The sequence below is a fragment of the Salvelinus namaycush genome, chromosome 13, assembly GCF_016432855.1.
Source record: "Salvelinus namaycush isolate Seneca chromosome 13, SaNama_1.0, whole genome shotgun sequence".
NCBI lineage: Eukaryota > Metazoa > Chordata > Actinopteri > Salmoniformes > Salmonidae > Salvelinus > Salvelinus namaycush.
The window spans coordinates 21,445,560-21,570,742 of record NC_052319.1 but is presented as its reverse complement, the minus strand read 5'-3'; the positions used below and the strand labels follow the sequence as shown (position 1 = coordinate 21,570,742).

General features: G+C 43.5%; 3 protein-coding genes, 1 long non-coding RNA gene and 3 other non-coding genes across 8 annotated transcripts; 4 read left to right on the top strand and 3 right to left on the bottom strand.

Annotated features, from left to right (window-relative positions):
- Positions 1–4,720: 4,720 nt before the first annotated feature.
- On the bottom strand, positions 4,721–6,358 carry LOC120057812 (translin-like). Its single transcript, XM_039006276.1, has 4 exons — positions 6,309–6,358; positions 5,814–5,857; positions 5,562–5,641; positions 4,721–5,436 (listed from the first exon to the last, which is right to left on the bottom strand). The coding sequence occupies exons 1-4, from the start codon at positions 6,356–6,358 to the stop codon at positions 5,206–5,208; spliced, it is 405 nt and encodes a 134-aa protein (XP_038862204.1). The 3' UTR covers positions 4,721–5,205.
- Positions 6,359–12,191: 5,833 nt separating this feature from the next.
- LOC120057810 (high affinity cGMP-specific 3',5'-cyclic phosphodiesterase 9A-like) lies at positions 12,192–21,776 on the bottom strand. The gene is made up of 14 exons (XM_039006275.1): positions 21,689–21,776; positions 20,120–20,269; positions 19,918–19,969; positions 18,337–18,439; positions 18,070–18,212; positions 17,829–17,888; positions 15,492–15,669; positions 14,714–14,836; positions 14,521–14,613; positions 14,331–14,398; positions 14,117–14,219; positions 13,351–13,455; positions 13,021–13,167; positions 12,192–12,746 (listed from the first exon to the last, which is right to left on the bottom strand). The coding sequence occupies exons 1-14, from the start codon at positions 21,774–21,776 to the stop codon at positions 12,543–12,545; spliced, it is 1,617 nt and encodes a 538-aa protein (XP_038862203.1). The 3' UTR covers positions 12,192–12,542.
- A 371-nt stretch (positions 21,777–22,147) lies between these two features.
- Positions 22,148–29,182, top strand: LOC120057909. Of its 2 annotated transcripts, none has more exons than XR_005477974.1 (6): positions 22,148–22,339; positions 24,909–24,977; positions 27,331–27,412; positions 28,200–28,406; positions 28,529–28,589; positions 28,966–29,182. It is a non-coding gene; the product is annotated as an uncharacterized LOC120057909 (long non-coding RNA). The 2 variants fall into 2 exon arrangements; XR_005477973.1 differs by lacking the exon at positions 22,148–22,339 and adding an exon at positions 23,585–23,675.
- LOC120058605 lies at positions 24,939–25,066 on the top strand. The gene has a single exon (XR_005478049.1). It is a non-coding gene; the product is annotated as a small nucleolar RNA ACA64 (small nucleolar RNA).
- LOC120058604 lies at positions 28,685–28,812 on the top strand. Its single transcript, XR_005478048.1, has one exon. It is a non-coding gene; the product is annotated as a small nucleolar RNA ACA64 (small nucleolar RNA).
- Positions 29,183–36,761: 7,579 nt separating the features above from the next.
- Positions 36,762–123,156, top strand: LOC120058323 (CLIP-associating protein 1-like). The gene is made up of 39 exons (XM_039006905.1): positions 36,762–37,437; positions 66,104–66,182; positions 66,462–66,565; positions 66,824–66,915; positions 67,273–67,348; positions 67,765–67,862; positions 77,169–77,239; positions 95,181–95,404; positions 95,501–95,593; positions 95,719–95,864; positions 96,346–96,481; positions 96,700–96,770; positions 96,879–96,938; positions 97,699–97,776; positions 98,971–99,138; positions 99,642–99,688; positions 99,783–99,956; positions 102,694–102,801; positions 103,263–103,289; positions 104,224–104,388; positions 105,951–106,055; positions 107,853–107,956; positions 108,390–108,413; positions 108,876–108,987; positions 109,144–109,276; positions 109,738–109,801; positions 109,972–109,974; positions 110,174–110,337; positions 110,591–110,669; positions 113,353–113,496; positions 115,734–115,880; positions 116,097–116,203; positions 117,039–117,177; positions 117,472–117,721; positions 118,270–118,460; positions 118,761–118,889; positions 119,057–119,263; positions 120,390–120,506; positions 122,955–123,156. Exons 1-39 carry the CDS (start codon positions 37,243–37,245, stop codon positions 123,039–123,041), a joined length of 4,518 nt encoding a protein of 1,505 aa, XP_038862833.1. The 5' UTR covers positions 36,762–37,242; the 3' UTR covers positions 123,042–123,156.
- LOC120058603 lies at positions 65,600–65,724 on the bottom strand. Its single transcript, XR_005478047.1, has one exon. It is a non-coding gene; the product is annotated as a U4atac minor spliceosomal RNA (small nuclear RNA).
- Positions 123,157–125,183: the final 2,027 nt, after the last annotated feature.

Sequence of the window (125,183 nt, the reverse complement as noted above, 5' to 3'; positions counted from 1 at the left end):
AGGCCCTAATCTATGGATTTCACATGACTGGGAATACAGATATGCATCTGTTGGTCAAATATACCTTCAAAAAAAGGTAGGGGCGTGGATCAGAAAACCAGTATCTGATGTGACCACCATTTGCCTCATGCAGCACGACATCTTCCCATAGAGTTAATCAGGATGTTGATTGTGGCCTGTGGAATGTTGTCCCACTCCTCTTCAATGGCTGTGCAAAGTTGCTGAATATTGGCAGGAACTGGAACATGCTGTCGTACACGTTGATCCATAACATCCCAAACATGCTCAATGGGTGACATGTCTGGTGAGTATGCATGCCATGGAAGAACTGGTACATTTTCAGCTTCCAGGAATTGTGTACAGATCCTTGCGACTTGGGGCCATGCATTATCATGCTGAAACATGAGGTGATGGCGGGGGATGAATGGCACGACAATGGGCCTCAGGATCTCGTAATAGTATGTCTGTGTATTCAAATTGCCATCGATAAAATGCAATTGTGTTCGTTGTCCGTAGCTTATGCCTGCCCATACCATAACCCCACCATCATGGGGCACTCTGTTCACAGCGTTGACATCAGCAAACTGCTCACCCACACGTCTGCCATCTGCCCGGTACAGTTGAGACCTGGATTAATCTGTGAAGAGCATACTTCTCCAGCGTGCCAGTGGCCATCGAAGGTGAGCATTTGCCTACTGAAGTCAGTTACGACGCCGAACTGCAGTCAGGTCAAGACCCTGGTGAGGACAAGCACGCAGATGAGCTTCCCTGAGACAGTTTTTGACAGTTTGTGCAGAAATTCTTCAGTTGTGCAAAGCCACAGTTTCATCAGCTGTCCTGGTGGCTGGTCTCTGATGATTCCGCAGGTGAAGAAGCCGGATGTGGAGGTCCTGGGCTGGCGTGGTTACACGTGGTCTGTGGTTGTGATACTGCCAGCTTATGGTAGAGAAATTAACATTAAATTCTCCAGCAACAGCTCTGGTGGACATTCCTGCAGTCAGAATGCCAACTGTATGCTCCCTCAAAATTTGAGACATCTGTGGCATTGTGTTATGTGACAAAACTGCACATTTTAGAGTGGCCTTTTACTCTCCTCAGCACAAGGTGCACCTGTGTAATGATCATGCTGTTTAATCAGCTTCATGATATGCCAAACCTGTCAGGTGGATGGATTATCTTGGCAAAGGAGAAATGCTCACTAACATGGATGTAAACAAATTTGTGGCAAAAATTTGAGAGAAATAAGCATTTTGTGCGTATGGAAATGATTTTGAATCTTTTACTTGAGCTTATGAAACATTGGACCAACACTTTACATGTTGCGTTTATGTTTTTGTTCAGTGTAGTTTTTAGCTTCTGTCAAAAAACGATCAGCCACTTGGATGACCAAAAAAGACACTTGGTTGGTTGGGAACACTGCCGGCCTTGATTGTCAAAATGGTTTGCTCTTGAAGAAAGATAATTGTTTTCAGTATACTGACTAACAAGGTGTCTGCGTTGAAAAGCATGGTTGAAGTTGATGATTGAAAAAACATGAAAAAGTTTACTCTGTAGTATTCATGAAAATGCACAAATGAGTGAAAAACTATGTTAAGTTATACAATGGGGACTTGGACCACAGCTTAGTAAAAAAAAGACAGGAACTTTAGTTTTTTGTTTACCTGACCAAGGTAAGTCAAAAGCACTGGGCTCTTCCCTCTTTTTTTGCCTTCTGTGTCAGGAGCACTGTCCACTGCCAGGAGAGAAGAGCAGCTATACGGCATCCAAATAAGAAAGTCACTCAGTTGTCAGACAAAACTCCCTACTACCCCATGAGACTTCCTACAGTACTATGGATGCCAGGCAGACCGTGTCTTTCAGACACATTGGGTGGACGTACTTATATCACTTGGCTGGGTTCAAGTCACAAAGCAGCAATAATTTGTGCAATTTTAGCTATTTAGTTTTGTTTCTTCACATCTGGGCAGACTTTGTAATTTGTGTAAATCGAGAGCTTATTATACCACCTATGAGTGACAGTGATATTATAGACACAAATGAGCTACAGAGGTTAAGACCCTAGAATAATGTGTACTTGAACTTCAATCCTAGCCTGGTTTTGCCCCAACCAGTATTTTCCAACTGCTTATTCAAACTCGAAAAAGCCTTTACCTGTAACTGAATGTGGTAGTAGAGCATGGCCAAAGTGGAGGTGGAAAGGCCTCAAACACTGGTTGGTCAACCTGGACCATGAGTTTAGTAGCTAAAGCAAACAGTAACTCCACTCAAATGTCCCCACAGTGCTCCGTTCCACGACAAGCAGATGGGGAAATTATGAGCTTTTGTGCCTTGGGTATTTATTTCACTCTAAATTAACAAAAAGCATTTTTTCTGTTGTCAGTCACAGTAACATTGATAAAACGTTGAGTATCTGGAAATGGTCACCGAGTCAGACAGCCCTCTGCCCCTAGGTAGCAGAAGTTACATATAGCCTGGTTATACCAGTCTGAACACTGCATTTACCAATCTGGATGCCAGACTAGACCTTACAGGCAATACTTATCACACCATCTGGCTACTAGTGTTACTACATTATTACGTCATAGTTTACCTGAGCTCTTATCTCAAGTGTGACTTCCCTACTTCTAACATGTGTTTTTGTGTCTGATGTTTCTGAATCTAAAGGCTCTTCTTTCTGTTTGATGCACTTTATAATTAAGACTACAAACTAGATCCAGAGAATGGTGTGACTGTCACTCTCCAACAACGCTATCTGCAGTTCATGAATTCAAAAGCTTTATTCTGTCTGTTGTATGGTTTATTTACAGAACTCTTTATGTTAGGGAAACGTATAAGACCACAGCTGACTACACACAGCAGGTCAAGGCAATACTTATCATCTAAATCTAACCTACGTATACTGTTCAGTCTGATTAGGTCTAGTCCAGGAGTAGCACATGTCAATGAGGTAGTGAATCTACTTTGGGGCAGAGAATGGTGTACAGAGTAGACTACTGCCTGTCTCTTACTGTTCATCACCTTCCAATGGCGTTACCCTGTTACAATCATAGAATTAGAATCTCATTCTATTTCTAGAATCCCAATCTATTACTATGGTTAGAATTCTTTCAGCTTCCATCTTGTTCCACTAAATGATTACTACCGTACAGTATATGAGAAGACTGATGCTGTCTAACAGTTTGAAAATACCCTTTTCAATATCCTAGACCTGCTGAACTGTCAAATGTTTTCCTCTGTATTTTAAAGACCTACTGTAATATTTCCTTTATGTAAGATATTGTGAATTATATTAAAAAATGACATGTTAAATACATATGTCTTTGTACGTAACTCCTTTCCACTTATTGCTATCCATTGGCATCCACTGTGCCTTGAGGTAAGTGATATTCTGAAATAGTGAACAAGATGTTCTCTTATGCAAATAAGGCTTGGTTCATTCAGAAAAGGTACAAGGCAATTGGACTTACATGTACTGTAGCATGTTGTTTGGACAGAAGTCTCCATTTTCAATGAAAAGTGCTTATTTGACACCAACTAGGACAAAAAAAAGGAGAGGAAACAAGGAAATACTGTAATTGAGATTCACCATGGCTCTTTCCTAGGGAGATTCTCCATTGGCTTGCTAACTCCTCTCTCCTCCTTTTGAAAAAGATCAAAGGTAATCAAAGAGGAGAGGCAAGTAAATGTGGAAACAAATGCATTTGTATGAATTGAGACTCTCCTTGTCCATAACCGGGTCATCAGGCAAATTACGTTTAGAGAGGAGGATTCCCAAAAGGTGTAAAGTAGTAAACATTTATTTTGCTAGTTGTTGCAGACATTTTATAGATGAAACTATAAGTAGCATATCGTTTTTAAACGTGTGCATGTTTTTTTCCTCCGACAAAACAGCTGATTCAAAGGGGGTGTGGCAGATATCAAAACTCTTCCGCGAATGACTCAGGTAGGATAAACATGACTATCTTCAACAAAAGTTGGTTATCGAGTATCAGTACTTACACATCATCATCTGCTCATCTACCACTCCAGTGTTAATCTGCTAAATTGTAATTACTTCGCTACTATGGCCTATTTATTGCCTTACCTCCTCACGCCATTTGCACACACTGTACACAGGCTTTCTTTTTTTCCTCTATTGTGTTGTCTGTACGCTTGTTTATTCCATGTGTAACTCTTGTGTTGTTGTTTGGGTGGCACTGCTTTGCTTTATCTTGGCCAGGTCGTAGTTGTAAATGAGAACTTGTTCTCAACTAGCTTACCTGGTTAAATAAAGGTGAAAAGAAATCGAGGAGGGGAGGACACTTCCGTTCGCTTACAAACAAATTGACACTCTCCTCGACCAATTATCGGTTTCCGGGTCACGCAGAGGACGGAGTCATCGAGGAGATGGTCTTTTCCCCAAATGAGAATCTCCCTGTGATTCCTCTTGTCCTCTCCTACTAGGATGAACCCCAATTGCCTACTCCTCGCCTCCTTCTCAAAACCCATTGGATGAGAAAGCCAGAGGTGCTGTCCCTCTGACCTTCTCCTACAATGGGTTTTGAGAAGGAGGCGAGGAGTAGGCAATTGAGATTCTCCCCTAGTCTCCTTGCTTCCCTCTGATGTTTTGTTGATTGGTTGTTTGAGCATTTTGAGATATAAACCCTGAACAGAACAATCAGAGACCAAACTAGCCAAAAGCAAATTCCTATGTTACATCACGTGGCTTTTGGCAGACAAATGGCACAAAATCATTATTTATTTGCTCATGAACTAAAACAAAATAAGCGCTTCTTAAATATGGTAGTTAACACTTTCTCTTTTCTTCTGGGTGGAGGTTTACACCCAGTCAGCACCCCCTTAAATGAAATTAACAATAATTCATACACAAGTACAAAACATCAGTTCAAAATGTATGAACAGCAAAAACCACTGAAAGATAATAACAGGCATATTACAGTATGATGTTGGATATTACAGTGAACATTTCCAAACACCAGTAATCAAACTGGAACAACCCCTCCCCTTCAAACTGTGCCTCTATATCAAAAGCTTACAAACCCCACTGACAAGACTGTCATTCATCACATGCACAAGTCTGTCCTAGGCTACTGGGGCCACAGACCTCCTATTCCTGCCATTCAGCAGGTCAAGACTCCACAGTCCCAGTTATGGAGAGGTCAGGAGCCAGCCTAGGGTAGAGCCCCAGCCCTACACCTAACAACTCTACTTGTTTCCCCCAGTCTCCTGCTCCTTGGCCAGGCCACAGATAGACAGGTCGTAGACTACCTCCTCTATCTTCTTCACGTCGTACTTGAGGCCGTCGTAGCGCTTCCTCAGGGGGTCGTTCTTGAGGTTGAGCAGTCGGAAGCCAGAGTCCAGCTCGTTGATGAAGTTGGAGATTCGGAGGGGGCGGCCATAGTCCCCTGCTGTGACGCTGTTCACCACCAGGCGAGACTAGAGAGGACAGACACAGATGAGTTTATACATGTAAATAATCCATCCAAAAAGTAATCATATATTATTGAAAATGGTATTGTCTGATGTAATAGAATTTACAAAGCCACTTAATTCATTCTCACCAGTTCACTGGCCATGATCAGCACACCTGCCAGGTAATCTTCAACATCCAGGTGGAATCCCTTCTCTCGCACCACCTCGACTGCAAGAAATAGGGAAAATGTATGACCACCACAGCACACTACTTGACTGTCGATTGACTGTCTGAGAGGAACAGTCTGCGAATGCACCCATTGCCTTAAGAAAAGCTAAACTTAAGGCAATAGGTACATTCATATTAGCTTGCCTAGTGCTCATGGTGGGCAGAGATTTACCAATGGAATGGTCTAAAATGTTCAAACTCCATCCACCGGGGCCACTTCATCGCGTGTCACGAGAGATGCACTCTCCAGGTAGACCACGAACGCTGCCAGGAAGGCCAGGCGCTGCAGAACAAACCTCCAGTGCTCATGGAACCTAGAAGCAGAGTGGAGGATGGAAAATTACATGTTAGATTGTCCTTTCAATAACAAGGAGAGAAGACACGCAGACAATATCATTCCATTACTTCACATGGTAATACAGAGACTTGAAATTTCCCTTGAACTTCATTCTGTGGACCGGGAACTGTGAATAAGTAGTTATGAATAAGTAGCCAACTTCAGATTCACCCATGTGTAGGGCCTACCTGTAGTACTGCTCCACTGGGAACTTGTTTTTGAGTTCTCCAAGTTGCGTCCTGACTGTACAAAACAGTTCCTTGGCCTTTGTGCACTTACTGGGGACTTGTGACAGACAGGGGGACAAGAAAGAGACGTTTATGTAGCTACCTGTAATGCTGTTCCAGTGGGGATTTTGGTTTGAGCTCTCCAAAGTACATACGGACTGTGCTTAACAGTTCCAGAGCAATTACACACTTACTGGGAACTAGAGTGACAGGACAAAACAGAAACAGTTATGTCAAGGTGATGGAGACCTGCAAAGCAATGAGTCAGTCAGGAAGGTAAGCCACCATAAGTGATAGTCCAGAGTCGTATTCACTAGGCTAAAAACAGAAGAAACCAGAACAAAACAGTTAGGGACTACCTTAACTGATTGCAGAACGTTTTGCTACGGTTCAAGAATGAATAACTAACTTACACCCCATGTGATTGGGCACTCACTCTCTTTGAAGCCAGATGGTTGATGGACACTTTGGAGCAGGGTCAGGATCTCCCTCGCTGTCTGTTCCAGAACCTGTACCACTTTCCTTATGTCCTGCAAGAGAACGTCCGCTGTTAGCTAGCAAGACACCTGTAGTTATGATTTTGAAGAAACGAAATGCATGCATGTGTGTCCTATCAGCGGCCCTGACGTTAGTTAGCAATACATACATTTGCACAGTGTTGAACATACAGTGCATTTAATGGATGTTATTATATTCCTCACATATTCAATGCAAACCTTACTGACTGTATAACTGACTGCGAGTAAATTGCTAGTGGTTCGGTGCTAGCTCGATTGACAAAAACATTAGCAAGCAGTCTGTTGATTGATTACCTCTCTTATTTCTTGATCCGCACTCAGAAAAGCCTGAATGTAGCTGAACATTTCCGTGACAGACATATTACACAAATTATTGTATTTTGCAAAAATATATGCTAGTTTGGTTCTTTCTGCAAAATGAATCAAAATAGTTGGTAGTTAAACCACAGTTTCTAAACCCAGAGGCGAAACATCGCGAGATTTCTGGGAACGCTTGCGAAACAGACCAAGTAAAGCAGACCAAGCCCGGGTTTGAGCAGTCAATGAGAGAAGTTAAAAATGATTTGTTACACCTTGCCCAAACCGGCTGCGCGCGTGCGCCATCGTGCGCTATCATGCATAAATATATTTTGCCCCCCCACACCAAACGCGATCACGACACGCAGGTTAAAATATCAAAACAAACTCTGAACCAATGACATTCATTTGGGGACAGGTCGAAAAGCATTAAACATGTATGGTAATTTAGCTAGTTAGCTTGCACTTGCTAGCTAACGTTAATTTGTCCTATTTAGCTAGCTTGCTGTTGCTAGCTAATTTGTCCTGGGATATAAACATTGAGTTGTTATTTTACCTGAAATGCACAAGGACCTCTACTCTGACAATTAATCCACACATAAAACGGCCAACCGAATCATTTCTAGTCATCTCTCCTCCTTCCAGGCTTTTTCATCTTTGAACTTATATGGTGATCCATCTAAACTTTCACTGTATTACCACGACAACCGGCAACAAAGTTCGTCTTTCAATCACCCACGTGGGTATAACCAATGAGGAGATGGCACGTGGGTACCTGCTTCTATAAACCAATGAGGAGATGTAGTATATAGTATGTAGTATATACTCATTAAGTATGTAGTATACAGTATGTTAGTATAGGTATTCGAACAGAGCTACTTAGTGCTTGAGTTGACGGCCAACACATGCGCAGTTTGGCGCGAGACGACTGTTACCAAAGATGATCGATCTCTCCGCGTTAACAATTTGAATTGTTGTCGGCGAAGCGGGAATGTGGGCTGCGGATCCTTTAGGATTGGTGGATACTTCTCATTATTGTAGTTATTTGAATATTCAATGAGGGTTGTTGACGTCAACTGCCTGTATTCAATGGAGAGAGACATTATGCTACTAGCCTTAGCCTCATGTCAGAACACCCCTGAGGGGCCCCAGTGTTAAGGATCAGCGTGGCAGAGGTGTTGTTGCCTACTCTTACCACCTGGGGGCGGCCAGTCAGCAAGTCCAGGATCCAGTTGCAGAGGGAGGTGTTTAGTCCCAGAGTCCTTAGCTTAGTGATGAGCTTCGTGGGCACTATGATGTTGAACACTGAGCTGTAGTCAATGAACAGCATTCTCACATAGGTGTTCCTTTTCTCCAGGTGAGAAAGGGCAGTGTAGAGTGTGATTGAGATTGCGTCTTCTGTGGATCTGTTGCGGTGGTATGCGAATTGGAGTGGGTCTAGGGTGTCTGGGAGGATGCTGTTAATGTGAGCCATGACCAGCCTTTCAAAGCACTTCATGGCTACCGACATAATCATTTAGGCATTCAGAGAACTGGCAGTGTGGTGCCAGGACAACCTCTCCCTCAATGTAAGCAAGACAAGGGAGCTGATCGTGGACTACAGAAAAAGGCGAGCCGAACAGGTCCCCATTAACATCGACGGGGCTGTAGTGGAGCGGGTCGAGAGTTTCAAGTTCCTTGGTGTCCACATCACCAACGAACTATCATGGTCCAAACATACCAAGACATTCGTGAAGAGGCCACAACAAAACCTTTTCACCCTCAGGAGACTGAAAAGATTTGGCATGGGTCCCCAGATCCTCAAAAGGTTCTACAGCTGCACCATCGAGAGCATCCTGACTTGTTGCATCACCGCCTGGTATGGCAACTGCTCGGCATCTGACCGTAAGGCACTACAGAGGGTAGTGCGAACGGCCCAGTATATCACTAGGGCCAAGCTCCCTGACATCCAGGACCTATATAATAGGCGGTGTCAGAGGAAAGCCCATAAAATTGTCAGATACTCCAGTCACCCAAGTTATAGACTGTTTTCTCAGCTACCGCACGGCAAGTAGTACCGGGGCGCCAAGTCTAGGACCAAAAGGCTCCTCAACAGCTTCTACTCCCAAGCCATAAGACTGCTGAACAATTCATAAAATCGCCACCGGCCCTGCTACTTGCTGTTTGTTTGTTACCTATGCATAGTCACTTTACCCCCATTACCTCAACTAGCCGGCACCCCTGCACACTGACTCGGTACTGGTGACCCCTGTATATAGCCTCGTTATTGTTATTGTGTTACTGTTTTATTTTAGTCTACTTGGTAAATATTTTCTTCTTCTTGAACTGCACTGTTGGTTAAGGGCTTGTAAGTAAGCATTTCACGGTAAAGCCTACACTTGTTTTATTCGGCGCATGTGACAAATAGTTTGCTTTGATTTGAATATGTGTAACAGTATAGCTTCCGTCCCTCTCCTCACCCCTACCTGGGCTCGAACTAGGGACCCTCTGCACACATCAACAACTGCCTCCCACGAAGCATCGTTACCCATCGCTCCACAAAAGCCACGGTCCTTGCAGAGCAAGGGGAACAACTACTTCAAGGTCTCAGAGCGAGTGACGTCACTGATTGAAACGCTGTTAGCGCTCACCCCGCTAACTAGCTAGCCATTTCACATCGGTTACATATGCATAGCCATCTCGAATTCCGATATAACGTGTTTTTTCTCAAAATTGCCGGGATGCCACGTGTCCTGCTTATATCAATACGCTCATAACAACTTAAGCATTACAAAACTTCTATTCGATCAAATAAACGTCAAGTGGCAAATAAGCCATTCATTTTTTATTTTTTATTATTAAACAGTAACATGCAAAACACAAGAAACAGAACAGCCAGGGGGATTACACAAAGGAATAAGGAAGAGAACCAAAAAACTTATATATAAACAAATACAGACATGTAGCAAATAAAGCAAATTGACATTTTGTTTGGTAAATGTTTTAAAGATTCTAAATAGTTTTCCAAATCAGATTAAAAAAATTAAGAAAAGGGGCTTTTTCTTCATAAATTTAGATTTGTGTATGAAAAATGTTCCCAATAAAATAAAGAGATTTATGTTCAATTGTGGAATCAGAGTAGTAAAATAATATGTCAAATTTAGATATTTCAGTGGTTGTATGCATTTTCTTGCCAAGGTGTAGTTTAACATGAGTCCAGAACACCTCACTATGTAAACAATTACAGAATAAGTGTTCAATAGATTCATTTTCTAGTTCACAAAAACTGCATTCACTGGTAACATCAGGTATATATTTTGGAAATCAAGCTATTACACGGATATAATCTATGGATAATCTTAAAGGAGATGTCCTATACTTTATTGGCCATACATTTGTGTGGAGTGAGCCTAGCACAGCGCAAGTTTACATCAAACGATGAAGCCCAAAAACATATTGCAGAGGGAATAGACTTCCTGTAGAAAATATCCCTTAATTAACGATTGTTGAATTTCTTATCTAGTAAACCTATGCCATTCACCTGGATATCGCTTACAATAGGAGATGTTCCAAAATATGCATTATTCTGAAGTAAAGATTTTATCCCACTAGGTAAAGCTTTTATAACAGTGTCATATTTCTTGCTTGAAACCTCAAAGTTGTATCTTTCCATAAATTCTCTCTGCGTAAATAGATTCCCACTAATACTAACTAATTGGCTGACAAGTGTTAAGGGTTGCGTCAATTCAAATCTGGTATCAGGATAAAATGTGATTCAGAATCACCGAATATACTTTAAGTATTTTTATTAAACTCAAGCGATAAATGGTAAATGCAATTTTCGTATATACGGGTTCACTGTATCACCACGCAGGGTAAAGCAGAGAACTGCTAAAATGTGTACAAACAACAGTTATTATACTGTGATAGAAGTAGTTCCAACCCGTCTGTTGGCCTATCACAGTAGAGGCTGAGCGTGGTTTAAACTTGCTCAGCCTATCGCAGGCGCTCAGGCTGGTCCCAGCCTCTTGGCGCTCCTTGGTGTCCGGCGCTGTTGCTGTGTAGATTACGCTCCCACACCCTAGAGACTGAGGTCAGACAGTTTTGTAACACTGTTGGACTATTTGCACCTGCATAGAAAGCATACTGTTCCCGCTCAAGGTTAACCACAGCTTCTCAGCACACTTATCTGGGGGAAAATGTTACTTCCAGCACACACACCCAGGCACCCAGGCCAACAGTTGCTAATATTATATCACATGTGATATGGTATTGGGTTATAGCGCAATAAACACAGATCCTCACACAAGGACAAGGATTTTCGAGAACCAGTTACGGTAAAATCTTGTTTCTATGTAATATCGACCCATTATTCCATATAAAACATTTATGAGGTGAAAAGTTGTTGCCATTTATTTTTGTGTTGAGCAAATTCGACACTCAATGACCCCCATACAAAAACTCCTTGCTTGGTCTCTGCCATGGCCCAACGCATGGGTCCTTCGTAAATGTGTGCATTTAGGTGATGTCATAATTTCCCTACATCATTGATTGTTCACCCGTTCGTAATATTGCCGCGTTCCGAGCTAGTCGGAACCAGGAAAGTTGAACATTTCCGCGTTTCCTAGTTCCGATTAGCATTTGAACGCGGCATTTTGCTCAACGTTTTTTACTGCAATTCCAAGGTCGTCACTAATTACCACAGCCACAAAGTCATACACCTCGCCTATTTCTACAATTTATCTTCTTAAAATGTGATTTTAAACCTAACCTTAACCACACTGCTAACCCTTATGTCTAACCCTAACCTTAAATTTAGACAAAAGGCACATTTTTAAGTAGGCAATTTTGACTTTGTGGCCGAGTGCCATCTAGTGGAAACCAGTTACAAATGATCAAGATAATGAAAATGTATCCATTGTACAATGTACATTGCGGAATAATATGAATATAACGAGAGGAAATGTTTGTTTGTTGTGTTTATTTATTTGTCTCCAAGTAGAACACTTAAAAATCTATAAGTACAATACATACAAAAACATATTTCATATAATATCTGTTATTTCTGACCTTTTTATACATTATCAATATGAAAAACATCCATATACACTAGATGGCAACCATAGTCCAGATTTTCAGTGAAGACAAATCCACTAAGCTTTATCCCCATTTTTCAGTTAGACAATAGCTCTTCTGGTCTTTCGTTTAAGCATATCACTAATACAAAAACATAACTGCACACTAATTATTCGTATGTCTTGTATGTCATATTTGTAATTAACCATTTTTCATATGCAAATATTTAGAAAAACTGAATATATGCAGTGAAAAACATTTATGTAGCAAAACACAGCAGACAACTCCTGTACCACGACATAGTGAATAACTTGTCTCTACAAAGACCAAAGGAACCATATAAGTGCTTCAATTCACACAACACAAAGCCCTATTTGTGACACAGTCAGTAATGTTACAGAAATGTCCTTTTCATTGTTTGGTTGGTTACTCCTGGTTATTCTGTAGACTAGCCTATCAGCAGGCCATCACAGAGTGGGTGGTTTCAAGGCATTCCCAGCCTCTGACAGACTATCTGCTGTTTTCTGAGGGTTCTGTAAGTTCTGGGGTGTAGTGTTCTTGGCTGCAGCTGCCTTGTCGCTCTGTGCTCGGATCAGTTTCTCTCTCTCTAGGGCTTTCTCCATCTCTGTGTAGTAGTCCAGGGCCTTACGCACCGGGTCTATGATGTGCTGCTACAGGGGCACAGAGAGGAAAAGGGATCTGGATATGTTTACACAAATATGGCAGCTAGGCAGTGCTTTAGTTGGGCCAGTGCCAACCAGTACAGAATACCGGCACGGCTGCACCTTGCATTTTCTACTGCTTGAGTAACGGCACCCCTTTTCACTCTAAAATATGAATGAGTCCCAGTACCTTTTGATTCCACTTCATGCAGAGCAGTTGGAGATGAAGTTGCATCACAGTGAAGCTACATTAGTGTAGTGGTTGTAGACCGGGAGCTCTTACCTCCAGGCAGGGGAAAAGGTTAGCCAGCTCAATGAAGAGGGGTAAGAGGACGAAGCCAATGAAGCCTGTCTGAGAGGACGGCTTGGTCACCTTGTCTCTGTCCATGAACGGGGTGACAGGAAGACCCTCCAGCTTCTCCATGTCACTCTGAGGGAGGCCAGTTGAGAGCAGGACTGAATTAATATTACATTGTAGTAGGCTCTCTGTATCTCTATGATACACCGTAGCATACAATTTAGAATGAAGCAGTGTTTTAGCCACACATTCCAAGTTATATGCTAGCAGTTATATTGGAATATAACCAATATCTGTGTTGTGGTGCTTAGTTACCTGGTTGTAGAACTCCTGCAGGAGGCAGTCTAACCAGGGCTCAGCCACATCCATTGGCCGTGCTTCGTTGGAGATGTCACTCACTTTGATCATGATCATCATCAGCTGGAGGGAGACAGGGGGGATATACACTATTGTTCAGAAGTTTGGGGTCACTTAGAAATGTCCTTGTTTTCGAAAGAAAAGCAAAAAGCAAATCCATTCAAATAACATAAAATTGATCAGAAATATAGTGTAGACATTGTTAATGTCATAAATTATAAATGACTATTGTAGCTGGAAACGGCAGATTTTTAATGGAATATCTACATAGGCGTACAGAGGCCCATTATCAGCAACCATCACTCCTGTGTTCCAATGGCACGTTGTGTTAGCTAATCCAAGTTTATAATTTTAAAAGGCTAATTGATCATTAGAAAACACTTTTGCAATTATGTTAGCACAGCTGAAAACTGTTGTGCTGATTAAAGAAGAGTCATCAGTGAACGGTAGTGTACGTATCACTTTAATCCAGTCAGGAAGAGCCCAAGGCTGGTACCCTATCAGCACGAGTAGATACCAAGATTCTCCCATCTGATGTTGCTTGGCAACATGGCTGTAGACTCCTATGGTACCATGGCAACATCTGACTAAAAAGGAACAGGGAGTACCAGGATGACATTTACCTGACATCCAGTCAGGGTGACATTTACATGACACCTCATAAACACTGGGCTAAACATAGGACTATTTCTGAAACATACTGTTTATTCATACCCTTTCTTACCACGTCTCTGTGGTCCTTGTTGCTGAAGTCAAAGACAGGCAGGATGGACTTGAACTTGTTCAGGATCTCGTTATGTCTCGTCATATCAGTGGCCAGGATGCATCTAAGAATACATTAAATGCCTTGAGTTGATGCACTCGCCACACATTACGGTTAGATCAAAGTAAACATATATTTGTGTTAGTGAAGAGGTGGCGAAGAAATACATTCTTACTTGATTATGCCCTCTCTTATCCGTTTATACTGTTCAGTTGTCAGATTTCTGAAAATGTTGTTTTCATTCTGTAAGAAAGACATACACTTTACTGTTGACATCTAAAAAGTTGACCCACACACACCATAGCCCAACTTCAGTCACCCATGCCAATACCACCCATAACTTCTCCAGTCACCCATACTCATACCTTCTCCAGGATCTCAAAAGCCACAGCACAGTGGTGGTTCTCAAGGGGGGAAATGTCATTGTAGCGCAGGGCCAGTTCTGTACGAGCATTTATCTGAAAGATAGAGCTGATAGTGAGCTATCAATTCATGCGCACACACACACACACAAACACACACACACACACACACATCTGTGGTGGTCAGATAGGTCACCTGGTAAGCATTGTTGTATCCCGTGTGATCAAGGTCGTGACAGACTGCGGAGGTCAGCATGGTGAGCAGGTCAATGCTGTCAATCTTACTTTTCAGGTCCGTCAGCCAGATCAGCCCATACATCTAACAGAGAATAAAGAAACACAAGAGCAGCAGTTCAGAGAGAATACAACTCAATGATGGATAATTGCTATAACATTCATCCACAGGAATTATATTAATAGAAACATTGACATTTGTTTTTGTTTGTTTCTAAAGAACTTTTAATGGTGGTGTGCTGTCGCACTGGTGTGTTATTGCATGTTATTTAAACTGTATATGCCAGGTTGTTCATTCTACATCATGGCAGGTTGTTATCCCTTGTGGGTCTTCAATAACGCAATGTCTTAACTGGCAAACCTCTGAATGATTATATTGAGTCCATTTCTTAAATCGGTTGAGGGGCCTGGATGTCCTAACCAATCAGGGTTTAGGGTGATTGGATAATTGGATCATTTTATATGATTGCACAGAGGAATGGGACTACATGATTTCCCCTGACCACCCTCTTTTTCTCTCTCTCTCTTACACACACACACACACACACTCACTCACTCACTCACTCACTCACTCACTCACTCACTCACTCACTCACTCACTCACTCACTCACTCACTCACTCACTCACTCACTCACTCACTCACTCACTCACTCACTCACTCACTCACTCACTCACTCACTCACTCACTCACTCACTCACTCACTCACTCACTCACTCACTCACTCACTCACTCACTCACCATCTGGGTGACACAGAAGCAGTGTTTGAAGTTGTGGAAGGGGATGTTGTTGTAGCGTTTGTACACCTCATACAGGAACTGGTGCAGCACCTCAGGCTCAATGTTAAAGGTGGCAATGAAGTCCAGGTCTGTGTACATGACCTGCAGTAGAACCATGATCTCTGCATCCTCCCACTGCCTGCACACGCATAGCAGGACAAGTCAAGTGTCAAAGGTCAAATCATTCATTTTTAGGAGGTCATAAAACCGCTTGTGTATATACTGACAATCACAAGTCTAGCTTTCTTGAGATTAATATAGGTGTGCCCCAGGGTTCCATTTTAGCTCCTGTGTTGTTCTCAATTTTTATTAATGATTTGGGGAAATGGGATGCAACCAGCAAAGTTACATCTATATGCAGATGATACAGTTATATATTCATGTGCTCCTTCTCTGGTTCAGGCTGTTGAAGAGCTCCAGACTGCTTGTCAGTCACTTTTCAATCACTCCCTTTATGGTCTCAAACTGGTCTTGAATGTACAAAAAAATAAATTCATGACCTTTACCAGAGCTAGAACTCTGCCAGAGAACGTTAGCTTTGTCACATCTGGTGGCTTATCCATTGAAAGTGTCATCCTACAAATACCTAGGTATTTGGTTGGATGACAAGTTGTCCTTTAAAGTTCATGTGGATAATCTTGTGACAAAGCTTAAATTGAAATTGGGTTTTTATTTTTGTAATAAGACTTGCTTCCCACTTATGGCTAGAAAGAAGCTTGTTCAGGCCACTTTTCTCTCTGTAATTGATTACGGTGACTTGTTGTATATGCATGCAACCTCCTCCGTCTTACAGAGAAACTGGACTCTGTTTATCATGCATCCTCGCGCTTTATTACAAATGCCAAGTCACCCACCCACCATTGCACATTGTACCAAATGGTAGGTTGGACCTCACTTTATATGTGCAGAAAGATACATTTGTATGTGTTCATCTACTGTACAAAGCCCTTTTGGGTAAACTCTCTCTTTACCTCTGTAGTCTGGTCTCCTACACTACCAGCAGTTACCATACCCGGTCTGCTAGGTGGTTGCTACTTAGTCCTTAGGACATTCACAGTATTAGGCAAGACTGCCTTCTCTTCTTGTGCACCAAACGCATGGAATAATCTAAAATCCATGCTTCATCTAGATATGTTAGTGCCACTGAATGAATTTAAAATATTGATGGGAGACTGTTACAGAGGAGTGTAAATGCTTTTTTTTTTAGGTAGGATCATGTTGTTGTATGTTTTAATGATGTAATGTATTGATTGTTGCTGCCTTCTTGGCCAGGTCCCCCTTGAAAAAGAGACTCTGGGTCTCAATGGGCTTTTCCATTGAAGGTTAAATATATATATATTTTTAAACAAGGTACTAACTGTAACCTACTGTATGTTTCATATGTAGCAATAACCACTTTAAATGTGGCCTTTAGTGTCCTAGTCAAGGGTTGATAAATAAGGTAAAGTGATGGATTAATAGATTTCTGGATGCAGTAGCTCCGGATGAGCTGCCCTTTTGACTAATCTCTGTACGGGTCTAACAAACACTTACCTGGAATATTTAATCATATATATATTCAGAGAACAGTTTTGAAAGTGGTCCTAGTGTAAATGGCACAAAGATATGGGTTATTGTATGCTAGCTAGGGTTTAAAAATTCCAGGAATTTAAAAATAAATTCCCTGGTTTTCCCAAAATGCTGTTTGGAGGATCCCAGAACCAAGAGGAATTAAGCAGGAAATCCAGAACCCTCCAACCAGGATTTCTGGAAAAGTAGGGAATTTATTGACAGTTCCCTGAATTTCGTAACCCTAATGGTAGCTTTAGTTTTTTCCCTAAGTGGCCAATATATATTCCCTCTTTTGAAGTGTGGTCTCCACCTTGTTATGTTAGTTCTAAAAGGCCCTGAAGTAATATATACTGTAACCAAACTGGACTGAAAGCTGTGACGTGCATGTCGTACGCATAATGCATCCTTCAAAAGTGCCTGTGTTAACGAAGCTTGTTATAAAGACCTCCTTTAGCAGACAGCCATTCATATTGATATGAGCCTGTACGACAGATGAAAGGATTGAATAACCCCATCCTCTTCAGGCCCGGCTCCCTGTCTCTCCCTGTCTCTCTTTTGAAGCAGCAGGTGCAGATGCTGTTTGTTTATCACACAACAGAGACATTGCTCGACCCTCTCACCTCCCACGCACAACCAGCACTCACAGGACCCTGTCTGTAGTCTCTCTGTAACTCCTACTGTGTAAGAAAGTCCATTAGTACATTTTCTAAGGAAAGTGGAAAAAATGAAAATAGATGGGGAACTCACCAGTTGTCAAAAGTTGGGGTCTTGAGGTACTGTCTCACTTCCTCTGAAACCTCCAGGGAACTATGGAGAACATAACATTTCTATTCTGTTATTTTCATCTCAAATTTTTATAATATGATATCCAAATTGTGATCTCAATTGCAACACCACTATTCAAGCAATGGAGTCTTGATAAGAGTGGCACAGCCTATTAATCTGATGTCACATGGTCTCTATCATCATTGAGTGTAAGTAAACCTGCCTCATCTGCAGGAACTTTTCCCGTACATGTTCACATTCCTCTCTGGTCTTGCGCAGCGTTCTCTTGTGGTAGAAAGGAGAGGGCTTCTGTGTTCCCTCAGATAGCTCTTTGAATAGGCCCAGCCAGCTGAGATGTTCAACACTCTGTGGAGACACAGATACACTAGGCTAGGCAGACACAGTGAACTTACATGATACTGGTATATGAATGAGCCTTTACACATCATTTATCAAATTTTATCTGTACAGCATCAATAACACAACGTACCTCAAGTTTCTCCCGGAATGACTCCACCTGTCTCTTCATCTCGTACACGACTGCAGGAGTCTCACCAGCCTCGATCAGGATCTTCTTCTCCAAGCCCTGCAGTCTGGGGTACAAAACATATGGCCCTCCTGACTCACACAGCCCTGAAGTCTATGGCAATGTTCCCTCTAAGCTGCGGGTGTGCACGGGCACACAGCTCCCGGGACTGCCACAGAAGAAATATCAGCCCACGTAGAGAAGCACGAGATTCAACTTCACTCAACTTTCTATAGTTTTCCCCGTTAGTTAACACTATGAATGTTTTCCTTTACTGTGGGAATTGTGATTTAATCAATGCAATATTAGCCACTTTCAAGGCAATATACCAAAACAAAACTAACTATGCAAGACTTACTATGCAAAACTAACTATGCAAGAGATTTTGTTGTAGGCAGAACGCATTCGAGTCCCGTACTCTACATAGACCGGTGCGCCATAACCAATCAGAGTTGCAGTAGGCCTATATGCAAATGGACCATTGCCATACAGTATATGGATCTGTGCCATTCACTTTGAACTGGACTGTTTCTACAGCATGAGTGGTCGTGAGTAGATGCGCTTGTTTAGAGATCAAAGCGAGAGCTTGATATAGCGACATGTGGACATTTGTTCATATCCTTTGCTAGTTAGTGAGTTATTAGCCCAGTTATAGATCATTTGTAGTCAGTAATGGGGGAGTGATTACTTCCTACAAGAGCACAAAACGTGTGCATTTCTAGACATCTTTGAAAAGCGAGTCAAGTAAAGAGCCTTTTTTTGTCTCAAAAGGGGCAGTATTGTATTTTAAGACAGGCTTTAATAAGCTAAGTAGCCAATAGGCAGAGTACCCCATAATTTGTCTGATTCTCTGTAATAATGTTATGGGAACAATGATGCACTTTATTTTGTAAAGTGGTTTCTTGCATCAAACAACACAACATCATTTGCTGTCACCTCCTTGTCTGAAAGACAAGTGGATAAACTGGTTAATGTCAATCCCTGCATGTTTTTGTTCAAAAGTCTCATAGAATGTAGGCCTACATTGAACACCACACATTGGCTGCTACTATAGGCTGAATGATAGAACAACTATTTCCATGTTCAAATGTTATGGGAGGCATTTTCTCCATTGTTTTTCATGGTATGCCACTCTGGTAGGCCTACATTTTGATCAAATAGCCACAGTAGCCTACTTGACCACTGTTAAAACTAATTTAAAGTGGGTACAGCCTCAGTGTTCACAGTAAACGCACGCCGGAAGTTGCACAGAATTTTCACAACGTTCAAGTTTGCGCTTAGCAGACCTGAGATTTGCTCAGTGACTAAAACAATTAGAGGGAACATTGGTCTGGGGTACAGCACATATGGTTTTCATGACTCCCACAGCCCTGAAGTCTGGGGTACAAAACATATGGTCTTCCTGACTCACACAGCCCTGGAGTCTGGGGTACAAAACATATGGCCCTCCTGACTCACACAGCTTGGTCCCTTACATGGTCTGACAGTTTCAGAATGGGCCCCAACCTTGAATGGTCACTCCTGTATACACCATGTCAGCCTTACCTTTTCTCCATGGAGGAGAGGTCAAATCCTAGTGCCACAGCAAGCTCCACACCTGCAACATGAGGTACACAATTAAAATATTAACATCAATATACACAGGCCCTAATGAAACAAACAAGAGTTACAACACAATAACAATGCAAGTATGCCCACTGTCAGCCAATGTCTCTGGCGCCATGGCAGAGAATACCTAATGGCTCACTGTTGCAGTCAGCAGCCACCACCTCTAGCTTATAACAGGAGTTAGGACTGTTGGGCTCCAGGCACGGGGAGATGTTGATGATGTTGCCGTTAGGGTTGTACAGCTTCAGAATGTCATGGGGTCCTGCCTCAGCTGCAGAGCGGAACAGATCTTGAAAGTAACAAACACACACATGCATGCAAACACAGACAACATTTTAAGTTGATCTCCTGTGAAAATAGCTCAGGCAACCAAGAGCTATTTTTGCCAATACTCAACACTTCAATCAACACTAGTTTCGAGTTTTGCAATCAAACACACACACACACATACCCCCTAGATCTCTCTCTGTACAGCAGGTGAACAAAATACTAGGTTTTTATGTGCTCAGCATCTTGGCCAAGCTTTTGTCAATGCCATTCATACACACAAAGATTAGAAGAGAGGGAATATTATTGCCCGAGGCAGCTCTGTAAAGGGGTAATCTAAAGCTATCAATCACACTGTGTCTGTGCCTAAATAGACGTGCAAAACATCTACCAAAGGAATAAAAGGGAGAAGAAAATAAGAGGCGAAATGAGAAGGTAAAGGATTCGAGAGATATTCTTCGAGAGCTAATTTCAAACCCACAATCAATTGCACTTTATGATTGCATTTTATATCAATGCTATTTTTGTGCGCTCCAAAGAGGTTTATAGGCAGTCAAATCTACAGGCAGTAGGCAGAATCTTTGAAAGAAAATGAATTCTCATTACATTAGCATCTATGAGATGCATCTCAAGCTATTTGATCACTGAATTAAATTACATTCCTTTATGCCTGTCCTTGGTACTGTTTGGAAAATAATATTATTGACATGTTATGTATTTATTTATTTTAATGGACTTTCAATAACCCCTTCCCTCTATCTCATTAGAGTAGCAACCCACAACAATGCTGAGACATCAATAACCCTCACATCAATACGTCACATCTCGACTCAATTCTAAAGATGCCATATGTACACCATATGTTAGCTTTGACGCAAATGCAAGTGCAGTGTTGTTGTCAGCTGCACCTGTGTCTGTCTCTACCCTGCTGAAGCATCAAGCATGCACTATTTCTCTCTATCAATACAGAGACTGTCTGCTTCTTTTGATGAAGACAATGATTGCATGTCTTTGCATCTTCTGATGGATTGCACTTACATAACTATTTTAGGTCTCAGTGCTTTACTTGAGTTCTGATCCATTGTTTGATCTGGTAGAGAAGCAATGAAAGTGCTCTATGCTTTTAACCTTTCCCTTTATGTACTTTGTTTATTTATTTCAAATCAAAATCAAATCAATTCAAAATCAAAGTTTATTGGATGTGTACACAATATAGCAGATGTTATTGTGGGTGCAGAGAAATGCTTGTGTTACTAGCTCCTAACAGTGCTGTGAAATGTCAAACAAGTATACAAATCATAAATAATTCAGAGGTTTTGAGAGGTTTCTCATATCAGAGTAATGAGTTCAAAAACAAAATCATGTTTCAGACAACAAAATAAAATTTGATGACAATTCAAAGACACCAAAATAATAAGGTGATACTATTTTAATTGCCTACCTTTGACATCCTGGGCAGGGCAATCCACTGGAAACTCTGCCTGCTCTGGTCTTCCATTCACAGTAAAGTAGATGATTTTTGTTGCCATATCAGTTTTTAAAGCCACTGCCTTCACTGTTCAATGTTCTGAATTTATTGTGTGACCACATTAATTTAGTAGAGACCCACTCCAAAGACCCCTCCTCCCTCTGACACACACACATACCCTCCCTTTGCAACAGTTTAATCTGATGCCATGGATTTCCATAAACATTACACTTTTCATATGATATACATTTTATTCAAAGTGATATTGCAAATCTTTTTCGGTACTCACTATTTTCCAAACTGTCATCATTAGTTCTTGTGAATAATATTGTTTTTGTGGTCAAGATAAGGCTTGCTGTCTTGATACCTCCAAAACGATATATGACGCTGTCTCTCATTTATATGTTGAGTGTAGTCACGTGTGTTAAGGACGTCTGGAAGAAGAAAACGTGTTTTCGGTCTCGCGAATCGTTTTATATATGTAAAAATAGTCAAATAAGTGCCATGAGAGAAACTAAGGCACCGGCGGCTACTAAGCCGGCTAAAGCTTTGTTGGCTTTGAACCTGAAAGAGGAGCCTGAATTCAAGACGAAAGTCCAGGAGATGAAGAAGCGACCCAACAAGGTTGGTTTGCCCAAATTGCACTGTACTGAAATCCACATCATGCACGTGGGACCAAGTTCTCAAGCTAGCTTGCTAGCTAGAGTCTTAATACCCAAAACCTATACATTTTATTCTAGACAATAGATGTGTTTATCTAACCACATTGTTTCCACAAGGGGTGTGCTATAGCCGCATTATACTTGTAGGTAGCTAACTAGCAAGCCAGCTAACAGTAGTTAACGCCTAGCTAGCATCACCCAAAATTCAAACCAGTTTCTAAACCCAGAGATGCAACATCGCGAGACTTCCGGGAACGCTTGCGAAGCAGACCAAATCAAATTTTATTGGTCACATACACGTGTTTAGCAGATGCTATTGCAGGTGTAGCGAAATTCTTGTGTTTCTAGCTCCAACAGTGCAGTAACATTTATCAAGTTATATCTAACAATTTCACAACAATACACACATCTAAAGGAATGGAATTATAAATATTTGGATGAGCAATGTCAGAGCGGCATAGACTAAGATACAGTATATACATATGAGATGAGTAATGCAAAATATCTTAACATTAAAGTGACTACTGTTCCATTATTAAAGTGGCCAGTGATTTCAAGTCTGTCTATAGGTCAGCAGCCTCTAATGTGCTAGTGATGACTATTTAACAGTCTGATGGCCTTGAGATAGAGGTTGTTTTTCAGTCTCGGTCCCAGGTTCAGTCTCTCGGTCCCAGGTTGGATGCACCTGTTCTGACCTCGCCTTCTGGATGATAGCGGGGTGAACAGGCAGTGGCTCGGGTGGTTATTGTCCTTGATGATCTTTTTGGCCTTCCTGGCTGGTGTATGGGGTTTGAGATGTCAATGAGAGAAGTAAAACATTCTTCCTTAGCTGTTCATTTTCTTAATCTAAAGGCACAACCTAAATTCGAGACAATGTCTGAAGTAGTTGAACATGTTATTACACCAACCTCGTGAAAGTGACAAACTGACACATTTTAGTTTTCCTCAAACTGCTTTATATAAGGAGTGCCTTGGAGTTGAAGTAGTGAGGCGACTATTAGACCCAACGACGTGATTCTGCACATTTGCTTATCTAGCCAATATCGCCATGACATCGCCTACAAACATGATCAGGGATTTCTATAGGAGAAGCAGTTTTAGCACATCTTCACACTGTACTGTCTTTGGTTCACGCTTCGTGGGGTCGCCAGAATGCAGATGTTTCAGGGATACAGTATTTTCAACCTAACTTCCGTTTCCCCTATAAAACGGTTGTGGAGACTCCGCTCATACGTCTTTTTATGCCTGCTACGTTAGGTTACCCAACATTTGAGTGACAGCATTTATCTGACTTAAATGTTAGTATTTAGTTAGTTAGCTAACTACTAGCCAGCAGATCCGAACCGCATGCTTACAACTGCACTAAGATCGGATAGCATTCCTGTGTATTCATGGTTTGCATGTTTCGTTACAATATTGTTTTGAACGTTCGTTTTGTACATCCTCGACTGAGCTTTCTACACAATGCATTGTCAATGAGCGCTGATGAAGTCTTCATCAAAAGTGCCTTACAGTGGCTTGGAAATACAATGACATTAAGAGGGAGGCATAACTAGTAGGACAACCTTTTGTCATCATTTTGATGTCGCTAGATTGACTTTAGATGCAGTATAACATTAGCTAGCTAAGATTGAGGGCTTGCTACCGGATTTTAGCTAGCTAACGTTAGCATAGTGTAATTTAGACTAAACAGTAGTTAGCCTCTGTCCAGAATAACTGGGTTTATCACCACTTTAGGGCACCGCTGGTAAAGGGTGGCTTGAGAGCGTTCTTAACAATGGCATGACGCGACGGAGATGCAACCAAATAATATTCATCCTTAAATCTATTGATGCAGCCATGCATCAATCTAATTAACATGATTTTAAAAATCCCTCTCAAAATCCGTCAATTTAAGATAGGTGTTTTTTTTGCATGGGCTGCGTCTCAATCCACGGCATCCACCTATGTCAGCCTAACGCATTTGCGGTACCGCCGATGTACCAAATTCTGTCTGAACCGTTTGCGCTATAAACTAATATGTTTTGCTCTACAACCCCGACAAGTTTTACATGACTGGTCTGATAGTAACCCATACAAATTAATGGAAGTATGTGGGTAGATTTGTGCGACCCCTGCCGGAGAGTGAACTTTGGGTGATGTTAGCTAGCTAGCAAGGCAAGTTAGCTAACTACCAGGCCTTAGCTACTGTTAGCTAGCTAGTAAGGCTAGTTAGCTAGCTAGCAGGCTAATGCAGCTATAGCACATCCCTTGTGGAAACAATGCGGTTGGATAAACTATAAAATGTATTGTAGGAAAATGGCAGTATACTTAAACTAGCAGTAGTTTAATTTATTCGGTGTAACAGTTAATGATAATGGGACAATTCGGAGTACAACGAATTTCTCATCCCTGGATTGAGGTACGTTTTCTGAGTCATATCTCATGCTGGTTCCACCCTAGTGCAGCTGTAAGCAAGTGAGATCTGCTGGCTTGAGAACTACATTTTACATAATGTTCTGTCTTACCCACATTTTCCTCTTTCTTTACAGGGACAACTTTGCACAGGTGTGAAGAATGGCACCGCCTGACAATTACCTCAGATGTAACAGTTGTCTGGGGTAAGATAACTGTGCCGACAGTATTGTGATACGTTAAGCTTATTGCCTGCTTTGTATAGCAGTGTGATTAAACCCATGTCCCCACATTACAGCCCTTGACTCATGGAAACAGCCATGCACCAATCAGATTTAGAAACCATTAGAGTTCATATTGGGAGGTGATACAGGCTAAATTATTTGACCTTATACCACAGCGTTGTTGAATACTCGTTTCTGATTGGCTAGAAGGGCATTTTAAAATGGGCATTTAAACCGGATATCGGGACAGTTGGATGTCCTGATTACAGAACAACCAATGGATTTTTTTTAAGGCTGGTGATGATTTTTGGGGATCAAAGAGGCCGATGGACAATATTTAATATCATTAAATTGACCAAATTTCCCAGACAGCCATGTATGCATTAATGCATCCGTTTTAAAATCAAACAAATGTGACTTAGATTAGTAAAAAACAAACTACATAACATAATGGTAATTTTATTTGAATGGTAAATGTCTTAATAAACTGGGTAAATTAAGATGGCATAGGCCTACTCACAATACAGGTGAATGCATATTCAATAGGAATGTGTGCATTTATTGAGTTATTGATCTTGTTTTGGCTGATCAGTGGAGTCTATGGTGCTACAGATGACAATCTGTTTGCCTTCAATTTGGGACTTCTATTAGCCTACTGATGAACAACATTTGCAAATAAGCATCAATCCAGCATGTCACGCCTGTATGGAAGGACATCTTATAGGCACTATCTGTCAAGAAATGGGTGGGTTGTAACTTGATCCTACTGCTGCGATTGGATAGAGCGAGGCTTTAACTCCGCTCCCTTTCACATCTCCCTCATCGATAATTTCACTTGCTGCTGCTACGAGGAGAACTAGCTCAATGGCGATGACGTTTGTTACCAAGCCATAAATGTGCATAATATCTAACAAGGAGAGCGAGAGTAGGAAAAAATGTGAAACTACGATGCATGTTCTGTTTGAATGACTCATTTGTCCATAGTTAGAGAAGTTAGAACTCACACTGCTCTACAGCTTTCTTGGTCCATAAACATGCAGGAATATTCTTAGGTAGCTAAACCTATTGGCAACCTTTTATTTAGACATTTTAAAACACTTCCTTCTTTCCCTATTACAACAATCATCTAATCCGTCTATCAACTACATTTACGGATATGCTTGTGGCTTGTCAGATCAGCACACCAGTAAAGAGCAAGTCAGATGACTCGTTGCTGAAAATGGTGCATGTTCAAAATCATAACCAGCTAACATTAGCTAGCTACGTTGGCTATTAGCGCCTATCTGATATCTTAGAACCTTGCTTATCTAGCTAGCATAGTAGCTAATTTAGCTAGCTAGCTAACATCACAATTAGTTAGCTATTTGACCCGTCAGTGTAAACGTTTATCTTCTTAGCGAGCTTGCTTATTGCATACATGTCTGGGCACATTGACACAAGCGTTCTTATTAGTGAATTAACTAAACTAATATTTGCAACAAGAGTTTGATTAGTCAATTAATAAATGTGTCAATACTGCACCTTTCTGTTGGAGAATGAGCAAGCTTGCTGCTGCTGATTTTCCTAGCTAGACATTCCTGGGCATTTTGTAGTGCTCGTGTCTCAGGTGGTGAATGGTGGCTGGCATAGCAACAGCTTTGCTATGTAGAGGGACTATCAGCAAAACTGATAGACTAGAAAAGGACAATATTGGCCCTTCTCTAACTGATTTGTTTTTGAAGAGACTATTGTTGCACTATCTTTTGATGACCTAAGGTGGTAAGTGATGAACATATACATTTCTCCGGTCCTTCAATGTTGCAGTCATGTCGCAAGTGGCGCTATGCTGTCAAATCCTCCTGTTTTCAGCAACTTCTATTTTTATTTGGTTGTTATATTGTCAGGTTTGCTAACAACAAACTATTTAGCTAGCTTATAGCCCTGTGTTTGATATGCAATGCAATCTCCAAGTAATGAAAAGTGTCAAGTGTCCTGACGAGAAGGCAAACTTTTGTAGCTTTGCCAGCCAGGCAAAATCGGGCATCATCAGCACATTGTTATGGATGTATCCAAATTAATGTCAGTAGAAAACAGTTTAAACAAACGCAAATGCAGTTGCTTTGCTGTTAATCTGGCTACAGAGGTCGTGACTGTGTTAGCCGTAGGTAGTTGGCTGGCTAGCAAGCAAGGGATAAGAGCATGGCAACGGAACATAAAGAACAATTGACTGTGTTCGCGTCCATAAATACCTTGAAAAATGGGCTCCGCCTCGTCACGCTGCATCGTCCATTATTTCAAAGGTAATGTACAGAACGTCAGCGTTTAACCCTTACATAACAACATTCTCCTCTCACAGACAGGTGGAGTTCGACTGCTTGTCACCAAGATCGTTGCTGAGACCATGAACAACTACCTGATGGGCGAGAGACTGATCAAATGTAAGTTAGGGACTGTACTTATTATTAATAATGAGGAATACCAGGAGAAAATTGGACCTCTCTGAAATAAGTGGATGGCCCTCCCTTCAGTAAAATATATATTTTTAAATTGGAAGAAGACTTTGACTCGCATTCTGGAGTGCCACAGTACACAGCAGGCATTGGTTAGGCAGCACAAAAGGGTTTACATCAGCAAGAGCAACTACAGGCCGGGCTCATGATTGAGAACACCTATCCATTGCAGTGTGTAATGCAGTGTAGCCTAGTTTTATATACATCATCCCAGCAGCACAAAAACTAGAAGGAAGTACATTTTCTTAAAAATATGACTTGGCCATACCCTAGGCCTATAGTTTAGGCTGTGGATAATTTTGAGAACACACTATGCGCACTTGGTATAGTGTGCCCAGCAGGGAATCAGGGATGAGGGGCACACATGGAGATAACAAATGATCGAACCCTGAGCAATATGACATTTCATCGATTACCAGTTACATGACCCTCCCTTGGACTAAAAAAATAAAAGATACTAAATCCTCCCCCTGACTGAAATTGAAAAGAGCAGGACCCTACCCCATTTTCCTCCGGGTAACAATTATGTATATTTTGACCGCTCCCTTATCTGAAGAAATAATTCACCTCTTCATTTCATTCTAGAATCATATGTTCAGGTTTAACATTTTCCCCTAGCTCTTGATGTCTTGTAGTGCATGTTGTGGGAGGAGAGCAGCAGACCCTTTTCAGCATCACCAGAGCTGGGATAATAAAGTTCTCTTGCATTCTCCAGATAATCTGGTTCCTACTGAGGTGCATGAGGAGCTGTTTGTGGGATCACAGAGAGCGTTTAAGAAGCCCAGGCAGCCTGCTGTGGCTCACTACAACGAGACACACACCAGAGGAGGTCAATGAGATGACCGGACGACTCCTACATAAAGAGGTCAAGCTCCGTTAAAGGCTGGCAGAAAAGGGAATCAACTATGACTTCCCAGGGTTTGTAAGTGTTGCATTTGACTCATCGGTTTAAAAGATATATATATTTTTTGTATTCCTGACTTTTTAAACAATTTTAACTTGAATTATTTTCTTGTAGCCTAATTGTAAACTCTCTTTTTGAAGGCTTCTCAAGTGCAACAGAAGAAGAAGTTAGATGACACTGAATGCATCCACGTGTAATGAGGTAAGGACAGTTAATCTGAACTAGGCAACACTTTTGTGAATGACTACATCAAAGTACAAGATTGCATTTATGATGCATTTAGCTTTGATTTAGGCACAGTCTGAAAATTACCTTCGATTTGCCAGTTGTCTGGGGTAAGATAACTGTGCCGACAGTATTGTGGTACGTTAAGCTTATTGCCTGCTCTGTATAGCAAGGTGATTAAACCCATGTGCCCACATTCACTTCGCAACATCTAACAAGTAAAGGATTCTTGCACTCGGTAGGAATTAACATGTTCCCATCCATGGAAGAAAATCATTGGAGATGCTAATAGAGCCCCATAGCTCCGAAATGTAAAACGTTGTTTCTCTGTGTTAATGTCTTTCTCCTCAAGACGTGACTCCAGTGTGAACCCCCTCAGTTCTGGACAGGAGGAGGTCCATGAAGATCAACGATGATGATGGGGAAATCATCAAGAATACCCCCGCCCCAAAAAAGTCTAAAGGCAAATGTGAAGGGAAAGGGGGATACCTAGTCAGACTGTACAACTGAATGCATTCAACTGAAATGTGTCTTCCGCATTTAACCCAACCCCTCTGAATCAGAGAGGTGTGGGGGGCTACCTTAATCGACATCCACGTCTTTGGCACCTGGGGAACAGTGGGTTAACTGCCTTGCTCTGGCAGAATGACAGATTTTTACCTTGTCTGCTCGGGGATTCGATCGAGCAACCGAAGGAGCAGAGTCCGACTAAGAGACTGAGGAGGAGTCCTTCCTAGAAGGGAGTGAGAAGCCCACAACATGTGAAGAGCCCTCAGGGGACAAGAGCCAGTCGTATAGGAAGGAGCAGAGTGAACGAACGTCAACACCTGTTGTTTAAAGGACAATGACTCAATTAAATTGCCTTGCTTGTAAAGCAGATACATTTTTACAAGGTGGTTGGTCCTCTATATAATTGCCCAGAAGAGAATGACTAGACTCAATGACTGTTTGACAGTGTTAGAGCCTATGCACCTGTATAGGACCTCCTAAAGGCCTAAAATGAACACCTGCCAAATGTGGGTAGATTTTGGTATTTGCTGGTAATATGTTGATTTCACGAGCCCAGTTGGGGGTGGTCAGGGCTCCACAGTGCAAACATTTCACTCGCATTTGTGAATAAAAATAGTAAAGTATGATGACATTTATATAAAATAAATGCTGGAGTAGCTGTTTTCAAAGTATTTCTGCTGTTTTGTTTCAGAGCTGGTAAATTAATTCACAAAGAACTAGCTAAGAATCCTGGGTTTCACCGCCGTCTTTCTGTTGTGTTGTTGCCATTGCTATCAACGTTCTACAGCCGCAGCATATTGATGTCTGACTGATGTTTAATGGAAAGTCTTTCTGAACAGGGGCTAATGACTGTTTTTCATCAAATTTACTCTATAGTGGCCTGGAAATACAATGACATTGCTGAAATAGACAAATAATTAGTCTAAAACAACTTTGTCATCATTATGTCAAGTGAATTAAAAAATATATATAATATACATTTTTTAAATTTATTTTTATCCACTGGGCTGATATGCTTGATTCATTTTTGCTGTAGCTTTCTGCCTACCTGCTTGTTGAATCACCTGACTATTATATCTGGTACTATCCCCAAGGTTTGGAAGGTGGCCCATGGTACTCCCCCTTCACAAAGGTGGAGACCCTTGTGACCTATATACAGTCGTATTAAAAAGTTTGGGCACCCCTGACAGTTTCCATGATTTCCATTTATAAATAATTGGGTGTTTGGATCAGCAATTTAATTTTGATCTATCAAATAACTGATGGACACAGTAATATTTCAGTAGTGAAATGAGGTTTATTGGCTTAACAGAAAATGTGCAATATGCATCAAAACAAAATTAGACGGGTGCATAAATTTGGGCACCTCAATAGAAAAATCACATCAATATTTAGAGCCTCTTTTTGCTAAAATAACAGCCTCTAGATGCTTCCCATAGCCTCTAATGAGTGTCTGGATGAAGGTATTTTGGACCATTCCTCCTTACAAAACATCTCCAGTTCAGTTAGGTTTGATGGTTGCCGAGCATGGACAGCCCGCTTCAAATCATCCCACAGATTCTCAATGATATTCAGGTCTGGGGACTGGGATGGCCATTCCAGAACATTGTACTTGTTCCTCTGCATAAATGCCCGGGTAGATTTTGAGCAGTGTTTTGGGTCGTTGTCTTGTTGAAATATCCAGCGCCGGTGTAACTTCAACATTATTCCCAAGAATCTGCTGATATTGAGTGGAATCCATGCGACCCTCAACTTTAACAAGATTCCCAGTACCGGCACTGGCCACACAGCCCCACAGCATGATGGAACCCCCACCAAATTTTACTGTGGGTAGCAAGTGTTTTTCTTGGAACGCTGTGTTCTTTTGCCGCCATGCATAACGTCCCTTGTTATGACCAAATAACTCAATCTTTGTTTCATCAGTCCACAGCACCTTATTCCAAAATGAAGCTGGCTTGTCCAAATGTGCGTTTGCATACCTCAAGCGACTCTGTTTGTGGCGTGTGTGCAGAAAAGGCTTCTTCTGCATCACTCTCCCATACAGCTTCTCCTTGTGCAAAGTGCGCTGAATTGTTGAACAATGCACAGTGACACCATCTGCAGCAAGATGATGTTGTAGGTCTTTGGACGTGGTCTGTGGGCTGTTTTTGACCGTCCTCACCATCCTTCGCCTTTGCCTCTCTGATATTTTACTTGGCCTGCCACTTCTGGCCTTAACAAGAACTGTGCCTGTGGTCTTCCATTTCCTCACTATGTTCCTCACAGTGGACATAATGTTGAACAATCTTTGTTATCAGGTCATTTGAGAGTTGTTTTGAGGCCCCCATGTTGCCACTCTTCAGAGGAGAGTCAAAGAGAACAACAACTTGCAATTGGCCACCTTAAATACCTTTTCTCATGATTGGATGCACTTGTCTATGAAGTTCAAGGCTTAATGAGCTCACCAAACCAATTGTGTGTTCCAATTAATCAGTGCATCCAATCATGAGAAAAGGTATTTAAGGTGGCCAATTGCAAGTTGTTGTAATTGAAATTAAACAATATACCACATAACGTTTTACTAGTAATAGATTTATTGTTTTAGAAACGTTACAAAGCATGCTCATCTTTTTTTTTTTTTGTCTAATTTGAGCAACAACAAAATATTTTGGCTGATTAAAAAAAAAATCTGATTGGCTGGTACTGTAGATTTATTTAATTACCTGCCACAGTGGCTGGTGGACCAAAAAGTGATTTTTATGCCCTGCTCACAACTTTACCATAAAGTGAATTGAATTCTCAACAACAAAGCATCATAATTACTTGTGTCCTGCCTGAGGTGGCTCAGAAGTGAGCCACACCTTTTTGTAAATATAACAAACCATGAGAAAATACCCATTCTCAATATTGGTCATGTTGCATTTGACATTACATGGACTCTAGCCATACTGACTATAATTGTACTACTTTTTTTAGTCCGTATGGAAACTTGGACTCATGCTGCTCTTATCCATCTGCAGTTATGCTGGATAAGGTTTATTTGTCAATGTGCTTTGATATATTGGGTTGTGAAATAAATATGGTAAAATCAAAATCTATTTGTTGCATACGCAGTATAGCAGATGTTGTAGCAGGCGCAGCAAAATGCTTATGTTACTAGCTCCAAACAATGCAGTAAAATGTCAAACAAGTACACACATCTTTTTATAGGCTATATATTTTTTTAACAAGAAATATTGGAACTAATCCAATTAACAACCAAAATAGCACTGTAACAGTAAACCAGATGCAATCTTTACACAATGGATCAATTTACACTAGATATACTAAGAATATGTACTGCAGTAGATACTGTATATTTGTGGGCTTTGTCAAGAATCCAGTATATAAATAAATATGCGGTGTGTATAAAGTGTAACTAAAATGCAATGTTGAATGCGGTGTTTAAATACTCGGTAAAAAACCCCATGGCAAATGGATAGGAATGCAGGAAATTAGCTTCCGGATCAGAGTCCGGGAATATAAATATTTGTGAATGTTGTGTAGACCGTATGTGAATAGAAAAGTGGTGTACAGCAGTAGTTATAGGATAAGCCTTGACTAGAATACTGTATATAAACTCTGCAAAAAAAGAAACGTTCCTTTCTCAGGACCCTGTCTTTCAAAGATAATTCGTAAAAATCCAAATAAATTCACAGATCTTCATTGTAAAGGGTTTTAACACTGTTTCCCATGTTTGTTAAATGAATCATAAACAATTAATGAACATGCCCCTGTGGAATGGTCGTTTCAGACACTAACAGCTTACAGACGGTAGGCAATTAAGGTCACAGTTATGAAAACTTAGGACACTAAAGAGGCCTTTCTACTGACTCTGAAAAACACCAAAAGAAAGATACCCAGGGTCCCTGCTCATCTGCGTGAACGTGCCTTAGGCATGCTGAAAGGAGGCATGAGGACGGCAGATGTGGCCAGGGCAATAAATTGCAATGTCCGTACTGTGAGATGCCTACGACAGCACTACAGGGAGACAGGACGGACAGCTGATCGTCCTTGCAGTGGCATACCATGTGTAACAACACCTGCACAGGATCGGTACATCTGAACATCACACCTGCGGGACAGGTACAGGATGGCAACAACAACTGCCCGAGTTACACCAGGAATGCACAATCCCTCCATCAGTGCTCAGACTGTCCGCAATAGGCTGAGAGAGGCTGGACCGAGGGATTGTAGGCCTGTTGTAAGGCAGGTCCTCACCAGACATCACCGGCAACAGCATCGCCTATGGGCACAAACCCACCGTCGCTGGACAACACAGGACTGGCAAAAAGTGCTCTTCACTGACGAGTCACGGTTTTGTCTCACCAGGGGTGATGGTCGGATTCGCATTTATCGTCAAAGGAATGAGCGTTACACCGAGGCCTGTACTCTGGAGCAGGATCGACTTGAAGGTGGAGGTTCCGTCATGGTCTGGGGCGGTGTGTCACAGCATCATAGGACTGAGCTTGTTGTCATTGCAGGCAATCTCAACGCTATGCGTTACAGGGAAGACATCCTCCTCCCTCATGTGGTACCCTTCCTGCAGGCTCATCCTGACATGACCCTCCAGCATGACAATGCCACCAGCCATACTACTCGTTCTGTGCGTGATTTCCTGCAAGACAGGAATGTCAGTGTTCTGCCATGGCCAGCGAAGAGCCCGGATCCCAATCCCATTGAGCACGTCTGGGACCTGTTGGATCGGAGGGTGAGGGCTAGGGCCATTCCCCCCAGAAATGTCTGGGAACTTGCAGGTTCCTTGGTAACATCTCACAGCAAGAACTGGAAAATCTGGTGCAGTCCATGAGGAGGAGATGCACTGCAGTACTTAATGCAGCTTGTGGCCACACCAGATACTGACTGTTACTTTTGATTTTGACCCCCCCCCCCTTTGTTCAGGGACACATTATTCAATTTCTGTTAGTTACATGTCTGTGGAACTTGTTCAGTTTACACTATGTCTCAGTTGTTGAATCTTCTCATGTTCATACAAATATTTACAAGTTAAGTCTGCTGGAAAAAAACGCAGTTGACAGTGAGAGGATGTTTCTTTTTTGGCTAAGTTTACATATAAAGTGACCAGAGTTAAATTATTATTATATATTTTTATTTAACTAGGCAAGTCAGTTAATTACAAATTATTATTTACAATGAAGGCCTACCCCGGCTAAACCCTAACCCAGACGACGCTGGGCCAATTGTGCGCCACCCCTATGGGACTCCCTATCACGGCCGGTTGTGATATAGCCTGGAATCAAACCAGTGAGGCCTCTAGCACTGAGACGCAGTGCCTTAGACTGTTGCGCCACTCGGGAGCACCAATGACTCTATGTACAGCCGTCTCTAAGGTTCAGGACAGGGTACTGGCCGGAGGTATGCTAGTGATGACTGTTTAAGAGTCTGGTGGCCTGGAGATAGAAGCTGTTTACCAGTCTCGGTCCCAGCTTTGCTGTATCTGTAATGTCTCTGTCTTCTAGATGTAGCTGGGTGAACAGCCTGTGGCTCAGGGGGCAAAGCCGATTTCTTCAGCTTCCTGAGGTTGAAGAGGCGCTGGTCCTCAGTGACGTGCACGCCTAGGAACTTTAAGCTTTTTAGCCTCTCCATAGCGGCCCATTCGATGTGGATGGGCGATCTGTATTTAACATATGATCTGTAATAAATATAATAAATATATATAATATAATATTGGGTTTGGTCACATCCTTAGTAAAGCCACGACAGCCATCAATACTATGTAAAACTATTCAATTAAATTTCAATTTGACACCATTGACACCAAATGTAAAACTATTCTCTGTTTAGGCCACACGATGTCACTAAAGACTCGTGGCACTGGCTTGACAGGTTTCAGAGCATCGGAATGGGAGTCAAATGGGTGGCACAATTTCGCCTCCCTTTAGTTATAAAGGTTCTGAGTTGCTGTAGCACTCTCTTCAAATGAAGAAACGGTGCATTCACGGAAGTACTAGTTACATAGATGGCCATATAATCCAGGAAATGAAATATATTTATCTAGTAGAGTGAAGTAGTGAACAACAGAAATGTGCATGCGTCAATTTCCAAGTGCCAAAATCCCCAGATTGACGCGTGCGCACGACAATCCCATTCTTTGTCCACCAAACGGCATTCCGGGGTGGAGACTGAGGTGCCTCGATGCTACTGTCATAACCCGACAATATTTACAAAGCTGTCAGACTTCAGATATTTGTGTTGCTCTTTCTGAACAGGGTATGGTAAGTACGAATATTAATCTATTCATGCATGCATTCATTCATTCAGAGTAGATGCTCACATTGTGTGTTCTGGCAGCTACACTAGCTGTGTGTGATCGGACGTTTAGCTAGCTAATCAATGAAAAAGGGTTAGCGCCATCTAGCTTGCTTGCTAGCTAGCTAGGTAGCTAGTTCGTTCAAATAAAAGGTTTCTACTGTAGCGGTTGACTCCGATCCGTAGGAACACTCGTCAAAATATGCGGTTGTTTTTATTGTGTTTCCATTGAACTACTGCATTTTTGGTTTATTTGAACCAGATAGCGCCTGACTAAGTAATAACGGTTTAGCAATATGAGTGAGACAAATGGATACGGCTGCTTTTGCTTTTAGTTATCTGTCAGCCACAAGCAAACACAAAAACTAGCTAGGTAATGTTAACTACAGTACTAGGCAACTGTACAAAGATTCAAACACAAGGATGTTTGTCAGAATTGTATCTGTTCATTCATTGTAGCTAAACGTTTGGTTTCTCTGACGTACATTCAGACAGTGTAAATAACAAACAAAAGAATGGTGTCTTACAAGTCTTACTTTTGTTGTATGACTGCTTAGTTTGTGGGTAGCTTTAGGACACTACATCGGGAGTCTGTGTATTGATTGGACACCAACCAATTAACAGACTCACGATGATGTGTCCCAGAGCTAGGTTGTGGGTCTGAAAGTCTTTGTTTGAATAATCCTTTGTGAGTGTGCTGTGTCTATTCATGCAATCTGACAGTACCCACAAACTGAGAACCATGCTAATAAAACTGTACAGTTGACATGAAATTAGATGATATAACCTGGTCCCAAAACTCCCATGGCATAACAACTACCATGGGAGTTAGTAAAACAACACAGACTTAGGCCAGGGTATATCACTGCTGCATTTACAGTTATTTATTTGACAGATATTTTATATAAGTTATACTTCATGGTTCTTAGTATGTGGGTCAGACTTTCTGGCAGTGCAAATCTTTAGCCCTTTACCAGTTTGGCATATCTGACCAAACACTTTGACTACAAATGTATTGTCCAAACAGAGACATATTCTACGTACTTAGGAGAAGTAGGCTTTCCTCGCTGGCAGGTCACTTCATACACAAACAAAGCCATCTTATTTGCAGTGAACAAGCTGTCAGCATGTCAAAGAGGGAGAGCAAGTGGTATGAATGTGTTTGAAGTGGCATGTGTCAACGCTACAGTAACACACTGGGTTTGGGGGCTCCCGTGAACTCTTCACTGACCCCAGTTGCCATGGCGGCAGGTTGTTGAGCATTTACTATTTGAAGAGAGGAGGGTGGGATTGTGTTAACTGTCTCCCCTTCTCTATCTTTGACCCCGGTAGGGCTTCCTGGGATCCAGGGACCACTAAGTTATGAAGCTCTTTCCTTCCAGACCTTCCCTGTTCTCCAGTTACTGTCACAGCCTAAGCTTTACCTGCTGCTGCTCTCCAAACCACCATCTCTGCTCTCCCAACCACCATCTCTGCTCAGCCTGGTACTAGCAGCTTGGCTCAGACTCACTTCATCACAAAGAAGAAAAAAAGAGAAAGAGAGAGGGAGAACAGAAACCTCCCCAGCTGCCGTCCAGACACACATGGTGCATAGCTGCCATTCTCTAGGCTCCATCTATCCCCGTGACTCGGCCTCCAGCTAGCTCCTGGCACACAAGGGATATAAATAGGCAGCATCCAGCTAGTTAGTGGAGTGTGCACTTGTTTCCTTTTTTCCCCGGGTCATACACACGCCTAGTAGGGGTCACACCCATTTGTTTTCTGTCTTCCCTCTGCCTGGAGCAGTGGTAGTTAGTGGTGGGACCGAGGAGAGAGTGACGAGGCAGAGACCATGGAGGTCAATATGGAGTATTGTCTTGCCCAGGTGGTGCAGAAAGACCTAGGGCGGAAGGTGCAGGTGGGACAGGAGCTCATAGATTACATCGTGGATAAGGAGAAGTCCCAGGACCTGGAGCAAGACCAGACAGCTCTGGACAGGATGGTGGATGGCATCGCTACCACCTGGGTCAACTCCTCCAATTTCAAGGTAAGAAGGGTAATCATACCCCTTGACATATTCCTTATTTTGTTGTGTTACAGCCTGATTTCAAAATGTATAAAATAAAACATTTTCTGTAACTAGGACACTCAAAAACAGTCAATGTCGTATTGGTAAGCAACTGCAGTGTATATTTGGCCTTGTATTTTAGGTTAATGTCCTGCTGAAAGGTGAATTTGTCTCCCAATGTCTGTTGGATAGCAGACTGAATCAGGTTTTCCTCTAGGATTTTGCCAGTGCTTACCTCTATTCTGTTTCTTTTTATCCTGAAACTCCCTAGTCCTTGCCGATGACAAGCATACCCATAACATGATGCAGCCACCACTATGCTTGAAAATATGGAGAGTGGAACTCAGTAATATGTTGTATTGGATTTGCCACCAACACAACACTTTGTATTCAGGACATAAAGTTAATTTCTTTGCCATGTTTTTTGCAGTTTTACTTTTGTGCCTTATTTCAATCAGGAGCCATGTATAATACTATTTTTATTCTGTACAGTCTTCCTTCTTTTCACTCTATAATTTAGGTTAGTATTGTGGAGTAACTATAATGTTGTTGATCCATCCTTTTTTCCTATCACAGCCATTAAACTCTGTAACTGTTTTAAAGTCACCATTGGCCTCATGGAGAAATTCCTGAGCAGTTTCTTCCTTTCCGGCAACTGAGTTAGTAAGGACGCCTGTATCTTTGTAGTGATTGGGTGTATTGATACTTTGAACGTCCAAAGTGTAATTAATATCTTCACCATGTTCAAAGGGCTATTAATATCTGCTTTTTTATTGTTAACCATCTACCAATAGGTTCCCTTCTTTGCAAGGCATTGGAAAACCTCTCTGGTCTTTGTGGTTGAATCAGTGTTTGAAATTCACTGCTTTACTGAGGGACCTTACAGATAATTGTATGTTTGGGGTCCAGAAATCAGGTAATCATTCAAAAATCATGTTAAACACTATTATTGTAGGGGGCTCCCGAGTGGTGCAGCGGTTTGGTCAGGGGGGGCTTTACTTGTCTTATCGCGCTCTAGCGGCGGGCCGGGCACCTGCAGGCTGACTTCGGTCGTCAGGGAACGGTGTTTCCTTCGACACATTGGTGCGGCTGGCTTCTGGATTAAGCAGGCGGGTGTTAATAAAAAGAGCCGTTTGGCGGTTAATGTTTTGGAGGACGCATGACTCGACCTTCGCCCCTCCTGAGCCCGTTGGGGAGTTGCAGCGATGAGACAAGATCGCAATTGGATATCACCCCTTTGTTAAATTGGGGAGAAAAGGGGGGTAGAGTGAGTCCATGTGACTTGTTAAGCACATTACACCTGAACTAATTTAGGCTTGCCATAACACTTAATACTTATTGACTCAAGACATTTCAGCTTTTCATTTTTAATTAATTTGTAAAAAATAAGCAAAATTCCACTTTGACATTATGGGGTATTGTGTGTAGGTCAGTGACACAATCTCAATTGAATACATTTTAAATTCAGGCTGTAACACAACAAAATGTGGAAAAATTCAAGCGGTGTGAATACTTTCTGAAGGCACTGTACAGTTAGAGAGAAGCTAGATAGCTCCATGTCTGTCATCACATAGAGATGCATAGAGATATGAAGGGTTTCATGAGTGTAGCTAGCTACATGTCATCGTTCAATAGAGAGAGATATCAGTCACTGGAGATATTGAGACTAGAGTATTGATATTGACTATTGGATGTTCTTATAGGCACTATAGTATTGCCAGCCTAATCTCGGGAGTTGATAGGCTTGAAGTCATAAACAGCGCTGTGCTTCAAGCATTGCTAAGAGCTGCTGGAAAACGCAGGAAAGTGCTGTTTGAATGAATGCTTACGAGCCTGCTGCTGCCTACCACCGCTCTGTCAGACTGCTCTATCAAATCATAGACTTAATTATAATATAATAAACACACAGAAATACGAGCCTTAGGTCATTAATATGGTCAAATCTGGAAACTATCATTTCGAAAACAAAACGTTTATTCTTTCAGTGAAATATGGAACCGTTCCATATTTTATCTAACTGGTGGCAACCCTAAGTCTAAATATTGCTCTTACATTGCACAACCTTCAATGTTATGTCATAATTATGTAAAATTCTGGCAAATTAATTACGGTCTTTGTCAGGAAGAAATGGTCTTCACACAGTTCACAACGAGCCAGGCGGCCCAAACGGCTGCATATTTCCTGACGTGAATGCGCTTTTGTTAAATCATCACCCGTTTGGCGTAGTAAGCTGTGATTCGATGATAAATTAACAGGCACCGCATTGATTATATGCAACGCAGGACAAGCTAGATAAACTAGTAATATCATCAACCACGTGTAGTTAACTAGTGATTATGTTAAGATTGATAGTTTTTTATAAGATATGTTTAATGCTAGCTAGCAACTTACCTTGTCTCCTTGCTGCACTCGCGTAACAGGTGGTCAGCCTGCCACTCAGTTTCCTCGTGGATTGCCATGTAATCGGCCATAATCGGCGTCCAAAAAGGCTGATTTACCGATTTTTATAACTTGAAATCCTCCCTAATTAATCGGTCGACCTCTAATTGAGAGTAGGGCTGTTGCGTTGACGGTATTACCGCCACCGTTTAGTCACGGTAATTAGGCTTTTCCAAGCGCTGATGCTGCTCATGGTCATTAGTAGCCTACCAAACTTGCTAACTGCCTTGTACTCGGCATTCTATTGTCCCTCTAATCACTCTGACATCAATGCAAATGTAGTCGAAAATCTAATCAAACACTTCATGAGCTCATGTTGCGCAAAATTTCTATAGGCTATGCAATTGTGTGAGAAAACCAAGTGATGGCCTCTACTAAAAAGAGGATCCCATCAGCTTTCTATTGGCTAGGCCTACTTCTCAGCTTTCCTAATATTAAGCACATTTTTAATCTTTACAACTGGAGAATAGCCTACTAGGCTGGCATGAAAATGAAAATAGTCATCGATTTGCTAATTAAAGTGCATAAATGCCATGTAAAATAATATGTAATAATGCCACAATTCTAAGCAAATCTTGTCTGCTAAATTAACTAGTGTAGCCCAGATCAGGACCTAACGTAAGGACAACTCAGAGTATGCTATTCTGTTCTTCTGAAATAGACAACATGCTTCTTTAGACTTATCTAAAATAAATAATGGCTTTTTCTTGTGAAGGTGTTCCAAAGGTCTGCATCAGTGGCTTGTAGGAGATGCTAAATGTGTTTGCTAATTAACGGTCAATTACCAGGAGGCCGACATTTATTTGCTTGACAATCACCAGCTGACGAAATTTTGTGACCGCCACAGCCCTATGCGAGAGCATCAAATGGATGCAGGCTGAAGGGCTTGCTTTCAAGAGATGAGTTAGGGGAGTTGGACAGTTAGAGCAAGGAAGAGAAGTTAAGAGGTTTTACTGGTTGGTCAGACTGTCCAATATCCCTTGTCCTTAGGCTGTCGTGGAGCATGTTCGGTTGGTAGACAGAGTAGGCTAATGGCATCGATCCTGTGTTGGCATTCGAACATTAGCCTGTTGGTTTTCAGAGGTCAGAGTAAATTTGCCATGTCATCTGAGTTATTTCAATAAAGTCACCAACATAATCACGCTTTTCAGATGAAAGATTGGAATGGAAATCTTTTTGGGGGGAAAGCACACTTTCATTTCAGATAGTTGGACACATTTGATGATAATTTTAGAATTAATGCTGATTTGCAAAGGAAGCATCTTCGATTAAGTGCCACCATTAAGTTTAATGACATGAATCCACAAACATGATTAAAACATGAATGTCATATATTATGCTGCTGGCCCATAAGATATCTGCTCCAAAGCAGATCTTAACAGGGTAGTGGTTCAAAGTCTCCTCCTTACCATGCATGTTTTTTACAGCAATTAACTGGCCTATGTATGTAGCATATGTTATGTGCCTGGGACAAACAGACGGACTCCACTAAATTAGAATGGCAGTACGGACATTTTACCTGAATCCTTCCTTCCCAATTCTCGAAGAATCACTTCTCCTGAATAACGTGAGATGCATTGCACCTTAACATAAACTGAATTGTTCCCCTTCAAAAACAGATATTCATGCAAAAATGATTACGTAGGCATATGACTTATCTATCACAATTGGGAGGACATCAGCAGTCCAATTTATCAATGCGCCTTTTCTTTCCCATCTGTCTGTGTTGATATTTCCTTGTATTATTTACAAAGCTGGTGATTTCTTGTTGTGATACGTAGTTTATGTATACTGGTACCGCAGATCTCTATCTAAACAAAGCCATACTTGCCCTGGCTTACATAGTTTAGTGGGTTTCAGACATTTGTGTCTGCCCTGTTTTGCACCCTTGCAGTCTCTGTGTTTAGCTGTTTCTGCCCCAGGCCTCAGGCCCTCTGAGCTGGTAAACTAAGGCAGAGCACTCCCATCCCCCCCGCATGCTGTTTCTGGCATGGCTAGGAGGTGGGCTTTAGGACCTGAAAGCTGTGTTGAAAAAGAGAGAGGCCTAATTGGAGCTGCCCTGGCCTGGTTACTGCTTAGATGAAGGGGCTCCATAGAGGTTCAGTGATGACTAAGTGAGAGGGTTTCAGGAATGGGGCTCCACAGGTCCAAAGAGGGTTGTAATCACTTTTTGATTGCAGCCCAGACGGACCACAATCCATATTGATCCTTCGCAGTGATGACACTAGTGCAGTGTCACAGGTTAAAAGTTGAAAGTCTTCATTGTCTGGTAGTGTAATGATTTCTCTGCTGTGCCTCTGAACAGCAGGCCAGGCAGGCAGTGGCTGTGCCTCTGAACAGCAGGCCAGGCAGTGGCTGTGCCTCGGAGCAACGCTTGCCTGGATGCAGACTGCGGTTAATGGGCCGAGTAATGTGGAAAGTATTTGGGTAGAACCAGAGAGAGAGTCTGTGTGTGTGGGGCATTCTCCATAAATGGAGAATTGGGGTAGATGCCTGAGAACATTTTAAGGTCAGACTAAGTAGTGCAGGCTTTATGGTCACTGACATCTCCCAATACATTGCCCTGTAGCCTAACCAAAAGATATCCACAGCTTTTCACTTTGAACACATTGACTGATCCTCAAATCTAGGACTAGGCCTATATCTGGTCCTGTCGTCACTACAGGCCTGTTGTTTGTCTCTGTTGAATGGAACAAGATAATATATAATGGAATGAACAAGTGGTCCTATAGGCATACTCTCCAATCCCTAACGGAAGAATAGTGAATCTCCTGCTCTTCTACATGTAGACTAGTCCTAGCCCGCCTACGTAGTAACTGACACTGCTCTAGCTTAGTGTGTGATGTGTGTGGAATTACTGTAGTAGTACTACTGTAGTATTTCGTCAAAGATTTTTGTAACTAAACCAAGATAGACCACAGCTTGTCGTTTCCAATGGGAACAAATGAGTCATAGTGGGCATAACAAGCAAGGAGGTGGGCAGAGCCAAGCACGCGCTAGCGATTATCCTATTGGCTTGTTCTAGTATGCATCTGCATATTTCCGTTAGGGAACGCCTACTCTGTGAAGTGCGCATGTGCAATAACTCAATTCGCCTTTGCACTCCTAAACAGCACCATTTTTTATAACTTTTGCAAAGGGTAAAGTCTACAAAATGTTGTCCACTTTGTTCATAACAGATTTTAGTTTTGTGTACAGAAAACTATTGAGATCAAATGTTTAATCGATGAGAACATTTCCAGAATGTCGGCCAAAATCCATCTCGTTCAATCTTCTCCCACTGCCCCACAGTTGGCTTCCTTACTACCATATTTGGTATTGAGTGGAAACGCCAACCGGATGCTTCACATTTATACGTCCAGTAAAATGTCTCATTGTTCAATCTGTGATTTAGTCCTTCATTTGGCAGACTGTCCCATTAAGACTTACAGGGAGGGCAGCGATAACAACAGTACATGTCTGTCCTCTCAGCTCACAGTGGACATCATCATGATTTGTACATATGTAATGAGGAAATACAGGCTAACAACCGAGGAGAGCTGTGATCAGTGTGCTAGTAGTTAACATTTCCTTTCTCACAATGGTTTCTCTGCTGCAGTCTTTCTTTTCATGTCTCTGCCATACAAGGGTGTGTCTGTAGACCCAGCAGCCTTGCCTCACTTCAACTCTAAAACAACATTTAACATGTAATGGTAGACCTAATGAAAGTTTAATGATGCAGGTGTGTCTGATGTTGAATAAATATCACAATAATGGGAGCAGTATTTTCAATGGCATATTACACTGTCATTATAGCAGCTAATCCTGAGGTTTCTCCAGGCAAGATGAATGTGTGTCTAATGTCTGCACTGTGGCCTGTCAGAACATAGGCCTGCTTGCGGTACTGTGTGTTTATGTTTGGTACAGTGCTTGCTGGCCCTGCTCTCCTGCTTGTCTGGCGCTGCAGTATCCCTTGAGGCATCCAAACTCAGGTCTTCTGCCGCAATCGCCACCTGATTCTACCCTGCTCCAATCCACCAAAGCACACTAAACCCCTCCACCAAAGCACACTAAACCCCTCCACCAAAGCACACTAAACCCCTCCACCAAAGCACACTAAACCCCTCCACCAAAGCACACTAAACCCCTCCACCAAAGCACACTAAACCCCTCCACCAAAACACACTAAACCCCTCCACCAAAACACACTAAACCCCTCCAGCAAAGCACACTAAACCCCTCCAGCAAAGCACACTAAACCCCTCCAGCAAAGCACACTAAACCCCTCCAGCAAAGCACACTAAACCCCTCCACCAAAGCACACTAAACCCCTCCACCAAAGCACACTAATAATCTCCTCTACCAATCCACACCAAACTCCTGTAGCTCTATTTAAATCTGTTTTGTTACCCAAAGCAGCAGCTTACCTCTGACGCAGATTCTATAGCTCAGGAAATAATACTCAACCCCAAGCTCAGCAAAATGGAACCTAAGCTCTAGCCTTTGTCTCACATTTTTACCACTTCTAAATCTTTGCAGGATAGGGCTACTGTCTCTCTTACTTCTCTCAGCCATCAATCTGCCACTCACACTGTCTAGCACACCGTAGCCCTGGGAAACAAGGTAAACTGGGCCGTCTCTCTGACCAAATCAATGCCCTCACAGAATCTGCTGTTTTGATGAGGCTTGAAGAAACCAGTTAGACGACACCGCCTCAATGTCTCCTCTCAGCCTTCTTAACTCTACTACCCGCACCATGTCTCAGTGGAGGGTTCAACGGTCCTCTCTCTCTCTCTAGCCTCACCCCCCCCTCTCTCTCTCTCTCTCTCTAGCCTCACCCCCCCCTTCTCTCTCTCTCTCTCTCTCTCTCTAGCCTCACCCCCCCCTCTCTCTCTCTCTCTCTCTCTAGCCTCACCCCCCCCTCTCTCGCTCTCTCTCTAGCCTCACCCCCCCCCCCCCTCTCTCTCTCTCTCTCTCTCTCTCTCTCTCTCTCTCTCTCTCTCTCTCTCTCTCTCCTCACCCCCCCTCTCTCTCTCTCTCTCTCTAGCCTCACCCCCCCCTTCTCTCTCTCTCTCTCTCTCTCTAGCCTCACCCCCCCTCTCTCTCTCTCTCTCTCTAGCCTCACCCCCCCCTTCTCTCTCTCTCTCTCTCTCTCTAGCCTCACCCCCCCCTCTCTCTCTCTCTCTCTCTCTAGCCTCACCCCCCCCTCTCTCGCTCTCTCTCTAGCCTCACCCCCCCCCCCTCTCTCTCTCTCTCTCTCTCTCTCTCTCTCTCTCTCTCTCTAGCCTCCCCCCCTCTCTCTCTCTCTCTCTCTCTCTAGCCTCACCCCCTCTCTCTCTCTCTCTCTCTCTCTCTAGCCTCACCCCCTCTCTCTCTCTCTCTCTCTCTCTCTCTAGCCTCACCCCCTCTCTCTCTCTCTCTCTCTCTCTCTAGCCTCACCCCCTCTCTCTCTCTCTCTCTCTCTCTCTCTCTCTCTCTCTCTCTGGCCTCACCCTCTCTCTCTCTCTCTGGCCTCACCCTCTCTCCTTCCTCTCTCTCTGGCCTCACCCTCTCTCTCTCTCTGTCGTCTGTCTCTGTCTGTCTCTGTCTGTCTCTGTCTGTCTCTGTCTGTCTCTGTCTGTCTGTCTGTCTGTCTGTCTGTCTGTCTGTCTGTCTGTCTGTCTAGCCTCACCCCCCCCTCTCTCTCTCTGTGTCTGTCTAGCCTCACCCCCCCTCTCTCTCTAGCCTCACCCCCCCCCTCTCTCTAGCCTCACCCACCCACCCTCTCTCTCTAGCCTCACCCACCCACCCTCTCTCTCTAGCCTCACCCACCCACCCTCTCTCTCTAGCCTCACCCACCCACCCTCTCTCTCTCTCTAGCCTCACCCTCTCTCTCTCTCTCTCTCTCTCTCTCCCTCCCTCTCGCTTTCTCTGCCTCTGTCACTCCCTTTCTCTCTTTCTGTCTGGTTCAGAGACACCCCAGCAAGAACCCTGTCTCTCTAGTTTTGGGCTGAAGCGTTGTCACCCTGTGTCAGGGTGTTTGTGAAGTCTCTGTCTGCACCGAGGCACAGAGCACTGTGACACTGAGCTGCCCTATAGGCCCTGGTCAAAAGTAGTGCACTCTAGGGAATAGGATGCCATTTGGGACAAATACCCTGTGTCTTACAGGCTGCATCAGCGAGAGAGAGGTTGGCTCGCTAGCTGGTGTAGTCCTGTCCTCTGGCTGGAGGAGTCCTGTGTGTCGCCCCCACTGTCCCTCTCTCCTCTGAGGATGATGGCCATCGGCCAGAAGAGAAGAGGACAGAGGGCACAAATGTCACAAAACCATTATAGTGGCCGGCTGATATTGGCCTTGTTGCTTTACTGACATGATATGCAGTATGCACTGTCAAAATCAGGATAAGCCAATAAGCCCTGTGGCTACATTGAAGGTGTATTAGCATTAAGTTGTCACTGAAGAGGCCACCTAAATCATACAAACCTGAGGCAAACTGGCACTGGTCCAACGTACCCTCAAACCATATTCTATGTATACAAATAGTTCCTCAATAATATGTTCTGCTAATCGTGCAATGCTGCTTGTCCAATGTAGCCTCAAACTATATTCTATATTCTACATACTTCCTCAGTCAGTATATTCTGCATTGCTAATGCTAATCCAGTACTGCTACTTGTCTTTCCCCTGGGGATGTTCTTTTATGATAGATGGCATTTGTAATGGAAAGCTGCTCCTTCGTTTAGCTCAGCTGCAGTTGTTCACAGTCCCACTTGGCTTCAGGTGGTGAGAGGCAAGGAGGGGAACATGTCCCTCGTTTGAGTGATGGGAGCAGTAAAACCAGTCCCGTAAGCCTCGAACCTTTCCCCAAAGCCTGTGCTAATGCTCTGGTCTTAATTCACCTTGTATGATATGTACTGTACAGAGCAACACAGACCTATGTGTGGCTTACTGGCTAGTTTGTCACTGTAATATGATGCACTGTACAGCACAGCAGCAAGCCCAGCCTTTTCTTCTTGGAAACCTGACTGACTGACCTGCTGACTGACTGACTGTTGAAGCTAGCACTACTGTGGGACAGGGACAGGTAGGACTGTAGGGTTCAGTACTGAAACGTCTCTGGGGTCATGTCAACCCACTGAGGAGGACTTTGTGCCGGTAGAACCAAGACAAACACAAGCCTGTGTTAAACGTTAATCCAAAATATGTCCTTGTTATGTTTTGCGAAGCCTTAGGAATGCACAGAGCACCAGTGTAAGGATTAGGCAGAGGAAGACTGTGGACACAGTCCCTCTCCGTGTTCTTCTTGTAATGTAGTGTAGCCATTTATTTGGTGCAAACAGCCGTTAGACTGTAAACACTGATGTGTGGTTGGAGGGAGCACAAGGCTGCAGTCAGTGATGTTTACAGGGGGGGTTAGGTGCTCTATCTTAGCTTCCTGTCCTCTGCTCTGGGCCTCCACACGATCTCCACACACTGTCTGTCTTTCTGTCTTCCCCCCCCCCCCTCGCCTCTAAGCCAATGCACGATTGGAAGACTGCCATCCACCTCCGTGTTCTCTTGTGAGATTCCTCTTAAACCTGTCTGAGAATAGCCCCCCCTATGGCAGTCCTTCTGCATCATATTTCATTTCTTTAGCTTGCTACATTCTGTCCTTGTTCTCTGAACTGAAGTCATTGGATGGATGATCATATTGTATCTTTCTGCAGTGTGTTTGTGTCTGCATCCATGATCATATGTGTGTGAGTGTGCAGTTAACCTATGTGCCTGTCCGTGTGCTGTGCAGCAGGTTTTAATGCCGGTGCTGCTGCGGTAGTGGTGTTTTTAAGACGGCAGCGCTGTACTGTGGTGATGTGGAGCTCCAGCGAGAGCACTTCCGGGCTGGCAGCAGGGCAGCGCCATGATGGGGTTGACACAGAGGGGAGGAGGGAGGAGGAGGATGGGATAGCATGGGGAGAAAGGGGACTAGAGTATGTCTTAATGAACTGCTACTGGACTGCTAGTGTGTGTGTGTCTCTCCTCCTCTCTTTGGCAGCCTGCCAGCTCCCTTTTTCTCTCTCTCCCCTCTGTCTTCTCTTGTTAACCCTGTCAAGGCATCATCTCTAGGCTAAACACAACCCAAAGTCATGACAAGCTCTTTGTTGCCAGAGTATCCCTGCTGCGGTCTCATCTGTGTCCTGTTGGGCTGCATCTCTGCTTTGTCTGTCACTCCTCTTTGTACTGTTTCATTTGGGCTGTTATTTCATCTGTGGGGTAGTTTATTTGTCGAGTTAAGCAGCATTGCACATCTCAATCCCAGGCATGCTTACATTTCCTTATACGTTGCATTTTTCTGTGTATTCGGTGGTTGTGTCAAAGCATTATGCTGGAGGGAAAGAAAACCAACTTTGAAAATTAAGCAAACATTCAATGTTATCACTCTGAAAATTCTAAACCTAGTTCACCAGCAGGTGAATATGGGATCTCTGTGGCAACCAGACAAAAGAGATGGGAAAGGATAGGCATTAACTCACTCAGTCCTGCCCTCAGACGCTCATTATAGCCCTTTCAGAGATGATTGGGGAACATTTTATCATATTATTCATCAGGCCAATTAGAGAGAGGTTTGGTTTCCTGTGAGATGTATCTAAGATGATAGGCCTATTTCTCTAACTGAAGGGTAGGTAGGATAAATGTAACATGGATTTTCATTAGTATACACACAAGTCCCAATGCAAAGTTAGACCTGACTTTACTTTCTCAAGTTATCACATAAAAACGATCAGAATGCCGGAAAGTGTTTTTGCGGAGTTTGACATAATATGGAGTACCCGGCAACTTCAAATACAGTGCATTCGGAAGTATTCAGACCCTTTTGACTTCTTCCACATTTTGTTACGTTACAGCCTTATTCTAAAATGGATTAAATTGTTTTTTCCCCCCTCATCACTCTACACACAATACCCCATAATGACAAAGTAAAAAAAGGTTTTTAAACATTTTAGCAAAATTATTAAAAATAGAAAACTGATATCACAATTACATAAGTATTCAGAACCTTTAGTCAGTACTTTGTTGATGCACCTTTGGCAGCGATTACAGCCTCGTCTTCTTGGGTATGACGCTACAAGCTTGGCACATCTGTATTTGGGGAGTTTCTTCCATTCTTCTCTGCAGATCCTCTCAAACTCTGTCAGGTTGGATGGGGGGTGTCGCTGCACAGCTATTTTAGTATTTAAATTATTATTATTATTCAAATGTAGAGCATTTGATTGCAAAATCTGGGAGTGAGTGAATTGATAGTAATGGGAAACGGGTTGAATTTCCAATGTGTTTTGTTTTGAGTCAGTGAGGCTTCTGACCATACTGTACAGTTCTCCATCAGGCCCTTTGTTGAGCAGAGAGAGAACCTTTGAGTGTAGCTGCTGTCCATAGTGCTGCAGTCCGTCACGACTCAATATGACTCAAGCACAGCTGAAGCTGCCCCTTGACCATCTAATAGCATTTTCGACCCCTCTATATCAGAGACTTCTAAATTCTGACACTGTACAATATAATCCCTGTTTATATGAGAAATGTACTGTACCTTCTGTTTTATAATACTTGGAAACCGTTGTAAACATTTATTCATAAACTCCTCTCTCTAAGGCTACTCCCTGGCATACGGGCTCCCTACGGGAGGGCAGCTCCCGCTCAGCCCAGTCTGAGTTGATCTCTGTCCTGGCACCCCAGAATCCCTGCCCATCTATGTCTGTGATATGTGGTTGTCCCACCTAGCTGTCTTAAGATTAATGCAGTAACTGTAAGTCGCACTGGATAAGAGCATCTGCGAAATGACTAAAATGTAAATGAATGCATAGTGAATTGCGGGATGTCTGTGGCCTGAAAGTGGGGCTTAGCTTGAGGCCCCGAGTGGCTGGTCAGATGAGCGTCAATAAGGATGGCCCCTCTCGTCTCCTAAACAACAGGCCCCGGTGTGTAGGCCCCTCTGTCATGGACCCTATCTAAAGGCTGTCTTTCCATCTTTGTTCCTCTCTTGTGTTGTCTTGTTTTGCTGTAATCCAGTGTTTGCAAAGTCCCTTCCTCTCAATTCAATTAGGGTATACAAGCGATCACTTGATTACAACCGCAGTTGATTCATGTAGCATATGTTTTTTTTGTGTGCACGATGTATCATGCATGAAATTAAATGAAATCAAGTTTTATTCATACAGCACGTTACAGACATGCAATGCAATGTGCTTTACAGGGGGGAAAACAAATAAACTATGAAAAAAAAAGTTGAAATATTACTATATATAAAAAAACATGAACAATTAAAAAAAGCACCCCATGGAAAAGCTAAAAATGTGTTTTAAGATCTCTTTTAAATATGTCCACAGTTAAGGCCCCCTTCAGGTTCTCTGACAGGCTATTCCAGAGGCTGGGGGTATAACATCTAAAGACTGCCTCGCCATGCCTCTTGGCCCAAGGCTTTGGGATAGTTAAAAGACCAGTGCCAGAGTACCTGAGGGACCTACTGGTTACATAACTTAAAAGCATGTCTGACATGTATTGGGGTGCACAATCATGGATTGATTTAAAAACCAATAGAATAATCTTAAAATGTATTTTAAAACTCATAGGCAGCCAGTGCAGAGACTTTAAAACCTGTGTAATGTGTGCTCTCTGTCTGGTCTTGGTCAGTACCCGTGCAGCAGCATTCTGTATGTTTTGCAGTTGACCAGTGGCTTTCTTGAGTAGACCAGACAGGAGAGCATTACAGTAGTCAAGCCTGTTTGTAATCAAATCTCTGTATTGGACTGAGAGAGAAACGGCCGCACCATGACAATGTTCCTCAGCTGGTAAAAAGCTATTTTGGTCACATTCCTAATGTGTGATACGAAATTTAATTCAGAATCTAAAATAACACCTAGGTTTTTTGCCTGGTGTTTTATCTTTATTGCCTGTGAATTCAAATGTGCGGCTAGATTCTCTCTGTGCTTTGGCTCCAACAATAAGTACCTCAGTCTTGTCTTGATTTAGCTGGAGGAAGTTGTGAGGCATCCAAGTATTTAAATCACTAATACAGTCTATTAATTTATCCGTAGAGCTAAAATCCTCTGGTAACACAACATAAAGTTGTGTATCGTCTCCGTAGCAGTGAAAATCAATGCTGTGCTTTCTGATAACGCTAACATATATAAACTGAACAGTGCCGGATGCAAAATCGAACTTTGGGACGCCAAGTGATATGTATTTTCTCTGCGTTTTGTTCACCAAGGGTGATAAAATAGGTGCTAAACCAATTTAGAACTTGACCGGGTAGGGCACCCACCTCTCCAGTCTGAGTACAAGGACCGAGAGCTGTTTGGCATCTGTGTTGGTTCTAAGATAATTTACCACTTTAACTAAGGCTGTCTCTGTGCTGTGGTGGGCACAGAAATCAGATTGGAATTGTAAAAAAATACAGTTGTCACTTAAAACATTTAGCTGTTGCTTAAGAATGGTAGGTTGGAGATTGGCCAAAAATTGCTAAACGCTGAAGAATCTAGATTACTTTTATTCCGAGAAAGTGCCTTTGAACAGGGAGTGATTAACAATAGCTTTCACTTCTTCAGATATGCAATTTAAAAAAAATTATATGAAGGTGGTGGGGATAGGATCCAGAAGGCAGGTAGAAGGCTTAAGTTATGCTCAGGAAAGGGATATCACGTCTGTGTCAACCAGGGAAAATAAATCCGTAGTGCCTTTGCGTGGTAGGCTATGGCACATATCATCAAACTTCTCATCAGATCTTGCTTGACTGATACCCAGCCTAATGTTGGTTATCTTATCTCTGAAGTATGCCGCAAACTCATCACATTTAGATTAGGAGGAAAGTTCACATAGGTTTGCGGGGTAGGATTTATCAGGTCGTCAATGGTCGAAGAGCACTCTTGAATTATTCTGATTTAATGGTGATCAAGTTAGAATAAGCATTTCTAATTGCCTTGTGTATGCCAAGTTGCTCTCTCAGAATATCATAATTGACCTGCAACTTTTACTTTCTCCACTTCCGCTCTGCCTTTTTGCAATTTCTTTTTAATTGATTAGTTTCCTCACTCATCCAAGGGGCTCTCCCTTTGGATGTGGCCTTTTTCAACTTTACTGGAGCCATGGCATCAATGGTTGCCCTTTAATTTGCTATTAAAGTTATCAACTAAATCAACACGAGGAAGGCAAAATAGGTGATGGAGTATTGTTCATACACTCAATAAAATCTGTAGCAACTTCAGAGGTAAGCGTTTCTTAATAATGCGTTCAGTATTACCCTGTGCTATGGGAAACAAGGTAGTACAAAATACACAGTGGTGATCAGATAAAACAACATCAACAATTGAGGATAAGTCAATAGAAAGCCCCTTGGTAATAACCAGGTCCAGAGTATGGCCGCGGTTATGGGTTAGCCCAGTAACATATTGGGAGAAAGTCCATAGAGCTCAAAAGATTCATAAATTCATTGGGCTTTGTCAACATACATATTAAAATCACCCAACACAATGATTTTATCATAGTTCTCAAGGACAATAGACAATAGTTCAGCAAAATCAGTAAAGAAAGTGGGGCAGTGCTTTGGTGGCCTATACAGGGTTATAGCCAGCACTGGTGGCTGACATTTAAACAGTATAACATGATGCTCAAAATACCCAAAGACGCCAATCGAAATGTCCTTACATTTGAGAGCATTAGTAACAATAGAGGCTGTTCCCCCACCCTTTTTCCCTTTTCTGATAGAGTATGAAAAGCTGTAGTCTGGGGGAGGCTTCAATAAGAGAAGCACTACAGTCTGAAGACAGCCATGTTTCAGTGAGAAACATGCAATCAACTTTGTGCTCAGTAATGAGGTCATTCACGAGAAAGGTTTTACTTGTGATTGCTCGAACATTTAAAAGCGCCATATTCAATGAGTGTGGGCTACTCTGCCTCTGGGGCATCTGCCTAGAGGTAACCAATGGAATAACTACCAAATTATTAACTTTACAACCATGTTTTCTGACAGTCTCCAATCTATCAGAATGGTAGCAGATGACAGTTTGTATAAACTCACTAGAAGTCGTAGTTAAAGGAACATAAATGATGTTACTCATAATAACCATAGTGCCGTGTCTACAGGAGTTGATATGCTTTCCAAGTCTTCTGTTGCTTATTCGGACAGAGAGAACTGAAGCACTACCAGACCCTGTCCGTCAGTCTTCAGTCTCTAAAACAGTTTCGATGTTGCTGGATATAATACTGGAACCCCTGCGGTTGGGGTGAATCCCGTCTCTTTTTAAAAAAGTGCTGGTTGCTCCCACAGCAAATCTAAGTTGTCACAAAAAGAGACATTCTTGTCGTTGCAAACTTTATTCAGTACTTGTTCAAGACAAAGAGTCGGCTGAAATGTTCCGAATCCCTTCGGCAGAACGGGAGGAGGCCTGAGAAAATTATTCTCTTCCCTGTGCTAGCGAGGGTGTTGAAAAAATGTTTATAGTCTTCCCTCAGTTCCATAGATGACCTAAAACGTAGGTCGTTAAAAACTTTTGAGCGTGACGATGGTGTCAGTATTGGAGTAGTTGGCCAGAACCGTGGGCAAGGGGGAGTTGATGTCATGGACACGGGCTCCTGGATGACAGTGGACCTTGGTCGGTCCACAGATCGTGGGCAGGCCAAAATCTCTCACCTTCGAGCTTCCCACAATGATAGTGATCGTGCTGGAATCCGATGGGGAAGCGACCTGCTGAACTGCGGTGGGCATGGGGGAGGGTGCCACTGGGAGGCTGCCAGCTGTTGGTATACACCAAGGATCTGTGCTGTCTCAAGCGGGGCAAAACTGTTTGATAGCTGGATCGGATTTTCTCAGGTAGAGGGGTGGACAGACTGCCTCCCCGATCTCCTACGCCTTGCGAGTGTCCAGTCTCCCATGGGCCGCAGAGTTGATTTTGAACATCTGTCCGTTAGATTGCGACAGATCAACGCCGCCCGACTTATTGACAGCTTTGCTACAGAGGGCATTTAAAACTGAGATTCGGTTTGCCTGGGTTACAGCAAGGTTGGTGTACTTAGAAAGCAGGTTATCTTTTTCTCACAGCCGAGCTAACAGCCGGAGGATCTCTTCCCTAAACTGCTTGATGGTGGTGCATTTAGGGCAGACAAATCCCTGTCCAACCAGTTCCACCTTCATCTTGATCTTATGATTGTGTGGAAATCATCTCTGCCCAGACGTGGATAAAAACACCAGTGGGCTAGCGTTAGCCTGCTCTGTTTTGAGGATGACTAGCAGCTAACTGCTACTTAACAGGAATCTGGGACACAAACTTGCGGTCCCAGCCGTAAAGGCTGACCACGTCGCGGAATCTGTAGCAGTACGAACTTTAGCTATGATTTAAAAACTATTTCATTAAAAAAACCTACTGAGTGTAGACAGAGAGGAGAAGGAGAACACCTTCTGTTAATCTTCTGGATTCTGTCCTATCATTTTCCTGTGTATCTATTCTATATATAGTACATTGTCATAGTTGTTCCGTTTTTATTCCCAGTCAGCCTTACTGAGGAAGTGAGTACAGGTTAGGCTAGAGCTGCTGTGTCATGGCAGCGCTACACAGCTAGCACCACTGTTCTGCTGGTCAACAACAATATGATACTGTACCACCATTCTACTGATCAACTCACATCTATTTCCTTATAGGATTATAGGTGAAGGGAAGGGTGCTGGAGGTTCTGCAGCACCCCTGATGATGAATGGAAATGCATTTTGCCAAAGTTATGGAATTACTGTTGTCAGTTCAGAAAGAAATGAAATAGTTCAGGATACTACACCAGGAGTAAGCCTATAATTTAGCCACAGATGATTAATAGCTTGTTTAAAAAAATGTCCTAGCTGTGGATTGTGTGTAGCCCAATCACAAGGCATATAGGCTGAGAACGTGCGGCAAATCTGTCAGTGAACAGCATGCTGCCAAATCGCGGGAAAACACAGATTGGAAAGCAAATGGCTCCTGCTGAAATTAGAAGACTAATATACCTGTAGGCTACCTAATATGATATCAACTTCCAAATAGGCCTATTGAGCGAACAGCATTGTTTTACAAAGTAAAACGAGAGAGAGGCTTTTTACACGGGCTGAGTGAGCCTTGCATCCTTGGGTGAGTCAGTGGAACTGGAAAGCTTTTTGAGGACTAATTTCATCCTCATATTGTACAGTATGTGTCTCCTCTCCACACACCTAGGCCTAAGCTATTTATGGATTCAAGACAAGGTTGTTGTTATTGATCTCAGATTCTCAAAATGAAATGCGTTCATAAAAGGCCAACTTTTTCCCGGACCCTAGGCTACAAAAAAATGTCCCCATGTGTGCAACTTCTGCAAATGTCTCTACTGCGCTATGCCAGTATGCAAAAGTGATGATAATGCCATGCAATGCTTTATTATAAAGGTGGGGGTGTTTTCAGGCGTTCCGGTACCTCCCAATTTACAAGCACTGGAGAGAATGCAACACCTTAGCAAGCACCTACACCAATAATATATGTCTTAGGAACACATCTCAAACATTGGGATGCACAGGCCCATAGCCTCTCTTGAAGATGGAGTACGTTCTCTTAAATGAGTACTACGGTATGCATTATGCTTATCTGGACCTGAGGGACCGGCTGTGTGTTATTTACACTGAATTCATGGTTTAAAGTTACATAACAGTATGTGTGTGTACTGTAGGTCCTAGCTAGCATATTTGCAATTGTTTCAACGGCTCTGGTTAAATGAGCTGGTGCTCCATGTGCAAACAGTTACACCTAAATCCGTTATCAACAATACACGCGACAGGCGACTAAGAGCTGACAACTGTCCTAACCCAACAAGCAGGTCCCATCTCCAACATCTTCTAGCACTGCAATTTGCACGCTGATTAGACCTATACAACAACTGATTGTACTGTCAGCGGTTGGAATTCTATCTCAGATGCCCCACCATGACCTCCTTTATGAGTGACCTTTAACACTGAGGTCAGTGGCTATCAGCGTGCAAATTGATTAACGACTCATGGTGTAATTGTAACAACATACAAGAACTCAAAGTCCTTTTGTTCACCTGACCTAGAATTCCTCACAATCAAATGCCGACCGTATTATCTCCCTAGAGAACTCTCCTCGTTTATCGTCACAGCCGTGTTTATCCCCCCACAAGCGGATACCAAGACGGCCATCAAGGAACTTCACTGGACTCGTGCCGTACACGAGCGAGTAACACACTCGACCACTGCTACTCTAACTTCCACGACGCATACGAGGACCTCCCCCGCCCTCCTTTTGGCAAATCTGACCATGACTTCATCTTGTTGCTCCCCTCCTATAAGCAGAAACTAAAACAGGAAGCGCCCGTGCTTAGGTCTATCCAATGCTGGTGTGGCCAATTGGATTCCAAGCTTCAAGATTGCTTCGATCACTTGGACTGGGATATGTTCTGGGTAGCCTCAGACAATAACGTTGATGTATACGCTGACTCGGTGAGCGAGTTTATAAGGAATAGGAGATGTACCCACTGTGACTATTAAAACCTTCCCTAACCAGAAACCGTGGATACATGGCAGCATTCGCGCAAAACTGAAAGCATGTACCATCGCATTTAATCATGGCAAGGGGACTGGAAACATGGCCGAATACAAACAGTGTAGTTATTCTCTGCGTAAGGCAATAAAACAAACAAAGCGTCATTATCGAGACAAAGTGAAGTTGCAATTCAACGGCTCAAATGCGAGACATATGTGCCAGGGTCTACAGACAATCACGGATTACAAAAATAAAACCAGCCCTGTCGCAGACATCGACGTCTTGCTCCGAGACAAATTAAACAACTTCTTTGAGGACAATACAGTGCCACCGACACGGCCTGCTACCAAAGACTTTGGGCTCTCCTTCTCCGTAGCCGACGCGAGGGTTAACACGTTTAAATGTTTTACTCACAAGGCTGCCGGCCCAGACGGCATCCCTAACCGCGTCCTCACAGCATGCGCTGACTGTTGTGTTTACGGACATATTCAATCAATCCCTATCCCAGTCTGCTGTTCCCACATGCTTCAAGATGGCCAACATTGTTCCTGTTCCCAAGAAAGCTAAAGTAACTGAACTAAATGACTATCGCCCCGTAGCACTCACTTCTGTCATCATGAAGTGTTTTGAGAGACTAGTCAAGGATCATATCACGTCCACCTTACCTGTCACCCTAGACTGACTCCAATTTGCTTACCGCCCCAATAGGTCCACAGACGATGCAATCGCCCTCACACTGCACACTGTGCAGACAGTGTGGTGAAGAAGGCGCAACAGATACTGCTGCACTGTCGGATCTAAAAACATTTCGCTACACTCGCAATAACATCTGCTAACCATGTGTATGTGACCAATAACATTTGATTTGATCTATTATCAGTCTTCAGAGTTGGGATTCCCCCAAATGTTTTCCCTTTACCACCTTACCCCACTGACCTCAGACATAAGTGAAACAGTTTCTTACAAGGCAGGGAATTTTTTGGCTATTTAGGGAAACACAGATTGGTGCCTGAGGTCCCTGTCCTTGTCTCTCTCAAAGTGGAAGCCCCCCGCTGCCGTGTGCCATCCTGACTTACAGAGACCACACACTGAGGAAACACACAAACATACTTGACACACACACACACACACGGATAAGTCTATGTCAGAGAAAAGGAAGTGGCCTGCCTCGTCTATAAGGACGGGGTGTGGATGTTTGTGGTAATTCTTCCTGCCCCTCCTGACTTCTGTTATGGTTTGTCTTAGCTAGTCAGGGCTTCACTCCTGCCCTTCTGTCTCTACAGGTAGCCACAACCTCATTCTTTACCTTCTAATAGCATTCTGAAAGATAGCAATCTCAAAGGTTTCCCCTAGCTACTAACCACACGATACCAGCAAGACCCAAACAGTTAGGCTACAACAGTTAGCCCATCTTCTCCATGAAAGACACTTCTTTGTTCAATAACATGAATGGTGTTCGTTTGTGGAAGGTTGATCAAAAATATCCCCTGTTCTCTTCTTGTTTGTTTCCATGGGCTAGCCAATGCTTAGCCTATTTAATGGCTTGGGCCAAACTTGAGGGAGTTTCTTTTGACCAATTTTACCTGCATAACTAGTCACTTTAAGACAAGTCCTCCCAGAGAAGAGGCAGTCAGATCAGGCTGTAGATCCCAGATTTCTGTCATGTAGTGTCAAACATCACAAATTAGCTGCTGCCTGTTTGTCATCATGTTGCAGACTGATGCCCTTTTCTATCCTGTAGGACAGGCCTGTCCCGTTGCTGGCGCTGTGCTTCCGCTGTCCGTGTGTGTGTTTGTGTATCTATCCCTGTGCATGTGTGTGTGAGGGGAACGTGTGTGGTCACTCTGTCCTCAGCCTCAGCGTGGTGATACTGTGTCATTTTCACTCACTTACTCTGCCCAAAGAATAGGCTTGGAGGGGGAGAAGACAAAGGGCTAGGGGAGGGCAAGCGGTAAACCTGCTGAGTAAAACATCAGCTGCCACTAGGGTTGCAAAGGGTCGTAAACTTTCCGGTAAATTTCCAGATTTTCCCCGGGAATCTTCCATAGAAATGTTGCTTAAATTCATCAAAAAATATAGCTTATAACAGTGAACCTTTTTGTGGGATACACATAAGGCAATTCTAGGTCTTGTGGCATATTTTGGTTAAACTAGCCCCAATTCAATGGAATTGCAACCTTCTGCATGCACAGTGCAATCTTCCATCACATGTGCAGTGCACTCTTCCTTCACATGTACAGCTGATTCTCAAGATCTTGCACACTAATGATGCTTTTGAGCCCACACTACTACACTGTCTGAGCCCAGGACTACGTACTTTCTGGTAAGTTTTGATTACAATACTGGATGGGGTGAATATATTTTATACGACATTCATGATTTTTTGTTAACTAGTAAATAGTAGCCTACAGCAAAGTGTGTTTAAATAATTTCTAACATGTTAAAAATGTCTGCTAGTTAGTTTTTTGCTACCATGTGGTTTTAGCTTGCTTGAGCCTGCTAACTGAGGAGTGTTAATTCACCTGTTTCCATACTTGTTTCATTTTAAAACATTTATCTTATAAAGGAGTTGTTTAATCTAACTGCTTAACTGTTTAGCTGTACATGGAATTGTATTTTTATTCATTTTTACAAAAATAAAAATCTCATCTTTATAGGAAAATGCCACCGGCACTATCTGATGTGTGGAGACATTTCACTGCAGCTAATGTAGAAGGAAAAGCTGTGTACATTTGCAAATACTGTGCCAAATCATATGTGAAGATTGCAACAAAGATGCAGAATCCTCTGGCCAAGTGCATAAAGTTCACTCAGCGCTCACAACAAGAAACCTCTGACAAAAGTCCCTCTACTTCTATTCGAGGTGAAAATTATGAATCAGGCACCTTATTGATAGCAACAGCTCATGGTTCTCCTGGAATCATATATTTTTTTGACTCAATGGAGGAACGTAGTCAGAGAAATGCTGATGAATGTCTTGTTCGAGCTGTGTATGCAACTGGTTAACCTCTGATGCTCACAGGCCATGTGTATTGGAAGAGATTTCTGAATGTTCTTCGCCCAGCATACACCCCTCCAACCAGACATGCTTTATCTACTCATTTGCTGGATGCAAAGTTCAACAGAGTTCAAGTGAAGGTCAAGCAAATTATAGAGAAAGCAAACTGTATCTTGCAATCATCTCTGATGGGTGATCAAATGTTCGTGGGCAAGGAATAATTAACTTTATCTCCACCCCTCAACCAGTATTCTACAAGAGCACAGACACAAGGGACAACAGACACACCGGTCTCTACATTGCAGATGAGCTGAAGGCAGTCATCAATGACCTTGGACCACAGAAGGTATTTGCACTGGTGACAGACAATTCTGCAAACATGAAGGCTGCTTGGTCTGAAGTGGTGGAGTCCTACCTTCACATCACACCCATTGGCTGTGCTGCTCATGCATTGAATCTGCTCTTCAAGGACATCATGGCACTGAAAACAATGGATACACTCTACAAGAGAGCCAAGGAAATGGTTAGGTATGTGAAGGGTCATCAAGTTATGGCAGCAATCTACCTCACCAAGCATAGTGAGAAGACTAAGAGTACCACATTGAAGTTGCCCAGCAACACCCATTCGGGTGGTGGTGTTATCATGTTTGACAATCTCCTGGAGGGGAAGGAGTCTCTCCAAGAAATGGCCATATCACAGTCTGCCGATATGGACAGCCCCATCAAGAGGATCCTCCTTGGATGATGTATTTTGGGAGAGAGTGGTAAGCAGCCTGAAACTCCTGAAACCTATAGTAGTAGCCATTGCACGGATTGAGGGAGACAATGCCATCTTGTCTGATGTTCCGACTCTGCTTGCAGATGTAAGAGAAGAAATCCGTACTGCCCTCTTCACTGTTGCTCCAAGCAGAGGAAACTGCAGTTCTGAAATACATCAACAAGTGTAAAGACTTCTGCCTAAAGCCCATATACGCCACAGAGTACATGTTGGACCCCAAGTATGCTGGCAAGAGCATCCTGTCTGGTGCAGAGATCAACAAGGCCTATGGTGTCATCACTACTGTGTCTCGCCACCTTGGCCTGGATGAGGGCAAGGCTCTTGGCAGTCTGGCGAAGTACACTTCCAAGCAAGGGCTTTGGGATGGAGATGCAATATGGCAGTTGTGCCAACATATCTCATCAGCCACCTACTGGAAGGGACTTTGTGGATCTGAGGCTCTTTCCCCTGTTGCCTCCATCATCCTCCAAATCCCATCAACATCAGCCGCCTCAGAATGCAACTGGCCCTTGTTTGGGAACACACACACCAAAGCACGTAACCGGCTGACCAATACAAGGGTTGAAAAATTGGTGGCCATCCAGGCAAATTTGAGGCTTTTTGAGCTTGACAACGAGCCATCCTCAACAAGGTTGGAAAGTGACAGTGAAGATGAGGCCTCAGAGTCTGATGTTCAAGAGGTGGACATTGAGGAGGTCCAGGGAGAAGACATGGAAGCCTGAGAGGAAGACAACCAAATCTTTAGTTTCTAGACTATCATTTTACAGATGTATGTTGAAAATGTTTTTGGGAGATGCAATGGATCATTCAATATTCCCTTTTGTTGGTTCAGTGAAATCATCCCATGTGAAGAGTCAACTCATTTAATTAAAGTTAAATTCATAACAAAATTTGTATTTATTTATTTCTATTGGAAGGATTTAATCATTTGCAATTGTTTACTTATGATAAGGTTTATGTTTCGGTCTTCATATGATATGGTAAATATATCCAATGCAAAAAACATCTACATTTAAATGGTATTAATATTAATTTGCATATATTCCCATATATTCCCGTTAATTCCCATGGAAATGTTCCACCTCTGAATAATCCCCAAAATGTGCAACCCTAGCTGCCACGTGTGTATGTGTGTGTGTGTGAGAGAGGGTTGTGTTTGATGTGTTGTCAGAGGCTACCCTTTAACTCAGCTTTTCATTTATCCTGCGCTCATACACCGACAGATTGTCATGGAGGAGCATAATACTTGTTATGCAATAATGTTCGCCTAACAAACCTGCAAATCCTCTCTATCGTCACTTCACCATAAGTGTATTTTTACGTAGTGTCAGTATGTTGTGTGGTCACGTTGCTACGCATCCTGCCTGCAGTAACCGGTCCCATGCGCACCTCCAGAACATCAGAACACTGGTCCCTTACACACTGTTTGCCTAAAAACACCAGACTATCAGAACATTGATGTCCCATGGTTTGGGCCTGATACATAGAAATAGATGTAGCGTTTATAGTCATCTCTATGGCCTCTCTCTTATACCTCTCTACCTATGCCTCCAGCACCCATCTCTATACTGAACTATGTGAGATGGAGGAGGTGTGGGGAATGTAACCCGTGGATGGTAGTGAGCTGTCTAACAGGCTAGTGTTAGTTCTGTAGGGATGGTTGTACAGCCTCAGGCAGGAGCAGGGATGTGGCCTAGCTGCAGTAATGTGGAGGTGTGGAGACACAGAGCCAGGGCTAAAGCCTCTGCACACACACAGATAGATACACACCGCTTATCTGGAAGCCCTGTCCCATGTAATATCTCATCTCGATCTGAGATGTGACCATAACACAGCACTAGGGAATGGCTGAGTCTAGTGAATATGCATATAGGGCCTAAGCATGAAGAACACACGTTGGAGCTGAAGTTCAGGCAGAACCGTCGGCCTTTAGATAAGACTACTATCAGTAAACGATAAATACCAGAGCTATAGCCATAGCACCTCTGTAGTGCTGCATTCAGCAGAGGGAAGATATGATGGGTAGGTACTCATCTAGGATCTCTATATAGCTGGAGGAGGAGACGGTTTTCACTTCAGGAATTCAAGCATTAACAGGGGGAGGCAGGGAGCATCGTATGTGTGAAGTGGATTGGAAATACTGCCGTGTGTTTGTGTGTGTTTATGTTTGGTTAATGCGTGTTTACTTGTTTTTTTTTACTCTGCTTTAGGACTGCTCTCCCTCAGGCTCCTGAGTACTGCCTGCTGACTAGCCTACCTATTGCTGAGTCACTGTGCTCGGCTGCTGGGAACAACACACACAGTAGCTGTAGCATAATATTACCAGCATCACTCACTACCGGCCCCAAGCACTGGTCTAGGACCAGTCCAGTCAACCCCCAGTTCTGACTCCAACCAGGGTAGTGCTAAGAACACAAAACTGATCCAGAATCAGCTGCTAAACCTTTGATGTGAGGGAGGGAAGGAGGGTCAGGCATCCAGAGTAATGACAGGGTGCTATGTGTTAGGTAACTACTGTGTAGCTCTGCCTCTGGGCTCTGTCTGTCCGGACAGGGACAGGTTGTCTAACTGGCTGGCTGTCCTCTCCTCTCCTCCAGCCATTCAACCACTCAGCCACCACTCAGCCCAGCTGTTCCCCTGACTCATGGAAAATCACTGCAGTGAGAGCCCACCGTGTGTGTGGGTGGGTGGGTGGGGGGGGGGGTACGTGCATATGAATCTGCATTACATCCATGCCTGTCTGATCTAATATGTACTTCTACTGTCTCAGCAGACAAGGGAGGGAGGTCACTCTGCATTTGTGTGTGTGTGTGTGTGTGTGTGTGTGTGTGTGTGTGTGTGTGTGTGTGTGTGTGTGGTTTGTCAAGCCACTGGAAGTAATATAAAAGAGAATGGGCTTTGCCATGATTAAATCTAAGCCTGGTCCAGCCACATCAGAGGAGTGTGGGGGGGAATCCTTCTTTTCCATGACTCCCAGGGACGAATAGCAGACATGTTTGAGTGAATGAGATGTCATTAAGTGTCCATTGTAATACAGATGGCTGATGGATTTTGGCACGAGAGGAAACCCTCTACTAATAGAGAACACATATAGCTGGCTATACCGAGCCAGCACTACTGGCTGGCTATACCGAGCCAGCACTACTGGCTGGTTATACCGAGCTAGCACTACTGGCTGGTTATACCGAGCTAGCCCTACTGGCTGGCTATACCGAGCCAGCACTACTGGCTGGCTATACCGAGCCAGCACTACTGGCTGGCTATACCGAGCCAGCATTACTGGCTGGTTATACCGAGCTAGCCCTACTGGCTGGCTATACCGAGCCAGCACTACTGGCTGGTTATACCGAGCTAGCCCTACTGGCTGGTTATACCGAGCTAGCACTACTGGCTGGTTATACCGAGCTAGCACTACTGGCTGGTTATACCGAGCTAGCACTACTGGCTGGTTATACCGAGCTAGCACTACTGGCTGGTTATACCGAGCTAGCCCTACTGGCTGGCTATACCGAGCTAGCACTACTGGCTGGCTATACCGAGCTAGCCCTACCGGCTGGCTATACCGAGCTAGCCCTACCGGCTGGCTATACCGAGCTAGCCCTACCGGCTGGCTAGCCCGAGCTAGCCCTACCGGCTGGCTAGCCCGAGCTAGCCCTACCGGCTGGCTAGCCCGAGCTAGCCCTACCGGCTGGCTATACCGAGCTAGCCCTACCGGCTGGCTATACCGAGCTAGCCCTACTGGCTGGGGCTGCTTGCTTTGTGTGGCATGTCTTCATGCTAGTAGGATGGGCATGTACTCCTCTGATGTCCCCTTCCTTGTTTATCTCTGACATATAAAGATCTACTGTGTATAGGACTGTAGGTGCTGTTTGTCATATAATTGTCTGAGTCATTTGTCCTCTTGGCAAGTGATGCCACTGTATGCTAGAGATGGCTACAGCATAATGCAGTGCTGTAGAGAGAGCTGCAGGTTTAATGGGGACGTGGGTCCCACAGCGACTGAGATGAGCTTATTTTACCAGCGTGTCATCAGACAGGATGGCCACCAGCCTCAATATCCTGTAGCATATATCTCTAGGTGGGGATCCATACTCTGCTACTCGCTAGTTAGCCAAGGTGGGACGGACAGACAGGTCTGGGAATTGTCTAATTGTGTTGTTGTAGGTCAGAATTGATGTGGGCTGGCGGGAGAGTGTACATTCTGCCCCTATTTATTCTTCATCACCACCTCCTATGAACTTTTAAAACAAACAAGAGAAAGAAAGTGTTGACAAAAAGTAAAAGTAGAACGATAGACCCAGTCAGTCTGCCAGCTTGTCTCAGAACATCAACATTCCCCTGGTGAAAGTCATTGAGAGGGGAAATGACAGAGAATTCATGATGATAGGACAAATCCCTACTATGTTTACCAGCCCTGAGCCACGGGAAGACAGGAGGGGGTAGCCATCTGTCTGTCTGCAGGGACCAGAGAGTGGGAGGTGTCTGTCTCTCAGACTGGGGGTGGAGACTAAAGAGAGGATGCGCACACACACACTTACACACACGCACCCATACACACACACTCATACCCCCACACACACTATCAACAGGCAGGAAGGGGGCACTGCAGCAGCCATCCTCCATCCGCCTCTCCCCCTGATGACCCTGCCTCCTGGCACTATTGGCCGACACCCAAGTCTGACATTGTGTGTGTCTGTGTGTAGATGAATACAGGGAGAGTGTGCATGTGAGTGTAATCATACACTTTTGACAGCAATGGGGTAAGCAGATTCTGGGGTGAGTAGTTGCTGTCCATAGAGGGAATCTAAATTCTGCTCCGAGAAGAGACTAAATGTGGTTGAAATCAGAGCTGCAGTTTGAGGCTCTTTTTAAGGTCCTCTCCTCTGGCCACCCAGTTTTAGTTCTCTCCTCCAGGCCTTTTGTTTCAGGCTTGTCATCAGTATAATTACTGTAATTCCCTTTTGTCTGCGCCTGGGAACAAAGGATCAGGATTATGCCCCAGAGGAGACATGCCTGCTGCTGGTATTGTTCAAGTAAACTTTAACCAGCCTGTAGCCTAAATTGAGGAAAGGATATCTGCTAAAGTTGTGCAGTAGAAGGAAGCTGACTGTTAAATTGGATAACATGGACCAGGTTTCCCCAATATATTTATTGTGTTATTTATGTTATTATTGGATATAAGACTGTAAAACACCAGCCAATCAGTGTTCCCAAACATAATAAAGGTTTAAAATTATTATCTAGTCAAATGTTAAATCTGTTTAGGCTTTTTGCAGTAAATTTACAGTCAGCAAATTATTTGTAATTAAGTTCTGGCCCCCGACCATCGGCTGAAAAAAAAAAATCGACCCATGGCTGGTACATCCTACATTTCTCACACATACCAGTAGATGCCAGTGTTCTTCAATGCAGCTGGGATCTTTGGTCAGTGTGGCATGTTATTTACAAGATTGGGTTCCAAAAATTGCACCATGGACTGAGCAAGCTCAGGTGATGCTTATGTGTCGTTATGGTGTTAGCAGGGCTACTCTCACTAGACGTTCATTGAGCAGCTCCCTCACCCCATGACAAGGAAAGTTGAATATATTGGGGGGGGCAGTGCACTTAGCTTACATCAGCCATGGTTTTCCTCATGGTGGGTGGCAATTTTTTAAATGATTTTTTTATGGCAGTGCTGTACTAAAGTTTAATAGGTCAAGATTACGAAGATTTCAGAGCAGCAGCATCATCCATTGTTCTTTTATGAGCAGATCAAGTGAAGATATTTCCGTTTACCCACAATCCTTTGCAACAAAATTTGCATACTGAACTCAATCAGAAGGAAGAGGGGGAAATTGTTCGTTTTAGTAGAATGTTGGTAAAATCTTTTATGATATTGTAATTTCTATGGGGTTTTTCATATTTTGTCATTTTGTATTTTTATATTTATTAAAAATGTCCCTCTTGTGTTTTCCCAGGTGGCTTTGCTAGGTATAGACCTTTTATCTGCCTTAGTGACAAGGTTACAGGACCGATTTAGGAACCATGTGGGAACAGGTAAGATTGTAATTTTATTATCTTAAAAATATAGCTTTCTTCATGGTTAAATTAGTTCAAATAAAAATATGTTTAGGTTTCTAGACAAAATTAAAAATAGGTTTAGGTTTCTAGACAAAATGTCTGACTAAAAAACACTGTATTGTATTCCTGCATAGACTAGACTATTGAGCTCCATTGGATTTTAACTCCTCGTTCACACCTTTAGATAACAATGCTACCTCTTTCCCTGTCTGTTCTTCTCTTCTCTATGTCTCCATCTCTCTGCTGTGTCTCAAGTACTGGCCAGTCTGATAGATCGTCTGGGTGATTCCAAAGACCAAGTCAGAGACCAAGATCAAATCCTGCTGCTGAAAATCATGGAGCAGGCTGCCTCCCCACAGGTACGTACACACACAGACGAGTTATTGACAAACCAGGATCATATGATTCCCTCGCTTTCTCGTGGTGATACTACAGTACTATCAAAAGTCAATCCTACAATCTCAAATTGATAAATGCCAAGTTTATTGATTTCTGAATCCCTAGTACTCTTTGATTCCTGACTCGATTGTATGTTAATTTATATGATCCTGATCCATGATTTTAAAAAAGTGATTGATTGTTGACCTGGTACAAATATCCTGTCCTCTCCTCCCTAGTATGTTTGGGACAGAATGCTGGGAGGCTTCAAACACAAGAACAACAGGACCAGAGAGGGAGTGTGCCTTTGTCTCATCTCAACTCTCAACATGTAAGACTGCCTGGCCTCTCAATCACCCATCTTTGAATCTGTCTGTCCTTACTCATACACCAGATGTGTACTATAGCTCTCAGCTGATTTATTTTAACATTGCTAATGTTTTTTGTCATTTGTGCGTAATGGACAGGGTATAATTCTCTGTTAGCAATGGACATTTTGCTAACTGCCAAGAGAATAGATGAGCCTTGATTTGATTTAAAATGTGACAATATTATCTGATGTGTATCATAGAGAATTATACAATGATATGGTAAGGTCTTTATAGTCAGGAGTCTTTATTTTGTTGTGATGCTATAGCTAATGCTTACCTAATGATGTCATTGACATCCTCTGTCTTTGTTCTTCCAGGTACGGAGCCCAAGGCCTAACCCTCAGTAAAATAGTCCCTCACATATGTAATCTTCTAGGAGATCCCACCAGTCAGGTATGTACAGCCTATTTGTGTCCCAGTCTGTTTGCTGTGTCATGAATCAGTTTATTACATTGCTGGCCAGGGAGAGAGAGAGCTCTAGCACAGACAAAGGAGTCGACTGCAGCAGCATTTTAGCATAGGGGCATGGAGCCCCTTAGTGGCTGTAAAGAGATGTACAACCACATAACATGACAGGGCCATCTGCTGGTGGAGGCAGGCTAAATGTTGATCTACAGTTACTGTTTTAAGAGCATTAAACATATACTAGTGGGCGCATAAACATCTATTGAACGTTTTCAAGTAATATGGCTGAAACAGGGTTTATATAAGTGACTGATAATTGCATTCTCCAGCTAGTTCTAACAGACAGTTGATCTAGTCTAAGAACGCTAAGATTGCCTTTTGAACCTTACCCCCGTTGTCCTCAGGTGAGAGACGCAGCTATGGGCTGCCTGGTGGAGATCTACAGACACGTGGGGGAGAGGGTGAGGATGGACCTTAGCAAGAAGGGCCTACCACAGTCACGGTACGATGGACTTTCTACCTCGTGTGTGTCCTCTCTCTCTCTCGCATTCTTCCCCATCACTATTCATACTTCTTTCTCCCTCTTCCACCCCCCACCCCCCTTACTGTACTGAGTGTGTAAATGGGTCAGGTATAGTGCTGATTCAGCAGCCTTCCCAGCACAAGGCTGTGCGTTAGGATGTTAGGTTGTGATCATAGTTAAAAACATAGAAGTAGAATAAAGGAATTATTTCTTAGGTGAAAAACACTGTGCATGGATCAGGTAAACACTTCGCAGAGTGGGAGGCGGTGTGTGTATGGAGGGTAGGACACACACCTCAGCCCCACCCCCAGGTTATTGTGCAAATACTGTAGCCAACAACAATGGAAAAGAGGGGTGTGGTCTAATTTAACGGTCCTAAAGGCCTCTACTATTTCATCTTAAAGTGCTTGTTGTACACTTTCTCTGATCCTTTCAACAGCCTACAGAACCCTGTAGACCAGAACCCTGTGGACCAAAACACTGTAGACCAGAACATGGAAACCAGAACACTGTCAAAACACTGTAGACCAGAACACTGTAGACCAGAACACTGTAGACCAGAACACTGTAGACCAGAACACTGTAGACCAGAACCCTGTAGACCAGAACCCTGTAGACCAGAACACTGTCAAAACACTGTAGACCAGAACACTGTCAAAACACTGTAGACCAGAACACTGTAGACCAGAACACTGTAGACCAGAACACTGTCAAAACACTGTAGACCAGAACACTGTAGACCAGAACACTGTCAAAACACTGTAGACCAGAACACTGTCAAAACACTGTAGACCAGAACACTGTAGACCAGAACACTGTAGACCAGAACACTGTAGACCAGAACACTGTCAAAACACTGTAGACCAGAACACTGTCAAAACACTGTAGACCAGAACACTGTAGACCAGAACACTGTAGACCAGAACACTGTAGACCAGAACACTGTAGACCAGAACACTGTAGACCAGAACACTGTAGACTAGAACCCTGTAGACCAGAACCCTGTAGACCAGAACCCTGTAGACCAGAACACTGTCAAAACACTGTAGACCAGAACACTGTCAAAACACTGTAGACCAGAACACTGTAGACCAGAACACTGTAGACCAGAACACTGTCAAAACACTGTAGACCAGAACACTGTCAAAACACTGTAGACCAGAACACTGTCGAACCCTGTAGACCAGAACACTGTCGAACCCTGTAGACCAGAACCCTGTAGACCAGAACACTGTCAAAACACTGTAGACCAGAACACTGTCAAAACACTGTAGACCAGAACACTGTAGACCAGAACACTGTCAAAACACTGTAGACCAGAACACTGTCAAAACACTGTAGACCAGAACACTGTCGAACCCTGTAGACCAGAACACTGTCGAACCCTGTAGACCAGAACCCTGTAGACCAGAACACTGTCAAAACACTGTAGACCAGAACACTGTCAAAACACTGTAGACCAGAACACTGTCAAAACACTGTAGACCAGAACACTGTAGACCAGAACACTGTCAAAACACTGTAGACCAGAACACTGTCAAAACACTGTAGACCAGAACACTGTCAAAACACTGTAGACCAGAACACTGTCAAAACACTGTAGACCAGAACACTGTAGACCAGAACCCTGTAGAAAAACCACTGTATACCAGAACCCTGTAGACAAGAACAATGTGAAAGAGGTGTTGGTCTCGTGTAAAGGAAACAACCTAGTTTAAATCATCTGTTAATATCAAGTGTTAGATGTTTCATTCAAGATTACTGTATAACACTGACAATACAGAATCTTTCAATCAAAAGTGCATTTTGAAAATTATTGTCTCACTTTTCTGCAGTGCCTCCCTGAAAGCTGATCATTTCAACAGGCCATTAGTCCCTAGTGTCCAGCTATCCACATAAAGCCTCATAGGCTCTGGTAGCCTCAGACCATAACCCCAGAATGGCTGTCTAGTGTCTTCTATCAGCGGTCATAATCTACTGATCCCTCTCCACGGGCTCTGCCCTGGCCTGCAGCGTTTAATAAAGGAACACTCCATCATAACCACTAGCTAGCTAGCTTCCCTTTCACTGTGGCTGTCAGACCTCCAATTAGTGAAGCACCATGGGTAATATATAACATTACCGCTGCCGCACCAGCCTGCCTGTGTCTGTGGAGTGGCTGTAGGGAAGGGATAGAGTGTATGGTAGCCAGACGTCAGTCTTTATTGAATGAATCCATACACCAATACACTTGTTATTGGATTAGACCGTCCACTGTACCGTGATGCCTCATTGGAGAACAACTACTGAGGAGAGCTTGGACGCAGGCCTGCGATAGGCTAATTTTGGCCACAGAGGCTCTTGAGTTGCCCTTGAAGTCTCTCAGTGATATGATACCAAGTGATACCACAGTATTTAATCATGATGGTAGTGGGTGTGACGGGGACAATTGTGAAGACTCAGCCTGGCCTCCAGCTAAGTGCCTGCATGGTTGAGTGGGGAAGGGAAGCAGATTGATTAATACCCATTTGTCTCCGTGGTTCGAGAGTTAAAGGGGAACATCTGTTCTGACCGAGCCATCTGTCTCTCTGATCCCCCCCCCCCCCCCTCCCATTTAGTTTACTGCTGCCATTTTTGGTCCTTGTATTGGTTATCATACCACTCTTCATTGTTTTAGCTAGTATTGCAAAACTATTTCCCAGACCCAAAGGGAGAGATGCCTTTTTATAAAGGGAACTTGAAGAGGGTAAGCTCATTTGGTCTCCCTTTAGGAGTGCTTCCTCTGCCCATGATTAGATTTGGTCTGGGGCGTAGGCCAGGGTGGGTGCTGAGGCTCTCTTGTGGCCACCTGTGCCCTCCTTCTGTCTGTAGTCACACTCTCAATCCATTTGCTCCAAGAGATCCATGAGCAATTACAATGGAGATTAGTTAGATCCAGTTAAATACTAACTAAGCCTTCATATCCATATGTTCAGAGGAGATTCCTCCTGCCAAATACCTTGTATTTATTTGATTCAACATTTTTAATAAAGCTTTGAATACATCAAAGTCTTCCACAGTTAGATATAATGAATGTGATTTAAAGTAACTGTCCAGTGAAAATCTCACTTTTAAATGTAAATAAGATTCTGTTACCCAAATAATGTTGTTGACTCATCCTATTTTCGTATTTGTGTACAAAGCATATATTGGAGAAAAAAACACTTAAAAAACCCCACCTCAAAATTGTGTCTCAAACAGGCTGTTTCAAAAATGCTTGCTATTTCCTCCTAGAGGATGATGTCATCCTCCTGAGGAGGAGCAGCTGGCCAATCAGCGATCTACTCGGATGAATATTTTGTATGATTGCTATACGCCCACACCATTTTGTTGTTGGGGTGTGACCACATCAGGGTTTCCGTTAGCCGGTAATTGTTGTCTTTTTGGCCATAAAAAAAATATAATGAAAAGCTGATAAATACAATTGTTGCCGGCCAAATTGACTGGGAGAAAAAGCAAAGCACTCTAAAGAAAAGACAATGAAAACATTTATACTCGTAAATGATGATTATGAAATAAACCAAAACTTGTTTCTCAGAAGTGTAGCAGGTTGTGAACTCTACAATGTTTCTCTCCGAGAATGAGAACGGTAAATGACTGTATGCCTAATTAGTAATACAATGCACTTCTAGTGTGACAGGACAAAACAGAAACAGTTATGTCAAGGTGATGGAGACCTGCAAAGCAATGAGTCAGAAATGAATTTAACCAAATGATGGGTATTAATGGTTACTGTACATTTACTACTTGTGACATATGTAACGGGGAATTTGTCAAAATAAACAATCAAAGAACAAACAATTCACATGAAATAATGAATGCACAAAATTGACAGGAGACAGCTGAGTGGATTCTGGAGCGCTGAGCACATGCATTCTGGAGAGAGACGGGTGTGTAGGCTATTTTCGCTTCACACCCCTCCCCTTCTTCTTGTCTCATCATTTTAAATTATACTCAAGACGCATTGTCTTCACACATATTTCAGATGCTTTTCACTGGCAGCCCAACTCAATAATCAGCTAGGCCTTTTGCCACTCACCCTGCCTATGAAAGACTACCTCAAATGTCATTTCTCTCCTGTTCTATTGGTTTTCATATCAACAGTTCTTTCATTGTCTAGAAGACAAATACACAATCCTAGTCACAGTAGCAACCCATCCTAGTTGTTGCATCTTTAAAATCACCCTCTTTCTGAGTTTCCTAGCTGAGATTTTCACCTCTGTCATATACCGCTTGCATCAGGTGTGCTTTTTAGAATGGTGTTTTCCCTTTTCCACGCAAGTCGCATTTTGGCACATTTTTGAAAATTACTTTTTATTGGCTGCTTCATTACAGGAGTTGCATGTTTTGTTAAGATGAATTACCGCAATGGAAATGTGATTTGTGTCATGCTGAGAACTGTCAGTGGACGCCCTAATGTGTTACACACCCAACGCATAAGTGTCCGGTAAATTTCTCTAATGGCCAGTAAATTAAAATCTCCCCGGTCACGTTGTCTGGCGCCATATGTGCTTAACGGAAACCCTGGACCACACCATTCCAACACAGAAAAGCAGCTTTTTAAAGTACTTAATAAAAAATGATTGTAAGGAAAACAATTTCACTCATATTGTAGTTAATTAATTATAGGTTATATTTAATAGAAATCTGGAAACACTGGACAGTTACTTTAAATAACCTATGTTGCACACAGTGTGAGAATGTCATTCTAATTTTGTCATTTTAACGAACTGCCATTTGTGGGAAAAGGGGATATTGGCTTAGAACTGCTTGCGAGGCCCCTTTTACCAAGTAAACCAAGTAAACCAAACATTAAGAGCACTTTCCTAATATGGAGTTACACCCCCCTTTTGCCCTCAGAACAGCCTCAATTTGGCAGGGCTTGGACTCCACAAGGTGTCCAAAGCGTTCCACAGGGATGCTGGCCCATCTCGACTCCAATGATTCCCACAGTTGTGTCAAGATGGCTGGATGTCTTTTGGGTGGTGGACTTTTGGGTGGAAAAACCCAGCAGCGTTGCAGTTCTTGACACAAACCGGTGCGCTTGGCACCTACTACCATACCCCATTTAAAGCCACTTAAATCTTTTGTCTTGCCCATTCACCTTCTAAATGGCACACATACACTATCCATGTCTCAATTGTCTCAAGGCTTAAAAATACACTGCTCAAAAAAATTAAGGGAACACTAAAATAACACATCCTAGATCTGAATGAATGAAATATTCTTATTAAATACTTTTTTCTTTACATAGTTGAATGTGCTGACAACAAAATCACACAAAAATTATCAATGGAAATCAAATTTATCAACCCATGGAGGTCTGGATTTGGAGTCACACTCAAAATTAAAGTGGAAAACAACACTACAGGCTGATCCAACTTTGATGTAATGTCCTTAAAACAAGTCAAAATGAGGCTCAGTAGTGTGTGTGGCCTCCACGTGCCTGTATGACCTCCCTACAACGCCTGGGCATGCTCCTGATGAGGTGGCGGATGGTCTCCTGAGGGATCTCCTCCCAGACCTGGACTAAAGCATCCGCCAACTCCTGGACAGTCTGTGGTGCAACGTGGCGTTGGTGGATGGAGCGAGACATGATGTCCCAGATGTGCTCAATTGTATTCAGGTCTGGGGAACGGGCGGGCCAGTCCATAGCATCAATGCCTTCCTCTTGCAGGAACTGCTGATACACTCCAGCCACATGAGGTCTAGCATTGTCTTGCATTAGGAGGAACCCAGGGCCAACCGCACCAGCATATGGTCTCACAAGGGGTCTGAGGATCTCATCTCGGTACCTAATCGGCAGTCAGGCTACCTCTGGCGAGCACATGGAGGGCTGTGCGGCCCCCCAAAGAAATGCCACCCCACACCATGACTGACCCACTGCCAAACCGGTCATGCTGGAGGATGTTTTAGGCAGCAGAACGTTCTCCACGGCGTCTCCAGACTCTGTCACGTCTGTCACATGTGCTCAGTGTGAACCTGCTTTCATCTGTGAAGAGCACAGGGCGCCAGTGGCGAATTTGCCAATCTTGGTGTTCTCTGGCAAATGCCAAACATCCTGCACGGTGTTGGGCTGTAAGCACAACCCCCACCTGTGGACGTCGGGCCCTCATACCACCTCATGGAGTCTGTTTCTGACTGTTTGAGCAGACACATGCACATTTGTGGCCTGCTGGAGGTCATTTTGCAGGGCTCTGGCAGTGCTCCTCCTTGCACAAAGGCGGAGGTAGCGGTCCTGCTGCTGGGTTGTTGCCCTCCTACGGCCTCCTCCACGTCTCCTGATGTACTGGCCTGTCTCCTGGTAGCGCCTCCATGCTCTGGACACTACGCTGACAGACACAGCAAACCTTCTTGCCACAGCTCGCATTGATGTGCCATCCTAGATGAGCTGCACTACCTGAGCCACTTGTGTGGGTTGTAGACTCCGTCTCATGCTACCACTAGAGTGAAAGCACCGCCAGCATTCAAAAGTGACCAAAACATCAGCCAGGAAGCATAGGAACTGAGAATTGGTCTGTGGTCACCACCTGCAGAACCACTCCTTTATTGGGGGTGTCTTGCTAATTGCCTATAATTTCCACCTTTTGTCTATTCCATTTGCACAACAGCATGTGAAATTTATTGTCAATCAGTGTTGCTTCCTAAGTGGACAGTTTGATTTCACAGAAGTGTGATTGACTTGGAGTTACATTGTGTTGTTTAAGTGTTCCCTTTATTTTTTTGAGCAGTGTACATTTTTAACTTGTCTCCTCGCCTTCATCTACACTGATTTGAAGTGGATTTACCAAGTGACATCAATAAGGGATCATAGCTTTCACCTGGATTCACCTGGTCAGTATGTTTTGGAAAGAGCAGGTGTTCTTAATGTTTTGTATACACAGTATATGTGTATGTGAATATAATGAGAGATGCAAATTGTGTAAAATTGCATTGGAGTGTAAAAGGATTTAGCTGCCTACTAGACACGATCTTGTTAAGTGCATCTACGCAGCATTTTCCCTAGTTGACACCAAATATGTTCCTGGCTCATTTTATCAGTGTAATGCAGTGATGATAAATCCTACATCTTTAGTACATCATACAGTACATCCTTACATTTTGTTGATTTGAGTTTGCAGAGAACTGTAGCTTAGAAATGTGTGTGTCGTAAACATCTGTTAGTTAGCGACCGCTTTCAACACATCAGCTGAGCCAGTCCTCACATATTGAAATTCCTCAGTCACTTTTTGAGTTTGAACTGATGTCTCTGGGACCGTCAGTGACTGATTCTCCCTGTAAACTAAATGACACATTCTTTAGATGAGATGGAGAAGTTCTGTGTAAGTATGAGTCAGCAGTAATTCTCCAAGTGCTGCAGGCTGCTTTTGACTTACAGGTACAATATGGATACAGGGACACTGACAGAAACACATATGTGATTCTTCCCCGCTGTAAGGGGAGAGAATCGCTATTTTGTAGAATGGGGGAACTTAGAATGTAATACAATTTTATCAGTCCTGCCTTCAGGTTTCTACTCTACATTCTCCTGGCCAAGGCCACTCCAAACACCCATTCTACCTATTAAATTATCAACTGCCAGTTTTATTTGGTCTATTTTAGTGGTGGGAATTGCCAGCGACCTCACGATACGATATTATCACGATACTTACACTACGTCAAAAGTTTGGGGTCACTTAGAAATGGCCTTGTTTTTGAAAGAAAAGTATTTTTTGTTGTTGTCCATTTTTTAAATATCATCAAATTGATCAGAAATGCAGTGTAGACATTGTTAATGTTGTAAATGACTATTGTTGCTGGAAACGGCTGCCCCGGTGCACAACTGAGCAAGAGGACAAGTACATTAGAGTGTCTAGTGAGACGTCTGTTTCTCAAACAAGTCCTCAACTGGCAGCTTCATTAAATAGTACCCGCAAAACACCAGTCTCAACGTCAACAGTGAAGAGACGACTCTGGGATGCGGTCCTTCTAGGCAGAGTTGCAAAGAAAGCCATATCTCAGACTGGCCAATAAAAATAAAAGATTAAGATGGGCAAAAGAACACAGACACTGGACAGAGGAACTCTGCCTAGAAGGCCAGCATCCCAGAGTCGCCTCTTCACTGTTGACGTTGAGACTGGTGTTTTGCGGGTACTATTTAATGAAGCTGCCAGTTGAGGACTTGTGAGACGTCTGTTTCTCAAACTAGACACACTAATGCACTTGTCCTCTTGCTCAGCTGTTCACCGGGGCCTCCCACTCCTCTATTCTGGTTAGAGACAGTTTGTGCTGTTCTGTGAAGGGAGTAGTACACAGCGTTGTACGAGATCTTCGGTTTCTTGTCAATTTCTCGCATGGAATAGCCTTCATTTCTTAGAACAAGAATAGACTGACGAGTTTCAGAAGAAATGTCTTTGTTTCTGGCCATTTGGAGCCTGTAATCGAACCGACAAATGCTGATGCTCCAGATACTCAACTAGTCTGAAGAAGGCCAGTTTTATTGCTTCTTTAATCAGAACAACAGTTTTCAGCTGTGCTAACATAATTGCAACCAGCTACAATAGTCATTTACAACATTAACAATGTATACACTGTATTTCCGATCAATTTGATGTATTTTAATGGACAAAAAATTTGCTTTTCTTTCATAAACAAGGACATTTCTAAGTGACCCCAAGATTTTGAACCGTAGTGTAGGTGCCGATACGTATGTATTGAGATTCTCACGATTCTTTATATATTGCAATTCGATACTGTGATTTTTATTGCGATTTGATGTTCCAAACATATTGCTCACCATATGTCTGCAGTAGAGGGACAAGAGAGCCATAAGAAAAAGAGCTTTGATCAGTCATGGAAATAAATGTGCTGAAAACAAATTGGCTCTCTACTTAAAAAGAAGATGGGGAACAAGCTATGAAGGGAAAATACTGGAGTTTTGGTGCAGGTACAGCCAACTTGTGCAACAGTTATATTCCGATATTGTCAAAATGATATGATATAGTGTCAAAAATAACATCCCAATATGTAACTGTATTGAGTTTCTTCCCCCCGTCACTAGTCTATTTTTGGTCTAGTTTGGCTCTCCATTCTTCTGAGCAGGCCAGGGGGAAATGTTCTCTCTGACAGGTGGAAATCGATACAGTCCGTTGAATCAGTGAGTCTCGGCGATTCATCTTCCTGTCTCTCTCTCTGTTTCCTGACCTGTTTTCTCTCTCTCCTTTTCTCTAACCTTCCTTTCCTCAATCTCTTAGGTTGAATATAACCCTCTGTAACGCTCCTTTGCAGGTTGAATGTAATCTTCAGCAGATTTGATGAAGTCCAAAGATCTGGGAACATGATCCCATCCTCAGGTTCAGGTGAGTGATGCAGCTGTTGATTCATGGTTATTACCATGGCTTCTCGAGGTGTTTGTCTGTCTGTTTGCTTCCTGTGTTCCTCTCTCTTTCCTGTTCCTGTGTATTTTGTATGCACTTCTAGTTTCTGGAACTGTTTGAAGGACTCAAAATACGATGTTATTGACTGATGTTGACTAAGCTGAAAGCAGTTTCTCATGAAGCTATAGGGCTCTGCAGTGATGGCAATGAGGAGATCTACCCCATCTCGTCTCTCTTGCACGTGACTCTATGTCTCCGTAGGCTGGATATTTAGGCACATTTCGATTTGGGCTGAGGGAATTAAACACAACACAACTGGAGCTCATAGTCTTTACTTTTCTCCTTTTAAGTTTAGACTTTTTTCTACCAAATGCAGGAAGTGCCGCCTGAGATTTGGCAAAACAAGAAAATATCAGTCACTAGTGTTCTTTTGTACTTGTAGAAACATGTGGCTAGGATTTGGGATGGTGATAAACAGATTTTGCATCACTTCTGTTTGTCTGTCGAAGTTTTTGTTGTTCTCATCTGTGTGAGAGAACTAGGCCAGCAGCTATGCTTAGAAATGGAGTTCCTCTCTCCTACGGTTGTATTCTCACTCACTCCTCAATCTTTCCCCAGCTTTCTCTCTTCCCCCTCTCTCACCACTTGTTTTCCATCCTCACCTTCCTCCCCCTTGCTGTTCGCACCTTTGTGGCCTGGCTGTCTCCTGCCCATGTTAGGTCCTCTCAGACGTCATGCCAGTGTGTGGGTTAGTGTGTTGGTGAGAGGAGGCCAGACGGACATCCTGGGGCTTGAGTGGAGAAGTTTCCCCACAGGAGGACAGGCTCCTCTGGGCCTCAGATGTCGCATTCCCTCAGTGTAGCCATGCCTGTGTGTGTGTATGTGTAGGACTGTCCTTGTGTGTTTCATAGAAATTTCAGTGTTCACTGTCAGTGTGTAAGCAGAGCTGTGAGTTCTCTTTGCAGTGTCATGGGCAATGGCTCGCTGACTCCATTACATTCTAGCTGACTGGGTGTAGTGTTTGTTTGCAGGACAGGTAGAATGGCTGAGCTGAGGAGAACTGTGGAAACTGCTCAGCATTTAGGAACTATTTTCCATGCCCTCAGTAACTTCTCCCTCAAGGACAATTACTATGGACTTTACTGAGAGAGACAACACATCTATTATGGCAATCTAACCGCCCTGAGAAGTAGCACAGTAAATATATTCTATTTAAGTTAACCATAAGTTTTCTGTTTTATTGTGCATCACATCATTAACAATCCACTATGTCTGCTTTTGCTCAGTGTTGATCAGAGTCCAACTTTTCAAAGGGAGGAAACAGTTCAAGGACACCTCTCTTGGTGTAAGGGCTTTGTTGCTTCACCCCCTCACTATTTAAACTCATATTTCCAGATTACTTTCGGGCTCACACGGTTTTGATGACATTTTCATTGGAAAAGGAAAAGTAATAGATGATTCATTCCATGACACTTATTAAACTATTCATTATGCACTTGGCGCTGTCGTTTTGTTCTCCCCTAACGCTTCTGCTCAAATTAGGCGATGACTAAGATTTCCCCCTTAGCTTGCAACAAGGAGCTCAGCTCTCCACTCTCCACTCACTCAAATAGTTTCTGTGTGTACGTAAACAGCAGAGGACAGGAGTGCAGTCAACAGAACACAACATGGTAATGAGGGCCTTTTTGTTGTAGAGACGTGGGTCATATTCATTAGGCACCAAACATACTGAAACCGGGAGGGACTACCTGAACTTGACCAATAAGAAATGCTTGTTGTTATTGCAATGTGTTCTAATGAGTACTGCCATGGCCTTGTTCTGTGCAGCGTTGTGTGGGCCCGCTAGCCGTTGCCTGGAGACACAGATTGGGTTCAGAATGCTCTCAGCTAGTCAGTGAACTGAAGGAGTAGCTGTTCCTTTCCTTCAGACGAGATTAACCTCAGCCTCTCCTCAACCAGCTGTATTACCCCAAAGGAACACAGTAGAAATGTGGCTAATGGACTGAAACCAAAGGAAAGGGCATTGATTGTTGTTAGAGTCGTTATAAATAGTGTTCTGAATTGCATGCCCAAACATTTGTCTCCCTCTCCCTGTGTCAGTTTGGTTAGAGCAAGGAGACTGAGTAGTTCTTCTACTGTCAGGAGGAAAATGTATAGAGTGTCTCCCTCCACAAGAGTACACTTCAGAAACCTATTGAATTTCATCTCTATCTGTAGTCCTAATCTGTATTCCCCAAAAGGGCATACATATGCTGCAAGTAGACCATGCTCCAGTTCAGTTGACATGAAATAGGAGCTTTAGCAATTAATCGTCCTTGGATAGAGAGATGACGGAATATGATGTTTGGACTGTCCTGACTCCTGAGGTGTCAGCACTGGGCTTTCCCCCTCGAGAGGTGAAAGGTTGTGGTATGTAGGGTGCTTGGCTGCTGTCTGATTGGGGATGGAAATCTCATAAAGACGTACTGTAGATGTCACATTGCTACATTGTGATTTGGCCTAACTCTCCAGATGACTCTTGTAGAAGGCTTCTAGGTACTGTTGATGATAGACTTATGAGATAAAGATACAGACAGAGCAGCCATCTATTGACTCAGTTTGTGCTGCTTGTTGTACTGTATGTTCACCCCCCATGATGCCTCTGTTAAATCTCATGCCAAAGTTACGTGGTAGGATAAATGCTTTTCAGCTGAAAGCCCAAATGTTACTCCTCTGCAAAATGAGGGGGCCACTGCAGCCTGAGCCTCTTGTTCTGGTGAGGGAGAGGTATGGCAGCGGTATCGGGTGCAGTAGTCACAAGACTAGAACAGGATGAAGGAAAGGGAGGGGATGGAGAGAGGAGAACAGGGAGAGAGAGAGAGACACACAGACGTAAAGCAACATTCTCCCTGACTGTTCACTATTCTCTCTGCTCTGCGTGGAAGGAAGGCTTTGCACTATGACAACCGGGGAAGGTAAGAGCATGAATGGACTGGACTCTTTAATGTCGAGGGCAGAACACACTGGACTCTGGCTCAGGTGCTAATGGTTGTAGAGCTTTTCCTTCCATCTTTCTCTCTTTCCTCTCTCTCTCTCCTGGCCTATTTAGAGGTGCACTGGGGGAGAGGGGGGGGGGGGGGGGGGGGGCAGTTTTTTGCAAAGGAGAGAAAATCATATTAACCCTTTTCCTATTTATTTTGTGTCTTTCTTGTGAGACAATGTACCACTTTGAGATTGTATGCGCAGGTCATATTGTCCAGACAGTGGGCTGCTGTATTCCAGCACTCTGAATAGAGAAGAATTTGTTATTGTTTACTATGTGAGCCATTCTGATTCTAGGAGATGTTATTATGATAAAACAGACCACTGTTTTGGTGTGTAGTTTTATATAGCCTATATCACACCGCTACCATTTCAAACATTAAACATTGTATTTCACGCCTCTTTGCCTCCCTGCAGTTTTAATGTGGGAAATGATTCGCCCCCTCAGCTTGCTGCTTCATGAGTCTGTTTTGGGTTCTGCTGTTTTGGCGATAAGATGCTGCGTCGTCGGTCACTGCTCGCTCAATCTCACTGTACCTGTGTCTAACTTCAGATCAACCTGTACAATAAGCAGTATTGAGGGCACTTTAAGTAACATGTGTTTAATAGCCTACTTCAGGTCAAATATATCTTATTGAAGTCTCCTCCAAGATGTCCCTCTCCCTCTTCACAACAGGAGGCTGCAGTGCCCCCAACACTTTGTGACGTCTGTGTAAAACCTTTTTTATGTATTTTTGTTGCAGGACATTTCTAGAAGTCATATACATAATGCAGTGAGAGGACTGAAGGATGGCTCTCATTGGAGTGTTATTAATAACTCTGCCTGGGTGATGGGCTCGAGCCAAGTCACTGTGAATTATGCTGTAATAATAATGTGTCAGCTGGTGCTTTGGTTAGAAAGCATCCTTGTGTTAAATCCTTGGGGTTCCATGGTACGTTAGCTCATGTTAAGACTGTTTGTCTCCTACACACGGTCCTGTGGGTGTGTGCGTGTGTGTTATATTAAACACTGCAGACTAGAGATGGCCTGCTTGTCTTTCCCACAAGGCTCAGCTCTGAGGAAGCAGAACACCAGTTGTTACCTTGTTTTCACAGTTAAGACCATGTACCTGTTATAATGAGTCACACGCCTCACCTTCTACTGCTAGTCTCGTGGTGCTGACTGGGAGCGCTGTGTGAGCTGCCTTCAGTGTGTGTGTGTGTGTGTGCGTGCAAGGTTCTTGAAAGGAACATTCAAAGGAGGGGAAGAGATGGTTAACACAGGCCAGAGATGGAATTCAGATTCAAAAGAAAGCCTTTTAATCACATCACACACTCAGAGGATCGCACGGGGCAAGCTGCGACACACACACACACACACACACACACACACACACACACACACACACACACACACACACACACACACACACACACACAATGGATGCTGCAGCTCTGTACAGCATAAAGAAGTGTAGTGCTCCACACGGTCTACGCAACGGATTCGATGGAGCTTCGTTTGCGTAGGTCTCTGCGTAGTTCTACTTACTTTTGTGCGGCGGAATTTTTGGAACGCGACGCAAACTGTGAAATCACTGTGGCAAGCCCTTTGAAGAGAGTCTGTTAATAGCTGTACTGTTATGTAAACACTAGAGTTCAGTCAGTTTCTGACGGTGTTGGACCTGGTGCGTTGACCTGCTCAGGTAAGATGGCCCACCGCTGTCTCTGTCTTTCCTCCCTGTGGTGACTGAAAACGGCAGGTTGAATTTAGTGCTGTTTTCTGCTCTCTTAAAATGCCACAACCACCCAATGGCCCAAACAGCTCTGCACTTAACAGTGGTCAGTGACTCATAAGTTGTTTGTTGTGCGTGTTTCTGACTGAGTAACTTCATGGGGCTGGCTGTCATGCATCAGGTCAAGCTGCTTTTTGCCCTGTCGTGAAAGCTTTGTGTTTGTTCCCTGAGGCAGAAGATATTTGGAAGGAAAAGCTTAGCTCATATTTTCATCCAGCAGCTTTTTGATCAAAGCTTTCTCTGTCAGACACGCTAGGCTACGGCCGGGCAATACATAACCACACAGTTGATCCTCGGTCCTCCTTGGAAGAGTCCGTCTTGTCTGTTGTGACAGAGAGCTGAAAGCTGCTATGAATTTCAGACGAGGTTGGTCAATATTATGGTGAAATGAGAAGATTAGATGTACACAGGCAATCTGATCTTTTGACTTCCGATTTGTACCACCTCCATATGTGGATCTGAATCCTAATACAAAGCCGATCCTCCATATGCGACCTCTGTCTGGACGCTCGGGTCAGATTTATGTTCCTCTGAAGTGGTTTTTATGCACATGACCTGCTGTTACCACGACAACCAAATCAAATCAATCAAATGTTACATGCTTTGTAAACAACAGGTGTAGACTAAAAGTAAAACGCTTACTGACGGGTCCTGTTCCAACAATTCAAGTTAAAGATTAAAACAATTGAAATAGTGACACAAGGAATAAATAAACAGTGAATAACAATAACGAGTAAAAATAACATGGCTATATACAGGGAGTGCCGAGTCGATGGGCAGGGGTACGAGGTAACAACTACCCCAAAACTTAAAGGAACAGTGACAGGATATGACCACTACATCTGTTTGCTACCTCAAGAGGCTACATCAGAGTGAATGTGCACATTTTATATGGGTCACATTCCAGTCACTGTGGCAGAGTACCATTCCAGTGCTGGTCACTGGGGCAGAGTGGGGGTGGTGGCAGGGTGTACGTAACTTAGACCCTTGACAGCTGTGTGTGTGTGTGTGTGTGTGTGTGTGTGTGTGTGTGTGTGTGTGTGTGTGTGTGTGTGTGTGTGTGTGTGTGTGTGTGTGTGTGTGTGTGTGTGTGTGTGTGTGTGAAGGGTGGACGAAACACCAGAGGCCTGGTGAGAATAACCTGTACCCATTCATCGACTTCCAAATGCCAGTGCTAGTATGTAAGACAAGTAGAAGTAGCCTACGTGTCCACAGGGATAGTAGAGAGAGTTCAAGGACAGAGTGAAGCTCTGTTCATTCAAACCAACCATATGTTATGGCTTTTATTCTCTCAAAGACTCCCTATCATATCCCCATCACTGTTGTTGGGAAATGTGATGCATAAATATGGACATGCATGTTGTTCATTAGATAAGAGATAAAACTGTTGGTTTTGATAAGATGGATCTTGAATGATGTATTATGTTTTTGATTCCAGAGGCCCGAGTAAGCGAGACTGAAATCACTTACCATAAACAAACTGTGTGAATGTCCCTGTTGTCCACTTCATTCTCTGTCCATGAGGGTGCCAACCAAGTGGATTCTGTGAATAGCCATCTGCCCACGTGGACCTTGTAATGAATGAATGGATGTCTTTGAGGTCTGTGTAAGGGTGTACAGGACCTACTTGCCAGGGCATGGGCGGCTCTGCCAAAGCTTAACTAAAGGTTTGCCACCCATCAGGGAAAACAGTCAGTGCATGTTACCAACTGGGTTTTTGCTTGGCCTACTAATCTGCTCTTCAGACAGTTTTCACCAAGTACGTGTGTTGTTGTCTGCTGTAACAGTGTTGGTCTTCAAAAATCTCTCCCGGGCTTCAGTGTTCATTTGATCGGACTGTGTGTGATGTGCCTCAAATGCAAAACAAGCAGTTGCTACGTGTACAGTCTTAACAGCAGCAGTCAATTCACTGTGACTCTGTCTCTCTTTCTCTGCTCATCCCTCTGCTGCCTGCTCAGAGGAAATGGCTTCTGATACATAACATACGGCCTCATTGCCTTCGTATCATCACCTCTCTGCCATCAGAAATAAATGAAGCTCTGAGTCTTTGATTCAGTTGCACATTAACTATTGGAGCCCTAAGACAGTCACAATAACTAGCTGTTGAATGTCATTAGCTGAACTCTGCTCTGCTGCCACTACAGTCATGTTTATGCTTTCTACAGGGAGATAACGGGAAATTAATGCCTTTGACAGTAGGGGGGTGCATGAGACAAATTATAAGATATATAGCCGGCCGCAGCCTAACACATGAGATAAAACATAGAAGGGTATTATACAAAGAACGCTAGGACTATAATTTCACTGCGTTATGTTGCTGAAGCTATGGCTGTGCCAGTCAGACCTCTAGGTGAAAAGTTGATGCACTGACCCCTCTTACTGCCCTTGCTACAACCATAGGAGTACCAGTGACAGAATATCCATTATCCATCACTGTCTGTCTTGCCATAGACCCGGGGGATATCTCAAAGTTCTATCAGTGTTGGGTTAACTGACGTTGCCCTTCAGCCTGCTGTATGGCCTTCCTCACTGACAGATAGAAGGCTGCTGTCTTTCATCTCAACCTTTTTGAGTGACTTGTCATTAGAACTATATGCTCCTCTGTAGACAGACAGACAGGGAGAGAGAGAACAAGGGAGAAAGTGAAGCAGAGAGACTGGCTACTGTGAAGTTTGACTTCTGGGTGTTTAGTTATAATGAGGTCATATAGCCCAGGCCATTGAAATGGCTGCAGTGTGTCTCACAGTACAAATGTGTCTCTGTGCTGTGATAACATTTCCCCCCCAAAATGGCCATTGTTTGTTTTCTGTCCATGGTATTTTAGAGTCTGAATCCAAGCATTTAGTGTACTGCCCGGGTCTGAACTAGGCCCGGCATTATATCTTGTTTGTTGAATGGTTTTCACGAATGTCATGGTTCAGAATAAATTCTATGTTGTCTGGACTTGAAGAGATAACTAAGCATTTCCCCTAACCCTGACTGTTAGGATGCTGTTGCTTGCTCTGTAGCCCCAGTCAGTCTGTCCACCACCATGACGTCTTTTTTGTCCAGCTGTTACATTGGAAATTAATCTTCTCCTCGCCTCAAATCCCCCATACAACCCTAAAACACACATATTTGAGAGGAGCACAGTTAAGCTAGTTTTGCCCTGCTTAAGGGTACAACGGTAGAAATGATAGGTGACCTCATGAATCATGACAGTAGTACACAACCTGCTAATAACATTTTATTTGTCACATGCTTCGTAAACAACCGGTGTAGACTAACAGTGAAATTCTTACTTACGGCCCTTCCCCATAATGCAGAGAGAGAGATAATAGAAAAATAATAACACGAGGGAAAAATAACTTCTATATACACAGGGTACCAGTACCGAGTCTATGTGCTGGGATATACAGGTCATTGAGGTAGATATGTACATATAGGTAGGGTTAAAGTGACTTGGCAACAGGATAGATAATAAACATTAACAGCAGTGTATGTGATGAGTCTAAAGAGTTGGTGCAAAAAGGGTCAATGCAGATAGTCTGGGTAGCTATTGGTTAACTATTTAACAACAAAAAGAAGTGCCATGTATGTAAAATGTGTGTAGAAATACATGCAACAACAAAAGAAAAAGCTGTAAAAACATATTTTTTTTGAGCTCCCGAAAAGAGGGGGGGGGCTTAGGAAAAAAACAACACTACCGATAAGTTTAGGGTCACTTAGAAATGTCCTTGTTTTTGAAAGATAAGCACATTTCTTGTCCATTTAAAAAAAACATCAAATTGATCAGAAATACAGTGTTGACATGGTTAATGTTGTAAATTACTATTGTATCTGGAAATGGCAGATTTTTTTTATGGAATATCTACATAGGCGTAGAGAGGTCCATTATCAGCAACCATCACTCTTGTGTTCCAATGGCACGTTGTGTTAGCTAATCCAAGTTCATCATTTTAAAAGGCTAATTGATCATTAGAAAACCCTTTGCAATTATGTTATTACAGCTGAAAACTGTTGTTCTGATTAAAGAAGCAATAAAACTGTCCTTTAGACTAGTTGAGTATCTGGAGCATCAGCATTTGTGGGTTCAATTACAGGCTCAAAATGACCAGAAACAAAGCACTTTCTTCTGAAACTCGTCAGTCTATTCTTGTTCTGAGAAATGAAGGCTATTCCATGCGAGAAATTGCCAAGAAACTGAAGATCTGGTACAATGCTGTGTACTACTCCTTTCACAGAACAGCGCAAACTGGCTCTAACCAGAATAAAAAGAGGAGTGGGAGGCCCCGGTGCACAACTGAACAAGAGGACAAGTACATTAGTGTCTAGTTTGAGAAACAGACGTCTCACAAGTCCTCAACTGGTAGCTTCATTAAATAGTACCCATAAAACACCAGTCTCAGCGTCAACATTGAAGAAGCGACTCCGGGATGCGGTCCTTCTAGGCAGAGTTGCAAAGAAACAGCCATATCTCAGACTGGCCAATAAAAATAAAATATTAAGATGGGCAAAAGAACACAGACACTGACAGAGGAACTCTGCCTAGAAGATCAGCATCACGAAGTCGCCACTTCACTGTTGACATTGAGACTGGTGTTTTGCGGGTACTATTTAATGAAGCTGCCAGTTGAGGACTTGTGAGACGTCTGTTTCTCAAACTAGACACTCTAATGTACTTGTCCTCTTCTTCATGTGCTTCTCTTTCAAAAACAAGGACATTTCTAAGTGACACCCAACTTTTGAACGTTAGTGTACATGTACAGTACCAGTCAAAAGTTTGGACCTACTCATTCAAGGGTTTTTCTTTATTTTCACTATTATCTACATTGTAGAGTTATGAAATAGCACATATAGAATCATGTAGTAACCAAAAAAGTGTTAAATCAAAATATATTTGAGATACTTCAAAGTAGCCACCCTTTGCCTTGATGACAGCGTTGCACACTCTTGGCATTCTCTCAACCAGCTTCATGAGGTAGTCACCTGGAATGCATTTCAATTAACAGGTGTGCTTTGTTAAAAGTTACTTTGTGCAATTAATTTCCTTAATGTGTTTGAGCCAGTCAGTTGTGTTGTGACAAGTTAGGGGTGGTATACAGACGATAGCCCTATATGGTAAAAGACCAAGTCCATATTATGGCAAGAACAGCTCAAATAAGCAAAGAGAAACGACAGTCCATCATTACTTTAAGACATGAAGGTCAGTCAATCCGGAAAATTTTGCCGTCTCCAAAACCATCAAGCGCTATGATGAAACTGGCTCTCATAAGGAAGACCCAGTTACCTCTGATGCAGAGGATAAGTTCATTAGTATAACTGCACCTCAGAATGCAGCCCAAATAAATGCTTCACAGAATTCAAGTAACAGACACATCTCAACATCAACTGTTCAGAGGAGAATGCTGTTGGGGCAGTATGCGAATTGGAGTGGGTCCAGGGTGTCTGGGATGATAGTGTTGATGTGAGCCATGACCAGCCTTTCAAGGCATTTCATGGCTACAGATGTGAGTGCAACGGGGCGATAGTCATTTAGACAGATTACCTTGGCGTTCTTGTGCACAAGGACTATGGTGGTCTGCTTGAACTATGTAGGTATTACAGACTGGGTCAGGGAGAGGTTGAAAATGTCAGAGGCCCTTACTTGCGTTTCTTAAGCAGAGGAGATGTACTTTATGATGAGAGCCAGCACTCTGTTGACTTTACCACAGTCTTGTCTACAACACTCTAAACATTTACCCTTTACTTGGCCACACTTTAGGAGGAATACTTTGCCTCTGCTCTTTTTCAGCGGTTGCTCATTCCTGTCTGCTCACCCTGGCAACCATGTAGGCAATCACCAATCATGGCCCTTAAGTAGGAGAGACCCTACTGGTATGGTAGCTCCTTGGGGACACACTTAGTCTACCTCCCGGAGGACAGCATTTTTACTTTGTTGGCTGTCTAACACCCAGCTAGGCTAAAATTAATGAATAGATCATTTCAAGCACAGAATTCATTAATGATCAGTGGTTTCTTATTGAAAGGAGTGGAGAGTTTTTGTGCTCTCTTATCATTGGCTGACCAGGCAGAGTTTGACCAGGCAGAAGAACTCTGGTCCTCTGTGACACAGGATCGACCAAGAGTCTCAAAGTGGTTTGTCACAGCTATTCTATGGTTACTTTACCATTGCAACAGAGTGGATGTGAGCTCCTCCCATAGCGGGCTATCAATGTATGGTATCAAGAGCTCTATTCTCTTCTTCCCTCTTTCTCTTTTCCTAGTCCCAATATTACATCCACATGTATTTTAAATCTCTACATTATAGGGAAGAAAATTGTCAAATGCTTTAGTCATGGTTATTATTATTCAGTGCTGCATGAGGTACAGTTAATGTCGGAAGTTTACATACACTTAGGTTGGAGTCATTAAAACTCGTTTTTCAACCACTCCACACATTTCTTGTTAACAAACTATAGTTTTGGCAAGTCGGTTAGGACATCTACTTTGTGCATGACACAAGTAATTTTTCCAACAATTGTTTGCAGACAGATTATTTCACTTATAATTCACTGTATCACAATTCCAGTGGGTCAGAAGTTTACATACACTAAGTTAACTGTGCCTTTAACCAGCTTGGAAAATTATAGAAAATGATGTCATAGCTTTAGAAGCTTCTGATAGGCTAATTGACATCATTTGAGTCAATTGGAGGCGTACCTGTGGATGTATTTCAAGGCCTACCTTCAAACTCAGTGCCTCTATGCCTGACATCACCAAGACCTCAGAAAAATAATTGCAGACCTCCACAAGTCTGGTTCATCCTTGGGAGCAATTTCCAAACGCCTGAAGGTACCACGTTCATCTGTACAAACAATTGTACGCAAGTATAAACACCATGGGACCACGCAGCCGTCATACCACTCAGGAAGGAGACGCGTTCTGTCTCCTAGAGATGAACGTACTTTGGTGTGAGAAGTGCAATTCAATCCCAGAACAACAGCAAAGGACCCTGTGAAGATGCTGGAGGAAACCGGTACAAAAGTATCTATATCCACAGTGAAACGACTCCTATATCGACATAACCTGAAAAGCCGCTCAGCAAGGAAGAAGCCACTGCTCCAATACCGCCATAAAAAAAACAGACTACGGTTTGCAACTGCACATGGGGACGAAGATCGTACTTTTTGGAGAAATGTCATCTGGTCTGATGAAACAAAAATAGAACTGTTAGGCCATAATGACCATCGTTATGTTTGGAGGAGAAAGGGGGAGGCTTGCAAGCCGAAGAACACCATCCCAACCGTGAAGCACAGGGGTGGCAGCATCATGTGGTGGGGGTGCTTTGCTGCAGGAGGGACTGGTGCACTTCACAAAATAGATGGCATCATGAGGGAGGAAATTATGTGGATATATTGAAGCAACATCTCAAGACATCAGTCAGGAAGTTAAAGCTTGGTCACAAATGGGTCTTCCAAATGGACAATGACCCCAAGCATACTTCCAAAGTTGTGGCAAAATGGCTTAATGGCAACAAAGTCAAGGTATTGGAGTGGCCATCACAAAGCCCTGACCTCAATCCTATAGAAAATGTGTGGGCAGAACTGAAAAAGCGTGTGTGAGCAAGGAGGCCTACAAACCTGACTCAGTTACACCAGCTTTGTCAGGAGGAATGGGCCAAAATTCACCCAACTTATTGTGGGAAGCTTGTGGAAGGCTACCTGAAACGTTTGACCCAAGTTAAACAATGTAAAGGCAATGCTACCAAATACTAATTGAGTGTATGTAAACTTCTGTCCCACTGGGAATGTGATGAAAGAAATGAAAGCTGAAATAAAAATCTCTCTCCTATTATTCTGACATTTCACATTCTTAAAATAAAGTGGTGATCCTAACTGACCTAAGACAGGGAATATTTACTCAGATTAAATGTCAGGAATTGTGAATAACTAAGTTTAAATGTATTTGGCTAAGGTGTATGTAAACTTCCGACTTCAACTGTATATGTGTGTATGCGTGTGTGTATGCGTGTGTGTCTCTGTGTGTGTGTGTGTCTAAGAGTAGCGAGGGATGTTTGCTTTATAGTCGTCCACATTTAGAGATATCACTGTAATGACATTGTACTATTTGTGCTGAACCATTAGCCTCTAGCCCTCAGACTCCTCTAAACTGCTGGCTAGAGTGTCAGCTTCGCAGACTGACAGACCAATTGTCATGCCAAGACAGCACAATGAAATCTGGGACCAGGCTAACTCCCCCCAGATTAGCTGAGTGCTCAGAGCACCTGAAGCCTGACACAGTCAGAACAGGACAGGAGAAGCTGGCCTGGGAGGAACTAAATCAAATATATTGTGTCAGGGTGTCTTTAGTCTCTCCCTGCAGTTTAGGACAGACAGGAGAAAAGCATCTCGTGAGTTTAAAAAATCCCCCAAATATGAATATGTGGCCCAGGGATCACCAGTGCTGCCTGCACTGCAGTTAGGATGCTGTGTGGAGAGTGAAATTAGCATTCTCATCTGCTTCTGCTTCTGCAGTCGCTGGAGCCTGCAGCTAGTGGACACATTGTGTAGTGTGCTGTACTCTGTGGTTATGACAGTCACCCTCAGTGAGTTCTTATGACAGTTTGTTTTGTCATGCTGTCCGTACAGTAATCATAACATGAGAATGGCCCACCATTACCTCATTATTCCTCTCAGAGAATGTCATAATAACCAGTTTATCTTGGCAGGGCAATCACTTCCCCCTCTCTCTACTTTCATCATCCTATCTTTGTTTCTCCATTCTCTCTCTTCTCTCTATTTCCTCTATCTCCTCTCTCTATCTTTAGAACTCTGTTCAGAACAGTACATTGTCAACCAAGTTTCTGTAACATTCCTGAAGTCTGAGAACTGTGAGCTATTTTGGTTCTTCTGAACTGTCTCGCCTGGCTTATTTTCTCTTCCATGTAGTTGTCTGGCTCTAGCTAGCAGTTTCCTGCACAATATTGTTTTATAGCTGGATTCCAGCAGCAGTCAGAATGGGGTCAGTGCTGTTTGGGATGTTTAACAGTGGAAGAGAGAGGATGCATCCTAAATGACACCCTATCCCCTATTGGGGGCTCCCAAGTGGCGCAGCGGTCTAAGGCACTGCATCTCAGTGCAAGAGGCGTCACTACAGTACCTGGTTCGAATCCAGGCTGCATCACATCCGGCCGTGATTGGGAGTCCCGGGCGGCGCACAATTGGCCCAGCGTCGTCTGGGTTTTGCCCGGGGTAGGCCGTCATTGTAAATAAGAATTTGTTCATAACTGACTTGCCTAGTTCTATAAAAGTAAAACATTTTTTTTTTTAATGCATTGCACTACTTTTTATTTATTTTTATTTAACTACATAGGAAATAGGGTGCCATTTGTAACCCAGTCATAGACTGTTGCAGTGCGGCGGACACTTGAACCGTTGAACTTCCTGAAGGATACAGACCACAGTCAGACAACTTCCTATGAAGATAGATAGGGCCGAACAATGATGTGAACGTGTCTATGGGGCAGATAAAGCAGTGTTTCACCTCAACCAGCAGAGGGAGCCAGAGGACAACCTCTCTCCATGACATCATCACCTATTATACTGCCTTTATCATCAATGACACTTATGAACTTACCTGTCTGCTACACCACTCTCTTCCTTTGAGAGTTCAGCACAGGAAATATGTCATACTCTGCACATTTATACAGTAGCCCACATACAGGGCACACAGCAGCCTACATACAGGACTGTCCAGCTTACAGTAATCATATCACTGGACAGAGCAGGCATGATCTCATCGAGCCATGTGGATCACTACCACGACCCCTGCTCTGCCACAGGCACCAAGCACACAGCTAACAACCAGGCTACTGCCCCCAGAGTTGGCAGATGCGTGTGTGTGTGTTCCCGTAGGGCATGTGTGTCAGTCGCGTGTCTGCAGGCTTTGTTAATTGGTCCCTATGTGTGTATAAATCAGCTTGACATTTGTGTCAGCGTTTGATCAAGTGCTGCTCTGATCAATAAACTAAATGCATCATCGTGTTTTGCTCTTTCACTAAAGGTGTTTCGGTTAATTGCCTTGCTGTTTAGAGCTGGTATTTACCTCGGTTATCTCATACGTCTTGTGCTCAAATTCTGTGAAATTCATCATGGATCTTGTCTCAAGGAATGTTTCTATTTCGGCTCTCTAAAACCTCTGCAGATAATTTAACGATCAGTAAAAAAAAGGATGGAAGATGCTCACTCAATGACATTACTGCTAGCAAAGGATTGATCCATCCCACATGCTGCAGTCCCCTCCCTGTCTCTGGTATCGTCATGTTACTGGCCTCAGTGGAAAGCAAATGGAAAGTGTGCCATCAATAAGATAGACGTCGTTGGATGAAGCTGACGCTAAGGATTGAGCCTTTTCACAGCTGCAGTCTCCTCCTGATCTCTTTGGTACAATAATGGTAATCTCAGTCCTCACGGTATTGACTATTTTCTCATAACGATAATGCTAGCCCCCACACTCAAAACGCAATTCACTGGAGAGCCGGGGGTTAATAACTAGTGTATTCTCACTGTCCAAGTAATAAAGCACGTCGTTGGATGAGTATGTATACATGAGAGAGACGTTTGATACGACCAGTATGTGCTTCATGTTCACCACCTTTCTCCAGATAAACGAAAAGTGGATGGATACAGTGAGACTCAAGAGACAAACTATGTATCATTTTAGCAGCTTGCATGAGGCAAGCTTTTGTTATGTTGGAACCAAAGCTTCTTATCTCTGGGTGGGTGAGATAGTGTGATTACTGCGCTTCACAGCATGCTAACCAGGCTTCAGGGGACAATAAAGCCAACATAATGTTGAGCTCTCATAGTGTTATGGTGCGGCGCCAAACACAGTGCAAATAATTAATTTACATGTCATTCGTATGCATTTATTCAGTGTAAATAACAGCGGTGGGACTATAAACAGTGTTTGTCCAGGACCAATGACCATCAGGCTAGGTTTCTTTGTTTTTTCCTCACCCAACGCCCTGTATAAACAATGATTGGTCTGAGATGACATCACAGGTGCTGGCCCCTCCCCCCTTTCTGTGGTCGAGAGTCAGTGTCCCTATGGACATGTCACACCATGCTGGCACTGCAGGAGCTGCCAGTATCCTCCTGCTACACACACTGCTGTTTTTGACAGCTAACCCTTGGCCAGAAGGGCTTAAGCTGGTCTAGCACCGTGTCATCAGAGCTGCCCGCGTCATGCAGACACACACACACACACACACACTGTTGATGCAGAAGCCTGGTTGGGGAAATCTTTAGTGAGTGTGCCATAAATCATGCTGCTGAGGAAGCTGGTGTGTAAGAAGATCTGTGCCTGTAAGAACCTGCTGCTATTATCTCTTCCTGTGGTGTTTCTTTCTCTCTCTCCACCATTCCTCTCACACTACCTACCGACATTTCTACAAATGTTTTCCTCCTCTTTCCCCCAATTGATCTGCCTTTCTCAAATGTCTCTCTCTCTGTCTGTCTCTGATAGATGTATCAGTTTCATAGTAATTCCAGGTTAGCAGTCTAATGGAGGGATGGAGGGTTGTGAGAGGAGGATGAGGGGGACATGGACGGAGTGGTGAACGGGGCGTTTCTCTCTGTCTGCCTGTTGCTTTGTTTATGGAGCTATTTGTCTTTTAGTGTGAGTGGTGTCTTGTTTTGCTATCTTTCAGAATGATCACTACTATTGTGATCTGTTCAGACTAGCCTACATTAGTTCAGACTCTGATGGCCTATTGTATGTTTGGTTCGTTCCTAAAAATGGTTTATTATTGTCAATTGTGGGCATTTGTTTTACGTGCTGAGAGATATAGCTTTGAGATTATTTTCTGTAATGAAAAGCGCTACACTTGTTAAATTATTATTATTATATTGATGCCTGCTCTAAAATAATGCTGGCTTGGTCGAGGCATATCTCCCGGATCATATTTTCCCTGTATTCATAATCCCTCGTGTAAACTGGAAAACTGGAGAGGTGACAGAACGGCTTGTATTTGTGTAACAGTGACAATCCAGATGACATGGGCTAGCTACACTCAGCACTGCAGATGACATGGGCTAGCTACACTCACTCAGCACTGCAGATGACATGGGCTAGCTACACTCACTCAGCACTGCAGATGACATGGGCTAGCTACACTCACTCAGCACTGCAGATGAAATGGGCTAGCTACACTCACTCAGCATTGCGGATGACTTGGGCTAGCTACACTCACTCAGCACTGCAGATGACATGGGCTAGCTACACTCACTCAGCACTGCAGATGACTTGGGCTAGCTACACTCACTCAGCACTGCAGATGACTTGGGCTAGCTACACTCACTCAGCACTGCAGATGACATGGGCTAGCTACACTCAGCACTGCAGATGACTTGGGCTAGCTACACTCACTCAGCACTGCAGATGACATGGGCTAGCTACACTCACTCAGCACTGCAGATGACATGGGCTAGCTACACTCACTCAGCACTGCAGATGACATGGGCTAGCTACACTCACTCAGCATTGCAGATGACTTGGGCTAGCTACACTCACTCAGCATTGCAGATGACTTGGGCTAGCTACACTCACTCAGCACTGCAGATGACTTGGGCTAGCTACACTCACTCAGCACTGCAGATGACTTGGGCTAGCTACACTCACTCAGCACTGCAGATGACATGGGCTAGCTACACTCAGCACTGCAGATGACTTGGGCTAGCTACACTCACTCAGCACTGCAGATGACATGGGCTAGCTACACTCACTCAGCACTGCAGATGACATGGGCTAGCTACACTCACTCAGCACTGCAGATGACATGGGCTAGCTACACTCACTCAGCACTGCAGATGGCTGGGTTCAGGCACGCACACTCTCAGCCCAAAGAACAGGGTCGTCTTCAGTAGGGTAGCAAAACTCTGGGAACTTTCAACAAATGCCCTGGTTTTCCAGAAATCCTAGTCTTCAGTAGGCACAAAACATAAGAAAACTGTCAGAAAACCGAGTGAAACTGGGGCGTACTGGGGTAGCTGTCCAATAGAAAATGATTGTTTTCGGTTCCCTGTGGTGTGTCCTAATGAACATGGTCACAAATGCTGAGAATATGACATCAAAATGGATGAACACCACTTCTCACTCTCCCCTTGCAGATAAGAACTTTGATGATGAGGACTCTGTGGACGGGGGTCGGTCCTCCTCCTCTGCATCGTCCTCCAAGGCGCCCCCCAGTGGTAGGAGGGCTGTAGCTGCGGTTTCTGTCCGCAGGCCCAGCTCTGCCACCGGACCCGGCAAGATCTCTGCTAAAGATGCTGCTGCAGGTGCTGTTGATGAGGAGGACTTCATCAAGGCTTTTGAAGAGGTTCCTACTATCCAGGTAACCTGCACAGATAGGCGCGACGTGTGTGTTTACAGTTTGAATTGTCATCAACCCCAGTCTGACTCCTGTCCTTGTCTTTCTGTACATCTCCAGATCCACTCCAACAGAGATATGGAGGACAATCTCTCCAAGGTTCGGGAGGTTCTATCTGACGACAAAAACGACTGGGAGCACAGAGTTGTCGCCGTAAGGACCACACACACAAATGATCAGCCTCTAAATGATCGTTTTCAGCCTCGTACTGTAAATTCTTGCAGTAAGACACGATGTTAGTAGCGTATTATATTTCTTTGTGTTTCCTTTTTTTCTAGCTGAAGAAGGTTCGTTCTCTGCTCCTGGCTGGAGCGCTGGAGTATGATAGTTTCCCTCAGCAGCTCCGTCTGCTGGAGGCCCCTCTGAAGCTGTCAGCTAAAGACCTGAGGTCCCAGGTGGTACGAGAGGCCTGCATCACACTGGGGTAAGGACCTGCAGACAAAACCGCTTTCAACCTCAGTCTTCCACACCAAGTAGAGTTAACTACACTGTTGAACCTATCTGTTCCAAGAGGTGCTATCTCAGACTCGGGGTGAGTAAAGGTTGACCAGAGAGATGATTTAGAGATGTAGCAGCTCAGTGAAATGCCTCAGTGAAGGGGTTACATTAACATGAGGAAAGCGACCTGGTCTCGCCTGGCCTGGTCTGTCAGTCCATCAACCCGGATACTCTTTATATGTGGATCTTGACTCTCCGCTCTATCGCTCATCATCACTACCACATTAGGAGCACATCACTGACTGACAATTAACCACTCTGAGTCTGGAGAACTTGTAGGCTGCTACTGCCTCATATCTAAGTACGGGTACACTAGTCTAGAACCTCAAATCAAATGTATATGTGGAGATTTGAAAACTGATTGATTATTGTTTTGATGTCTTGAATCTCTCCCCTCTCCTCTTCAGATACCTGTCCATGTTGCTGGGCAACAAGTTTGACCACTGTGCAGAGACCCTGATGCCCACACTGCTCAACCTGGTGCCCAACAGTGCCAAGGTGATGGCCACGTCTGGCATGGCAGCCATACGTCTCATCCTCAGGGTGAGTACTGTACACACATATGCACGGGCAATCATATATGTCAGGGGTTGACCGACAGTGGATGAGTGTGATTCATGCATTTTCTAATGTAAAATAAATCAAATCCTGATGTATTTATTACTCAGTTGGAATGATGTCTGGTTGCAAAATGTTAAGACACTGGGAGGTGTGAAATAAGCTGTATTGGATGATGTCTGGGACCTCCTCTTCTCTTCCAGCACACACACTACTCACGTCTCATCCCCATCATCACTAGTAACTGCACGTCCAAATCAGTGGCCGTCAGAAGGTAACGACTCGGACTTTCTGTGTGATGTTACTTTGTGTGAAAATCTTCTAGCTTTTCCTGAGGTTTCCCTTATAATGTGTTAACTCTCATCATGTCTTCTCTCTGCAGGCGCAGTTATGAGTTCTTAGAGCTGTTATTACTGGAGTGGCAGACACACACACTGGAGAGGTAAACACACACCCTTTCAGCATTCACCCTGCATGCTAATACTATTTATCCAGGACATAAATACTAACAACAGACTGTAGCATGCTTGTCTGCTTTTCTGCTCAGGATCCAACCAGTATTTGTGTTTGTGTACAGATGTAGAATCTTAATTTGATCTCCCTGTTGCAGGACAACTGCAATGCAGGATATTTAAAACATGTAATGTATTTGAGGTTTAAAAGGGCTTCTGAAGTTCATAATTTTCGCTTAGAAATTTCCCTCATTTCCCTCAAATCATATCAACCCCTACAAAAATATAAATTATAATCCACATAATAATTCACATTTCCTGTTGGTGCTGCGCTTTAGATTTCCCTCTTTCCGCTCCTACTCCTCTCTCCTCACTTCTCTTCTACCCTCTGCCGTGTGACATTTACAGTAAGTAGTTGGGTGTTGGTTGACTGGGCGACTGATGATCCCTAGTTAAATTGATGATGCTGGAGGGCTGGAGCGAGCCATCACCATCAGAATCCTCGACGGAGCGTCCCCAGTGGTTGCCGTGACAACCCTGCTGAGATTTTTAAAAGCATGTAGAAAGCGTGCTGTGTGGTCACTTTCCCCCTGTGGAGAAGGAGAGTGGAGAAGAGAAGAAGAGAGGAGTGTATACTGAAGTCTCAAGGGAAATGAGGAAGTCTGTGTGTCCTCTCCATTGGTGTAGTTGTGGTTTCCTGGCTGCTGTACCTGAAGTTGTCTCTGTCATGTTTCCCTACTACCCCACCAGGCACGTGGCTGTTCTGACTGAAACCATCAAGAAAGGGATCCATGATGCTGACTCAGAGGCCAGATCGGTCGCGAGAAAGTAAGTTTTTTTTGGGGGGTTGTTTATTTTTGTAAATGAGTCAATTTGTCCTCAAGTCTGAGCAGTTCACGACCGACACAAGTGGATGACGATATGGAATAATATGCCGTCTGTCTGTGTCTTTCATTTTACTACTAGTCATCATTTGAAAAAGTATTAATGCTTCTGGATTTTTAATTACAAAGCATTGTTTCATATGTCACTTTCTCCGGCGGTGAGGTACAGTATATATACATAAGTATGTGGACACTCATTCAAATTAGTGGATTCGGCTATTTCAGCCACACCTTTTGCTGACGGGTATAGAATTGAGCTTACAGCCATGCAATCTCCATAGACAAACATTGCCAGTAGAATGGCCTTCCTGAAGAGCTCAGTGACTTTCAACGTGGCACCGTCATAGGATGCCACCTTTCCAACAAGCCAGCTCGTCAAATTTCGGCCCTGCTAGAGCTGCCCCAGTCAACTGTAAGTGCTGATATTGTGAAGTGGAAACATCCAGGAGCAACAACGGCTCAGCCGTGAAGTGGTAGGTCACACAAGCTCACGGAACGGGACCGCCGAGTGCTGAAGTGTGTAGTGCTTAAAAAATGATCTGTTCTCGGTTGCAACATTCGCAATGCCATGCGTTGGCTGGAGTGGTGTAAAGCTTGCCGCAATTGGACACTGGATGGGGTTTGAATCTGGGTTTGGCGATGCCAGGCGAACGCTATCTGCCCGAATGCATAGTGCCAACCGTAAACTTTGGTGGAGGAGGAATAATGGTCTGAGGCTGTTTTTCATGGTTCGGGCGAGGCCACTTAGTTCCAGTGAAGGGAAATCTTAACGTTACTGCGAGCCAGGCCTAATCGCCCAACATCAATGCCCGACCTCACTAATGCTCTTGTGGCTGAATGGAAGCCTCCGCAGCAATGTTCCAACATCTAGTGGAAAGTCTTCCCTGAAGAGTGGAGGCTGTTACAGCAGCAAAGGGGGACCAACTCCATATTAATGCCCATGATTTTAGAATGAAATGTTCGACAAGCAGGTGTCCACATACTTTTGGTCATGTAGTTTATTCAGAGTCAGGTGTGCTGTCATATGAGTCGTGTGCTGACAGTTATGTTCATCTACTTATACAAGGGGCTGTGACGTCTGTGACCTTCATGTGACCTCTGACCTTGTCTCCCCCCTCCCTCCCTCCCTCACCCATAGGTGTTATTGGGGTTTCCATGGCCACTACAGCCGGGAGGCGGAGCATCTGTTCCAGGCCCTGGAGTCAACCTATCAGAAGGCTCTGCAGTCTCACCTGAAGAGTTCTGACAGTGTCGTGTCTCTCCCCCAATCAGACCGCTCATCCTCCTCCTCACAGGAGAGCCTCAAGTAAGATATCCCCTCTCCTTCCTCCCGTCATCCATCCACCCTTTCCTCCATTTCTGTGAAATGTTACCATGATTCATAAGGATGTGGAAAGAGATTTAAAAGGGTATTTAACATTGATTTTAAGATGGCACTAATGGATATGTCTACCTCATGCACAGCAATTATTATCAGATTAGGAAAACACTGGGAGTGATTTTATTGGTTGATCCAGTTTAATCATCCTCCTCTGCTTGTTGACCATTGATCTCATATACCATGATTCACCAGCACAGTGTTTGTTATGATGAGGCCGGAGTTGGGATTTGGACAGAGTGATGTCATTTTACTCTTAAGACTGAGGATGGTTTTTCTGCCTCATCATCAGAGGGGTCCGAGCCCTGTACTAATGTCCAGACCTATGCCTATGAGTTTATCTTGTTTTGACAGTTTGATGCACAGCGATGCTGGGCTGTTTGTCATAAATCTGTTTGTTAACCTCATGGTGGTGTGTCCTTCTGTCTCAGCCGGCCCCTGTCTGTCAAGAGTGCCATAGGAGGCAGCATGACAAGGGGTAAGAGTACTACAAAAATGTGGGGTTTATTCCATGTCACCTTTTTTATATGTTTTTATAATCAGTTGATATTTCAACTTCTCCCCCATAGCAGGTAAGATGGTGAGTTCCAGGGTGAACTCCAACTCCGGCGGTTCTCTTCAGCGTTCCCGTAGTGATATCGACGTGAACGCCGCGGCCAGCGCCAAGTCACGCCTGATCACCGTGCCCTCCGCTTCTCCCTTCAGCTCAGCAGCTGCCCTGCCCCCAGGCTCCTACGCCTCACTAGGTAAAACACACACTACCCCCCCTCCCCAGGTCCATCTATGCCAGGCCCTAACTACCCCACACACACCACACCAAACTATATTTCAAAATGTCATGGTCACAGGATGTCAGTTCTGGAACAGTCATTTCTCAAAGTCTCCACGATGTCTTAATTACGTTATTTAGAAGAAATATTAATCTGAAAACCACTGGTTTTTATGGCCAGAGTGGATATGTTAATTCATGTGATGTTGTTAGTAAGACATCGTTAAGCTGTGCTCTGAAGAGAAACATACAAAAAGGCCAGAAGGTTTGTCTGTAAACTAATTAAACTAAACATGACAAATGGCTGCCTATAATCACTCTAGCCAAGTTATGGCTACTGACCTTTATATCAATATTTAAGATTGTGATAATTAATGATGAACCCCCAAAAAATGGCGCAGTTTGATACTGAAGCGTGCTGCAATCCAGATGCTGTCCCTCTGTTCTTGCCCTAACACGTCCCTGTGGAGTGTACTGCTTGCAGTCCTTTACCAATGAGACCTCTTTCTCCCGCTCACTCACCTCTCTCTCCCTCATTCACTCCTGCCTCTCTCTGTCACCACTATCTCTCTCCTTCCCCACCCCTCCTCTCTGTCTCTCTCTCCTCTCTCTCTCTCCTGCCTAACTGGTGCTAATGTCTAACTCTATACCTCTTCTTCCACTTGCTCCACCGAACCCCCCCCCCCCCCCCCCCCCCTTGCTTTGCGTTATGCTCAAAAGATGGCACACCTGGTAAAATTGATACTGGTAAGATTGTGTGTTTGTGTTCCGTGTCTGTCGGGGACAGTCAACTGCTCGACTGGCCCCCCTCCCTCCTGTCTGTCCTCTTTTCCGTGTTGTCTACACACTAACTTAACCCATAGTGCACTACTACATCATTCTGACCTCTTCGTCTGGTATATCTGGTAGGTCTGCATGTTTGACCAACACGGTAATAATTGATTACTGACGACAGACATGGTTAGATAGCTATCTGCAGTCAACACAGCACACCACGACACCTCTCCTCCCCCGCACGTTATACACAACTCATTTTGTTATCCTCCTAAGTCGTTGTCCTTTACATTTTGTACTGTTTATTAGTGATTAGCGAAGGGAAAGGACCCTGTGATATTTGTGTAAAGGTGAATGTTGCATGCAGGGAAACTCGCCCACCCTGTGGTCTCTGTCTGTGTGTGAGTGGTCTGAGTTAGGGGTCAGAGGCCGCTGAGGTTTAGTCTTGCCTGCTTCTCAAGCTGATCTTCTACCTCTTGGTTTTCTATATTTAGTCCCCTGTATCTACATGTCACTGAGACTTTCTAGACCCAAAGTTTGTTGTTTGTTTAAAGAAAGGGCTGTCCCCTATCCTGTTGTGTAATGCGGTTGTTCTAGAATCTAGTGCAACATTTTCTGACTACGGAGGACCTCGCATAACAAACATCTTCCAGTGAAAATAAGGTCATAGCTTCCGCCCACATTCTAACAAAGCGCTTATGAAGACTGTCTGAAAGTAAGAGTTATTATTGGCTACGGTGTTCCTTAATCTAGGGCCAAGTTCCTGCTGTTGTGGAAAGAGATCACTTTCTCAGTGTCAGTCTGTGTTGTCCTAGCTTTTAGGAACATTACTTGGCTGGATTACAAGTATGATAATGCTAGAGACATTATATTTGGGATTTTGCTAATGAATGTCATACATTGTGTATAATATGCACAGTTTGACATGTTCCAAAGCGAGTTGTGTTGGGTCATGATGTTACTAGTTGCTTTAGACAAACCTAAGGCGCTGCAGTGCTTGAGGCGTCATTACAGATCTGGGTTCGACCGGGAGACCCATGAGGCGGCGCACAATTGGCCCAGCATCGTCCAGGTTAGGGGAGGGTTTGCCTGCCCGGGATGTCCTTGTCCCATCACGCTCTAGCAACTCCTGTGGCGGGCCGGCCGCATGCACGCTGACGCTGGTGTTTCCTCCGACACATTGGTGCGGCTGGCTTCTGGGTTAAGCGAGCAGTGTGTCAAGAAGCAGTGCGACTTGGCAGGGTCGTGTTTCGGAGGACGCATGGCTCTCGACCTACGCCTCTTCTGAGTCCATATGGGAGTTGGAGCGATGGGACAAGACTGTAACTACCAATTGGATACCACGAAATTGGGGAGAAAAAGGAGTAAAAAGTACAACAACAAAAAACTATAATAAAAAAGCAAAACCAAGACAAACCTTTCTCAGATCCAATGCATGTTTGATGGCGCCCTTGAGTGAGAATGTGGTCTTTGTGGGAATCTGTAGAAATATTCTGTTTGTTTCTCCCTATATCTGTGTTTCAGAACACTCTCTCTCCTCAGCCAGGTCTTTTGTCACCATCTGTTTATAGTAGTTTCTTTCAGTGTTTTGTGTTGTAGTGAACTGTGGTGAACAGCTTCCTGGATACAGTATCATTTATAGTGTAGTGTCTTCAACTCTCTCACTAACTCCCTGTGTTTGTCCATCTCTCCCTGTGTGTTTGTCCATCTCTCCCTGTGTGTTTGTCCATCTCTCCCTGTGTGTTTGTCCATCTCTCCCTGTGTGTGTGTGTCCATCTCTCCCTGTGTGTGTGTCCATCTCTCCCTGTGTGTTTGTCCATCTCTCCCTGTGTGTTTGTCCATCTCTCCCTGTGTGTTTGTCCATCTCTCCCTGTGTGTGTGTGTCCATCTCTCCCTGTGTGTGTGTCCATCTCTCCCTGTGTGTGTGTTGTTGTCTCCAGGCCGTGTGCGTACGAGGAGAACAAGCTCCGGCAATGCCGTCGGAGCCAGCGCTACTGTGACTGACAGCAGGGGGCGCAGCCGAGCCAAAATTATGTCCCAGTCCCAGCGTGAGTATACACACACACACACACACTGTCAGCAAAATTTCTCCCTCACTGCACACTGTCTGAACACAGGGAAGCCAGTCCACATTGTCATCTCCAGTCTCTTTCATGTAAACCCTCAGTATGACGTTTAACCTGCCTGCTGTGAGGTCATACTAGGTTCTCCTTCAGTTTCTCTCGTCAGTCTGTGTGATGTTTTACCTCATATACTTCAGCATCCTGAAGGAACTTGGAGCCACTGTTATTACTGCACCCTTTCACAAGATGTATTTGTGTCTTGTGTGTGGTTTTTCTCTCTCTGTGTCTGAGAAGCCTTGAGGGGCTTCAATGATTATTGCACGTGTAACATGACATGCACAGTTAACATCTGACCCAGTGCATGCTGGGTAAACACTACTTCCTGTCACATTGACCGTTTTTATTTTCACGTCCTGTTCTGCCGCTCGCTACCATAACAACCACAGGATCCAGATCTGCTAACCCCACTGGGGGTGGTAAGGCCCGAACTTCATCCAATCAGAGTAAAGCGTCCAGTTCTTAGTACCGCCCCTTCATCCTCTGCAGATCTCTGCATGTCAATCAACTCATTCTTTTAGTTTTTAGACTCATCACGTCATACCAGCATGCTCCATTCAACTCAAGTGTCTGTATTATAATTCTTTTTTTTTTTATAGTCTCACAAGCTGTTTGGAGTTTGCATTGTCGAATACGTGGTTCCTTCCGCATTGCCTTATTATCTTAAATTGTTGATTGTTAATTTTAGTTGTTAATATTGGTTGTCGTCCAATGTTGTTTATATTGGTTGTTGTCCAATGTCGTTAATATTGGTGGTTGTCTATGTCCTCTGAACTGTTGTCGTTGTTGTTGTTGTTATAATCACTGGTTTGTTTTCCCAAAGCCCAGTTACACCCTGGATTTAACCCCATCTTGTTTGTCCTGCAACTGTTTATTATCTGTTTGTCTGTCACTATTTATCTCATCGAAGCTGAAACCACATGTCTATGTTATCCGCCTTGTAGGATATACAGAGAATATCATTGTCCCAAAGCACTCTAAACAAATTGTATGTGCCCAGTTGGTAAGAGTGTGGCGCTAGCAAAGCCAAGGTCGTGGGTTCAATTCTCACTGGGATCACATACACATATTATGGACTCACTGTACTGTAAGTCACTTTAGATAAAAGTGTCTGCTAGGTGTTATTACCACAATAAAAGCAACATATGCCTTTAGAAACATTGAAGTAATGAAACATCCCCAGAAAGAGGGAGGCAGAGCATGAGGGAATTCAGCTTTGAGCCGTGACAGAACCTTCCCAGCATGCCATGGAGAGGTGCGTCACTCGCTGTGACCCATCATATCTTGTCTGAAAGGGTGTAATGTCTCACTCTCTCTGACTGTGGGTCCTGCGTGTTATCCTTGCTGCAGCTGGCAGTCGCTCCAGTTCCCCTGGCAAGCTGCTGGGCCACTCGTCTGGGTACGGGAGGATCAGCAGGCCCCCCGCAACCTCCAGCACCCCTGCAGATAAGAGGAGCAAGGTCCCCCGCAGCCAGGGCTGCAGTAGAGATTCCTCGCCTAACAGACTGGGCCTAGGTAAGGGACATTTGTATCACAATATCAGCATCATGCACGTAAACCCAACATAGAGCATGCATGCACTCTATACACTAGGAAAAATACATTTGTCATTTGCTAACAACGCACATAGTAACTAAGTAACTGCTTTAATAAACAGTGCATTATATAACCTACACACCGGATGCACATACATAGCATACAGCACATGCTGATCAAATGACATTTTATTAGTCACATACACATATTTAGCAGATGTTATTGCAGGTGTAGCGAAATGCTTGATAAATAATACCACACCGATGATATGCCCAACGTCGTCATTGCACACTCCCATCTATCTAGTGATAACAGTATATACAGTACACCAAGAGGGTCCTTTGAAGCTCAGATATACATGATCTAGGTTTCCTGGTCATAAACACAAAACAAGGAAACACAAACACAGCCTTGAACAAGGGACCCCCATAGTTCTATTATGAAGTACCAATGGACCTTTTGCACTCAAATAATGGATGAAAAAATGCTGAATGGCAAAAGTCAAGGCCCCTAGTAGAGGGTGAATGGTAAGAGTTTGTCTTTCAGCTTCTTCAGACTATAACTGTCTGTCTAGGTTAGCAGCTAAGTAGAACTGTGTTTTGGGAGGGCTCTCATCTTGGTTGTATTTGTTAGCATCTTCCAGGCGTGTCACATCAATGGGGTGGTGCCTCCTTTTTCAGGAAAGTGGATGAGCCTCTGTAGGGCTAGCCTGGTCATCAGCAGCCCAGCTTATGTCCTTCCAGTCAGTCTGAGTCACTGGCTCTTCTCTGACTCTGTGCTATCGCTGTGATTGATTGGTCTGTGTATTTCTTCAATGCCAGGGCTGACCAACCAGCTCTCTCCATCTTGGCTTGTTATCAGTGTGCTGTCTGAGGTCACCCTCTTGTCTGTCTGTCAGTCTGTTGTAAACAATACCATCGTCTGAGTTGGGAAGGGTGCCTTTTTTATATCTGTCCATGGATGAGATTTAAAAATTATGGATACACACAATGAACAATTACGTGTTGTAATGAAAGTTTTCCATTGATATGTAGTTGGTTTTCTTCTTGACGTCTTTTTTCATCATATGTTTTGTATTTTTATTATAACAATAACTGAATATAACTGTTTGTCTTTCATTTCCTATGGTGATTTGACCAAACCATGTTATACCCTCTTATTTTTTATTTATTTGTTATTGTTTATCTTTTTTGTTTTTGTTTTGTATGTTAACTCTGTATCTGTTGTAAGCTACGGTCATACCAAAAGTCTTTTCACAGACAACCTAAACCTTGTCGTGAAATAAGAAAAACATTTAATAACTGACTTGCGCTAACGTAGGTGTTTAAAATCTAACCTGATGTCCAGCATACTCCAACCCAGCACCACGCCCCAGAGTCCTCCTCCCCCTCACCCCACTCTCCACCCAGTCTCCAACCCCAGCCCCACCCCAGGCCTCACCTCACTAACCACAAACCTGTGTTCTACCGTCTTACTGACAGCCAGGCTGTGTGGTAAAGCTCTTGTTCCTGGTACTCCTCTCTCCTCCTACAACACGCTAGCAAGGAGCCGTATACCCCGGCCCAGCATGAGTCAGGGCTGCAGCAGGGACACATCTAGGGAAAGCAGCCGAGACACCAGCCCTGCTCGGGGCTTCAAGCCTCTTGGTGAGTACCACAACCAACCGGACACCAGGAAGCCTCTTGGAAGCAGCAAGGCCCACTAGTACACACCCCTCAGTCTCTTAGTCCCCCTCCTCTAGACCCCTACTCTCTGTCCCAGCCTCTCTACACCCCAGGACATCTAGATAGTTCTCGAGTGGGATCTTCTAAGGCGTATAGACCTCTCCTTTTGCCTGTTCTGATCTAGTCTGCATGCACTAACCCTCTCAAAGGTTCTGGAATAGAATATCTTCTATCTGTTTTGTTGGGAATGCTCCGAATGTTATCCTATATAAGTACGTTTCTGTGTCTTTGAATGTGTAATAAATTACCACCAAAAGATCACAATCTCTGGATGTTGAAGGATTCGGTTTGAAAAATTTTCTTCAATGATTTATTGATTTATTGTACATATCTCATAATAAATCTAAATCAAGAGGCAGAGAAAAAAGGCAGTGACTACAGTAAACAGTTTACTGTGCATCATCGTATTCAATGTCCATAGCTGACCTGCTTCTCTGCTCTTTCCTGTGTTGCTGTCACATTACAGGAAAGGACACAACTTTGTCACTGCTTTGTCATGTGAGACAGAGGGGGAAAAAGCAACAAAATTGTGTGACAAAGTGGGATGCGTGAGGGATACCCCTCCTACCCTATGACTGTTGTAGATGTGGGCAGCAGGAAGCCTAGCAGTTAGAGCATTGGGCCAGTAACCGAAAGGTTGCTAGTTTGAATCCCCGAGCTGACTAGATTAAATCTGCCCTTGAGCAAGGCACTTAACCCTAATTGCTCCAGGGTCGCCGTGGGATATGCAAAAAAAACACACTTCCATTTCACAACACACACTTGTACATGTGTGAAACAGGACAAATATAAGCACCCCCTGTTTGGCTGGTTGGTCATAGCTATAGTAGCTGAATGCAGCCAGGCGCTGAGCCTTGGTCGTCTACAGAGGACGGTACCTGTCGTGTATGTGTCACTAACGCCGCTGGTGTCACTCACCCGTCCTGTCCCTTGCAGCCTCCCGACGTACCTCCCGCTCTACCAGCGCCTTATCCACGGCTGACCCCCACAGCCAGTCAGGTGACCTGCATGCCCCACCCCTTTCCCCGTCCCCCATATTAGTGACTATGCCAGCATGTGTCCATACATAGTACTGTGAGGGCTGTGCCCACCCTGCTGTGCCCACCCTGAGGCAACATTTATTCCAACTTTTCAAGCTTGTAATGGTCTTTTCTTTTAATTGACAAGATTTTTCATAGTATGTGCTGTGGTCCTCTGCTTCAATATGATGTTTTGTGATTTTATTTTAAAATGCTTGTGTTTCATACTGCGTAATCATGATATCCCCCCCTATATCATTTTCTCCTTGTTATTGACTTTTTGGACGTTGTATAATGTATTTGTACTTTAGTGTATTAAGTATCTCATATCAGATTTGTTTTATTTTCCTGTCTGCAAGTGTCAGTGGGGTTCTTTTTTCTTCATTTTTCATGAGGTGTTTCAACAAGTCATTCTGTGGTGATTTCTTTTGGTGGTTGGTGCCTCTTCATCTTTATTTCAGCATCTTTTTTCATTTATCAGTCAAACCTTTTGGTGTTTTCATTTTCAAGCTTTTTGGTGTTTCAGTTTCAAGCTTTTTGGTGTTTTCATGCCAAACTCTTTAATTTCTTTGCCCTGTAAACACCATCATGTCTTACCTGAGATTTGATTACCGTATTCTGAGGTAAGTCCCTGACATCAATTCCAATGGCTTTCTCCTCTGTTTCCTCTCACCCCTCTCCCCTCTCTCCCCACCCCCAGACCGATTTGGTTTGATCCACCAGGCCCGCATTTCTGCCTCGGTGAACGCCATGAGAGTCCTCAACACTGGCACTGAGGTGGAGGCTGCTGTGGCTGACGCACTGGTAAGGCACCAATCAACTCTTACCGGTTGCCAGTTCTGAAGACATCACTACCGTTTGTCTCAAGATAGAGTGACAGTTAATGGCCGAGGGATTGATGTGGAGCTGTATGCAGTGTTTGGATTTTTGCTGTGGGCCTTATTTAATCTAATTACTCCCAGGAGGTTTTGCCTGTTTTGCATTTGGCAGAAAATAACTGCATTAAGAAGTCAAATGTAATGACATGAAATCATCAAGAGTGCTTGTGTTGGTTTGTGTATGACTATCAGAATATATATGGGGGATAAACTTAGACTGCAAGTAATTCAACATTGCTAATGTGTAGAGAAAACCATTTTAAAATGGCTTCTTTTACTCACCAGCAGGACTGCACTCATGTTTTCCCTTGACAGTTCACCTCTTTTCTTCTTTCCTCATTGGTTTTCTTTAACTTCAGCTATTAGGAGACTCCAGAAATAAGGTAATTGTCCAATTTGTGTACCGTTTGTATGTTCATTCTATTCACTAATCAACAAAGATTGTACATGCAAAATATTATATTATATATATTATATTATTATCACTAAATGTTGCCCTTAGCCTAAAAGCCTAACTGGCAGATTTGATTTATTATTCAATAAAATCTCCCATATTATGATTAACAGTATGCATTCTTATAACATAACTTAATAATCTCATTGCATGTCCATATCAATCATGATAAATCAACAGTTGGAACAAATTGCATGGCAATACCTCATTCATTGCGAATGGCAACCTACTAGAAATTGTGCGTCGTAGCTCATCAAATCCTACATCATGGCTGAGTTTGAGTGACCAAGCTTTTCCTACAGAGTTTTAGTCTGTCTGTCCCACTTTTCTCCTGGTCCTATGACCTATGAACTCACCATTAACCCATCCCTCCCCATTCCCCTCCCAACAGCGGAAGCCTATGAGGCGGCGCTATGAGTCTCCTGGTATCTATTCTGACGATGACGCTAACAGTGATGCGTCCAGCGCCTGCTCGGAACGGTCGTACGGCTCCCGAAACGGAGGTATGTTGTCCTGTGTTACTCAGTTGATATGAACGTGGCACTAGCAGCACAAAGGTAGTAGGTTTGATTCCCACTAGATGTACATATGCTAAAATGTACGTACTCACGTTGGATTAAAGCGTCTGCTAAATTGTATAAATGATTGTCATTATCTAGGTATCCCTCACTACCTGCGTCAGACAGAGGATGTGGCAGAGGTACTCAACCACTGTGCCAGCTCCAACTGGTCTGAGAGGAAGGAGGGACTGCTGGGACTGCAGAACCTGCTGAAGAGTCAAAGAATACTCAGGTCAGCCCAGGGCAGGGGGGTGGACCTTATACAAAGGAATCTATAAGGATAAAGTAATGGTTTGTGTTTCTAATGTAGAATTTGGAGAAGGTATATTTTCTGTTTAGAGTGTTGTGCCTGCTGTGTTTGTTCATATTTCATGGTCATTTCCTTTTTGAAAATGTCCAACTTTTGAAGAGGCGATTATGTCAAGGGTCCTGCGATCGGTTTCGTTTTATAGCTTTCCTTAATTGGGGGAGAAATGACTTTGTGAGCAGCCTGCAGGTATAAAGCCGCCTGTCAGATTGTGCAGTTAAAGATGAATTTCAGACAAAGCAGTTTCACTGTCGGCTCTCTTAGTTTCCCTGTCAGGCCTCCAGCATTCTGTATCCTGAAGGAGGCGCTTTACGTCAAGCCTCTCTGATGTCTGTGTGGGCCTCTGTTTATTCATGTGTGCCGGCGGATGCTGTTGTGTGTTGCAGCCGGGTGGAGCTGAAGAGACTCTGTGAAATCTTCACCAGAATGTTTGCAGATCCACACAGCAAGGTAGGTGACAGGATGTTCAGCTGTTTGAACATTTCATATCAATACAATGATACTCACTCATAACTTTTACTTTTGAAATTCAAAAACCCATTGCTTAGCAGGGATTTGTCTGAAAACTAATTGAGTGTGTTTTGTTGCATGGCCTGCTTTGGTGTGGATTTTAACAACAGAGAGTAAGTGTGTGTTTTTATTCTCAGTTTTCTACTATACAGACACTTATTGCCTGTGCTGTTACTTATAAAGATGATATGTTGTCAGTTGTTGATGGTAGCTGTGTGTGTGTGTGTGTGTGTGTGTGTGTGTGTGTGTGTGTGTGTGTGTGTGTGTGTGTGTGTGTGTGTGTGTGTGTGTGTGTGTGTGTGTGTTCCTCAGGTGTTCAGTATGTTTCTAGAGACTCTGGTAGACTTTATCCTGGTGCACAGAGAGGACCTGCAGGACTGGCTGTTCGTCCTGCTCACCCAGCTACTGAAGAAGATGGGTGCTGACCTGCTGGGGTCTGTCCAGGCCAAGGTTCAGAAGGCTCTGGACATCACCAGGTATGGACCTCTAAATCCCCCCTCCAATAACATCTCAAACCATTTTTACACTATCATGCCGACCCAAACCAAACTGTGTTGACTTGGATATTTTCTTTTTACAGTCCTTTTCAGCACTGTTCTAGCGACTATGGTGGATTTGTAACTAGCCCAGCTCATTACAGTTGTTTTTGGCTCAGTCGTGTGAAAATACAATTTTGAGTGTAATTTCGCTCATTTAATTTAGTAACTAATATTGTTTTGTTCTTCTCAGGGAGTCTTTTCCGTTTGAGCAGCAGTTTAACATCCTGATGAGGTTCATTGTGGATCAGACACAGACACCCAACCTCAAGGTACAGTATGCAGAGAAGGTCCATAACTAGATCATTCTGTTTGTTTTGAGGGTTGGCTCTGGGTCTAACAATTTAAGATTTCATATGCCAGTAACTACAGTACAATGGTGATATTGTCAAACATTTTAAAAGTAAACTTGCTAAATGCCTGTGTGTATGGTGAAGCTAAACCATGTGTGTATCGTGAAGCTAAACCATGTGTGTGTCGTGAAGCTAAACCATGTGTGTATCGTGAAGCTAAACCATGTGTGTATGGTGAAGCTAAACCATGTGTGTATGGTGAAGCTAAACCATGTGTGTATGGTGAAGCTAAACCATGTGTGTGTCGTGAAGCTAAACCATGTGTGTGTCGTGAAGCTAAACCATGTGTGTATGGTGAAGCTAAACCATGTGTGTGTCGTGAAGCTAAACCATGTGTGTATGGTGAAGCTAAACCATGTGTGTATGGTGAAGCTAAACCATGTGTGTGTCGTGAAGCTAAACCATGTGTGTGTCGTGAAGCTAAACCATGTGTGTGTCGTGAAGCTAAACCATGTGTGTGTCGTGAAGCTAAACCATGTGTGTGTCGTGAAGCTAAACCATGTGTGTGTCGTGAAGCTAAACCATGTGTGTATGGTGAAGCTAAACCATGTGTGTGTCGTGAAGCTAAACCATGTGTGTGTCGTGAAGCTAAACCATGTGTGTGTCGTGAAGCTAAACCATGTGTGTGTCGTGAAGCTAAACCATGTGTGTGTCGTGAAGCTAAACCATGTGTGTGTCGTGAAGCTAAACCATGTGTGTATCGTGAAGCTAAACCATGTGTGTATCGTGAAGCTAAACCATGTGTGTATCGTGAAGCTAAACCATGTGTGTATGGTGAAGCTAAACCATGTGTGTATCGTGAAGCTAAACCATGTGTGTATGGTGAAGCTAAACCATGTGTGTTGTGAAGCTAAACCATGTGTGTATCGTGAAGCTAAACCATGTGTGTATCGTGAAGCTAAACCATGTGTGTATGGTGAAGCTAAACCATGTGTGTATGGTGAAGCTAAACCATGTGTGTATGGTGAAGCTAAACCATGTGTGTATGGTGAAGCTAAACCATGTGTGTATGGTGAAGCTAAACCATGTGTGTATGGTGAAGCTAAACCATGTGTGTATCGTGAAGCTAAACCATGTGTGTATCGTGAAGCTAAACCATGTGTGTATGGTGAAGCTAAACCATGTGTGTGTCGTGAAGCTAAACCATGTGTGTGTCGTGAAGCTAAACCATGTGTGTATGGTGAAGCTAAACCATGTGTGTGTCGTGAAGCTAAACCATGTGTGTGTCGTGAAGCTAAACCATGTGTGTGTCGTGAAGCTAAACCATGTGTGTGTCGTGAAGCTAAACCATGTGTGTGTCGTGAAGCTAAACCATGTGTGTATGGTGAAGCTAAACCATGTGTGTGTCGTGAAGCTAAACCATGTGTGTGTCGTGAAGCTAAACCATGTGTGTGTCGTGAAGCTAAACCATGTGTGTGTCGTGAAGCTAAACCATGTGTGTGTTGTGAAGCTAAACCATGTGTGTATGGTGAAGCTAAACCATGTGTGTGTTGTGAAGCTAAACCATGTGTGTGTCGTGAAGCTAAACCATGTGTGTATGGTGAAGCTAAACCATGTGTGTGTTGTGAAGCTAAACCATGTGTGTGTTGTGAAGCTAAACCATGTGTGTGTCGTGAAGCTAAACCATGTGTGTGTCGTGAAGCTAAACCATGTGTGTGTCGTGAAGCTAAACCATGTGTGTATGGTGAAGCTAAACCATGTGTGTGTTGTGAAGCTAAACCATGTGTGTGTCGTGAAGCTAAACCATGTGTGTATGGTGAAGCTAAACCATGTGTGTGTCGTGAAGCTAAACCATGTGTGTGTCGTGAAGCTAAACCATGTGTGTGTCGTGAAGCTAAACCATGTGTGTGTCGTGAAGCTAAACCATGTGTGTGTCGTGAAGCTAAACCATGTGTGTGTCGTGAAGCTAAACCATGTGTGTGTCGTGAAGCTAAACCATGTGTGTATGGTGAAGCTAAACCATGTGTGTATGGTGAAGCTAAACCATGTGTGTGTCGTGAAGCTAAACCATGTGTGTATGGTGAAGCTAAACCATGTGTGTATGGTGAAGCTAAACCATGTGTGTGTCGTGAAGCTAAACCATGTGTGTGTTGTGAAGCTAAACCATGTGTGTGTGGTGAAGCTAAACCATGTGTGTGTGGTGAAGCTAAACCATGTGTGTGTCGTGAAGCTAAACCATGTGTGTATGGTGAAGCTAAACCATGTGTGTGTCGTGAAGCTAAACCATGTGTGTGTCGTGAAGCTAAACCATGTGTGTATGGTGAAGCTAAACCATGTGTGTATCGTGAAGCTAAACCATGTGTGTGTCGTGAAGCTAAACCATGTGTGTGTCGTGAAGCTAAACCATGTGTGTGTCGTGAAGCTAAACCATGTGTGTATCGTGAAGCTAAACCATGTGTGTGTCGTGAAGCTAAACCATGTGTGTGTCGTGAAGCTAAACCATGTGTGTGTCGTGAAGCTAAACCATGTGTGTATGGTGAAGCTAAACCATGTGTGTGTCGTGAAGCTAAACCATGTGTGTGTCGTGAAGCTAAACCATGTGTGTGTTGTGAAGCTAAACCATGTGTGTATGGTGAAGCTAAACCATGTGTGTATCACACAGGTGAAGGTGGCCATCCTGAAGTACATAGAGTCACTGGGAAGACAGATGGATCCTACAGACTTTGTCAACTCCAGTGAAACGCGACTGGCTGTATCTCGCATCATTACGTGGACCACAGAACCCAAGAGCTCTGACGTCAGGAAGGTATGTCTCAGTGGGAAGTAGGAACTACTACTTACTGTAGGTATCTGCTGCAGTAGGTGCTGTAGTCCCTATGGTCTGCTCTATAAGGACTAGCTGAACCACATGCTGTCCAGGCAGAAAGCCATGCGAATACTGCACTGCTAATAGTACAGCAGCTGGATTAGCCTACTTCCTCAAACAAATTCAGCTTGAACTGTTTTTTATGATATATTCACTTGGATTAAGTGTGTTATCATTTGTTGATAAATCTTAACAAACTCAGAACCCATCCTTTTAGAGGAATTGCATTGAATAGTTTTTCAATGTTATCGATATTAAGATCTAGTTATGTACTGTAGCTATCGATCCAGTGGGTTTTACCTCCTTTGTTTGTATTTGTTGATGTTCTAAGCGGTTGTCAATGATGCCATGTGCCACCAGGAATGAGCTTGGGTTAGCAGACACTATCTCCCTGTGCTGAGGCAGGACGTGTATACTCTTGGGTTAGCAGACACTATCTCCCTGTGCTGAGGCAGGACGTGTATATTCTTGGGTTGTTTGTTTTTCCACTACTAGTTCCAAATGAAGTCCTCAACTAGCTAGTGTTTAAACACAAGGCGTATCTCACGCAGTAGGGTACTAAAAACAGGTAGACTCAAAATGACCTTTGATGGTGGGGGAAAGATTTTTTTTTTAATGCTTTTTATTGTTTTATAATAGAACCAAATTTGATATACCTCAACTGCATCCCACAGGAGAACCCGGCTTACAGCTATAACCATGTCTAGGTTTATAGTAGTGTACTACTATAAACATCTGCTTTCCTTTGTCAAAACTACAATACCCATAATTCTACCCCCCTGCCACTGTGCCCCAGACCCTTCATAACTGGGTGGTGGAGGAGCTATCAGGCAGGTCCGGTACGGCAGCCTTACTGTCCCAGCAGGCCGGGGAGGGGCACCTGGAAGAGAGGTGTAAGCAGGTAGTGGCTCATCAACCAATCACTGTCCAATGCCAAGCACGCTCCGCCCGCCGAGCCGCACCGACACCAAACTGCCTCAACGAGTGGGAAACGATCTCAAGTGTGGCCTCTCCACCTCACCTTTACCCTCTCTAGCCCTTTCTATTGCTCGCTCTAACCTGCAATAGCTATGCCTTGCTATTTTGATTGTGGATAAATGGACTGGTTTGAGAGTGAAAATACTTTTGTTGGCCAACAAAACACTAAACAGTATTTATGTAAGGACTGTGAGAATGGATTGTTGCTTTGTTTTTTGAAGTGAGAGTTCTACCGGCCGATGTCATTGCTAAATAACCACGTGAAAACTTGACTGGTGTTTTTCCTCTTCTGTTCTCTGTGCCGAACACATTTGTCTGTTCTGAACCACATTAACACCCTGCCCATATGCATGCTAACATGGTCGTTTGTAGTAGAAGGAATCACTTGATTTAACATTGTGCTTATTAAGGGAATGTCTCAGTGCTTGTTGGAAGCAATATCTGACCTGCTAGAAGCATGATGTCTCTTACCGCAAACATATAATGGACTCTATTACAGCGATAGTTGCAAAAACGTGTTTGATAAAGTGACCAATGGTTTCTCAGTACTGTTTTAGTCAGTATATAACACTACTCACTGTGTACCTCCAAGCCTTCCACTGGTAGGGATACCTGACAACAGACATAGCTCTTAGTGGAGCAAAGGGCTTCTCTGTAGGAATACATAAATACATAACCCACTATTGACTATTATGTCTGTACCCTACTTCCCAGAGGAAGCCCACCTAACACAATGTTTACTGTACCTATCCCCTCTGCTCCCTACTGTATGTACCTATCCCCTCTGCTCCCTACTGTATGTACCTATCCCCTTTGCTCCCTACTGTATGTACCTATCCCCTCTGCTCCCTACTGTATGTACCTATCCCCTCTGCTCCCTACTGTATGTACCTATCCCCTCTGCTCCCTACTGTATGTACCTATCCCCTTTGCTCCCTACTGTATGTACCTATCCCCTGTGCTCCCTACTGTATGTACCTATCCCCTCTGCTCCCTACTGTATGTACCTATCCCCTCTGCTCCCTACTGTATGTACCTATCCCCTCTGCTCCCTACTGTATGTACCTATCCCCTCTGCTCCCTACTGTATGTACCTATCCCCTCTGCTCCCTACTGTATGTACCTATCCCCTCTGCCCCCCAGGTAGTCCATAACCCCACTATTGACTACTGTATGTCCCTCTGTCCTCTGCCCCCCAGGCGGCACAGGTGGTGCTGATCTCTCTGTTTGAGCTGAACACCCCGGAGTTCACCATGCTGCTGGGAGCCCTGCCCAAGACCTTCCAGGACGGGGCCACCAAGCTGCTCCACAACCACCTCAAGAACTCCAGCAACACCAGCAGCGTGGTAAAGGAATACAACCAGGAATATAAGATGTGTTTACACTAGCAGCCATGTCAATTTTGGTGGGGTGATTTGAAAGATTGAGCTTTTGAACCTATTTCTGAGGTATATTAGTTAATTCACTTGTATGCAATCCAATGGTTTCATTCCATTTGGTCATGATCTTCGATTATTACGTTTTGTAAGTCATGAACTTGTTTTTCTCTTTCTATTTCTCAGAGTTCTCCCAGCAACACTATTGGGCGGACCCCACCCCGCCACACCCCCAGCCGGACCAGCCCCCTCACCTCTCCGACCAACTGCTCCCACGGTGGGCTGTCTCCGAGGTACGTACCTCCCTTTTCTCAGACCTTTATCTACAGGGATAGTGTCATTGTGTCTCCTAATGCATGGCTAAACCACGGAGCGCTGGTTGATGGCTTGTTCTTCTTCACCATGCATTCTAATACTCTTCCCTTGTTAATGCATGCCGACCTCTAACCTCAACTCAGATCAGACTAGTTTCTTTTTCTCTTTTCTCCTCCCTCTGCTGCACTCTTCCCTTCTTCTTTCTCTCTTTTTCCTTCTTTCTCTCTTCTCTGTGTGTGTGATCCCTTGTGTTGTTGCCCCCACCTTGCCCCGTTCTCTCCCTCCTCCTTCTGTCCGTCCTTCCCTCGTGGCCGTGCTGTGCTGTGGCCACAGTCGGTTGTGGGGTGGGTGTTGGAGTGGCGATGGGCTGTCTAAGCACCCCCCTCCCCCTCATCCTCCTCCGCCTCCCTCCACCCCCTCTGGCCCCGCCCTCAGGGTCCTCCGCAGAGCGTACTCTCCCAGGTAACACTCCTAGGGGGCAGGGCCTCAGGGCCCCAGGAGGGGCGGGACTGGAAGTCCTCCAAATTTCGCTCGACCAATAGGGATTCCTTGGGATTCAAGTCTCATGTTGCATTATGGCATCCAGTCTTCTCTGGATAGTTATCTCTCCCTTCTTAGTTATAGCATCACGCCAATCATCGATGGTCAGAGCTGCATCCAAAATACATATTTTACCTACAGCAATGAATATGAGCCCTTGCATGGTATAAGACTAATACAACTAGTCTCTTCGTGTGAGTATTTGTCTCTGTGTTTGTTTTTGTCCTTACCACCCTGTATATAACCCCTCACCCCTGTCGTCCTCTGTCTCAGTATGTTGGAGTATGACACAGAGAACATGAACTCTGATGAGATCTACAGCTCCCTGCGAGGGGTCACAGAGGCCATCCAGAGTTTCAGCTATCGCAGCCAGGAGGACCTCAACGAACCAAGAGGGAAGAGGGACGATGCTGTGAGTCATTACCTCAGCTCTGGAAATTAAACTGACTGACTGACACTGATGTTGGAGAAGGAAAGGGACATCAACGAGAAGCACATTACAAAATAGCTAATTGTTAAATCAAGTGTAGATTTAGGCTAATCTGTTGCTTCCTGTTTCTTCCTCCCTGGTTATCATAGCCATTTTCACATGCATGAGTAACAATCAATCACGTTAATCTATAAAGCTCTTTTTACATCAAAAGTTGTCATCTTTAAGACATCAAAACTGACTACAACTATGTTTCTTTTCTATCTCTCTCTTCAGGTGGGGCGTGAAGGTGTGGCGTCCTCCCCAGGCTCAGATGCCCGTTTGGGGCTGGATGTGGTGGAGGGTGGGCGTACGGCCTTGGATAACAAGACCTCCCTCCTCAACACTCCGTCTCCCCGCTCCTTCTCCGGGCCGCGGGCCAGGGAGTTCGCCCCCTACGGGTATGGGGACACCATCACCTCATCCTACGACAAGAGTGCCCTAAAGGAGGCCGTGTTCGACGATGACGTGGAACAGTTCAGAGACTGTGAGTCACCTTTGACCTCTGCTTGACCCTTAACCCTGTGACGCCACCTCCATGTTGACCAACTCTGATCCATCCTGTAATGTCATGACATGATGGTGGGGCGTCTTCAGGTTTTGGCAACACAAAGAAAGAATAGGTTTGGCCCATTCTAGTGTTACATGGTGGCTGATGAAAAACATTGGGAATAGGATAGCCCTCTATCAGTGAATAGTGAGTCTGCTGGCTATAGTCAGTCCTCCCTCCTGATTGTCTACCTTCCTCCTCACCCCCTCCCTCCCTCCCACTACAGGCCGTCGGCAGGACGGCAGTGGTGAAAACAAGATGGTGCTGCCTAAGGGCTTTGCTCCTGGTAAAGACTCACTACTCTATGACTGTTGTTTTTTTTCTTTCTAAAGTGTTTCATTGCTGTTTCCATTGCCATCCATTTCAATGTCTTGAGTGATTCCCTGTCACTTTTGCTGTGTTCATGGGGATACTAGCTCGCTAAGTATGCCTGAGGGGTGTATGGGCCATACCACTCACCCAGTGCTCCCCTCTGTCCTCCTCAGGCTCCCAGGACCACTCAGACCTTGTGGCAGATCTTCTGAAGGAGCTGTCCAATCACAATGAGCGTGTGGATGAGCGTAAGGGGGCCTTGGTGGAGCTGCTGAAGATCACACGAGAGGACAGCCTGGCCGTGTGGGACGAACACTTCAAGACCATCCTCCTACTGCTTCTGGAGACACTGGGGGATAAAGACGTAGGGATCCTATACTCCTGCAGCTCTGATTATGCAGATCACTGCTATTTCAAAGGTTTTACTTGCAATGATTGTGATTGTGTCAAACACATGCATACAGAATAACTAGACAGCAGCTTTACTACCAAATAGCTTGTTTATTAAGCTGCTAACTTGAAAGCCTTGCTACGGGTTAAAGGTTTTGGTTTGGCTGTGGGTGTGGGTGTGTGTGGTGGACATGCATGATTCCAGGAGGGCTGTACAGTATGTGTATATTTGGAGGTTTAATGGACACTCATTCTTCCTCTTCCCTTCATATAGCACACCATCCGGGCCCTGGCTCTGCGGGTACTGAAGGAGATCCTGAGAAACCAACCGGCCCGCTTCAAGAACTATGCTGAACTCACCATCATGAAGACCCTGGAGGCACACAAAGACTCCCACAAGGAGGTACAACTCCTTTTATTCTTTACATTATTGCTCTATAGCCTTTTACACAATAGGCATCTGAAAAAGCAAGGGTGTCCCCCCATGCCTCGGTACTAGGACCTGTCCTGTTCTCTCTGTACACACCATATACAAAGGCATTATGAGTGATCTCTTCCCTCTCTGTCCAGGTGGTGCGGGCAGCGGAGGAGGCTGCCTCCACCCTAGCCGGCTCCATCCACCCAGAGCAGTGTATCAAGGTGCTGTGTCCTATCGTCCAGACGGCTGACTACCCCATCAACCTGGCTGCCATCAAGATGCAGACCAAGGTGATAGAACGCATCACCAAGGAGTCCCTCCACCAGCTGCTGCCTGATATCATACCAGGACTACTGCAGGTGAGAATCTAGTCCTGTTTGGCATTATGAGTGTTTGGTAAGAGTGTGGCCCAGTGCTGTCAAAACTGTGATTTTATATATATTGCCACACTGTGGTTGTAATAATACTGTCAAATTATGATAATTACCTTTTAGTGTAAGAGCTGTTTGAAAATACTCCCTGAAATTTCAGGCTGTTTTGGTGCGATGGAATTTTTACCTACCAGGTGGTAAATTAGTTAATAGACAAATAAGAGAGTTTCAAACCTCTCTGCAATAACAGCTAGTTTTCCCCTCCCCACTCAGACCACTTCCAGACAGTCCTAGTTAAATTCTTGCTTGAGAAATTGCTCTTTGCTAAGAAGCTATTTTAGTTTCTTTTTGACCATTTTAATAGAAAACAATCTCAGTAAGGTACTTAATTGTTACCCAGAAATGATTTGATATTGAGATAAAAACGGCTGAATTGGACCTTCTACACCAAGGTTGTGGGTTCAATTTCAGCATGGATCAATGAAGTGTGTCCCAAGTGCCATATATTATTATATTGTATCGAATGCGGGACTAGTGGAGGCGGCATTGCGGGAGGAAAAGTAGAAACATCCTGACAGTATCTGCACCGTATCTGTTCATGTTGATATTTGGACTATGGGAACAGTTATTTGTACCTGGAAATGTAGGTGTGGAGTTGTGTATGGAGTGGTGGACAGACAGCAAATGCCTCAATCATATTATGACTGCATAGTAAAATAAGTGTTTCTCTGTTTTCTTAGATCTAAATTAGTTTTAGTTCTGCAGATGACTTTGTTAAGAACTGTGAATGCAGGATTAGGGAAAGGAGGCATTGAAAGAAAATCTAGAGAAATCCTTGGCAGTTTCTAGGCCTATACCATATTTGTTCATGTTCATATTTGGACAGTGGGAACAGTTTGCCTTATTTATATATGGAAATGTTTGCCTGTACTCGATCCCTGAGCACACACATCTGCCACTGCTCCCACATTCCCAATGACTCGGTGTGTGTACTGTACGTGTGTGTGTTCACTGATTGCTGCTTGTGAATGTGTGTGTGCACTCTTGTTTCTCTGTCTGTATTTCCTTCTGGCAGCCAGTCCATTAATACTGATCGTCGTAAATCTGTTCCCAGGGCTATGACAACACGGAGAGTAGTGTTCGCAAGGCCAGTGTGTTCTGTCTGGTGGCCATCTACTCCGTGATTGGAGAAGAGCTCAAACCACACCTGCAGCTACTCACAGGCAGCAAGGTACACTACCCACCACTATCATGTTCTCGATCAGCATCTCAAAGTCCTGACTGACAGACACACACACACTACACCACACACCAGTGTTCATTTTGGCAGCTATTTTAGATTTAGGTTTTGTCTTAGTCACATTTGAGTAATTTCATCATTCTTAGTTTGTTATTATCAGTCGAGTAAAACTGGATAATTTTTGTCATATTTTAGTCAATGCATTTTCCATTAAATAATTCATTTTTACCTCTAACTTCCATCATGTGCATATTCAGCCTTATCCAACTAGGCCTACTAGTATACATACCCTGCAATTAGGTGGCAAAATTGCTATTGTGGCATAGCCATGATTAGCAATACTACAAAGCCTTGATTACAGGTTAAACAATTTACAGCTAAGATTTTCTCCCCAGCATAACCATTGGAAGGGGGTAAATAGTGAGTCGATTGAAAAGGGGAGAATCTAAGATATATTTTATTTTTATTTTACATTTATTTAACTAGGCAAGTCAGTTAAGAACAAATTCTTATTTTCAGTAACGGCCTAGGAACAGTGGGTCAACTGCCTTGTTCAGGGGCAGAACGACAGATTTTTACCATGTCAGCTTGGGGATTCCATCTTGCAAACTTTCGGTTACTAGTCCAACGCGCTAACCACTAGGCTACCTGCCGCCCCATATATACACTACCGTTCAAAAGTTTGGAGTCACTTAGAAATGTCCTTGTTTTTGAAAGAAATTCGCTTTTTTTTTGTCCATTAAAATAACATCAGATTGATCAGAAATACAGTGTAGACATTGTTAATATTTTTTGTCAATTGGACAACGCTCTGCGGAAATTTGCAACACAAACTATTTATTTATTTATTTTAGGTCTATATTTATTTTGTTTGCAACTATAGTTTAAGTGTTTTCTATTTACCTTTTTTAGATTTTATACAGTCATATTTTATATTTTGTTAAATGCTTAATTGAAAATTTGCACAATGGTTCTAAATAAAAGGATAAATAATCAAATATGAGTAAGTACCTTTTATTTGTTGAGTATAATTCAAAATGTAATAAGAAATAGGCCTTTACATGTGCTCATTTTATATTTGAATTTACAGAAAATGTGCTATATCGTGATATGTATCATTATCGGGATATGAAATTACCTATATCTGGATATGAGATTTTGACCATATCGCCCAGCCGTGGTGTTACTTGCCTCAAAGCGAACATAGAAGTAATTTAGCTCGTCTGGTATGCTCGTGTCACTGGACAGCTCTCAGTTGTGCAATAGTTTGCAAGCCATGCCACATCCGACGAGCGTCGGAGCCGGTCTAGTACAATTAGATCTTAGTCCTGTATTGATGCTTTGCCTGTTTGATGGTTTGTCTGAGGGCGTTGCGGGATTTCTTATAGGCTTCCGGGTAGAGTCCCGCTCCTTGAAAGCAGCAGCTCTACCCTTTAGCTCAGTGCGGATGTTGCCTGTAATCCATGGCTTCTAGTTGGGGTGTTTAGTCCAAGAGTCCTTAGCTTAGTGATGAGCTTTGAGGGCGCTATGGTGTTGAACACTGAGCTGTACTCAATGAACAGCATTCTCACGTAGGTGTTCCTTTTGTCCAGGTGTGAAAGGGCAGTGTAGAGTGCAATAGAGATTTCTGTGGGGACGACGTCATCGATGCACTTATTGATGAAGCCAGTGACTGATGTGGTGTACTCCTCAATGCCATTGGAAGAATCCCAGAACATATTTCAGTCTGTGCTAGCAAAACAGTCCTGTAGCGTAGCATCTGCTTCATCTGAACACTTTTTTATTGACCGAGTCACTGGTGTTTCCTGCTTTAATTTTTGCTTGTAAGCAGGAATCAGGAGGATAGAATTATGAGCAGATTTGCCAACTGGAGGGCGAAGGAGAGCTTTGTTCGCGTCTCTGTGTGTGAAGTAAAGGTGGTCTTGCGTTTTTTTCCCTCTGGTTGCACATTTAACATGCTGGGAGAAATTAGGTATAACAGATTTAAGTTTCCTTGCATTAAAGTCCCTGGCCACTAGGAGCGCTGCCTCTGAATGAGCATTTTCCTGTTTGCTTATGGCGGTATACAGCTCATTGAGTGCGGTCTTAGTGCCAACATTGGTCTGTAGTTCGCCTCTGGTTTCAACTAGTTTGCTCTATGGTGTGTCGTTGAGAGGGTCATTTTTGCCCCACTTTCCATCTGCGGGGGCCCGTGTCCTTGGGTTGCATAAGGGTACAGGACTGGAGTTTGTCAGGGTTGTACTCATTAGGGAACACTGTAGTAAAATGTTGTGCAAAGGAAACATTTAATTAGTGTTTAATTACTAATTAAATACCTGGTATTGGAATTTCAGTTTACTTCCGAATTGACAGTGCCATTATTAGTTCTCTTACCACTTCTCCTTGCTCTACCATGATAATAACTATGTTTTAACATATAATATAACATTCTTCTTGCAGATGAAGCTGCTGAACTTGTACATCAAGAGGGCCCAGACGACCAACAGCAACAGCAGCAGTTCCTCGGATGTGTCCTCACACAGCTAGCTGTAGGAGGGATCTGCCTGTCTGTACTTTGCATCTAAATGAGGGGATATAGGGTGTGTCCTAAATGGCATCCTATTCCCTATATAGGCCACTACGTTTGGGCTCTGGTCAAAAGTAGTGCACTATATAGGGAATATGATGCCATTTGGGACACACACATACAGTACCAGTCAAAAGTTTGGACACACCTACTCATTCAAGGGTTTTTCTTTATTTTGACTATTTTCTATATTGTAGAATAATAGTGAAGACATCAAAACTATGCAATAACACATATGGAATCATGTAGTAACCAAAAAAGTGTTAAACAAATCAACATTTATTTTAGATTTTAGATTGTTCAAAGTAGACACCTTTTGCCTTGATGACAGCTTTGCACACTCTTGGCATTCTCTCAACCAGCTTCATAAAGAATGCTTTTCCAACAGTCTTGAAGGAGTTCCCACATATGCTGAGCACTTGTTGGCTGCTTTTCCTTCACTCTGCGGTCCAACTCATCCCAAACCATCTCAATTGGGTTGAGGTCGTGTGATTGTGGAGGCCAGGTCAAGTTCTTGACATTTTCCACATTGATTGACCTTCATGTCTTAAAGTAATGATGGACTGTCGTTTCTTTGATGATTATATTTGAGCCCATAATATGGCCTTGGTCTTTTACCAAATAGGGCTATCTTCTGTATACCAACACTACCATGTCACAACACAACTGATTGGCACAAACGCATTAAAAAGGAAAGACATTCCAGATATTAACTTTTAACAAGGCACACCTGTTAATTTAAATGCATTCCAGGTGACTACCTCATGAAGCTGGTTCAGAGAATGCCAATTGTGTGCAAAGCTGTCAAGGCAAAGGGTGGCTACTTTGAACAATCTCAAATATAAAGTATGTTTTGATTTGTTTAACACTTTTTTGGTTACTACATGATTCCATATGTGTTATTTCATAGTTTTGATGTCTTCACTATTGTTCTACAATATAGAAAATAGTCAAAATAAAGAAAAACCCTTGAATGAATAGGTGTGTCCAAACTTTTGACTGGTACTGTGGTTGTGCCTCTTCCAGACCTCTCCATTCCTGAGATTCTCTCTCCTTCACCACGCTGGATTCCTCCGGATGACCCTCTGCTTCAATCACATCTTCAATTCACGTACTTTTGCTCCCGGCCTTTTCTTTATTTTCTCTCCAGTGAACTTGTCCTTTCATTTGTCATCGAATTTCTTTCTCCCGTTTTGTCTTTTTTTTTTTTATATAAACGTGTGGTCTGGGTATAGGGTGGTTTAACGCTTTTTGACTTCTCTATAAGAATGATTGGGGGTCAAGATACTGTACATCTACGGCAACACTCTATTTTGCTGACATTTTTTATAATGTAACTTTGGATGCTTATTTGCTTGAGCATTCAAAAAGTAACCGTAGGGGAAAGGACGAAACCAGGAGTTATGATATGGTCCAATAACAATGATATGGTCCAATAGCAAATAATGCCCTGAAATTGGTTCAGAAGAAAATAAAAAAACATCCCTTTAAAATGCAGTTATACTGTAGTTGGATGAATTAATTCCTTCACATTTAACAAGGAAGGCCAATTGAGGTTGGAATACCTCTTTCGCATGGGGACCACATGGCATTCAGTTTGTGATAAACTAAGAATCATATGGCTGGCCCAGTGATGATACAAAGCCCTGATATAAACCAGGTTGAAGACTTGTGTTTGGGAACATTGAACACCAAATATGGCAGCAATTGAAATTAGTAGAATGAGTAGTAATCTCACGTTTTTTTCTTTATAAACTGAGGGATGATGTTATGAAATCCTATAAAAAGTGTTAGAAGAAATATTTGAACATTTTAAGTTGGACAATTATGAAGCCTCACTTACGCCCAGGTAGGCAAACATTATGTTTTATTATTATTATCTATTAGTTTGTGAGAAATTCCGGCGGAAACATTGTCAGAGACCAACTTGCAGCTAATAGCTTGGCTCTAACCTGAGAAATAAGTACTGTATTAAATAAAAATACAGTAAAATACATTTGATAATCTACATTTTTTCAACACAAAATGAACACTAAAATGTAAAGCTGTTCAAAATGTTTAAACTTGTTTTGTGTGAAATAAGGATATAGATAAATATGGAA

Excerpts from the sequence above, each read along its gene's own strand:
- LOC120057812 (XM_039006276.1), bottom strand. The coding sequence starts at position 6,358 with ATGTACTTTGGAGAGCTCAAACCAAAATCCCCACTGGAACAGCATTAC. Across the intron at positions 5,858-6,308 it reads CCACTGGAACAGCATTACAG|TGGCCCCGGTGGATGGAGTT; the intron begins GTAGCTACATAA and ends CACGCGATGAAG. Across the intron at positions 5,437-5,561 it reads TGATCATGGCCAGTGAACTG|TCTCGCCTGGTGGTGAACAG; the intron begins GTGAGAATGAAT and ends TGTCCTCTCTAG.
- LOC120057810 (XM_039006275.1), bottom strand. The coding sequence starts at position 21,776 with ATGGCAACAAAAATCATCTACTTTACTGTGAATGGAAGACCAGAGCAG. Across the intron at positions 18,440-19,917 it reads CTCTCCTCCATGGAGAAAAG|ACTGCAGGGCTTGGAGAAGA; the intron begins GTAAGGCTGACA and ends TTTGTACCCCAG. Across the intron at positions 12,747-13,020 it reads ACCTTTTCCCCTGCCTGGAG|CAGCACATCATAGACCCGGT; the intron begins GTAAGAGCTCCC and ends GTGCCCCTGTAG.
- LOC120058323 (XM_039006905.1), top strand. The coding sequence starts at position 37,243 with ATGGAGGTCAATATGGAGTATTGTCTTGCCCAGGTGGTGCAGAAAGAC. Across the intron at positions 95,865-96,345 it reads GAGGCCTGCATCACACTGGG|ATACCTGTCCATGTTGCTGG; the intron begins GTAAGGACCTGC and ends TCTCCTCTTCAG. Across the intron at positions 119,264-120,389 it reads TCATACCAGGACTACTGCAG|GGCTATGACAACACGGAGAG; the intron begins GTGAGAATCTAG and ends ATCTGTTCCCAG.